Source organism: Cnephaeus nilssonii (assembly GCF_951640355.1).
Source record: "Cnephaeus nilssonii genome assembly, chromosome: 19".
Taxonomy (NCBI): domain Eukaryota; kingdom Metazoa; phylum Chordata; class Mammalia; order Chiroptera; family Vespertilionidae; genus Cnephaeus; species Cnephaeus nilssonii.
In genome coordinates this window covers 35024445-35157133 of record NC_137090.1, presented here as the reverse complement: position 1 = coordinate 35157133, position 132689 = coordinate 35024445, and the positions used below count along the sequence as shown (strand labels likewise).

The 132689-nt window shown below is 46.1% G+C and overlaps 3 protein-coding genes across 4 annotated transcripts; 1 reads left to right on the top strand and 2 right to left on the bottom strand.

Moving 5' to 3' along the window:
• Window positions 1-25316: 25316 nt before the first annotated feature.
• Window positions 25317-86316, bottom strand: RPA1 (replication protein A1). Its single transcript, XM_079799251.1, has 17 exons — window positions 86185-86316; window positions 82450-82500; window positions 81084-81162; window positions 80319-80427; window positions 57957-58045; window positions 48907-48999; window positions 45949-46081; window positions 44229-44331; window positions 42717-42785; window positions 42387-42579; window positions 42105-42244; window positions 41598-41746; window positions 39261-39393; window positions 36573-36749; window positions 32011-32118; window positions 29808-29894; window positions 25317-27843 (listed from the first exon to the last, which is right to left on the bottom strand). The coding sequence occupies exons 1-17, from the start codon at window positions 86215-86217 to the stop codon at window positions 27739-27741; spliced, it is 1851 nt and encodes a 616-aa protein (XP_079655377.1). The 5' UTR covers window positions 86218-86316; the 3' UTR covers window positions 25317-27738.
• A 212-nt stretch (window positions 86317-86528) lies between these two features.
• SMYD4 (SET and MYND domain containing 4) lies at window positions 86529-116653 on the top strand. 2 transcript variants are annotated; one of them, XM_079798623.1, is made up of 11 exons: window positions 86529-86758; window positions 88880-89025; window positions 93540-93684; window positions 97587-97676; window positions 102948-104112; window positions 110113-110295; window positions 110759-110922; window positions 112146-112278; window positions 113320-113436; window positions 113643-113766; window positions 114654-116653. In XM_079798623.1, exons 2-11 carry the CDS (start codon window positions 88892-88894, stop codon window positions 114805-114807), a joined length of 2409 nt encoding a protein of 802 aa, XP_079654749.1. In that variant the 5' UTR covers window positions 86529-86758; window positions 88880-88891; the 3' UTR covers window positions 114808-116653. The 2 variants fall into 2 exon arrangements, with proteins under 2 accessions (XP_079654749.1, XP_079654750.1); XM_079798624.1 differs by lacking the exons at window positions 113320-113436; window positions 113643-113766; window positions 114654-116653 and adding an exon at window positions 112579-113258.
• A 708-nt stretch (window positions 116654-117361) lies between these two features.
• Window positions 117362-128129, bottom strand: SERPINF1 (serpin family F member 1). Its single transcript, XM_079798952.1, has 8 exons — window positions 127977-128129; window positions 123804-123892; window positions 122254-122452; window positions 121250-121405; window positions 120657-120860; window positions 119413-119555; window positions 118206-118416; window positions 117362-117751 (listed from the first exon to the last, which is right to left on the bottom strand). Exons 2-8 carry the CDS (start codon window positions 123882-123884, stop codon window positions 117492-117494), a joined length of 1254 nt encoding a protein of 417 aa, XP_079655078.1. The 5' UTR covers window positions 123885-123892; window positions 127977-128129; the 3' UTR covers window positions 117362-117491.
• Between the last annotated feature and the right edge of the window lie 4560 nt (window positions 128130-132689).

Below are 132689 nucleotides of genomic sequence, written 5' to 3'. Positions count from 1 at the left end.
ACGGTTATTAGGGGCAAGGCAAAGGGGCCCAGGACGCCAGGTGTGTGTTTAGCAGCTTTCTCTAACAGGTAGAAGGGAGGAACGCAGTTCCACTGTGGATGACATCATGGTCACTCGGCAGGTTCCATGCTACCCAGTTACAGCCATTGCCCAAAACATCAGAGCAAGTGGACAAACCGAGGGCTAAGGGGGGGGGGGGGCCTGTATTCACCAGACCCAGCATCCCCCCCGGGTGCTTCAGGGCCGGGAGGTGTGGGTTCCTGCCCCTGGACTTCTGTCCTCCTCCCAATGGCAGAGGGCACGCCTCTGTTCCTGTGGGGCCAACCCTGAGCCATCTTCGCTCAGCACTTGCCCTAGGCCCTGGGATAAAGCCATCTCCTCCCCGTCTCCCCTCCAGCCACACAGCCCTCCACTCTGAGGGGTGATCTGCAGGAGCGGCTGGGTGGCCACTGGTGGTCTGAATCTCTCTACACAAGCTCCGCCCATGACCCCAGAGCTGTGCTGGCTCCCTCCTCTTCACTTAACAAGTGCTGATTAGGGCTGGTGTGTGCCGGCCATGGGTTGAGGCTCTGGGGACCTGACAATGAGAATACATGGCTCTCCTTCCAGGAGCTCAGAGCCTAGGCATGGAAACGAGTCTGGGATTGGTGCAGCCCGTGTGGGATTGCCGCCTTGGTTAGTGCCTCCCCACTCCACTCCCTGCAGTGAGAAACTCACCTGGGGTGGAGGCATTCAGAGAGGGCTTCCAGGAAGAGGTGGCACTCGATGGCTCTTAGAGGATGCGGTGGCCAGAGAAGCATGTGGGCAGAGGGCTGGAGCCATGCGATAGCCCCGCATTTGGGGTATCAGCAAAGAGCTGTGAGTGGAGGACGGAGAATGCTGTTTGGGGAGGTGCAGGAGGCGGGTCTGGCAAGGGGGAGGCCTGGGAGCCTACAGAGGGACTTGGACTCTACTCTGGAAGTGGAGGTGTGTCCCCCCCCCACTTGAGGTCCTCTTTCCCACCCCGCACCCCCGTTCCCTCTCCAAGCACATGGTTCCCGCCAATGCCATGCTTGCCAATGTTCAACAGTGAGTTTCCTCATCGCAACTCGCCTCTTCGGCTCAGTCAGATCCTTTCCTCATGCCAGCACGCCGCAGCGCTCCCTGGAAATCTGCCTGGGCCCGAGTCCCATCCCCAGACACCTGCTGCTTCCAGGCTCCAGAAGTGTCCCACACCCGCACGTCGCCCGCGCTCCCTCCTTCCCCACCCTCAGAGGGCTCAGCCCTCAGCCCTCAGCCCTCAGCCCTCAGCCCTCAGCCCTCAGCCCTCTCCTTGCTTCCCAGCACAGCTGCCCAGACACCCCCTGAGCCACCTTCAATGTGCCCGCTCTGGCTGACTACCAGCGACCCCCAAGCCTCCCAAACCGCATCTCCCTCCTTTTCTCTCCTGCCAGGGCTGTTCATTACCAGGGAGCCAGGAAGCCCATTTAGCAAATGTTTCCTCATCACCTAACTAATCACTCAGCACTCCGCCGCCATGGCAAATGGGGCTCCGGCAGGCCTGTTGGCAGGCTCAGGGGCAGGAGGGCAGGGAGGCTTCTTGGAGGACGAGCTGCGGGCCCTGCATCCGAGAGAGCATTTCCGGGAAGGCTCCCGGAGCCGGCTGGGAGCCTCAGGGCCTCAGCGCTCCCAGCAAATCCTTCCTGGTACTGTCACCCCCCCCCCCCAGGCTGTCCCCACCTCTGGGACCCGGCTCCTCAGGTTCCTACTCGACGCTGGCCCGGAGGATGCCAGCCCTTCTCTGTGCACATTCTTCGATGGACCAGGGGCGGGGGTCCGGGGTCCTGGCCAACTCTCCTGTGAAGCCTCCTGACCTGGCTGTGACCGCCTCTGGCTCCTCTGCCAGCCGGGCTCGCTGGCCTCCCCTCCCCCCCCCCCCCCCCCCCCCCCCGCCGCCGTAGGAGTGGAGCCCGTCAGCCATCACTCCACCCCCTGTCACCGACACCCCACTCTCAGCTCGTAACGGGCCAGTTTCCTTTGACCTTCTGTCTACTTGGAAAATATCTCAAGAACCTTTGATGGTGCATTAAAATATCCTTTACAATTCTATGCTCAACATCTCTTTCTGCTCCTCTCGTTGTCCCTTTTAACTCATTGCCCTTTCGAGATATACCTCCTAGCCTCCCCCTTGGCGGGCTGTTAATAACTACACGCTCTTAAAAACATATACATAAGCATCTATTGTTGGCTAAATAACTCACAGCACAATCAAGAAGCGGGGGAAAGGGGAGGCTCGGAGCCGGCACGCCCACCTGCTCTCTCCGGGCTGTCTTCGCTTGTCTTTCTGAAGAAGGCTGGCCTCGGGGTAGCTATGGCTCTAAAAAGTGCACCGGGTGAAGGGACCGAGGATGCCCCGGGGGAGAAAGAGAAGAAGAAAAGGGAGCAGCTACCGTGCGGGAGGAGTGAGGACGGAGGGGACCAGTGCAGGGAGCAGTGGCTAATTCAAGTGGCACCTCCGTGGGCTGGTCCACAAGGCCCCTTACCTCCCAAAGGAAAGGGTCAGCCCCCGAGATCCGCCGCCAGCCCGCACGGAGGCGGCCTGCCCCCCACCTCTCTCCTCTCTGCTCTCATTTCTCATTAGAGCCGCTAGTGTCTAAGCACCAGGAGGGGAGGTGGGGAAGGCTGTGCCTTTTGTCACCGGTTTCCGTGTGGCAGCATGCACACTAATGGCTGCCGGAATGGCAGAATCTGACACCGCTGCTGCGGCCTGCGCGTGGGTCACGGCTCCAAATTGGCTGAGGCTCCACGCCACCCCCTCTTGCTTTCACCCAGGCATCCGGGGCGGGGTGGGGGGCTGCCAGCAACAGCTCCTGCTGCTCCCGCTCAGGGCCTCAGAAAAGAGAGGAAGCGAGAGATGTATTAAACTCTTCAATCTCTGTAAGTACCATTTCCCAGGGGACAGACTCTAAGGAAGAAGGAAATGCAAGTGCTCAGGACCTAAGCAGGTGGGAGGCCTCTGAGGCAACCGGCTCCATCTCCCCTACACACACACACACACACACACACACACACACGCACACACATACAAGCACACACGCACGCACACAGAGTTCAGGGACCATCAGGGGCAAGACATGGTGCCCGAGGAAGGGCAGCTGACTGGAGATTGAGAAATCCAGGTGGCTGCTCACCGCCCAACCACCCAGGAGCCTTTCTCAGTGATGAGGGGCCAGGGGGGCACACCCGCAGAGAAAGAGCGGCAAGGGCAGGCGTGGGCATGATAGGCAAGGCAAGGGGGAGCCTGGGCGAGACCCCAAAGAAGGCACACATACAGTGCCACTCGGAGAGAGGAGGCGCAGCCCCCTGGGTGGGCAGTCTCGCAGCCAGCGACAGAGGCAGGGAGAGACGCAGACAGACAGACAGACAGGAGGGTGCAAGAAGGAGAGAGAGCCATTTTGCACACGTGCGCACAGGCACACACACGTCTCTCAGGCGCTGCTCGTATGAGTGTGGGGCATTCACGCCGTCCCCAGGTTCAGTCCGCCCGCCCTGGCAGGCCCTGAATGCCGTGGTGGACAAGTGTCTCTCATGAGGAGCTTACCTTCTAGCCCAGCGCAGCCCCTGTTTGAAGACAAAGGCGGGGTCAGGAGAGGGACAGGGGCTCTGTCACGCAGATACCCCGCCTCCCCCAGGGAGAGCGGAGCCCTGCCCTCCACACACGCTGGTGACCACCCAGCCCCTGTGCGTGAGGAGGGGCAGATTCCTGTCTGAGCCTGGGCTTCAGCGTTTCCCTCTGAACCTTGACCCTGACAGGGTTTGTCCAGCTCCCAGCAACGTGGAGGTTTCCAGAGACCGACAGCCCTTAACCCCCTGGCACGGCCCCTGGGGCATGTGCCTCTCGCCCAGCTTGGCCACATTCTCCCCCTGAGCTCCGGGTCACAGGGTGTCCGAGGGGCTTCTATTCTTTGTCTGAACCTCAGAGGCCCCGCAGTCCCTGACCTCCTGGCCCGCCTGCCACCTGGAGAGTCTCTCACTGCTGTGTCTGTGCATTTAAAGTGCCATCGGGTGTCTGGCACTTTGCAAGTCGGAGGCGCAGGCTCCACTGAATTTCCACACCAGCCCCCTTCCCAGGAGTCGCCCCCAGGCTCACTCCCCTGCCCGTGCCTCTGCTGGCTGCCACCAGCGCCATCAGGGCGGCGGCTTAGGCCTGCCCCTGTAGGTCCCACTTCACTCTCAGCTCAAGGCCCACAGAGGGGAGGCGGGGGGACATGAGGTGCTCTGGCTGGAAGTTGCTGTGGGCACAGCGGCTGTGAGCGCCACGCCTGCGAGCTGCCCCCCAGTTTCAGGCCTGTTCTCCCTGCAATCACTCCTGCTGCCTTAGTAGCTCCTTTCTCCTGCCCCACGGCCCTCATGCTGGCCCAGCGCTGGCCTGGCTTCCCCAGCGCCCACCATCAGGAGCTCAGGAGCTGCCTCCTCTGGCCCACGTGGCCTCCGTGGCCTCCGTGGCCTCCCGCTCACAGCTTCATCTCTGAGCCGCTGACCCACTCCCGCCCCTGGGACAGGCTTCCGCCAGGCCACGCCCCATCTTCTTACAGATCTTTGCTCCTCATCCATTTCCTCTCATAAGGTCAGTGACCAGTGGAAATGAAAAAGCAACTTCGAATTGGGCAGTATTTCAAGTTTTGAAGGTCCCCTCATAGATACCACTTCGTATGAAACTGCGAAGTGTCACCTCTGAAGAGATTTGACTGTAATTCCCTCCTAATGGGCCTCCAGGCTGTTCAAACCCAAGCTGCTGAGTCCAGGACAGGGCTCTTCCCCAACACAGCCCTGAGCTCCGTCCCCTGAGGGGCAGGGACCAGAGGCTCTGGGCAGCCCCAGGCTCAGGCTGCCACTAGTGGAGACCCCATCCCACAAAACCCGTGGCTAAGAGTGGGTCCACCCCAGGGACCCAACCCTTCTTTCCCACGCCCCGGAATTTCAAGCTTAGAAGACTCCACTTGCAAAAGCCCTGGAGAAGAAGAAGTCAGAAGCTTTCCCTCCAGGGTCTCTCCGCTCCCCGGGCCCCTTACTCAAGCTTTCCCAGACTAGGTCCCGGGAGTCCCCAACATGGTGACTAAAGGAGCCAGCAGAGCCCTGCTCTCTGCTTTCCTTCCCACTAAGAACAGGTGCGAGACTGTCAAACCTCAGAGGGAGGATAGGGGAGGGTGGGGGGAAGGGGGAGAGATCAACCAAAGGACTTGTGTGCATGCATATAAGCCTAACCAGTGGTCACAGACAACAGGGGGGTGGGGGCATACGTGGGGAGGGGTTTGGGATGGGAATGGGGGGATGAGGACAAATATGTGATACCTTAATCAATAAAGAAATTTTTTTAAAAATAAAAATAATAATGCGGTGAAGGCCTGGAGAGGGGGAGAGAGCAGGATGGAGGGGGGTCAGTGAGGGAAAAATGGGGACATCTGTAATAATTCCAACAATGAAGATAAATAAATAAAAAATAATAATTCTGAGAGGGAAAAATAAACCAAGCTAATAAAGTTAAAACAAAACAAACAAACAAAAAGAGAACAGGTGCGAGCCTGGCCGGCGTGGCTAGTGGGAGGTCCCGGGTTCGATTCCCGGTCAGGGCACATGCCCAGGTTGCCGGCTCGATCCCTAGTGTGGGGCGTGCAGAAGGCAGCCGATCAATGATTCTCTGTCTTCATTGATGTTTCTATCTCTCCCTTCCTCTCTGAAATCAATAAAAATATATATATATTTTTAAAAGAACAGGTGTGTAGAAGCTGGAAACTCCCAGCTGGCCAGAGGTATTTTTCCAGTTTCCTGACAGCTGGTAGCTGGATCCCCGTTTCTGAAAAGACCTCACATAAAGTGCAGGAGACTCCAATGGTGAGGCGGAGAGAGAAGACCCGCCCTTGGTCCTCCCTCCTGCGGGCACCACGAGGGTCATTCCCCCCCACCCCATGTGAAAGGGAGACAGTGGGCAAAGGGTGAGTCAGAGCGGACGATCAGGCCTGTGGGAATCACGTGGGGGGTTCCTATGTACAAACGTAACATGGGTCCCTTCCTAGCTGCCCACCTCGCATGGCTGTGTCTTTACAAGTCTTTGAGCTTCAAGCATTTTGGCCTCACCTCAGAGCTTTTTTGTGAACCTTGAGACTATGCTGGGAATCTGTATTTTCTTTCTGTTGGTTTTGTTCCTTCGGAAAATTCACTTAAAATCGTCATAATCATTTCCAGGCAAATATGTCTGCCTTGCTTGTTTGGATTATTTTCATCAGTTTTTACATTCTGCTTCCAATTTTAAGTTGTCTAATAGCAAATAGGCTTTTAAAAATAAACAGGCACCTGGCAGGGGGCGTGCAGGAGGCAGCCAATTGATGTTTCTCTCTCATCAATGTTTCTATCTCTCTCTGCCTCTCTCTGAAATAAATAAAAACATACTTTTAAAAATTGAACAGGCAACCACTAGTTCATGTATTAATCTATTCTAGGTGGTGTTATAACTTCTTACAATTTATCTTGATCATGGTATCTCCCCTGCCAGGTAAGTATAACTTCTTACTATTTATCTTAATTGACATTTTTCCATTAAAATTTTTTATTTGGAAATAACATAGGTTCATAAAAAGTTGACACCCCCCCCCCCACCCTGAGCCCATTTGGCTCAGTGGATAGAGTGTCAACCTGCGGACTAAAAGGTCCCAGGTTCGATTCTGGTCAAGGGCATATGCCCAGGTTGCGGGCTCGCTCCCCAGTGGGGAGGGTGCAGGAGGCAGCCAATCAATGATTCTCTCTCATCATTGATGTTTCTATCTCTCCCTTCCTCTCTGAAATCAATAAAGAAATATATATTAAAAATATATATATTTTTTAAAAAGTTGACCCCCCCCCCAAAAAAAAGGTATGGGGAGACCCTATATACTCTTCACCCAGTTTTCCCCCATGGTAACATCTTGCATAACTTCATGTTATTTTGCCTTTTCAATTCTAAATTTATTTTCAGTTCATGGTATTTTCTTCACTTATTTAGGAAGGGTTTTCTTATATTTAAACAACTTTGGTAAGAAAAAATAAAGCTCCCGACAGGGACAAAGATATGAATGGCCACACTTTTGCTTGGGTATTTCTGAATAGAACATTAGGATTTTGTGTAAATTTATCATCAACTGAGAAATGGGAGATGAGAAATGTTTGCCCAGAGTCAGGGATTTTAACCAGGGTCCATACCAGAGTTGGGGAAATGAAGGAGTGTGTCCATCAGCCTCCGGAAATGTGATGCCAGGCCTTCTGGGAATGTGCAGGTTCCTCCTGAGTTTAAGGTGTGTTCAATCAGTTCTGGTGATGTGTACAGTATACTCACTCCAATGGAACCTTCAGGTAATCCTAGGCATCGCTGCACCTCCTCACCCTGACCCATAGGTGGCGTCCTGCCTTTGGGCTGACACCATTGGCTGGCTGTAAGGGCGACACTGGCAGGAAAAGTTACCAAGTCTCCGGTGGAAATAGTCATTCTCCACCAATTTGGCTGTGACCAATTTGTCTACTTCCCCCCTCTCTCACACAAGGAAAATGGGGGAGAAGAAGATGGCAACAGCATTTTAGACCCAGGCTCTTCCGCGTCCTCTTCCTTCCAAAAACTATGGCCACTGACGGAAGCGAAGCTTTCCGGGAACAGCGGTTTCCAAACGGCAGTTTGAAGATCTGAGGAGCCTGCAGTTGAGATTTTACCGATTTGCAATGAAACATTAATGTGCGGAGCTCTTCATTGAGCCAAATTCATTCAATGTAAAGATAATCCTTTGTTCTGAAATTGTGTCCCTATTTTTGGTTAGGAGAGGGATTTCCTAAGAAGGTTTTTTTTAATGGACAGAATGTATGGGTGCATGGCAGCTTGTTGTTTCTCATTGGCCGCCCCAGGTCGGCCATCCAAACCATTTTTGGAATTTTATTGCTCTGGGGGAGTCCCCAAACGCTGGGATCAGTGGTTTGGGAGAGCTGGAAAGTGCCTTGTATCCGCTGGCCCCACCCCCACCCCACCCAGGCCAAGGGGCCTGTGTGCCTGGGCCATCCCCTTTCACACACCATTCTTCCTCTTTATTACCTGCCTCTCTGATATTTGTAGACAATTATCTGCAATAATTAGGCAATTATTCTTTAAGGCCATTATACTCTTCCATCAGCAAACATTGATGTTCTCTTCTTGGGTCTTTTAATGAAACCGGTCTTAAGGAGACACTTTACATAAAGCCAAAGGGCTCCTTTTGAGGAGGGTTCGGATCCAATACTAACAATATCTTAACCGAGGGGCTGGTGCTTGGGGGTGATGGTCGGGGTAGGAAAGGAGTTGGGAGGACTTTTTCCTTCTTGGAACAAGAGGAGCTGCGGCAAAGGCTAAGGTGCCCAGGGGACCTGGCACCACGTGCCCCTGCCCGCCCCCCAACTAATGAGTCTAAAAGGATCATCGTGATGAGCTCAGCCCTGCAAGTAAAGTCATTCAGAAGCGCAGCCCTCACGGCGGGGCCAGCCTCTTACTGACCACAGCTGCCATCTCCCCTCCCCGCCACTCTGGGGACCTCCAGAGCTCATCGCTGCAGGGGGCGTGATTGAAATGTGCGCCTCGGCCTCGGCTGCTCATAAAAGCTTTATCCCGGGCAGAGGCTGACCCAGGATGAATGGAGGCCTCTCGCGAGTCAGGAGGCCAAAGGTGCCGAGGCAGAGTCCAGGCTCACCGGCGTAGCTCCATCACGGCGGTCGCATTAAAAAGAGGGGGAAGCTGCCATTTTAGCTCCTCGCGAGTGCCCCGTCTTTACGGTTTGGGCCCTACCTGGTGGCTATTTGTACTTGACGGGTCGTGGGCAAAACAACAGTTAGATGCAGTTACTTTCAAAATTAGCAGGAAAAAAAAAACAACCCTGAAAGCTTGCTCCTGCTGGGTTTATAAAGAGCTGTTTTCTTCCTGAGCTCGATGGCATGGGGGCTCTAATCTGAAATTTCTTTTTAATCATAGCAGGAGTCCCAATTAGCATGTTGGGTAATCTTTCAAGTAGAACTGGGAGTTCCGTGACCGCAGAGAGCAGAGGAAATATGCGTGGAGCCCCCCCCCCCCCCCCGCCCCCCGAGAAACAGGGCAGAGGAGGCAGAGCCGTCGGGCCTGTGCACACGTGTGTGAATAAACACGCGTTTGCAGGCTGGCTCCCCACTCACAAGACTGGGCGTGTGCAGCCCACGTCCCTGGGACCCCAACACCGGACCAGGACCGGAACACACATCCCCTCGGGGCAGGAGCGCCGCCCTTGCCCGTCCATGAGCCGGTGTGCAAACACACAGTACGTGTGCTCACAGCGGCCCTCCCCCTTGGGAATACGGGGGGAGCCACGCTCCGTTCGTAAGGCGGTGGGCACGGAACTCGGGGCGTCCCTCTGCTCTCTGTGAGATGGGCCGCACCCCCGGCTCAGCTGCCACCAGGGCCCAGCTCCAACCTGGAGCTGCCCGTGACCTAGTTTCCTTTGTTGTTGTTTTTGGAAGTGCTGATGTCAATGCAGAACTCAGCAGAGAGGCTGAGCGAGAAAGAAAGAGAGGAGGGGGAGGAGGAGATGGGGGAGAATAGAAGGGAGAGGCGGAGGGGGCACGAGCATGTCAGAGCGCGATAATGGAGCAGGAGCCTGCACCACTGCTCGCCACATACTGTTCCTCCCCCCACCGTCCGGGCCCTGCAGCGCTGGGCTGAGGAAACAGGGACCAGGCTTCCTACAGCTTCCTCACTGGGCAGAGGTGACGCCCAGGCAGGCATGTCCAGATGTGCCTTCCTCGGGAGAAGGAGCCATGCGCTCTCCCCGGGCGCCTGGAGGTGCTGGGTTCGCATCCCTCTGCCGAGCCCCGAGCCGGCCACCCTGCCCTGGGGCGGGTGGTGCAGGCTCTGAGCACCGCTGGGCTGGAGGAAACGGGCCTTTGGGGACCCGGAAGGCAGTTTCCTGTGCCCACCTGCTCCTTGGTAACGCACATGACAGAGTGCGGTAGGCGCTCCCTGCTCTCCACTCACACCCTCAGGCGCCTGGGAGGCCTGCAGGGCTGGGGGGGGGGGGGGGGGAGAAGGCCCTGCACGGTCTAGTGTGGGGCTGCAGGACCGGAGAGAACTTCTCCAAGGTGCTGCCCTTCTGGGTTCGGAATCTCACCCCTTAGTCACTGCCCGGCGTTTCCATCCGATAGTTAGGGGTGAACTCCAGATCAAGGGTGACCAAGACCCACGCACTTCCCGCCCCTTTGCAGACCCCAGCTGCTGCTCCATTGTCTCCGCAGGGCTGCTGAGCGGAGCCCACGGCCGAGCCTTCCTCATGGTACTCGGTCAACGGATTCTTCATGAAAAAACGATTCCAGGTCCACGAAACCTAAGGCCACAAGCCTCCTGATTCCACAGGCATATGCATTTGCCCTTCCCAGGTGGCATCCATGTGCCGAAGGGACTCCATTTCGGTGGGGCTCGGGGCTGGGGCGGGTCACATCGCCCTGCTCTCTCTCCCTCGGCCCTTTGACCCCCAGACAGGTGTGACGCATGATTAGAGTCATTCTTTCCTGCTCCATAAGCTCATATATCTCTCGGGTGAAGAAGTATACCAAGGAGACAAAGCCCTCAAACACTGAAATTAGCCCCGGAAAAATAGGTCACCTGACAATTGCTTGCTTCTAAGTGGAGCAAGATCTGGTGGCGGACGCACCGGATGGGCTGCAGGGACCGATGCCTTCTACTCCCAACTTGCTGCCTCTTCACCTCTCGCAGTCGCTCGGTTTAGAGGGGAGACCATCATTCTCTCCACCTCCCGCCCTCCGTGGGCTGGTGGAGGCCGCAATGAATCAACATCTGAAGCACTCGGAAGAGTCCAGGTCCAGGACGCCGCCGTGTAAGTACACAGCCTCGCCGCCAGCCACCTCTCGAATCAACACCCAGTTGATTTATTTACTTCCCGTGAAAGAGACAGCAATCATCATATTTGCACTCCAGGCAGCAGCTTCCTGCGTCCCCTCCGGCGCCCCTCCCTGCTCCCACGAAGGACTCCACAGAAGGCGCTGCCTTCCCGCAGAGGGGCCCCCCGTTCCCCCCCCTCCCCCAGCAGCTCTCCTGCCTTGGGAACCCAGCCGTGTTCCCCAGATCACAATCTGTGGCCACAAAATGCACCGCCCCGCTGTGCATGTGCGACCACAGCCTCTCGGCGGGAGCAGGAGGGAATGGATTCCACGGGCGAAAGAGGCTTCCTGGAAGGCAAACTCTGCTGAGAATTGGGAAGCAGAGCAGAGGTGCGTGTAGGTAAAGGATCCCGTTTAAATGTGGCATCGTCGGAAGATGACCCTGGTGCTTGGGCTCCTCGTGACCGCAGGGCTGCAGAGCGGCGGCAGGGAGGCTGGCGTGGGCCCTGCACCCCCGAGGGGCGGAGACGGTCGGTCACGACGCGCACGACCTTTCAGCTGCTGCCGTGGGGGGTCACGTTGGATTTTCCCTTTGCTTCCTGGCTTTTGACAACGCCTTTCATTTTCAGTAGCGTTCAGCACTTGGTGCTTTCACACAGAGAGAAAAGGAATATTAAAAGAGGAGAAAGAAGCCCTGGCTGGTGTGGCTCAGTCGGTTGGGCATTGACCCGTGCACCGAAGGGTTGCCGGTTCGATTCCTGGTCAGGGCACACGTCCGAGGTTTCGGGCTGATCCCCGGTAGGGGGCGTGCAGGAGGCAGCTAGCTGATCAATGTCAGGCAGTCACATTGATGTTTCTCTCCCCCCCCCCCCCTTCCTCTGGGGTGGAGAAGAAAGAAAGAGAGGAACATTTTTGAAAAGTTCTCATTAGTCCCAACAATTCAAAAGACTGCCGCTCCCGAGACACCGGAGCCTGGCTGGGAGGCCGTGCCGGCCAGAACCCAGAGGGTTTCCCTCCTGTAGGGACAGGGTCCGTGCCTGCGCTCCTGGGCACCGCCTGCCAGGAGGCAGGATGGATGTATCTTCTCTCCTCGGAGCACGGCCCAGGGACCGATGCCCCAATACTGACGTGGGAGGGCGATGTCCACGAGGCCCCCTAAAGAATGATGTCTCTATTTCCATGCTAATCCTGGGCCGCGCAGAGAAGAAACGCGTCTTTCTGAAAAGCAGACGGGCCACCACAGCTCCAAGCAGCACACCCGGGGGTGCAGGCCTTCTCCCCGGGGAGAGCGGGGCGGGGCCGGGGCTGCGGCGGGCGGAGGACATAACCCAGGCCCCCCCCCCCCCCCCACCTTCCACACGGCCTCCTTTTGGACACCGGCCTGGCCTCATGCCTGTTTCCAATGGGCTGTCACTGTGGGGTCTTCCAGCTTATCTCCCTAGTGCTTCCGAGATCGAACCCCCCAAACTCCTTCACAGAAACTGTGCCGAGGGAACACTGCCCACTGAGGTGCAGAGGTGGTGCCATCCTCTCATTAAAGTGTTTTCCAACATGAAACTCGTGACAGCGGGCACGCGGCCACCGCGGGTTCGGAAGATGCTGAAGAGAAGAGCGGAAAACAGCTGTGTCCGGTCAGAGCTGGTTACACTTACGGCTGGCCGACCGGCCGAGAGCGGTTTATTGCGTGCTTGGTGCTACTTTTTCTCTTCAGGTGATTTTCAAAATGTTCTTCCTCTGTGTGGGCGGTGCTTTCTTGGCCTGGGGCGTGGGCCTGGGCCGCTGGCCCCGTGTTTCTTCGTGCTGTGGCTTAGGCGTCTGAAGCAGTAAAACCCCAGCCACCAAGACCACCACACCACCGTGCCCGATGCGGGAGAAAGCAGATGCCAGAAGCATGCGGGGACCGAGGAGGGGGAGTGCTGAGCCGAGCAGCCTCACAGAACCCGGGGGGCGCGACATCCCGGTCTTCGTGGACTCGGAGGGAACCTTGGGTGAGGGCAGGAGAGACTTCAGGACGGCAGAACCTCCGCTGTGCGTGCTTCCTGGGGCCTAGCGGCCACAGCCTGGGCGACTGAAACAACAGAAATGTATTTGCTCCAGGTCTGGGGGCCAGAAATCTGAAATCAAGGCATCGACAGGGCTGTTTTCTTCTGGAGGCTCGCAGGGAGAATCCGTCCAGGCCTCTCACCTCGTTCTTGGGAGCTGCCAGCCGGCCTGGCCTTCCCTGGCCTCCAGACACATCACTCCAGCCCTACCCGGTTTGGTTCAGTGGATAGAGCGTCGGTTTGCGGACCAAAGGGTCCTGGGTTCGATTCCGATCAAGGGTACATACCTCAGTTGCAGGCTCCTCCCCAGCCTGGGCCCTGGTCGGGGCTCGTGCAGGAGGCAACCGATAGATGTGTTTCTTTCACATCGATGTTTCTCTCTGTCTTTCCCCCGCTCTTCCACTCTCCCAATCAATGGCGAAAAAGAAATATCCTCAGGTGAGGACTAACAGCAACCACAAACCGCGTCACTCCGATCTCTGCTTCTGTCTTCTCCTGTGTATCTGCTCGCCTTCTCCTCTCTTCTCAGGACACTGCTCATTGGACTTAGGGCCCACCCTAACGCAGGATGACCTCATCTTGAGACCTTTGACATAATTACATCTGCAAAGACCTTTCCAAATAAGGTCACGGGTACAGGTTCTCTTGGGGCGTCACCACCCAACCCACTGTGACAGCCAAAGCCACCTGGAGAGCTGCTCCCAGGACAAGGCCTTCTCCCCTGGACGCTCCGCCTGCCCTGGAGGCTCCTGTGACTCGGGCTGTGTCTCAGAGCCACAGGGACACGGAGCTTTCCTCCAAGTCGGCCTCACCTTTCACAACCACTTCCCCATCCCCGCGCGCCCCTCAGCCCTGGCAACCTGCTCTCGGAGGCGGTTTTTAAGACGGCAGGCCACGGCAGAGCGTCCTGCCCACTAGGCATCCGAGGGAATCAAAGGCAAGTGCTAAGGGAACGCCGAAGCCGGGATATTCCTCCTCGGTCTGTCCTCGCCCGGGGCTCTGAGCTGCAAGGGCCGAGCACAGGCTCCTCTCCTTCCAAGCTTTGCAGCCGCCCTCAGCCTTGCCAGAGTGGGAGAAGGATGGAGGCTCGTTGTGTTCTAAAGTGACCTATTCCGTCATTGGTCGTTCAGATCACTGGAAAACACTTCCTTTGGTGGAGTCACAACTGACCTGCCTATGATGCCAGCCACTCACTGGCCCAGATGGGCCTTCGGGAGATCTAGAAATGAAGACACCACGGGGCTCCCAGAAAGATGCCTCGTTCTAATCAGTTGAGGTGGTAAGAATACCCCTCCCCACCCCCTAGGTCACAGGGTACTGGCAGCTGGGCCAGACCGACCAAAGGAATTCCAGGCTTTCTACAAAAAATGGACAGCAACTATCACTGAGATTTTGAAGGTGTAGCCCATTATATGCTAGATGCTTTATGTATATTATTTCTAATTCTCACAAGAGGCCAGAGAGGCATGCGTCGTTAGCATCCGTGCTTCGCCTACGAGGGAATGGGTTCTGAGGCCGAGAAGTGGCAGATGTGAGATCCCAACCGAGATCTGCCTGACCACAGAGCAGCCGTATCGCCTCCCCTCCACTCTGCCTCTCTCCTGGGTGAAGGGACAGTTCTTGTCCGGTGCCTGGGGGCCGGAAAGTGGGGGAAGGATGAAAATCCTCAAAGGGGGGTGAGGATGAAATAGAAACTCCAGTTTCACATTTAAACCAAGCAATAATGCTTTATTTCCATTTCCCCGAACGTATAGTTCAGGTACACTCGGTTAAAAAAAAAAAAGCATAGCTGGCGCTTGAGAAATGTCAAGTATTACATTTTGGCGGACGTGTACAGAACAATCAAAATGTTGAACATCCCCAAACAGATGCAAACCTTTACCACAGTCTCTTCCAGAGGCACATCGCTGAGATTTGAAAAGAGCAGCTCACGTTGCCAGCCCGGCTGATTTTTCTAGCGTATAAGTGTCTGTCTGCCTCCACAGGCTGGTTCCCCTGGAGGAGGAAACATAATTACTCCTCGCACACGTATGGGATCTGGTACGTGTTCTCTTTCCCACTTATCACTGCCTTTGATCCTTACTTCTGCCCTATAAGGGTGGGGGGGGGGGCATTCCCCAAGCAGGGCATAGCCAGGCCCCCTCTTTCTCTATTACCCTTCTTGCAGGAGCCCCAATGGGAACTTCAGAGTCCCAGGAAAGATGGGACCATCTGAGATCCCACCAAAGAGTTGGGTCGGGGAGGAAAGATGGGAGAGGGAGAGGAAGGATGCGGCAAGACCAGGAGGAGGAGATGTGTCCCCGAGAGGACCCCCTGGTGGAGTCCTCGGAGGTTTGATTACAGCTCCCACCAGGGACGCGGAGATGAGCAAGGACACCCAGGCTCTTTCGAGGCGATGGGACCCCAAGGCTCTTGAAATGAGATGCTCTTCCCCCCTGCAGGAGCTTTTCCTTGGGCCGTGAGCCGGCCCCCAGCAATGTGGGCTCCGGAGCAGCCGAGCCACACGTCCCGGCTGGTGTGCGTGCGACCGGAGAGGTCTCCGATGCGGTGGCGTCTCTGAGGCCATGTTGTCGGATGAATGAAGGGGAACGGCCAAACAGACAGAAAGGGCGCTGAACTTTACTCTGCGACCACTGCGCTCCTAACTGAACACTTCGGGGGTTGCCTCCCTCAGCCTCAAATGCCAGGAGTCCCGGTGAATGACGAGGGAAGGCGGCGGGGAGGCCTTCGGAGCACAGGAGCGGACCCTGCTCCCCTGCCTTATGCCAGTGGCTCCCCACCTTCTCATCCAGGCACACAAGCTGGTCAGTGAAATTCGGCGGCACACCAAAATATGTATTTTTTGCCCACCTGACCAAATCCAAAAAGGGTGTGATTTTGATTCATCCACACCAGATGGCTATTGTTGTGCTGGCTGTTGTCATTTTTTATTTGACAATCTGAGGGAGGGACAAGAGGCCAGTGCCCCTGAATGAATAGTCAGGTATCACATGTTTTAAAAATGATTGCGGCCCATCAGGGTGCCGCAGCACACTGGTTGAAAATCGATGCTCATGCAAGGTCCCAGGACAAAGAAAACTGAACCATCACACTCAGACATTTCTGTTGGCTTAATAATTCCCACACAGGAAAGTACTGGCTCCTGCAGCGATGGGCGTCTAGAAGTTGGCCCGTTCCCCCACAGCCTGGGAGAGTCCTCTATGCAGACGACTTCCCCACAGCCTACACTTCTGTTTGGGGGGCGGGGGGGGGGGGGGCGGGCACTCTGCTCCTGCACGGTAAAAGGGAGAGTGGAGCCTGGCCGGTGTGGCTCAGCGGTTGAGTGTCAACCCAGGAACCAAGAGATCACGGGTTCAATTCCCCGTTCCCAGTTGGGGCACGTGCGCCGGGTTTCGGGCTCGATCCCCAGGAGGGGGCGTGCGGGATGTTTCTATCTCTCTATTCCTTTCCCTTCCCCTCTAAAAATCAATAAAGGAAAAACCTGTTTAAAAAAGGAAGAGTTGATTTTCACATGGTCATTTTTGTAACAGTAATAAAAGCCTTGAAGTGATCACAAAGGGAAAATGTGCCTCCTCAGAAGAGCGGAGGCAAATTATTCTAGCAACTGAATCCTAAAAGGAATTTTCAAGTAAAAATATGGCTCATGTGAAGTTGTTATGGCAACTGACATTTAAAAGTAACTGGATTTGGGCAAGTTTCTCCCTCCGCCGTCTCTGCAAAGTCTTGCAGGGACTTCATGCTAAAATTATGCTTTAATTTTAATTAGCCAAATAGGTCATAAATATAGCTTATTCCCAAATCCTTGCAAGCAGCTGATCTACTAATGAGAAAATATTCCTCTAAAAACCCACTTACCATTAAAAAATCCTAATATTTTTCTAATATAATTTATCAATTTAAACACATTGCATAATGTGATATTCTGTAGCATTCCATTAAAATGATAAATAGCAGTGTGTGTGTGGCGGGGGGCTGGGGAGGGGGGAGAACCAAGCGATTAAACAGATTGCAAGCAGTGTAACTGTACTGCCATAACCTGGGCCTCTGCCGAGAAAAACACACTCTGCTCCTCCTCAGATACAGGCCACACTGAGCGGCGTATTCCTGACGATCAGGGTATTAATAGGACAAAAGAAGGGGGGCAATAAGAAATGACAGGCAACTTCAGAGGAAATAAAATTTCTATTAGCCTTTGTCATAAGATCACATCAAAGCAATTCATATGTTTTAATCTGGGGAGAGACTAAGCAACTACTTGGGGTTTGTGCCTGGGGGCCGCCTCTGTGCATTGAACCAGACAGTTTGCATAATGAACAATTTTCATTCAATCAGGATCTCAGCACCGATAGCTCCCACTCCAGGGTCCCAGGCACTGCCTCGGAGTTTTTATTCTCCCGGCTCCCCCTGCTGGAGAAACAGCACTTAACAGGGAGGAAAGGGGGTGCAGGGCATCTTTCCCAAGCCACTACTTTAAATTTAAATCCATAAAGTTAGAGACCCGATTGCACGGGCGAGCGGGGGTGGGGGGGTGGGGGGGTGGGAGTGGGAGGGCGGGGCGGGGCGCGCGCAAGCACACACACACACACACACACACACACACACACACACACACCCCTCCCGAAAGTTCCTCTGTAAGATACCGGAGGGAGCCCTAACCAGTTTGGCTCAGTGGATAGAGCGTCAGCCTGAGGACTCAAGGGTCCCAGGTTCGATTCCGGTCAAGGACATGTACCTTGGTTGTGGGCACATCCCCAGTAGGGGGCGTGCAGGAGGCAGCTGATCGATGTTTCTCTCTCATCGATGTTTCTAACTCTATCCCTCTCCCTTCCTCTCTGTAAAATATCAATAAAATATATTTTTTTAAAAAAAGATACCTCGAACAACTCTTGCAGGAGGCAGGGAGGCTCGGAGGGGGTGTACCATGAACACCTTTGCCCTTTCCACTGTTTATTGAACTGGGATTTTAGAAATTGCTGTTTGCATTCTGGGCCAAACTTCGGGGAGACTGAAGTTGCAGGATAGAAGTTTGCCCTGAATGGCTGGTGGACATGGTCGCTGGTTTAAAACACCACGTGTCATTCCACCGGGCTAACCATCTTTCAAGTGTCCCAGCTGTCCAGGTCTTCATAAATAAAATGGGGGTTAAAAAATAAAAAGCTACCCCCACGGAATTGCATTTTCATGCATAAAGGAAAACTTAAAAGCAGAACAAATCGTTTTGGCACAACCGACATTGGCTTGGAGGAAGGAAAGTCCTGGGCGAGCCGGCTGCGCCAGGACCCGGGGCTACGGCCTAATCCCCCTTTATCCGGGGGTTTAGTTCGGCTCCCGTCGCCTTCGCTGAAGCCACAAAATGGCTCTGCTCCACCTGCCTCCATCCGGAGCGGCCACGCCGGCTGCTTTGCGGTGGGGAGGCCAGGCCAGGAGGGGCGGTGACATGAAGCCGTGTGAAACTGTTTTTGAAAACCTGGGATGATCATTTAAATGTTTAAAATATGCACATGGTAATTCAAAACTAATTACCCTGAGTACATTCGGAGCATTTATGCCATCATCTCTGGATCCTGCCTACAGATTGTGCACCGCAGCTCACTCGGGTGTTTCTATAAACTGCTCCAGCGATTTCAACTTCCCGGCTAAATCAGGCAGCCGCAGGCCCTGCTCCTGCCCCTGGTTGGTGGAGAGCCCCTCCCCCCACTTCCAGGACAGGAGGCTGCACCCTGTTTCCCAGGAGAGCCATTTGTCATGGTCATGTAGTTCTGGCTGCGAATGATTGCTCTCATTGCTGTTCATAATTGTCATTTCCATTAGTTAATTTAGGTTAAAATGACCTCTCTCCCCACCTATGCTTTTCTCCTAGTCCCTCCCCATTGCCCCTTCCTCTGTCTCAGCTTGTGGCCTCATTTCTAAATTGATTCAGGCACATCAAAAAGTTGCCTTGTCCTAGCTGGTGTGCTGCTCAGTGGTTAGCACATCGGCCCATAGACCGAAGGGGTCACGGGTTCAGTTTCCCGGTCAAGGGCACGTACCTGGTACATTGGTTGCAGGTTCGATCCCTGGCCCCAGTCGGGGCATATGTGGGAGGCAACCAATCGATGTGTCTTTCTCACATTGATGTTTCTCTCTCTCTCCACCTCCCTCTCCCCCTTCCACTCTGTCTAAAAAAATCAATGGGAAAATATCCTCTGGTGAGGATTAACAAACAAACAAAATAGCTTTGACATTCACATCGCACCCGGTTACCTCTCCATTTAGGAGTGAATATGGGAAATTTTCAAAAAGACAAAGGGGTTGTGGGGTGGCCACACCCACCAGCTCTCTTGAGAACAGAACTGAAAGCGGGTCAACCTGAACGGACAGCAGCCATTGCTGAGCATATTATCCTAGCGAAGGGCACGCATACGCACAAGGCACATGCATGTGCACACACACGTCATACACGTACACACATTCCTCGTATGTGGAGGAAACTCTGCTTACAGCCTGGACTAATTAGACATGGGCGGGTCCTGAGGCAAATTCCTTTCCCCATTTTCCAGAATAAAATGAGTCCTCTTCCTTTGGGGGCACTAAACCAGCATGCCAATGGCTAAGAGAAGGATGATGCTGTGGCTGAAATAGCTTCAACTTCCTAAGTTTATCCAGAGACAACTGACCTCAGGCTGGGGAGCTGGAATTGCAAGAGACACAATTCCGGAGTCAAGACATTAGCCATGGCTTATAAAGATGCTCCAGGAAACAGAGGAGCGGAGGCTGCCTCCTTCTTCGCTCCTTGAAGATGCCAGCGGCAGGTTTCAGACGTTTAGGAATAGGAAACTGGGTTAGATTCCCACAGCCGGCTGAAGGCTGAGAGAGTGATATTACCGGGTTTAACTAGAGCCATTAAGAGACTCTTCATTATCCCCACACCACCATGACCAAAGTTATCACATGAGCCATAATGCAAGAGAGAATTTCATTCCATCAACAAGAGAGGGAGCCAGTCTATCTTTGTCCAAAGAAAATGAGCAGCCCAGCATGAAGCTTGTGAGGAATTGAGTGTACAACACTCCAATAACATCCCCGGCAGGCTTTCCTCAGCGGTTCCATTGGCTAAGCAGAGCGGGCTGCCCTGGAGCGACCTTCCTGGGTGCCTGGCTTGCCAGGACGCCCACTCTAGGGGCAACCGCAAGGTCAATTAAAGACCAAAAACACACGCTGAGGCCGCATTCCTAAGGGCTTACGTATTAAGGCCCAAGAAAATCAAGGCCAGGCCGCTCCCCTAATGTCCAGAAACCTCATTTTAAAATCTACTCCTTGGCCCCAGCTGGTTTGGCTCAGTGGATAGAGCGTCAGCCTGCGGACTGAAGGGCACGGGGTTGGATTCCAGTCAAGGGCACATGCCTGGGTTGGGGGCTCGATCCCCGGTGTAAGGTGTGCAAGAGGCAGCTGATCCATGATTCTCTCTCATCATTGATGTTTCTATCTCTCTCTCCCTCTCCCTCTCTGAAATCAATAAAAACATATTAAATACATACATACATACATACATACATACAAAATCTACTCCTTGGACCCAGCCAGTTCCCTGGGTGTCACCCGCACCCGGTTCATTTTCCTCTACCCCTCGTGCCTACACTGTGTGCCATTCCTTCAGCTTGAAATGGCCCTTCTCCCTGCCACACTACTTTTCTCACCTTTGCGATCACCACTCCCTAGCTTCGAGGCTGCCTCCACCAGGCCCTGTCCCCTCCTCTCCACCACACACGCCATCTGCTCTATATCACTTTGTCTACGAAGTGTTCTTGCATTCTGTGGGCCTTGCCCTCTCAGATTAAAATTTAGGGAAGGAAGGAAGCCTTATATTTCCTTTGCATTTCTTGTGGCATCTCAAATAGGATTTTCACGTTAGAGACACCCAGGTTAGATATACCGACTGACCTGGTAGTTTTATAGCTGGAGTTAGAAGATCCGTAAATGACCCAGCATCCTCCCCTCCCCCCACCCCCCCGCCACACACACACCAAGCAAAAATTGCACCCCTCATTCAGATGTTCCTGGCATCCTATAACTTGCCCAAAGCCAGATTTATTGCTCCCGCTGTAAAGTGTATCTTCTCTAAGCCTCACTTAAAAGCTACCACTTGGCAGAAGATCAAGCGGGAAGTGTAGGATAGTAGGTGATGGCGAGGGTAGGAGGGGGTGGGGAGGGCGGGGTGGAGCCAATAATGGAAGCTCCGAGAACTACCAGCTCAATATTTAACCTCACTGGTAATTTGCTGTGACAATTATGCCACGAACGGAACGCTATGACTATGCAAGAATGTCGCGCCCTAATTAAGAGGGCTCTGCTCTTCCTCGCCGCCCGCCCGCCCTGTAATAGCACACGCAAAATGAGGCTTGGCTCCGGGAGCTAAGGGTTCTATTAGGAGGCATGTGCAGCATGCGGCTGTGGCATGCACATCTGCCCGTGAGTGATGCCGCCCGGGGAAGCCGGCTAACACCTTCAATTCGCCTTCCGATGAGAAGGGAAGAGAGCTGTTCGGGCGTCTCACAACGCAAGGCCTGTCTGACTGACAGGCATCTTCCCCGAACACCTGCGCGTGCCTCCACTGCAAATGGACCCGCTTCCCCACAGCACCGCTCTCCAGCAGGCAGGTTCGGAGAGGGTCTGATCCTTAAAGAGGAAGGAACCAGGGTTTTCATACAAATAAAAGTCCACGGAAACTAATTTTCCTCTTAAAGATGGAGAGGAAGGCAGCAGGAACCGATCCCCCCGCCACCCTCCCGCTCCCTCTCCCCTCAACACACACCACACCCTACACGCTGCCTGAAAGACAAAAGGATATTATTAAAATCACAGCTATAAAGAAGGATGTTGCCATCTTCTAAATTGACTGCTAGATTCATGGATCGTGGCTAAGCAAGACAAACCGTTTTCTGCTTAATTAGTGGCTCCTTTATGGAAGGTTTGCTGCCTGGAGAGAGCCCATTAGAGGAGGAGAGCTCATTTACAGCGATGCACCTTGGAAAGCTATTGGAATTTTAAGTAAATAGTGGAGAAGGAGATGGGGTAGAGGTGGGAGCAGGGGTGCCACGGAGGCAGAGAAGCGTCCACACAAGGCCAGCTCTGCATTCCAAGCCCAGCGCCGGGGAGATGGGCAAACACAGAAGCTCTAAAATTTTAGGCCAACAGAAGTGACCTCTGCGCCATGGCTGACTGAAGATATAAATAAACTTCAACATGAACAGCAGTGTCAACTGCGCGGGGAGAGATGAGAGTCCAATTGGGGCTTATTTTTTCCAAAGTCCAGGTTGTTCTGACTCCGTTTCGGGGCGGGGACAGCATTTGTGAGCACAAAGCGGCTGCTCCCCGCAGCGAGTCCCCCGCTTTCCCGGGCGCCAGCCCCTCGGCCGGTTACCTAACCACCCAGAGGAAGCGGCACCACACACCAGTTAAATATAGGCCGAGTTATCTGCATTTTACAAGCTCCAGGAACGTTATCTGCGGAAGCTGTCATTTATAATGACAGCACAAACTTCCAATTACCACCTGGGCAATACACTCGGGAGCAGGGATGATTTCATAAGAATGGCTCACAATTATTAAAAGTTTACATGGTTTCTTTGGAACTGGATATAAATATTTCTCCCGAGGCAGGTGGCATTAAGTTTTTCAGGGGGACTATATTCAAGGCTTGGGGGAAAAAAAAAAAAAAGATTGTTTTCTTCAAAACCCTGTGTTTCCAGATTTATCAACAGCTAAGCAGTGGGTGCGAGGTGACAGCCACTAAGAGCCTGGAGAAGCTGGAAGGTTGTAAAAATGGCCAGGGGGCTGGTTTGAAGTCTCAAGTACACCCACAAGTTCACTGGCAAGTCTACCTAACTCCCATGGCACCTGCACAGCTTCCTGTGCCAGGGCCGGATACAGGGCGAGCATTACCAGACAGCCCTTGACCTACATGAAGGCTACAACGTGTGCGTGTTTCACATCACCCAGTTCTTTGGGAAATCTTTCCTGGCGACGCTGGTCTCCAGTGATCTCCCCGCTTATTGGATTTTAATTTGACTTGTGATATTGCTACTTAGCTCCAAGCCTTGCTCCAGATAGACCACAGTTCTTGGGGGCAAGGAATCTGGCTTTAAAATCACCTACACAGAGGGTGCAACAGGCAGCCCGTGAAGACAAGTGCTACATCCTTTTTCTCAACGACTCAACAAAAACCCACCATCACAAATGTAAATAAGAGATTTCATAATCATTGACGAATGGATGTAGGTAAAGAATCAGGTTGATTTCTAAAGCAAGTCAAGAGGCCATTTCTGCCGCACTAGCAGAAAACAGGAGGGGCGGGGGGCCTGGGCCTCTTTGCAGATACCACCCCCTCGTGTGGTAGGTGGAATGAATCACGATGGCCCCACAGCCGTTTCTCCCCTCTCCTCCCTACATCAGTCTATCTGCTTTTGCTCCAGAGGACCCTAGGACCTGCTCAAAGTACCTGCCAGCCCCTCATGTTATACAGGTTACAGGAGTTATCACCAGACTAAGGCAAAGGAAAAGCAACCAGGGAACCTAAGAGAACAAGAAAAGAAGGCATACATTTTCACAGCCCCACAAAGGATACATGCTCGGGCCCATCAAAGGCTGAGTGCTTAGGATAACAATCAGAAAGTATAAGCATCCAGCGAAAGTGAATTGGCTCAATAAATTTACACATCCATATAGCCAAATACCAACTCAAATTGTGCAGCTCTATTTTTATTGAAATAGAATGTCCATGCTACGAGTAAAGTATGCTTAGTAAAAAGTAGTCAGATATACAAGTGATTCTTGCTGACGGGTGGAATTATGGGTAAAGTTGTTCTTCTCTGCAGGTTATTTTTCTACAATGAACACAAATTACTTGCATAAGAAATAATGATCCAAATAGTCCCTATTCCTTTATCTTTTTTTCCTTTTTTAAACAGTGTGTATCTTTTTTAAAAATATATATATATATATATTTATTGATTTCAGAGAGGAAGGAAGAGGGAGAGAAAGATAGAAACATCAATGATGAGAGAGAATCATTGATCGGCTGCCTCCTACAGCATGTGCCCTTGACAGGAATCGAACCCGGGACCCTTCAGTCCTCAGGCTGACGATCTATCCACTGAGCCAAACCAGCTAGGGCAACAAGTGTGTATCTTTTTATTTTAAATATATTTTTATTGATTTCAGGGAGGGAGGGAGGGAGGGAGGGAGTGAGGGAGGGAGAGAGGGAAGGAGGGGGGAGAGAGAGAGAGAGAGAGAGAGAGAGAGAGAGAGAGAGAGAAAGAAAGAAACATCAATGATGAGAGAGGACCATTGATCGGCTGCCTCCTGGGATAGAGCCTGCAACCCCAGCACATGCCCTTGACCAGAATTGAACCTGGGATCCTTCAGTCTGTAGGCTGACACTCTATCCACTGAGCCAAACTGGCTAGGGCTCCTTTTTTCTTTAACAATATTTAACATTGGCTTTATAAAAGAATTTACTTGCCTTAGCCGATTTGGCTCAGTGGATAGAGCACTGGCCCTAGGACGGAAGGGTCCTGGGCTCGATTCCAGTCAAGGACATGTACTGCAGTTGTAGGCTTGATCTGTGGCCCCAGATAGGGGCGCGCGCAGGAGGGAACTAATCGATGTGTCTCTCTCACATTGTTTCCCTCTGTCTCTCCCCGTCCCTTCCACTCTCTCTAAAAATCAATGGAAAAATATCCTTGGATGAAGATTAACAACAAATATATATATTCACACACACACTAGAGGCCCAGAGCATGAAATCGTGTGCAGGTACGGTCCCTAGGCCTAGCCTGCCATCAGGGCCATCTTCCCTGGCTGCCAGCAGCTGGCCCCGCCCCCCGCTGCCACCCACCCGGGGTCCCGGTTCGCCATCGGCGATCGGAGCCTGCTGGGCGAGAGGTGGTCAGTGCACCTCAAAGTGACTGGTCGAGCAGTTGTTCTGCCGTTATGGTTGCTGGGCTTTTATTATATAGGACACACACACACACACACACACACACACTCTCAGTAAAAATGTTTATAAAAGCCAGAACTCTACCAACAGAGTGGGTTATAAATCTAAGAGCTAACCAACCACATAAAAAGATGGCAGGGGTGGGGGTGGGGAAGAAATCCTCTCTGAGATAAGGAAACAATCAATCTACCAGGCAAGCAGCGGCCTTCTAACAAGTGAAAAGAGACTGAACAACCTGTTTTTTTCTATAAATAAAACCTTGTAAGGCATATCGCCAAAGAAACACAAGTCAATATAAACCTTTACATACTGGGCTGCCAAACTTCACTTTTAGACAGTATATTAATTATGTAGTCAATAGCCATGGGTTTCATTGGTGTATTAAATACCACGATCAATATTATTTATCCTTTTCGAAGACAGGCCACTCAGGGGGGGAAAAGAAGCAAGGGGAGGGGAAATTTTTGACCCTGCAGTTCCAAAAAGTCAGGACAGCACACGAGAGATTAGCAAGGCTTTAATGGGAAGCATAAAACACTAAAAATATGGACAGAAATCAGATTATTACCCTTAGACTTTTTTTCCTGCCTCCTTCACAATGAGACTGGAGGGAATCCAAGAACCATTTAAAATAAAGGCGAAATGATTAGATTTCTTCCCTAATTGCTTAACGCTGATGTCATGGTGTACGCAAAATAAGCATCGATCTCTAAGTGAAAGATGAGAAATAGAACAACATGAACAGCCTTTAGAGTAAACTATATCCAAGACAATTCTAAGAACTGTGGGCCAGAATCTATTTAGGCAACCCTCAGGGACCTCGCTCTCTTAAAAGCATAACAGTGGAGCCAATTTCTGATGCTCCTCTACCAGTGATCTGATTTTTAGTAGGAAAACCTGCTAACCACCCTCCCCAGAGGGAGCCGCCCACCCCCAGAACAACCTGGTGGATTTCTCATCACATCCATGTAGAAACGCTGGTTTCATCACAGTCACTGAGAACACACGGTGACTGGTACTCTCTTGAGATATGTCAGGGCAACATGGCCAGCAGACAGAAGTGTGTGTGTGTGTGTGGGGGGGGGTGCGGGGGGGAATGATGGGAGTGGTATGTATCAAAGACTGGTCACTGGAATGGAAGCTAGTTTATCACTTCCAACCCACAATTTGTCCATCCAGAACAGTGCTCGAGACTTAATTTTCTAGCCAGCGCTTTATAAGCCAGGTCAGACAGAAAAGAACTTCAACAAAAATTGTCGAGGCCTCGGCCAGAGAATCAAGTGCAGCCCATGACCATCTTCTGAGACTAGAATGTGCCTAAACAATTAGCGGGCCGAGAAAAAGACCCTCTGTCTGTTCTGAACCGGGGAGCCATCCTGCCTGGAGCCGCTGGTTCCTCCTAAGAGGACAGCTAAGGATGAAACAGACCGGACGTCCATCACTAAAGCTCCACAGAGGGCCTCCACCCGCGGCTTGCCCAATTCAAAACCCAGGTCCGACCTCTAGGCCGACTGCAGCGCTGCCTGGGTACCTGGGGAGGGATGTGCAGCCACTGCCAAGCGGTGGGCTGCAGCCACCAGACAGGTAATTAGTATGATTAGGAACACACAGAGCAGGCATGCTCTTGCTGACGGAAAAGCCCAGCAGCGTAATTACTGTTTTCTTACCGGCTCACTGTCTGTGCACATTTCAAAGCCTGGTTGGTGTTAGACTGCTGTGTAAACATCAATAAAACCCCAAAGTGTCTTATCATCGGCATTCTTGGGTACAATGGCTTTTTGTTTTTAGTGTTTTCATTCTTTTAAAGATGCATTTCAGGGTTGCAAACCTTAGGAAGAATGATCTCCGCGCCTTGGACTAATCTTCGAGTTTGCAATGAGTTAACGTCTCCCCCCAGTGAACATTTATTAGGAAGGCTAATTAACTGCTTTCTAGTTACAAGAACCCTCTGCATTCAGAGAAAGTAGGATTCACAAGCAAATACACTGTTTATTAAAGCAAAGTAAAATACTACCTATTTAACACAGTTTAAATCAAGAAATGAAACACAAATGCAAGAAACATGTACAGGTAGAAAGAAGTTGTGTGTTCACCTTCCGAAATGCAATATTAATTGAAGTGAAAACGAAAGCAAAGCTTTGTAGGTGCCTGGATGCCCCTAGGGGACGGCAAGTCAATGCTTATCAGCCTTTCTCAGAAGAGACAATTTTGATTAATATCAGACCCATCTGACTTGGTCTATTAAGCCCTGGAGGAAGGATATTCTTCAGATATAGGAGATAGGCCTTTGATTAATAATTCTACCCTATTGCCATTCCGGGCATTAACGACGTGGCACCTCTGCAAGGAGGGCCTCTGAATTCTGGGAAGAAGACGCGCTTACTAAACACCCAGGTTCCACACAACCACCCCTCACGCTCCCTCCCGGGAAGGAACCCAGCTGTGAAGGTGTCCCCACTGGGGGAGCAGAAGCTCCAGTTCTACAATTTACTTCACTGTCTGCAGAATTAGGGTCAATTACATGTGACATAATTCCTGCTTGAAGATAATGAAGTCTCAATAAAAAGGACAAAAGCCTGAAGAGGGAGAGGCTGGTACTACACTGCCCGCCAGCCGACCCTTCGCTCTGACCGCTACACCCCGGCCATCTGAGCATGTTTTCCCTTGCCTACCAATGGGTTTTGAGATGCACATAAAAGAGGAAATTGCTTAGTCCACCATAAAGAGGCTCTAGCCACTGAGAAGCTAATGTGAAATCGTCGCACGGGGGGTGAGAAGAAATCAATTTCATTTCGACTCTATTTCCAAACTTCGGCCCCATCAGCACGGCTCTCCTCACATTGCTGCATTTCTCCTGATGTTCATGATCAACCTTCTGCTGTATTCTCTGTAGTCCACCGGCTTCACGTCCATCACAGTGGCCTTAATGCGAGACTCATCCTTTGAGAAGAGAAAAGCAGTTTGTGAACAAAGGGGAGCCCGTGGCATGGAGCTGTGGTGATAACCACCTTTGCTTCAACGGTTTCAATGATCCCAGCAGGAGGAAACACAGACAGGCTGGATCCAGAGGTCCGCCATTCCAATAAAGGAAAAACCGTGAGAGCCGAGTCCAGACTTCCAGGGGCTGGGAGAGTGGACAGAGGCCTCCCTGCAACACAGGCCCTCTCATCCTTTCCTCACGCTCCCAAACACTTCCCAGAATTCAGAAACCTTGGATCCACACGGGATGGACCTTAGAGGGCTTGTCAAGTTCAATGTATTCTCTTTATAGAGGGGTAAAGAACTCAGAGAAGGCCAGTCACTTGCCTAAAGCCACACAGCGAGTTCTGAAAGCTGAGTGTGGTGTGAACGAAAAGCACCTGTGGCAGAGGAGGGAGCCCTGGGTTAGGTCTCATCTCAGCTCGGCCGGAGAGGCAGCTCCCTGCACTTCAGCTTCCCCGTCCTCACCAGGAAGGGACTGCGTAACCCTCCAATCCCTCCTGACCCCACCTCACTCAGACATCCTATCACAGACGCCTGGCTCCCTATCTCATTTAATGCTCATAAGAACAAACACATCTACCACCAGGTAGGAAGATGGAGGTCTAATAACAAAATGGAACGTGTTAACCCTGAAACAAGTAGAGATGTTCTGAGTTCTCCCCGGACCCATTAGAATGGAACAGTCCCTTTAGAGGCAGAACGGGGTGATGCCCACAAAGGTGGCAGAGTCTAGCTCCAGGGCCCCCACACTTCAGTGTGCTCAGTAATTACTCAACACAGTCACATTTCTAGGCATGGTTAAGAGCAAAGCTCTGAACGTGGACTGCCTGGGCTGGAATCGTAGCTCTGCCACTCATTAGGATATGACTTTAGGCAAGTTACTTATTTTCTGTAGGCAACATTTTTCATTGGTAAAATGGAGATAACAATCGTTCCTACATATAGGGTTACTGTCAGGATCTAGTGAGATGATCTATGGAAAGAAAAGGTGAAGAACAGTATCTGTCAGAAAGTAAATGCTTGCCCTGACTGGTTTGGCTCAGTGGATAGAGCAGTGATGGGCAACCTTTTGAGCTTGGTGTGTCAAACTTCACCAAAAAACTGAGCATAACTCGGGTAGTGTGTCACTTTGAGGAAAAAACATTATTTCGCAAATGTTTCATCCTCAGGAGCAGCAAATGTTTCATCATCGGCATCATCAAAAATGGCTACGCGTGTCAGTGCTGACACACGTGTCATAGGTTCGCCATCACTGGGATAGAGCGTCGGCTTGCGGACTGAGTGGGCCCAGGTTCGATTCCGGTCAAGGGCATGTGCCTTGGTTGTGGGCACATCCCCAGTGGAGGGGGGGGGGGCGCGGTGCAAGAGGCAGCTGATCGATGTTTCTCTCTCATAGATGTTTCTGGCTCTCTGTCCCTCTCCCTTCCTCTCTGTAAAAAATCAATAAAATATATTTAAAAAAAACAAAAACAAAAAGAAAGAAAGTAAATGCTTAACACATGCTATCGTATTCTGACTATACAACTATATGATGTTGTAGGTAATTTTAACTACATATGGTCTTTGTTTCATATACCGACTTCAGAACCCAAACCTTGTGGAAGATGCGAACCCACTAGACATATTACCATTCTTGGTCAGCATACCAACAAAAAGGCCCAGGTTTTAACTGAAAAGGCCATATAGCATTTCCCCCCTAGACGCCCCACACTGGACAGGGGACTTAATCTCTAAGTCCATTGCCTCATCTTACCACGGGGATGATCATGGTACCTCCGTGTTAAGATGACTCTATGAGTGCCCCACGCAGGGTGCTTAGCTTAGGTCGGCACACAGCAAGCAATGAGCTGACACCGAGACATGTGGGTGGCACACAGAAGTTTCCCACGCTAACCCTTCTGCAGCCCGGTGACCTTACTTACATTGTAGGTCTCCAGTTTGACTCTGATCTTGAACACGAAAGACCGAAAGTTGGCATTCTGGAAAATTTCCTCAAACGCCTGCTCATTCTGCGAAAAGAAATAGAAAACTTTAGGCTTGAACACTACTGAACCATCTGATAATATCTATTAGAGTTTTAAAAAGACTTTAAGAAAAATCTCTGAGAAAATTATCACCCTAGTCATTTGAAATTACTCAGGAATGACTAATCTACAGATAACAATTCATTATATAAATCTATTTAAGTAGGATTGTATTTAAAATTAAAATACTTTTATCTAGAGTATTCAATTTCATAAAGACAGAAAACAGAATGGTGGTGGGGGGGTAGGTTCAGGTGGGAAAGGGGAACCAGTGTTTGATGGGAACAGAATTTCAGTTTGGGGAGATGAAAAGTTCTGGGGCTAGATGGTGGTGATGGTCGTACAACAATGCAAATGCACTTAATAAGCTGTACAACTTAAAAATGATTAAAATGATTAATTTTATGTGTATTTTACTATAATAAATAAATGGAAATACTTCTAAAGTTTATGATGGAATAGATCTGAGGCCCAGCATCTTCCTTATAAATTGAGATTAAAACAAACATTCAGAAAGAGGTTCAAGTTATCCTACATACTATTTCAACCTCTGTATTTTCAACTACTGATTTGATGAGCAGGTGAAGAGGATGGTAAAGTGGGCAAGGTTGAGGAAAGCCTAAAAATGCAGCCCTTTCCCTCTTTCTCTTGCCCCTCAAATACTATTTGATTAAACTTCTTTGTAAAAAAAAAAAAGTCTGGTTAACAGCGGGACTAGAGAAAGCATTTTACATATACATAAAATAAATTTACAATCTATAATAATAAAAGCATAATATGCTAATTAGACCAGATGTCCTTCCAGACTAAGCCGCCACGGTGTCAGGGGCCGGGCCCGAGGTAGCAGCAGCAGCAGCAGCAGCAGCGGGGGCCAAGCCTCCTGCACGAATTTCGTGGATCGGGCCTCTAGTAACTATTAAATTAATAGTTTAGATCAGCTAAGTGTTATCTTGGCAAGCCACATGGAACATGAAAATGGCTTTGTTTCGTAAACTCTGGTGTAAAGGTTACTTCACACACAAAACAATCCTCTGGGCTTTCAGATATGTAAATAAAACAGTGTGTTACACCTTCAGAAAATTATACCAGAGGCCATTATTCTTCCAACATCAGGGAAAGCATGGAGCGCATGCTCCAGGAATATCCCAGGTCCTGAGGGAAGAGTTCCTCGATGTCCTCATTCACCAGCAGTAAAAACAGTCAAATGTAATAAGCTCATAAAAAACCCTGAGAGGCTGCTTGGAGCCTTGAAATCTGATATGAAAATAGAGGGCCAGGCAAAACAGATAAGAGAGACCATCATACTTTACAGTCAACCCCAGTTATTTCTACAAAGGGCTTGTTGGGATTTCTTCCAGGGACCTCAGGGACAAAATTTTAAAAAGTCGTGGGGCAGAGGCACAGAAAAAGAGTACAAAAAACACACCAAACAAATGTCAAATCCCTTTCCTATGCTTTTCCAAGAATTTTAATGGACTTTGTGGAAATGGCGGGGAGGGGGAATCAATAGCTAGATGCCAATTTGTGACCCAGAAAATAGTCTTATTGGGTTTTTTTTTACACGTTTTGAGCAAATATCTTTCCTAAGTTTAACATAATTAGTAATCTGTTCCCTGCACTAAATAAACCTAAAATGTAAAAATTCAAATTTATAAAAGTGAAATGGATAAAGTTAATGTATGAAAGAAAGTTACTGCATTAAAAAAAATCGCATCTGATCACTTAAAACAGCAAGTACCGTAGCTGTGATTTTAAACCAGGATGTGACTTGACTTTTCAGGAAGGTGTTTATTACGCTGAAAGGCACACTTGTATTTCAGAAGATACCTTCCATGTCTCAGGTGACCACAAGCACACCGCCTCTGGTGTGCTAACCTAACAGGAGAAACAGTGCTGCTTTGAGGCACGCTTGTCTATGTGACTCCATCACCCCATTGTTAGCAAACCCAAGATGGACAACAATAGATAAAATCAGATGAGCACCTCAAATGATCATCAGACTGAGAAACTGTACACAACACCCAAAAGAAACAAACACAATATTCAAGAGCCACGTTCCAGCACAGGAACTATTGCAGTGATGACAGAAGACGTGGCTGACCTTCTCCTTTAACTCTCCAAGGTAAGCAGTGCTTTGTCCGAGGATGGCCTCTGCAGACTCCTGGAAACAAGTGACCCACTGATTCTCTTGATAATCGGCAATATTTACCTACAAAATACAACTCTATTATTTCGGCAAAGAAATCATAGAAGGGAGACACATTCAGAGATTAACTTTTTCCACTCATTAAAATAATCACCAGGGAGAAAACTATTACCACCGTGTATATTATATTCTTGCCAGAGAATGTAAAAAGTATCATTCAAAAAGAGTTTAAAATGTAAGTGTGGCCCTGGCCGGCATGGCTCTGCTGGTTGAGCATCCTCCCGTGTACTGAAAGGTCACCGGTTCGGTCCAGGTGCATTTGGGAGGCAACCGATCGATGTCTCTCTCTCACATCAATGTTTTCTCTCTCTCTCTCTCCCTCCCTCTCCATAATCAATAAACACACACACACACACACACACACACACACACACACACACTAAAATGTAAGTCTCTATCACAGCACAAATACGATATGCTATGGATGTGTGGATTCAGGCCTCAATGCAGATACAGTCCGACCCAAACTGTCCTTCAGACGCAGAATCCAGGCACCCTGGACTCAGCTCCCCTCCAGCTGCGATGCCTCTGGACTAAAGGGTTGAATAAGCTTCCAATGAGTCAGGGCAGGCTCCCCGCATTTTAAACTGCACAACCTTCAGTCAGTAGGAGGCGCTCCATGGGGCAGCTCAGTCACTGCTGAGCACCCAGACAATGTAAAAGCCTGAGCTAAGGGCCTATGTATGGTCAGTCACCAGATTTACCTAGCAACAGAAAGGAGCAATCAAGTGTCTCCAGTTGGACCATGGTGTAAAATTAAAGAGGGGAGTCGAGGAAGAAAGTGGGTCACAAAGAATCCAGTTGCTAAAAGGGAAAAGGGCCCTGCTTGGTAGCTCAGAGAGTAGTCCAAATACACGAAGGTTTCGGATTTGATCCCGGGTCAGGGCACATACAAGAATCAACCAATGAATGTGTAATTAAGTGGAACAACAAATCAATGCGCCTCTCTCTCTCTCTCTCTCAAATCAATAAATAAAAATTTAAAAGGAAACGAAAATGAGAGCAAAATTTTTTTAATAAAGGTATCATTTTGATGATTTTACATATTCACTTTGCACATACATGGGCTAATATATCAAGTTATGATGAAAAATAAGGAAACAAGAAGATAAAACACTCAGACATATAAGGGCATATCACAGACTGGGGCTCACACCTACAGTTCACCCCATGCTCTCCTCCTAGAGGCAAAGGGCACCCACTTTCCAGGGTGAGAACATCAACAACAGGTACAGGGGTAAGTGTCATGTGAAACCAGATAAACCAGATGCCAGAGACTCCACTTAGAAGAAGCTTCTAATAGAAAGGCTAATGAAACAAACTATATGAAACAATTTCCTTCATTTCAGTTCAACTGAAGTATGTAGTTTACAGACTATAAGAATTTTAAACATATAACTTTCCTCCTGAATTAACATTTTAAGGGGCAATTAGAATATTGAAAGGATGATGGATTGCCTTACTTTTAAAAAATATATATTTTTACTAATTTTTTTTTTTTTAAGAGAAGAGAAGAGAAGAGAAAAAAGAAACATCAATTGGTTGCCTCCCACACGCACCACAACCCGTGATTGAACCCACAACCTGGGTATGTGCCCTGACCGGGAATCAAACTGATGACCTTTGGGTGTACAGGTTGATGTTTAACCAACTGAGCCACAATTGCCAGGGCTGGAATGCCTTATTTTTTATCTAAAAAGGTTTTTTAAAAAATTTCCTATTATAAGAGTATTCACTGCAAGGGGGGAAAAAAAGAAAAATGCAAAAAATTATAAAGAAAAATTAACCAGCCCTAGCTGGTTTGGCTTAGTGGATAGAGCGTCAGCCTGTGGACTGAAGGGTCCCAGGTCTGATTCTGGTCAAGGGCACAAGCCCAGGTTGTGGCCTCGATTCCCAGTAGGGGGCATGAAGGAGACAGCTGATCAATGATTCTCTCTCATAATTGATGTTTCTATCTCCCTCTCCCTTCCTCTCTAAAATCAATAAAAATATATCCTATATAATCCTATATAATAAAAGACTAATATGCAAATAGACCAAACGGCAGAAGGACTGGTCACTATGACGTGCACTGACCACCAGGGGGCAGGCACTCAATGCAGGAGGGGGAGCGCCACTCAACCAGAAGCCGGGCTCATGGCTGGCGAGCACAGTGGCGGTGGCAGGAGCCTCTCCCACCTCCACAGCAGCACTCCCCACCTAAAGCCAACAGTCGGACATCAGTTGGACATCCCCCTAGGGCTCCCAAACTGTGAGAAGGTACAGGCCAGGCTGAGGGACCTCCCCGCCCCCCACCGAGTGCACAAATTTCGTGCACCGGGCCTCTAGTATCCTACATAATAAAATGGTAATATGTAAATTACCATCACTCCGCTACGCCCACGATTGGGCCAGCAGGAGGCGCAGGGGGCGGGACTCAGGGTGGCCGGGGTAGCTGATTGGGCCAGCAGGACGCTGAGCTCACGCCGCCACTGGCGCCGCGAGCTCAGCGTCTGTGCCATGGCTGCGCCGGAGGCTTTCGGAAGGCCTGGGGCACCGGCGGACAGCCAGCCCGCTGGTGCACCAGGTACATGATTAAATCATGCACTGGGCCTCTAGTCCTATATAATAAAAGCCCAGCGACCGAATGGTGGAACAATCAGAACGACTGGACAACCAGTCGCTATGACATGCTCTAACCACCAGGGGGCAGATGCTCAACGCAGGAGCTGCCACCTCGGCTGACCGGGATGAGCGGCTGCTCATGCTGCAAACCCTAGGCCGACAGGTTTGAACCCAGGCTGTGATCGTTGCCTCCTCGCCCCAGGTTCCTCCTCCTCACTCCCTGCTGCCTCCTCTGGACGCCCGCAGGCCATGCAGTGCAGCCAACGCCAGGCTCGCAGAGCTGACCCCGGAGGCCGGGAGGCGGGTTCGTGGCCGCCACGGGACTGAGGCCTACTCCGCCGCCTCTCAGTGCTATTGTCCCTGGGCCAGGTCCCCTGGAGAGGCGAGTGCTCTGGCTCCATGGAAAATGCTGGACCAGGGAGCAGCCACTCAGAGGGCGGGTCCACAGCCACTTGGCTGACCAGGATGAGTGGCACTCCCACAGCAGGCCAATCACTGCAGGCCATGCCCCCCCCCCCCCCCCCCAGTGCACAAATCCCGTGCACCAGGCCTCTAGTAGATTAAGAAAAAAGAAAAATCAACTAGCAATAACCATTATTCACAGTCTGGTATTTGTACCCCTACTTGGTTTACGTAACTCAAGACTATAAAACATACCATTTAAAACTTGCTATTTTTAAGTAATAAAGCCTGAACATTTATGTACGTTTCTTGTTAATCCTCACTAGAGGATATTATTTTTTTCCATTGGTTTTGTTTGTTTTTTTTTAGAGTGGGAGGGAAGGGTGGGAGAGAGAGAAAGAGAGAAATATCGATGTGAGGGATACATTGACCGGTAGCCTCCCTCAACCACCTGACTGGGGCTGGGAATCAAACCTGTAACCCAGGTACGTGTCCTTGACCGGAATCAAACCTGTGGCCACTCTAACCACTGAACAAACCAGCCAGGGCTATTTATGTCATGTAACAGCTCTGTTAGCATTGCTTTTCAAGTATTTTAACTGTGGAAACTATCAAACAGCATATTCTAACGTCTTCATGGTATTCTGCTCTATAGATATTCAATAAAGGAATTAACCAGGAGACCATGAAGGACATTTAAATTATATCCAAGTTTTCAAAATAAGTAACAGGGCAATAGACAACTTTATAGAGATGTAAGATCTCCAATTATTTCTTTAGAAGAAATTCCCTCCATGTGCTTACTATATCAGAAAATATAAATATTTTTAAGGCTTCCGATATATTACCACCAAATCATCTTCTAGAAAAATGAGTGCCTGTTTTTTTTGTGTGTTCCTTTATCATCATTTAGTATAACTTTTAAGAAAACATACACCCTTCATTTTAAAGGCTTTTAAAACCTTTAAAGAAGTTCTGACAATGCAAAGAAGCCACAATCCCACATCAGCATGCAGTCACATTCCTCTGAAGTCAGCTCTACTGAGGCAAGAGGAACAGATTATCCACAAGAAAAATAACTAAATATAGGCACCGGCTGCATGAGTATAATTACCGCTCTCCAGAAGTGCCACTGCAAATTAATTTATCTTCGTAACAGTTAGCGGGCAAGTGCCACGCATGCTGTAACTGCACTACATGCGCAGCAGACCGAAATCAGCCGGGGAGCTCAATGCAACTTTCTGGCAGGAAAAGATGCTTTCCGTGGGAGCAGACGGACTGTGCTCAGTGGCAAGGCCCTAGCTTTTGTATTTATGGAACAACAAGCTCGTCAGCACTCACTCATCTGCAGGCTTCCTGCCACGAGTGACCGTTTTTGCTGTTTCTACAGCGCCCGGCCCTCGGAAGAGACTCAAGTACCAAAGTGGTTCGCATCTACCCATCCTACTTACCGACAGGATCATGCGGTACTTGAAGTTGGGAAATTCGCGGTCACACTTCTCACAGCGGTATAATCCGTTCTGTTGATCAATCACTTTCTTATTGCAGTCCGGAGTTGGGCAGGCCTGATACATGGAGTTCTCTTTGCGAAGGTACACCACTGTCGCCACAGAGCTAAAATAGTCTGCCTTCAAGAGAAAATCGTGACACGAGACACTGAGCAACCAGGCTTACCTCAGGACTGGGCTCAGGGGCAGCCCAAGGTGGGCCTTACACAGAAGTGCAAGTGTTTCTCATCACAATGTGACTACAGGGAGTAAGTCATCGTGTAGCTTTACAAATCACTTGTGCTAACCACAAAACCCATAAAAAGATAATAAACCAAGCATATGATTCCTTAACAATAAAAGAGTTAATTATAAATTAAACTAAGCTAATTAAAACAGAAATAGAGTATATGAAAGATAAAGACTTCAAGACACAAAGACTAGCTTTCCTGCTCCCCTGACCTCCGAAGGTAACAGACTAGGAAATACTAAGGCAGTAAACCTAATACTAGTACACTTACATCCAACCATCCCCCACATTAAAAACAACAGCAGTCACCCTAGGTGGTTTGGCTCAGTGGAGAGAGCATCGGCCTGAGGACTGAAGGGTCCCGGGTTCGATTCCGGTCAAGGGCACATGCCCAGGTTGCAGGCTCGATCTCCAGTGGGGGGCATGCAGGAGGCAGCCAATCAATAATTCTCTCTCATCATTGATGTTTCTATCTCTCCCTCTCTGAAATCAATAAATATATATATTTTTTAAACAAACCAAAAAAAAAAACAAAAAACACACAGCAGCAGTGATTTCTAGGGCTCAGAGTCACCTTTATCTTTTCTAGGCTAGGGGTCGGCAAACTTTTTCTGTAAAAAGCCACACAGTAAATATTTCAGGCTTCACAAGCCATTCGGTCATAGTCTGCTATTGTGGGCAAAGCATCCACAGACAATATGTAAATCAAAACATGTGGCTGTGTGCCAGCAAAACATTATTTACACCAGATAGCAGGCTGGATTTGGCCTGTGGGCTGGCTGTCAAGCCCCAGTCTGTCATCAAATTCAGTAGAACCCAACAATAACTGAACAAGGGCATTCAAAGTGGAGAAATCACTGATAAGTAAATGTAGCGAGGACTAAGTCACGTGCTGGGCTTTATGTTGTTGTTCTTTGTTTTGCCTTTTAACTCTCATAGAAAGGATATGAGATGGATCCTTTATGGGGGGTATACAGGTCCCTCTGGGTATACTCTGAATTCAGAGCCAAATCAGCAATTTTGGGGCTTTCCAATGTTTCAGACCAAAACAGGCAAAACAAGCATGTGGATGTTTAAAGAGCTTGGATGAGTCCTCACTCTAGAAAGCTCAAGAGGAAAGTAATGTCTCCTAGGAGAATGCCTAGAGTTTGTCTGTATTTCTAAATTTTTTTTTTTAATCCTCATCTGAGAACATGCTTAGAGAGAGGAAGAGGGAGAGAAAGTGAAAGCGAGAGCGAGAGAGCGAGAGAGCGAGAGAGAGAGAGAGAGAGAGAGAGAGAGAGGTCGATATGAGAAACACCGTTGGCTGCCCTATGCATACTCCCCAACTGGGGATCAAACCTGCAACCCAGGCATATGCCCTGACCAGGAATTGAACTGTGACCTTCTGGTGCACTGGATGACACCCAACCGAGCCACTCTGGCTGGGCAAGTTTTTCTGTATTTCCAGTAAGGTCCATATTCAAAGCATAATTGAAAGTTTGTGTGCAAATAGGGACTCTCTAGGTCTGATTTCTTATTACAGACTGTCTATTTTTAGATCTTAGAGAGAAATTGGGTGATGAGAACCCAAACAGACAAACAGATCTGTCTAATGCTTAGCTCTCAAGGTGCTGTGTAACAACAGTGCATTGTAAGTTGCAGCTGATGACAATGATGGATAAGGGAATACAGCAAAATGAGACAGTGAGGAGTAAAAACCATATTGTATAATATGAAGACAATAAAGCAGGAATTGCTGTTCTGGGAAGCATAAAGGAGAAATAATTTAAATATTAAACCGTGGACAGAATACAGGTTTAGATCAAGAAGGGAAAGGGTCATTCTATACAAACACTGAAAGGGAAGCTGCATCTAAAGGCAAATGCTAGAGCCAATTCTTGTCAGAGACACTGGCGACTCTCAGCCCAGGAGGGGTTGATACTCTACAGCCAGTGAAAGAACAGGTGAACTGCCTGATGTCTGTCACCAGGCCCGCCCGATGCGCCATGGAGGTGTATATATAACCTCAAAACCTCCCTTCTTGGCATATGGGCATTTCAATCTGCAGGAACAATCACGGAAAAGAAATATGGACCCAAAGGCAGTTTATAATGTGATGCATAGCTTGGTTATGACCACTTTGCTAAGGTCCCTCTAAGAATTAAACAACTCTCTAAGTCAGAATTCTTAACATTTTCTGCCTCCAAGACCTGAGGGATACAACCTATTCCTTGAGGAAGCACGGCTACTGCTCCCTGGCAGCGGTTCCCAAGCATCACGCCACGCTCTGGCCAGAGCCCCAGCCAGGAACCAGAGCTCTGGAGTCACGTCTGTCGGCTGGTACCAGGAATCAGATTTGGAAACGCACCCCTCTGCACACTGTACGTGCTTCTGTGAAGAAAGGCAGGAATGTAGGCTACCTTGTCGCCGTGGCCCAGGTTCTCCGATTTAACCTCATACAAAGTTTTCCAGTTGGTGTTGCTTCCTGCTGCTCCTCCACCCTTTAGATCTGAGATGGAAACACCATCTAAGGCTTGTCCTTCCGAGTCAAACCTGAGAAACAAACAAACGGCAGGCTATGTAGTTACTGAATATGCCAGTCATTTCTTTATGCCCCATACAGGCTATCACCCCCACCCAACGTTCACAGGTCACGGTCACGCGGGCTGCAGTGCGTGTCTTCCTCGTTGTGTCTTCAGCCACTGAAGAAAGGAATGACCTCTTTTTATCTCAGTTGCTTTGATGCCCCCCAGTGGCCAAGAAAGACAGTGCCCAAGCGCCACGGAAGCTTTTCTTAAATTAGCCTTCCTATCAACATTGGCCCCAGGGCCCCAGGCCAAAGAAACAGTAACCTGGAAAATCAGCGACAGAAAAGCAATAACTACAGCTCTGGTCTAGTTCTTTGGGCCACTGATGCTCATTCTCCATCCGCAGCTACATTTTTACCATCACTGAAATGTATCAGTATAGAAAGTGACAGCCAACATATTGCAACGGTAGCAAAAAACTGTTCCCCTGGTGAAAGAGCTTTTAAACCTGATACCGAGTCCAAAAGATTACATAACCCAAAGGAACTGACTGGAAGGTATTATGTTTTCTGATAGATTTGCCTTCTTAGTGAGATTTTTACTTATGCCAATATGAAAGTTAAAATTAATTGGTATTGAATTATTATTAAAATGGATTCTATTTCTTGATCGATTACCAGCCAATATGAAGGGAAGGGGACCCGGGAGGAAGTGGCTCAGAAACCTATTTGTGGCAGGGAAGCATGAGCCTGAGGTTAAAAACATGCCACTGCCATCCAAAGGGAGGATACCGACAAGCTCGCCACAGCCAGAGCAGGCTCCGTAGAAAGAGACCGTCCACTGCCATGGCTGCTGCCCTAAGCTGCAGAAGATTGCCTTCTCATTCTGTCAGGTAAGCAGCTAAATCCGTCACAGAGGCACAGCAGGGTCCATAAATCTGTTTTGCCACGACTAGCTACACAAGTTTACGATTTCAAAAACTCCAAGGAGACACTTGCCACCAAAGACAGCTCATCAGGAGTCAACAGAGCAAGGAGAGAGGCGGCCGTTCTTACAATAAAAATTCCACATTGTTATAACCAAGATCTAAACCTCTCCAGTCCTTGCCGAGTGGATTGTGTGCACTGAACCTCTTAGATCAATGTCCAGTGATTTTATTTTGGAGACAGCCATGTCTTTTCATGTTGACCGGGATGACGGTTATTGACAAGCAAAATATAAAGACCTTAATGTGGGTATGCCATTAACCTGGGGTCGAGCCCCAGAGCCTGAGAGAAAATAAAGCACTAAGGATCTAAAGCAGTGGTTATTTCTGGTCAGACTACCAAGAGGCCCCTGTCTTAGAATACAATGCCAGCTACCAGAACAGTTCAATACAGAGACATGTGGCCCACACTCACGAGGCTGGCTTAAGTGACATGGACACTCCAGTCGATGTTTCATGAAACTATTCAAATGAGTACTACTGGTTCACATTAGACACCAAACAAAAGCAGGGAGTATGCAATGTGAGCTAATTCTTTAGTTCCTGAAGCACTAGAACAGCTGGAAACCGACCCCCTCCCCGTGGCTACAGCCAGACAAATTATTTAAGCTCAAGCTTACGTGTTCTCCCTGACCACAACAATCCTGCATACCGTGTTTCAGTGTGAAGTGCTCTTCTGAGGCAGAGTTTAACACCAAAAAGCTAGATACAGCAAGGAGATTTTACTAGGCTCCCCTCCTCCCGTGAGTGCTTTGGGAGTAACAATAAAACGCCAACAAAAGCCCACTGTTCTCACGGGCACTTTATCAGAGTCCAGTGAATACACACTAGAAGATGCCATCGGCACCAAAGACTGGACAGAACAAGAAAGCACTTTCTCCCCCCACATGGTAGCCCAGGGCTTTAAACCCAGGAAAGAGAGATGCCTTCAGCACGCAGCTGCTAAAGCCCGGCCTCATCCTGCTTTGGCAGGATTGGGGTCGGCATGCAGCACTTCCATTCTAATTGCCTCCTCCTCCGACTCTCCAGGTTTGTCATGGGATTACAGGTTTGTCAGTTTAAGGGCTTTAAAGCCACCCTCTCAGAAGGTGTAATGCCACCAAGAAATATAGGCACTGCTCCGTTCAGTAACAAAGTCCTCTGGCAGGCAGACAGCTCACACACTGATCATAAGAACCGAAACAACCAGCTCTTCTCAAAGCTCAGGCTCAAACAGCCCCCTTGTTTGGCCCCATAGCACTTACCATCCACGAAGCTTATAGGCCTCTGGGATGTCAGGATTCAAAATGATTGTGCTTGAAGACAGTACAGAGAGGCTCCGTCCACCAAAATCAGAAACTCTGGCTCCTTTGATAGCCATCACGGGTTGTCTAGAACCATCAAACTTATCAGCCTGCATCACAACAAAAATCCCAAACAAATACAAACAGGTGTCACTGGCAGGAAGAACACACAGAATATTTTTATAATAAACAAGGATAACAGTCAATAGCAGAGTGAATGCAATAAATGGTACATGGCATCTATACAAGGTAACCTCACACACAAGAATCTGCTTAGAGATACATCAACGCTAATGTAGAAGAAATAGCATTTCACTATATAAAACTTAAACCATTCCAATCTCACAGAAGTAAATCAAATGACGGATTTCCAACAGTCCGTGGATAGCCCGATCCTTCATTAGGAAGGTCTCCAGGACAAGTCACCCCCTTCTGCACGTGCTCTGACTGCTCAACACAAGTACTTACATCTTCTCCCCACAGAGTAGCGGATACCACTTTCCCTGACATGTCCATCAAATAGATATTTCTCTTAGAAACTTCTCGGTTGTTGGACTTCACTGTGATTTTAATGGCATCTTCATAGCTCTTGCAGATCCCAATTATGTCTAAAACACAGGCACAGTGTTTTAGCTGGAGATGGTCAAGACTCCCAGGACGGCAGGACCAAAGGGTGACAGCAAGCAGGTAAGCCTCCCGCCTCCCCTATGTGATAAACACCACTCTCTCTGCGCTCAGACACAGGCTTACCGATGAGGGAGTCCTTGGGTTTGTTCTCGAGGTCATCGATCTTTGTGAAATCAAACTGAACTGTGGGTAAATTATGACCGTCTTCGCAGGGCATAACAGAAGTCTCATTATTGAAGGTCATCTCATAGTCGTTTTTAACGGCTGAGAACTGTTTGTTGGCAATCTTCAGAGTGCCTTTAGTGAAATAATAGACCTGCAAGAGCCCAAGCCACGGAACATGGGACAGTCCATCAAATCAGACGTATAGACCCTTTACCGCCACACAGCTCTCTGAGGGGTGGGAGATCCCTCATCCTCGACTGTTTCCGTTCTGGACTCAGCACTACATACCTTGTTCACGTCAATGAGGGGAAAGAACTTGTCCACTTGCTCATTGAAAGCAGTAGCTCTGATTTCACCCTGTGGACGCATGCAAGAGGTTAGAATTGTGGTGGTCAGCAAGTTCTGCCGTGATCAGGGTACTTTAGTGTCAAATGACACCTTTAAGGAAACACACGTCCTACAGTCACATATTCAAGTTATTAACCACATGAAACAATGTAAGCTTAGCCAGCCAATACTGTTATCACGCTTTATCAACCTCAAGTTAGAAACCTAAAAAAAGGAAATAAAAAAAACAACCAACTAACCCAATGGTGAGTTGGATATTCTGACAACAAAAATAAAACAAGTCTGAACACTGAGTGACACGCCGAAGCCCACGGGAGGTAGGCTGAGCCACAATGACTCACCAGCTTCCCTCGCATTCACACTAAGCAAGGAATTAGTCCATATTCAGGAGTCATTGCCAAAAATGTTACAGTAAAACATGTTTTTAAGTTGCTCGTGACTTGATTTTCACTTTTGCTTTTCATCAGTCCAAATGCTACAGATGGATAAAAAATGGCTGGAACTTTTGCCAACTGACAGAATAGGCCAATAATTCGATAAAAAATTAAATTCTGATATTGATTCACAGTCAACAGTATATTTGGGGTGTCATCCCATCTTCCAAAAACAAAAACACAAACTACCTACCTATTTTGTACCTGCTCTTAGAGAGGCTTGAACAAATAGGAAATCTGTTTGAAAAGAATGCTTCAGCCCTAGTCGGATAGAGCTTCGGCCTGTGGAACAAAAGGTCCCGGGTTCGATTTCGGTCAAGGGCACGTACCTTGGTTGCAGGTTCCTCCCCAGCCTGGGCCCTGGTGGGGCGCATGCAGGAGGCAACCAATCGATGTTTCTTTCACATCAATATTTCTCTCTTTCCCTCTCTCTTCCACTCTCTCTAAAAAGTCAATGGAAAAATACCCTCGGGGGAAGATTAACAAAACAAACAAAAAAGAATGCTTCAAGTACATACAGTATCAGGAAGTATAAACGAAACTAATGGACAGAAGACTGTAAAGATTTCACAACTTGGATTTTTTGTCTCCTCATCATGGTCATGTTTAAGGAATCCATGTAGTCTGAATAGTCAGAATCCATCTCCCACAAAACCATTCGCTTATCACCATGGCTACTGCGTGCCTTTCACTGTGACTCAAAGCTCCACTTTGCTCCCGAGCACACATCACCTCCTATAGCTTCAACTAAGCCTGCCGGCAAGTCAGACAGAGCACCTCTGCTTTCTCCTGCCCCGCCAGGAGGCCACTCATACACTTAGCAAGCTAATTTTCACTGCTACAAATGCTTCCGTTTAAGGTCACGGATTTTATTTATGACCTTTGCCCTCAGAGACTACAAAAGAGGAAAAACAACAATTATGGCTCTTTTTGGCCTACTATGGTTTTTCACCCCAGAGGGCTGCACAGAGGCGAGCTTCTGTTCCTCGGAGCAGACCACTGCTTGACAGATACTCACACTCTCATCGACTAGTTCTAGAGAGAAAAGCTTCCCTTCCCCTCGGGAGTTGCTCCAGGTCCGGATCTGACTTTTGTTGGTAACGCGAGCACAAATAGTCCACCTAAAAAATCAAACGGAGTACATTAGGATTCCAAGTCTTACTTGGGAAAGATCTGAAAGGTTCCCTAACATCTTCCTATAGCCTTTCTTATCTTTTACATACTCCATTTCTTCAATATAAGCTGTATTTTAATCTACCTAATTAAACCCAAAGATGACACAAAGGTTTGACAGTTTGTAGAACAAGCAAATAGTAAAACATACAGGTGATTTAACACTAACTCATTCTTCTATCAAATAAGTAAATTTATAAACTCTCTCCCTTCTCCAAAAAAGCATCACCAAGGCAACAATATCCCCTTAATGAAAGGTTTGAAGCTGGAAAACACAGTAATCCCAGCAATTATATTTTGCCACTATTTTCATTATGGGAACCGATACAGCTGGTGTCAAGCTTCTGTCTCATTTCTCACACACACTGAAGAGAATACAAGGCTATGGAACGTGGTGTTGGTAAGTCACCAAAGCAAAACACACGGAAGCAGCATGAACTCAGAAGCCACTGAAACAGGAGGCACGAGATCCGACATGCAGTCCTGGTGCCCATCCTGCACGTGGGCGTGGGGTACACCAGTTTCTCTACTTGTAATTTCACAGGGAAACATATCTCCCCTGCACTGCAAAGAACTGAAGAATGCAACTGCTAAAATTAATTTTTAATGGAACAAAGTAATATTAAAGACACGTCTCTTCAGGGTATGTTAATGTGGTTAATACAAATAGAACAGATTCTTTTAGCCAACGATATCAGGGTAACGTTTTTTAGACTAAAAGTCGGCTGTTTATATGATGAGAAGATAAACACCTTCTGAATTAGAACAAATACTTAGTTTTACTCACAAGACTATGAGACATGTCTACCTAAAAAAAAATTTTCTTAATTGATTTTATAGAGAGGAAGGGAGGGGGGTAGAGAGATAGAAACATCAATGACAGAGAAACATCAGTCGCTGCCTCCTACATGCCCCCTATCGGAGATCAAGCCTGCAGCCCAGGCATGTGCCCTGACTGGGAATTGAATCAGTGACCTCTTGATTCATGGGCCGATGCTCAACCACTGAGCCACATCAGCCAGGCTATCAAATGATTCTTAAAGCATTAAATATTTTAAATTTCAAAATGAATGAAGCCCAATATGCTATGGCAGACTGCTCTTTAGGCCATTCTTGTCTGATAAGAGTGTTCAAGGTTGCAACAATTTGTACCCTCCTGCCCTCAGGAAAAAAAGGTGGGGGGGGAGAGGAAACCTATTTTATGTGTGGTAGCAGTTCACTCATAAATAAGACAAAAGCCCATAATAACCTCTTATCCTGTTTTTGTGTTTTGTTAATCCAAGGATATTTTTCCATTGATTTTTAGGGAGAGTGGAAGAGAGAGGGAAAGACAGAGAAACATTGATGTGAGAGAAACACATCAATTGGATGCCTTCTGCACACATCCTGACCAGGGCCCAGGTCAGGGGAGGAGCCTACAACCAAGGTACATGCCCCTGACTGGAATCGAACCTGGGACTCCCTTTAGTCCACAGGCTGAAGCTTTATCCACTGAGCCAAACTGTCTGGGGCCTCTTCTACTGTTCTGTAAGTACATTCTGAAGTTATTCTACGGAGTAACTCACTTGGATTGGTAAGGGGTGAGGCTGGCAATGGGTACCACTTTGGCCTGTGATCCCCCGGAACTGTTCACTAGGCTGGTACCTCCAGTTTTTCCAAATATCTTTGCAGCACCATAAGCCTTAGGTACAGTGGACCCTTGAAAAACAAAAAGAAGGACAATCATTATTCTATTTAAATTAACTCTCAATTACTGAGGTGTCACTGGTGAAATCGTAACAAAACAAGAGGCATAAAGTTTTTCCTTTTGAGCAAACAAGAGATATGGAAATCAAACAGAGACCAAAACAAGAGGCTAAAAAAACAATTCAGAGAGAGGACTGGGCCCACAGAAGTTCACTGTCTATTTGCTGACTTAAATCCCGAGGTCAAGATAATGATGGTAATGAACCCAGACCCTGATCTACCCTTCTTAAACTTTTCTCGTGTATCAGTGGGCAAGATCATGGGTCAGAAAAAAAAAAAAAAATCAACCTCCTTGACTGGTAAAACTGATGGAAGTCACTAGCTGCATAAGAAAAAGAGCAAAAAGAAAGGCTAGGAATTAAGGGTCATAGTGGATGAACCATCCAATGTGAAGGATGCCTGTCACAATTATATCACCTCAAAACACCCCCAGAAAACTCCCAATCCCCCACTGGTCTCCAGGACTGACCAGTGCAGAACAGTTTATGGGGCTGGGTTTAGTTGGGAGCAAAGGGCAAGAATCAGTTGTTGGTCCAGGACAAGTAGGTGGCCGGCCACCAGGATCCCTTCTGCCTCCTCAGTCCAAGCCCACGAAGCTGCCCCCACGGGAAAAGAATAGGTAATTAAAGCTTATAAGCACATGAACTCCTTTGCACACTGTTTCTGTAAAGCTTCAACCTCCAAATTCAGAAAATATATTTTAGTCCAATGATTTCATATCTTCTATATCAAAACATTTCTTCATAATGGAATTTGGCTAGAAGTATAAATCTACCATTATTCAGCACTTACTGAGTTTCCACAGCAGGCTATTCTAGGTATTTGTAGCACTTAGTAAAAAAATATACAGAGACGGTCCCAGATTTTAAAATGTTCTATTCTAACTGCAGAATTGAGAGAGGGCTACATACACAACAATGATTATGCAAAGAAGCACATGTGCTTTGTAGAATATGTATGTATGTATATCTACCTAACACATAATATACAATTATGTAAAATACACAAACACATCCCGTTTTCATGCCGGTAGCTTCCCCTCAAAACATTTCCAGTCTTTTTTTCTTTTACCACCCAGCTGATGTGTGTTTAGAGAACAGATTTTAAAAATTAAATATTAATGTAAGCCAAAGACAGACAACAGAGAAAAATAAGTCTGTGGGAGGAGAGATAAGAATAACATACTCCTATCTGTATTTCGGCAAAAGGAAGTGACTTTTTGGTTATTTACCATTTATTTGTTTATTTTTAAAATAGATTTATTTTTTTTTTATAGATTTCAGAGAGAGAGGGAGAGAGAGAAACATCAATGATGAGAGAGAACCATCATGACCTCCTGGTTCACGGTCGACACTCAACCACTGAACCACACCGGCTGGGCAGTTATTTACCACTAGAAGCCCAGTGCATGATTGAATCATGCACGTGTAGGGTCCCCTACACGCTTTCGCTTTTTGCTGTGGAGGTGGGTGCCTGTCCGCTGGTGCACCAGGCCTTTCAGAAGCCTCCGCCGAGCCGGAGGCTTCTGAAAGGCCTGGTACCGGAGCAGACAGGCACCCAGCTTCCCCACTTCTGATGGTCCGCGGCCGCTGAGGGGGGCTACCCTGCGCCTCTCAACGGCCGCTGAGGGGGGCTGCCGTGGACACCTGGCTACCCTGCCGTTGAGAAGCGCAGCTGGGTGTCCTCGGCAGGGCCGCGGATCTGGCCGTTGAGAGGCACAGGGGGCGGGAGTCCCGCTCCCTGCGCCTCTCAACAGCAGGGTAGGCCCCCTCAGTGGCAGCAGATCCGTGCCTCTCAATGGCCAGATAGGCCACCCCGAGTCCCGCCCCCCAGCCTCTCGCCGCCCAATCGTGGGCGTAGCGGAGTGATGGTAATTTATATGTTACTCTATTATTAGATAGGATTTTAGATCATTTATCCTACCACTGCCCTTTAACAGTAGATAATTTGAGAATTGTGTATGAATAGATGCACTTATAGAGAGATAGAAAGTAGGTAGATAGATTTTGTAAGGTAGATAAAAACATCAAGACCAATGGGGGAAAAGTCACATGTCTTGACAGTTTCATAGAAACATCACTGATGTGCTAACTTTGCCTTTTTTAGACTCTTAGCATTGAACAATAGAAACCAGCTGAGAGGAGAGGATTTGGTGTATGTGAAGCAGTACAGAAAAAAAGCGCCTCTAAAGAGGAATCCAACTAAATTCTACAAATCATCATTTTCAATGGTGGTTCCTGAAGTCAAGGCCAGGAGGAACCAAAATGATTCCATCACACAGCCTCTGGGGACCAGCTGCGGAGAAAGTTAAAAGAAGAAACCATTTCTCACCCATAAGACTGAGAAGCAAATCTACGACCAATATAAATGACACTGCCTTCAAGCTAAGATAAATACTCAAGAGCCCTACATGGGAAACTTGGAGAGAGACAAGCCACATTTAATAAGCCGATCCTAGATAGTTAAAAGGCTAGAATTTAAAAGCTATGTAAATTCACAAAGTCAAGAGGGTGTAAAACTCCAAGATGTGAGAAACTACCAGACATACTATTAACAGAGAACCATCTATCATACCGATAAAAAATGGCATATTAAGTATCTTTAAAATACTATCTTTAATCATTTTTTCAATCATATACGTTGTAATAAGAATTGGACTTATTCTTTGTCACGGATGGCATTCTGAACATTCCCTCTAGTCCCAGATTGAATTTCAAAACATTATTCAAAAGTCTGACACTTATCATCAGCACGTAGCCTCCTGGGGCGGGTCTTACCCATTCCCGAGCTCCCATTCTGTGGCTGGGGCTTGCTGCTTGGTGGACTGGTTGCTGAGACTGGAGAAGGAACTACCTGCTGCTGCCCATGTCCTGAGGATCAAAAGAGAAAGATCGTTTTGGTGCAAATAATTTGGGTTTGAAGATTTAAACTTAAGTAGAAGAAATACTCTGACAAAATCTGAATGTTCTGATTTTGTCCAAGACTCTCATGGTTCAGAATTCATGCTGGGGCAGGCAGAAGCATGCAGTGAATTTGCTAGGCGGTTCACTTTTGTTTTCATTACATAAAAGCTTGGCTCCATTTACCTTTCACCTGCTTATAATTGATAGCTTTCGGTTTTAATGAGGTTCTCCCCTAAAGCCTTGCCCATTTCTCTCGCATGAACCTGAGGTAAAGTCACTGGGCTGAATCTGTGACAATGCCACTATTTCCATAGCAACAAATCGATGTCATCAACAGAACTCTGTGTTCACGGCAGGCTCTATTAGAAGAAAAGGCTGGGTGGTAGGGAAAACCTAAAAGCAGTTCAATTGTCTCTGAAGTGCTCCAGCTTCAAAGGAAAGCAGACATTCAGAAAGAATTCTACCCCTTCCCTCCCAAACAAAGCCGCCTTATTTTGCAACTGACAGCGGTGGAAAATGAAGAGTTGAAAGAGGTTCGGGTACCATGAAGTGCTGGAGAACGGTCACAGCAGGCAGAGATGCCAGCGGAGTTCAGAAGCAGGTATGTCAAGGGAACAGGAAGATTAAAAGGAAAGGAGGGGAGATGAACATGTCTCTCAAGCAGAAAATAAGAAATGCCCGCATCCTTCCTACAAATGTTTATGAAGTTGAAAATGTTAAAATAGCAAAATACACCTAATGGAAAAAAAAGAGAGAGATTTATGGAATTTGACTTGCCTAATTGGCACTAAAAGTACAAGTCAACCTAATCTGGGCTGCTCACCAAGAGTGCTTGCAGCACACAAGTGTAGCTCAAAAAAAATTTCCTCGAGAGCCCTCAGAACCAAACGGTGAGCACAGCCGACCAGCGCCCCTCCTGCCGCCTCGCCTCGGCCTTCTCCCATCGCTGGGCTTACTCCTGTGTCTCGGTCTCCAGGCCCTCACTCAGACGGGCACATTACACACTGATGTCATTTCCTCCTGCCAATACTACTCTTCACTGGGACAACTAAATGAGAGTGAGCTGTGCCATTAGAGTAAAATTAATTTAGCATAAAATTAAAAAGGTTAAACAGAATTGTTTATTCTTTACTTCTTCCTACGGAGAGAAAAATTGTCCTTATTTACATAGAAAGGGGATTCTTGATAATACTGTTCGCTTTTCCACTATCTCTGAATTTACAAAGTGTCACAGAAATTGAATGGAGAACTGCTCTTCTTTGATAATGTGTCTTATGAAGGAACATTTTGAGATTCTACAGTGAACCTTTTTTTTTTTTTAAATCAGTGGGAAAAACATGAGTTGCTCAGTAAATAACATTAGGAGCTAATGGGAGGCTAGGGGGAGGGGGAGAGAATGCATCCTCCCCGCCCCCCGCCCCCCCCCACCCGCTTCGCTTCATGAAATATACTATTAAAAAGAAGGGAAAGATTTAAACATGCAAAGATGTTACCATAAAAATACACAAAGCCCTGCTCCACTGCACCCTAGTTCTTCTCTCTCTTCCACTCTCAACTATGTACAAACTCTCAAGTCCTCTTCTCATTACCATGCCTGCTTCTTCAAATATCTTATTAAACAGACCATGGTCATGGGACCATGCTGATCGCTTACCTTTTAGTTTCTATCAAAACGTAACCATAAGAGATCAACCAAAGGATCTGTATGCATGCATATGAGCATAACCAATAGACACAGACAGTAGGGGGGTAAGGTCATGTGCTGGGGGGTGGGAGCAGCTGGGGAGAGGTCAATGGGGGAAAAAGGAGACTCATGTAATACTTTAAACAATAAAAAATTTAAATTAAAAATACAAAAAACAAAAAACATAACCAGCCTTGCCCTAGCCAGTTTGGTTCAGTAGATATAGCATCAGCCTGCGGACTGAAGGGTCCCAGGTTCAATTTCAGTAAAGGGCACATGCCCGGGTTGTGGGCTCAATCCCCATAGGGGGCGTGGAGGCAACGGATCCATGGTTCTCTATCACCATTGATGTTTCTCTCTCTCTCTCCCTCTCCCTTCCTCTGTGAAATCAATAAAAAATATATATTTTTAAAAGTAACCAACTTTTGCCAAAACCGGTTTGGCTCAGTGGATAGAGCGTCGGCCTTGGTTGCGGGCACATCCCCAGTAGGGGGTGTGCAGGAGGCAGCTGATCGATGTTTCTAATTCTCTATCCCTCTTCCTTCCTCTCTGTAAAGAATCAATAAAATATATTAAAAAAAAAAAGTAACCAACTTTTATGAGGCACCTAGAGTAGTCAAATTCAGAGAAAGAAAGTAGAACAATGGAGTGGAAAATGGGGAGTGACTGTTTCACGGGTAGAGATTTTCAATTTGGGATGACGAAGGAGTTCTGAAGTGGGGATGGCTGCCTAACAACGAGAATGTACTTAAATGCCACTAAACTGTACACTTAAAAGGTGGCGAAGGTGCCCTGGCCCGTGTGCCTTAGTTGAGTTGGTTGGAGCATCATCCTGTGTACCACAGGGTCTCAGTCAGGGCATAAACAGGAGGCAACCGATTGATGTTTCTCTCTTGCATCAATCTCTCTCTCACACATACCAATGAAAAAATATCCTTCGGTGAGGATTTAAAAAATGGTTATGGTATAAATTTTGTTATGTATGCTTCACAACAATTTTTACTTGTTTGTTTTTAAGTGATTATTGATTTTTTAGAGAGAGAAAGTAGGCATTTGATAATAGCTACCATATTTTGAGTGCTTACTATGCACCAGGTACAAAATTAAATGCATTGTGCCATTTAATCTTTAACTCTATGATATAGATAGTATTATTATACCCATTTAACAGATGAGAAAACTGGCTTTCAGAGGTCAAGTAACTTGCCCAAAGTCACAGAGCTAGGAAGAGGCAAAATGTCATCTTGAACCCAGGTTTATCTGATTAGATCCATCTGCTTCACTATGCAGTTCATTTTTAATTGTAAGCAACCAATCTGGCAGCTAAAATTCTAATTACATAGAACATAACTAATAACCCTAATATCTGGTGGCTGGGAAAAGCTACTAATGTACTTATCAGAGCAATCATCAACTCCTGCTTTGGACTACATTTGCAAATCTGGCACAGGACACAAGGGACAGCCTCAAAGTAAATGGATGACAAGGGTCCTGGTGCATCCTAAACAGCAACAATTGCTCTTCAATTTAACGCACTGCAACACAGCCACTGACCACAGACCTGAAAGACATTAGCCTACAGCTAAATTAAAATCTTTCTAAAAATTTAAAATTATACCCCAAAACAGAAATGCAGAGACTCAACTTCGGATAATCTTCTGTGTTGTGCCACCTGCAAACCAAACCATTTCAGTAAGAAGGATCAAGATTGTAATTCGTAGACTCTTTTGCTCTATGCTGGCTTCATGTAACTGGCTCTGACCCAAGGAGGAAAATGGGATATTTAAAAGTAGACTCCAGCCCTAACCGGTTTGGCTCAGTGGATAGAGCGTCGGCCTGCGGACTGAAGGGTCCCAGGTTCGATTCCGGTCAAGGGCATGTACCTTGGTTGTGGGCACATCCCCAGTAGGGGCTGTGCAGGAGGCAGCTGATCGATGTTTCTCTCTCATTGATGTTTCTAACTCTCTATCCCCTCTCCCTTCCTCTCTGTAAAAAAATCAATAAAATATTTAAAAGTAGACTCTAGCCCTAGCTGGTTTGGCTCAATGAATAGAGTGTCGGCCTGCAGACTGAAGGGTCCCAGGTTTGATTACAGTCAAGGGCACAAGCCCAGGTTGCGGGCTCGATTCCCAGTAGGGGGCATGCAGAAGGCAGCCAATCAATGATCTCTCTCTCTCCCCTTTTCTCTCTGAAATCAATAAAAAAAAAAAAATTACATATATATATATATATATGTATATATATATATATATTTTTTTTTTTAAAGTAGACTCTAGCTCCTCAAGTTAGATAGATGCACTCACACCTATCTTTTTGTTGTTATTGTTAATCCTCACCCAAGAATATTTTTCCATTGATTTTTAGAGAAAGTGGAAGAGAGGGGGAAAGACAGTGAGCAAGAGAGAAAAACACCAATGTGAGAAAGACACATCAATTGTTTGCCTCACACACATGCCTTGACCAGGGCCAGGGACCAAGCCTGCAACTGAAGTCCTTGCCCTTGAAAGGAATCAAACCCAGGACCCTTCAGACCTGGGGCCAACCCTCTATCCACTGAGCCAAACCGACCAGGGTCTGTCACTTTTATTATCATTATAATGGTAAGTGAGCCACCAGCAGATAAAAATTAGGTAACACACGATGGAGTACACAGAGTGACAAAAACTCAATTTCTACTAACAAGTGCTTTCTTAACAACAGGCACAAAGAATATAAAGAGTCAATCCAATAGTTATAATTTCCTGCTGGCAAAAACAGACAGAATTGGGCTGGAAAAAAAAAAAATCCAACAAGTAATAATAAGTAATACTATGAAGTATCATGTAAGAAATTTAAGTCTAAGTAAAATATTACAGCTAGAAATAGTGTAGGTACATAGAACTAATATACATATTGACAAAAATATATAGTGGTTAATATGAGAGATTTAAAATCACCCAATCCAGTATTGTAAGAAATATGAATTGTGTTTGAAGTTTCATTTCTCTACATTTTGAAAATCGTATAAGTATTTATTTGATGTAGTTAGTACTAGCACCATAGAACAATTTCAGTGCACATTTTGGAATTCCTCTGGCTATTTCTGGGCTGGAGTTAGTCAATCATTTGACGGATCACCCGATATGTCACAGGTTCTGGGTTAGGTGCTGGGAGGATACACACCTAACTTCAGTTCTCTAGCCTCTAATAGCAGTTCCCTTGCTCTCACGATGGACCATTAGCAAACATTTCTGTGAAACTGGTAGCAATCATTGTAACAAAGCCATTTCTATCACGGCCCAAGTAACACCCGTTACTGACCTGCCATAGTTACAAAGACATTCAATAGCAAATAACCCTAAACAGAAAAATTTTCTCATCCTCCTGCACTTAAACAGATCCTGAAGAAAGGGAAGGACCAGTGGAACTGGATACTGAAACAAAGGCGTTTTTCCCACAGTTCTATAGTTCTAACCCCAAACAGTAATTAACCTTTAACCCTTTATCTTTATTCCAAATGCTTTTGCCCTTGAAACACAAAATGTCCAAACAATCACTCAATTAAATACAACATAAAAAAACATTAGAAATCTGGCCAAAGGTGATAACATTGGGCACCACCATCTCTCCCTCATCTCTACAGCATCCAAAGATTTCCTGGAGATGCTGAGAAATGCTGGCCTTCCTAAAAGCTGAGAGTAAAATAAGCCAACTCCTGGTCAGGGCACACACCTGGGTTGCAGGATTGATCCCTAGTCGGGGAGCCTATGGAAGGGTTGATGTTTCTCTCTCTCTCAGCATGTCCTTAGGTGAGGAATAAAAAATCAAATCAAATCTAGAGGTTCCATTTCTGGAAGAAGCATGGTAATGACCTAGTCCCAAATCTGCCCACTTCTCCTAAAAATTACATAGAGCAACGAAGAGAATAAATACCCACACCAGACCCAAACACCCGTATACAGACTACATCTTTAATGAAACTAGGGAACTAAGAAAATCCACAACTTCTAAATTATGTGAAAGTGAAGCCCCAAACACTGCAAACCAAGAAACCACAATGGTAAGACAAAAGCAGGATAAATTATTTAAATGTAAAAAATAAAATCTTGCAGGTACTAGAATAAAACATGGGTGAATGTCTTAACTTTGGAGCGAGGAAGACCTTACTAACTACAGCTTCAAATCCCAAAGTCATAATAAAATAATTGGAAAATTCAACTTCTAAAAACAAAAACACAGCTGCACAGCAAAAACACCATAAGCAGAATAAAAAAGACTTTGTAACTCTTATCAGAGAAAATGGATTGATTTCCCTCTACTTTTAAGTATGTTTTTGTTGTTGTTGTTTTAGTTGGTTTCAGAGAAAGGAAGGCAGAGGGAGAGAGAATCATCGATTGGCTGCATCCTGCATGCCCCCTACTGAGGATCAAGCCTGCAACCCAGGCATTTGCCCTGACCGGGAATCAAACCCTAACCTTCTGGTTCATGGGTCAATGCTCAACCACGGAGCCATACTTGCCACCCTCCCCCACACACTTTTTAAAGAACTCTTAGAAATTGAGAAAAAAAAAGAGACAAATAAGTAATTCAAAAGTTAGTTCACAAGAAATAAAAGGCCCGTAAGTGTTTAAAGGGATGCTCACCTTGCTCAGAATACAGCTTACCTACATGGAGAAGCCAGTTTTCACCTATCAGATTGGCAAATATTCAGAACTTTAACAAGAGAGGATGTTATTAATGTTCACATAGCTTCTTCACACACTTGCGAAGAAACCAATATTTTCATGCCTTGCTGGTGGGAACGCAAAATGATACCATTCCATGGAGGGGACTCCAACCATACCTACTACCTTTCTACCACAGATGCATTTACCCACTGATCCAGCAATCTCACTTCTGGCAATAAAACCCCATCTGCCCATAGACCTGCATATGTACAAAGTTATTCATTGCAGTAGTATTGTAACAATAGAAAAACAACTCAAGTATCCATCAATAAAGGGCTAGTTATATTATGGAGCAGCCACACAACAAAACACTCTATAATCATTAAAAAAAAAAAAAAAAGGATCCAGCTGGCGTGGCTTGGTGGTTGAGCGTAGACCTATGCACCAGGGGATCGTGGTTCAATTCCTGGTCAGGACACATGCCCAGGTTGCGGGCTCGATGCCCAGTGTGGGGTGTGCTGGAGGCAGCCGACTGATCAATGATTCTCTCTCATTCATCATTGATGTTTCTGTCTCTCCCATTCCCTTCCTCTCTGAAATAAATAAAAATATATTTTTTTAAAAAGAGGAAGATCTCCAAGTGTATATACATATGGAACTATCTTTAAGCTGAAAGTTTTTTTAAAAAGCAGAATAAAAAATAGCCCTGGCTAGTGTGGCTCAGTCGATAGGACTGTCATCCATACACCAAAAGGTCCCGGGTTTGATTCCCAGTCAGGGCACATACCTAGGTTGTGGGTTTCATCCTTGGCCACAGTCCGGGCACATGCAAGAGGCAAGAAATTGATGTTTCTCTCTCTCTCTCTCTCTCTCTCTGTCTCCCTCCTTCCCCTCTCTCTCAAAATCAATGAAAATGTCCTCAGGTAGAGGATTTTTTTTTTTCAAGACAAGATAGTGTACATAGTATCCTGGCTTTTTTGTACATATGCATTCATTAAAACATATAATTTTTAAAAATGGAAATAAATTAAGATATTCAGATAGCTTTTAAAAGAAAACATTAATTGTTGAATAGATTATAGTTACATGCTTCAAGTTAAAACTACAAATTAAGTATTCAGAGAAATCTTACTCCTACCCCTGCCTCCTGCCACACTGTTCCTATCCACCGCTAACCCCTTTAGGCAACCAATTTTAGAGGTTTCTTTTTCCTCTTCATGTGTTTATTTTTATTAGACTTGGTGGTAGAGCAGACAAACCTTCTCCTTTTAGAAGCACAATGATTGAAGATTTTTTGCCTTTTCTAGACCTATTATTGCCTCTCTTATTTAAAGTCATAGAATGGCCCTAGCCAGCTTGGCTCAGTGGATAGAGTGTCAGCCTGCGGACTGAAGGGTCCCAGGTTCGATTCTGGCCAAGGGCACATGCCTGGGTTGCAGGCTTGATCCCCGGTGGGGGGTGTGCAGGAGGCAGCTCATCAATGATTCTCTCTCATCATTGATGTTTCTGTCTCTCTCTCCTTCTCCCTTCCTCTCTGAAATTAATAAAGAAATATTTTTAAAAAATTAAAAATTAAAGTCATTGAATGTTTCTAACTTAATGTTTTTCTACATATTTTCACAAGAACATGAAAATCATTATCAAGAGATAACCACTGCCCAGCCAGTGTGGCAAAGTGGTTGAGTGTCAATCCATGAACCAAGAGGTCACCGGTTCAATTCCCGTTGGGGCACATGCCTGGGTTTCGGGCTCGATCCCCAGTAGGAGACATGCAGGAGTCAGCCAATCAATGTTTCTCTCTCTTCCTCACTCTCCCTCTCTCTCTAAAAGCAATAAAAACATATTTAAAAAATAATAATAATAAAATAAAAAATATATATTATATATATATATATAATCACTGTTGCCCTGGCCAGGTGATTCGGATGGTTAGAGCATCATCCCAATACACCAAGGATGTGGGCTTAATCCCCCGGCAGGGCACATACAAGAAGCAACCAATGAATGCATTAATAAGTGGAACAACAAACCAATGCTTCCCTCTCTCCCCCTTTCTCTCTAATATCAGTAAGTAAATAAAAAATAAAAAGATAACCACTGGGAAAATGGCAAGCATAGGAAGCACCAGTAACCTATCTCCCAACCTAAACTACAGCTGCACGGGCAGAATCTGTCTGGTACAGCTATTCTGGAGGAAGCAGTCCTGTGGGGCTGAGCCGTCAGCCTGTGGGATCTGATGCTAACTCCAAGCAGGTAGTATCAGAACTGAACTGAATCAAATTCTAGGACTCCCAGCGGGTGTCCACAGAGAATTCAAGAACTGGTTAGTGCGGGGAAACCCTCCCTACATCTAGTCACTGAAGTGCTGGAAATGTGAGTGTTGAGTAATGAGAAAAACAGAGGAGAGATTTTTCCTTTATGGAATCTTATCATCATTTCTTCAGTCCTGAACGAAACGGAAAGAACCTGGGTCCCAGGCCCCCAAATCACTAGTTTTATTAAGACTAACAAATCAAACTGAATCCAAAAGGTAGAATTCCAGATCTACAGAGAGGTATTCATTGGAGTGCTACAACCTATAAAAAGCATTTTACCTTCATTATAGGGCACTGGATTGCCAATCTTTGCTCCAACTGCTTCCGCTGATTTCAAAACCTCTAACTCCATCAAAATAACTACTCTCCTACAAAGGCAAAGAAAGAGAAACAAGTTAGAAAAAATAAATTCAGAAGCCCTTCACATGACAAGCTGCTTAAAAAGCTTTCCCCCAATAATCATTTTGATCAAAACTATTTCCCTTTGTCAGCTGGTTTTCATTACTGAATAACCTGAGAAATATATGATAGCAATTCCTACATAAATATTTCCCTAATCTTTCACTGTATCATTATCAAGGCTTTTTATGATCGCAGGGTTTTCATTTCTCATCTAGTCCCTTAATTAAAATGCAGTGTCCTTACGATGTACCGTACCTTCAAGGAGCAAACGATATGATAAGAATTTAGATTGTTAAGCACAGGAATATGTGGCACAACAGGCGATTATCTATTTTTAGAAACCTAACACTTATCTAAATAATTACCTTTCCCGGTGAAAACCAATATGACTGTAGATTTCTTTTTAAGTAATTATTATCCAAGAATATACAGTTCTTTGACCTATTTTTAACTCTGATTAAAACCCAGCAATAACTTCCCAAGGGCCACAGGCCAAAAAACCCCTTCACGTGGCCTTCAGCCTCTGTATGGTCTGGCCTTGCTAATCTCCAGCTCACCTCACACTAGTTCTCCAAGGATCCCTGCTCTATAGGCACACTCTTTTCTTCCAGCTTCTGATATATGCTGTGCCCTCTCCTGCCACAGGGCCTTTGCATGTGCACTCTGATGGAGTGGCCTTCTCTTATTCTGCCTCATCTAATACTCATTTTTTTGGCTTTCATCTCATATCACTTCTTCAACAGACACTTCCCTAAACGTTAGTTTAGATCAGGTTTCTGTTATCTTCTTTTCTATAGCCATGACTGCTTTCCTTCAGCTCACTTCTATGGGGTTTAATTAACATATATGAACATAAAATTATTACTATACAAGAGGCCCAGTGCACCGGGTGGGGGAGGGGGTCCCCCTCAGCCTGGCCTGTGCCCTCTTGCAGTCCGGGAGCCCTCAGGGGATGTTGGACTGACGGCTTAGGCTTGCTCTGTGGGGAGCGGGCCAGTCTGACCTTCCTCTGCAGGAGGCAACTGGCTGGCCCCAACCCCTGATCAACCCTCCTCTGCTGCCAGCGCCTCCCCACCCCCCAGTCGCCATCCCCTCCCTCTGCCCGCTGGCAAGCGCCTTGGCTGGCCTGGTGCCGCCTGCTCGCCGGCTCCGCCCACCACCGCCAACCAGTCATTCCATCGTTCGATCGATTTGCATATTACGCTTTTATTATATAGGATAATATATATGTTCATTATTTATTTATTCATGCATGCAGGGGGGCAAAAGTAGGTTTACAGTTGTTCATATGGAAAATAATACAATAATTAATGATCCTATCTAATAATAGACAAATATGCAAATTGACCTCACCTCCGACACACCCACAAGCCATGCCCACCATCCAATCAGAGCAAGTATGCAAATTAACCCAAACCAAGATGGCTACAGCCACAGAGAGCAAGGTTTCCTAGGTAACAGAGGAAGCCAAGCTTTCCGCCTGCCCTTGCCAGGCCTAAGCCTCCACTCAAGCTACAAAGTTTCAATTATAGAAGGTAAACAAATTCAAACAAATGGCGGCAGAATGGAGCTTGAGAGAGCAGGCCAGGGTTGCCGCCAGCAACAGGGGAAGCAAAGCTTTCCGCACACCCTGGCCGGGCTCACCTGCTTAAGGCAACAAAGTTTCAATTATAACCCCAACAGAAATGGCTGCCGGCCTCAGAGGGAGCCCCAGGCTTGGCTCCACTCCAGGCTACAAAGTTTCAATTAAAGAAGGAAAATAAATTCCAGATACCAGGGCCTCTGCTTGGGTTGCCAGGGGGCGTGGCCGGCCTGCAAACCACCACAGGCCCCTCGCTCAGGCCGCCCCACACCCCAAGGGAACCCCCACCTGATCCGGGACGCCCTTCAGGGCAAACCAGCTGGCCCCCACCCCTGTACCAGGCCTCTATCCTATCTAATAAAGAGTAATATGCAGATTGATCATCACTGCAACACACAATATAGCTGCCCCCATGTGGTCAAAGATCCTGCCCCCATGTGGACACAAGATGGCCACCACAGATGGCCAGCAGGAGAGGGCAGTTGGGAGGCACCTGGCCTGCAAGGGAGGGCAGTTGAGAAGGATCAGGCCTGCAAGGGAAGGACCAAGCCTGCAAGGGAGGGCAGTTGAGAGGAACCAAGCCTGCAAGGGAGGACAGTTGGAGGTGATCAACCCTGTAGGAGAGGGCAGTTAGGAGTGACCAGGCCGGCAGAGGAGGGAAGTTGGGGGCAAACAGGCTGGCAGCGGATTGGTTAGGGGGTGATCAGGCTGTCAGGCAGAAGCGGTTAGGGGCAATCAGGAAGGCAGGCAGGCAAGCAGCTGGGAGCCAGCAGTCCTGGATTGTGAGAGGGATGTCCGACTGCCCGTTTAGGCCCGATCCCGGGCCTAAACGGGCAGTCGGACATCCCTCGAGGGGTCCCAGATTGAAGAGGGTACAGGCTAGGCTGAGGGACAACTCCCCTCCGTGCACGAATTTCGTGCACCGGGCCTCTGGTATAAGAGGCTGTTTTGCATTCAAAACTGCAAACCTACTTTTGCCCACCCCTGTATCTATAATGCATATTCATGATTTGATCATCTATTTCTCCTACTAGACTATACTTTCGATGAGGGCAGGTGTCCTCTCGTGCTTACAACTGGTCCACAGTTGTTGCTCTATACAAACTTGTAAGAACATCATGATCACATCTGTATTTTAAAGAAAATACAATATGAAAAAGGAATTTTAGGGAAACACAAGTGGAGGCAGAGAGGCCAACAGAAAAGAACTGATGGTAGTGGCAACACAGATAAAAACTTGTAAAAGGTGGATGGGTTGAAGCAATATTTAAGGAGTTATAAACCCAACTTCACCATGTTGCATCCTTTAAATGATCTGATGGCCATTATTTTGAATTTTTACATACAAATGATCAGTTTGTGCTACTTTTTTATCAGGTTTTCATATCAAGATTATATCATTTCAATAAAATAAGTGTAAAACTATTTATTCCTGAAAATCAGATACAGATTCTCTATAAAAACATAAGATAGTTATTGGTGGATATTTCCTTCCAAAATTATACAAATTACTTCCTAAAAGAAAAAAAAAAGGAAGGCTTATCAATCACTTAGCATTACCTTAATACTAAAACCTTAGAGAAAACACACTAAAAAAAAAAAAAAAGTGTTTTATAATATACATACATCCTAAATAGAATGTTAGCAAGATGAATCCAGCAGCATATCACAAGCATACACCAATCCAAATGTACAGAAAACACAGATAAAAACACATTACGACTTTACAGGGATATAACCAGCAACATCCAGACAGTGAGAAACTGCATGAGGGTAAAGAACGAATTATATTGCCCTGGCAGGTGTGACTCTGGTGGGGGCGTCGGCCTGCGCACAGAAGGGTTGTGGGTTCAATTTCCAGTCAAGGGCATTACCTAGGTTACAGGTTTCATCCCAGTCAGGGCACATGCAGGAAGCAAACGTCAATATGTCTCCATCACATTGATGTTTCTCTCCCTCCCCCCCCACCCCTTCCCTTCCAATCGCTCTTAAAAACAAAGAACAAAACAAAACAAAAACAAAGGGAAAAATATCCTCTGATGAGGATTAACAAAAACAAAACAAACAAACAAAAAGAATGAACTGCCTGGTTTCTTCAACAACTAAAACAATAAGGGGGGAAATTTTTATGGAGGAGGAACCTACAGATTCAGAGACTTAAAAGAACTATCGTCCTACTGTAGTGTGAACTTTACTTTGGATCCTGATTCAGATAAATTATTTATACAAACACAGACATGAATAGTTGTTTCTCTCCCCGATCCCTCCCTCCCTTCCACTCTCTCTAAAAAGCAATGGAAAAAATATCCTTGGGTGAGGATTAACAATAGCAACAAAAAAGGGTTCTTGTCTTTATATACTAAGATATTTATGGATGAAATAATACATGTAAGATTTGTTTCAAAATTATAGAGGAGAATAAATGTGGAAGGGACAAGACAAAACTAGATTGAATATCAGGTGATATAATTTGAAGCTGTATGATGGAACATATGGGTAGTCATATACTACATTCATTTTATTAAATATGTTTTTATTAATTTTAGAGAGAGAGGAAGGAAGAAGGGGAGAAAGAAACATCTTAGGCTGCCTCCTGCATGTCCCCTACCGAGGATCAAGCCCAAAACCTGGGCATGTGCCCCAACCAGGAATTGAACTGGTGATCACTCGGTGCACGGGACTACACTCAACAAACTGAGCCATACCGGCCAGGGCTTCATATATTACACTAGAGGCCCAGTGCATGAAATTCGTGCACGGGTGTGGTCCCTAGGCCTGGCCGGCGATAGAAGCGTGAGCATCCAGTGTGGAAGGGCAGGTCCCAGCTGACCTCTGGGCCCTTGGCAGCACCTGGGCCCTTGGGCCCCAGCACAGCCCCCTCCGCCTGAGTCATGGTGCCCGAGTCCCCTCGCAGAGATGCAGTAAGCGCGGGCCAGACACTGCCAGGGCGCAGCGTGGGCCTCTGGGTGGCCCAGTGACACTGCATGGAAGCCGAGAGGGCAGTGCATGCTCTCCTGGCCGGCCTTGCAGACCCGCTCCTGCACGAACCCACGGAGAGCCAGACCGGCCCCTGCGGGTCCAGCCCCTGGGGTCCTGGCAGCTGTGACCGGCTCACCCGGAAAAGGTCGCGCAGGTCCGGCACCTGAGCGCAGGTGCTTTCCTGGCACGTGAGCCCTAACATCCCGGGGGAGGTTAGCAGGGGAAGTGAGAGCGAGCTTGGCAGACTCAGCGCACCTCCATCTCCGTCACCCCTACCCCCAGGTAGCCGGTGAGAGGTCACGGCCTCCCTGCCTGGGCACCACGGGAGGTTGGTCGCCACCACCCACCCCCAGTTCCCAGTCCCAGCCCGGGCCCAGGCCCAATTGGGAGATCAGGGCCTGCAGGCCACTGGTTGGTCTGCAGGGCGATCGGTCGGGGCTGGGACCTCCACCCGGCTCCCTCAGTGCCTGGGAGCTGGGCAGCGGCCCCGCCCCCCCACTTCTGCTGCTGGTCACTCTCTGTGGGGCGACCGTCGGGGCAATTGGGCCCCCACTCACACCTGCCTTGGCCTGGTGCCGCCCGCTCACCTGCTCCACCATCCTGCCACGGTCCCGCTCTCATCGGGGCCCAATGGGGCCGGCACCCCTCCACTGCCGCCCGCTGCCAGTGTGGCATCACCAACGCCCACCATGTTCTGTGCTGGAGCGGTCGAACTCCCAGTCGAGCAATTTGCATATTAGGCTTTTATTATATAGGAGGATATAGGATTCTTGAATGAAAAGACTATCAAAAACTATATAAATTTAATGCAATTCTTTGCATTCCAACATGACTTTTGTCCTTTCTGACTATATAACTCTAGAATTCATAAGGAAGGATAAACACAGAACTGCCAACAAAATCTGGGCAGGGGGAGTAAAGAAAGACATCACCTAAAAGTTATTAAAATATTCTACAGATGACACTTTAACTGAAAACAGTATGGCACATGTTACCATCTGTGTTTGTGAGGATGTGGAGAAAATGGAACCCTCATACATTGCTAGTGTGAATGCAAAACGGAATAGCCACTTTGGAAAACAGTCTGGTAGTTCCTCAGAAAAATTAATCATAGCCCTGGCAAGTGTGTCTCAGTTGGTTGGGCATTGTCCCATGCACCAGGAGACTACCAGTTCGATCCTGTCAGGGCACATGCCTGGGTTGCAGGCTCAACCCAGCAGGGGGAGTGCAGGCGGCAGCCAATGGATGCTTCTCTCTCCTCTCTCCCTTCCTCCCTCTTTAAAATCAATAAAAACCTATTTTTAAAAAATTAATCATTTGAAACACAATTCTACTCCTAGATAAACAGATATATACAGAAGAAATTAAAACATGTCCACACAAAAACTTGTACTCAAATGTCTACATTATTATTCATAATAGCGAAGAGGTGGAAAACAACCGAATGTCCAAACAAATACATAAACAAAATATGACATATCCATACAATGGAATATTATTTGGCGGTAAAAGGAATGAAGTACATTCTACAACATGGATTGACTTGAAAACATTATGCTGAGTAGAGGCTAGTCACAAGGGACCACATATTATATGATTTCATTTACATGAAATATCCAGAATAAACAAATCTATAGAGACAGAGAGATTTGTGGTTGTTGATGGCTGGGAAGGATGGCGAGTTTGGGAATAATGGTTAAAGGGTTCAGGGTTTATTTGAAGGGGTGATAATCTAAAATTAATTGTGGTAATGGCTGTACAAGTGAATGTACTAAAACCATTTTACACTTTAAATTGATGAATTGTATGATATGTGAATTATATCTCATTAAAGCTGTTACCACCCTAGCTGGTTTGGCTCAGTGGCTAGAGCATTGGACCACAGACTGAAGGGTCCTGGGTTCGTTTCCAGTCAAGGGCACATGCCTGGGTTGCAGGTTCGATCCCCAGTAGGGAGCATACAGGAGGCAGCCGATCAATGATTCTCTCTCATCATTGATATTTCTATCTCTCTCTCCTCTCCCTTCCTCTCTGAAAACAATAAAAATATATTTTAAAAAAGAAAAATGTCATTGGTTGACTTTATAAAAAAAAAAAAAAGCTGTTACCAAAAAAAGAGGAAAAAAAGGACATATAACCTCCATGGCACTGACACAGAATCGACAAACAGATCAATGGAAAAGATGGCAAACTCAGAATAAATTAAATAAATGAAATACCGGTCTCTCTGTATCTACTTCTGCCACCAACCATCAATTCTCCACAGAGCTACCAGAATAACCTTTTGGAAACTTTTTAAAACTTAAATCAGATCATACCACTGCTACCTTTCTCAACACCCCATGGCTTCCCATCACACTCAGAATAAAACCTAAACTCTTTACTAGGGTCTATAGGCCCTTCATGATATGGGCTATCCATTTAGAAAAAAATTAAGCTAATTCCTCCTTCATATTCTAGGTAAAAATAAGTCGCAGATGAAGTATTTAATTCCATGTCACAAGATACCATAAACAGACTATGATAAAGCGGGATAAAATATTTGAAATTGCTAACAAAAAATTAATCAGTATCACAGTTCCTCCCCCCCACACAAAAAACATGAACAAAGTATATAATAAAATGCTATTCAGAGAAGAATTACAAATAGTCAGTAAATACATAAAAAGATGCTTGATCTCATTAATAAAAATTTAAATTTTAAAAATGATTAGCAATATTTTTAAAAATTAGAAATATCTAATATATTGACAGGGTTAAAGGGAAACCGGTATTCCTTTCTTTAAATAAAAGTTTTAAAGATATCATACCAGCCCTAGCCGGTTTGGCTCAGTGGATAGAGTGTCAGCCTGTGGACTGAAGAGTCCCGGGTTCGATTCCGGTCAAGGGCACATATGCCTGGGTTGCAGGGAGCATACAGGAGGCAGATGATCAATGATTCTCTCTCATCATTGATGTTTCTATCTCTCTCTCCCTCTCCCTTCTCTCTGAAATCAATTTAAAAAATTTAAAAATGAAGATATCATAGCATAAAATTCACCTTTAAAGTATAATTCAATCGTTTTTAGTATATTCAGAGTTGCACAAGCATCAACAGTACCTAACTTCACCCCCAAAAGAAACCCTGTGGCAGTCACACTCCATCTCCCGCCCTTGGGTAACACTAATCTAACTTTTGTATCTACGGATGTGCCTCTTCAGAAATAGAAATGCGTACACAACATTATGAGTATGTTAATTGGTGTACTCTATACAACAGATGTTCTTTGGCCCCACAATACTAATTCCTAGTATAATCTACTCAGAAATAATAGCATGAGCATGTAATATACAAGGATGATTGTTAAAGCTCTGCCTGGAATAAACCTAAATGACCATCAAAAAGGTAAGGAGTAAATAAACCACGATGTACGCATACTGGCTTCCAAGCACAGGTAGGAGAGAATACAAGGCATGCCACCGTGCTGAGGTTAAGTGGAATAAGGCAAAGCCCATGGGAATGGAATTCTATCCCTGACTGGAGAGAATGAAGCCTGAGTTTTTGTACTCAACCCCAGCAAAGCTCTCCATCCTCTCCTACAACCTAGAGGACAGAGAAGTGGATAGAAAGCATACTCAAGCACTCAAAAGTAGCCTGGAGTGGAAGATAAGAGGTCCCAAATGGGAGGGTTGGCAAGGAGCTATGCCTACCCTAGACAAGTCAGAGAAAATATGAAGTCTGCACAGAATTGTCCATATTAAGCATAAACAAGATAAAAAGAAATGACATAGCAACAATGCAACACACCACAATGTATAAAAATTAAAGGAAGAGAGGAAGCAGAGACAAAGAATCCAATCTAGAACATAGGCCAAGGAAGGGAATAATACTTCTAAAGAGTGGTTTGCAAAATAGAGACTAAAAAGTCAATAAAATAAGTCAAAAGATGAGATGAAACAAAAGATTGAAAAAAAAAAAGGCAGAGCTTGGAAAGCTAAGGAAAAAAACTAAGCACAAAAGTAATGCCATTCTATAGATAATATTTAAATTATAAACTTCAAGGAACAGAAGAAAACTAAAAACTGAACTAATATGTTAGAACAGGGGTCCTCAAACTTTTTAAACGGGGGGCCAGTCCACTGTCCCTCAGACCACTGGAGGGCCGGACTATAGTTTAAAAAAAACTATGAACAAATTCCTATGCACAGGGCACATATCTTATTTTGAAGTAAAAAAACAAAACGGCAAAAACACCGCACGTGGCCCACGGGCTGTAGGACGCCTGTGTTAGAAAATCTTGAGGTTATCGAATGCATGCAGCAGAAAAAACAAACAAGTTATCCACAACATAAATAAAAACTGGAACTCAAGTGAAATAAAAATTAAGGGATAACACACAGAAAAATTTCTTCGAAAAGAAAGAAATGAACCTGCAGACTGAAAGGGCATATCGTGTACCAGGGAAAAAATAAGAACAATTGGCACTGAGACACACAGATTGGTTAATTTATGGAGCTGGAAACATATAAAGAAAGAATTCTTTCAGTTAATACTGAATACAGAACCCATGCAGGTCTCATCAATTGTCTCAATGATATCCTTAAAAGCAAAAGGATCCAGTCTGGGATCACTTGTTATATTTAATTATAATCTCTTTAGACTCCTTCAACCTGGAACAGTTTCTCAGTCTTTCTTTTATTTTCATGCTTACGATTGTAAAGATGAGAGACCAGTTATTTTTGCAGAATGTCCCTCAATTTACCTAAGGCTTCTTCTGGATTAGATACAGATTATGCATCTTTGGCAAGAATATAATAGCAGTGAAGCTGTGTTTTTCTCATTGCATCCTATCAGGTAATACACGATTCCTACACGATTGTCCCGTTACTGGTCATGTTAACATTAATCATTGGAATAGGATGCTGTCTTGCCAGGTTTCCCCATTGTAAAAGTACCACTTTGCCTTTTACAATTCATAATTATATGTGGGGAGGTACTTTAACCCTATGTAACTTGCTCCTCACCAAACTTCCACCATTGTTTCAGCCCTGACCGGGTAGTTCAATTGGTTAGAGCATCGTCCCAATACCCAAAGGTTTTGGGTTTAATCCCCGGTCAGGGCACATACAAGAATCAACCAATGAATGTAAAAGTGGAACAGCAAATCAATGTTTCTCTCTCTCTGTAAAATCAATTAAAAGAAACACACTTTTGCCTGGCCGAGAGTGGCTCAGTGGTTCCATGTTGACCTATGAACCCGAAGTCACAGTTCGATACCCAGTCAGATTCCCAAACATACCTGGGTTGTGGGCTCAATCCCGTGTCGGGCATGCAGGAGTCAGCCCATCAATGAGTCTCTCTCATCACTGATGTTTCTATCTATCCTTCTCCCTTTCTCTCCGAAATTAATAAAAAACTAAACAAAACAAAGCACACGTTCACTCATTGTTTCAGCATCTGTGGTAGGCTGAAGGCTGCACCACCCAAAAGACAGCCAGCCATCTCCTGATCCCTGGAGCTTTGACTATCAACTTGTATGGCAAAGAAAAGACCTTGCAGGTGTGATTAAGTTAAGGATGGACATGGTGAGATTATCCAAGATCATCCGGTGAGCCCTAAAGTGATCACATGTGTCCTTATAAGAGGGAGGCAGAAGCACGTTTAACAGACAGAAGAGAAGGCAATGTACCCTCGGAAGCTGAGAACGGAGTGACGCAGCCCTAAGCCAATGCAAGCAACCACCAGGAACGGAAGGGGCGAAGAATGGATTCTCCCACAGGACTTCCAGAGAGCGTGTGGCCCTGCCAGCACGGTGATTTCCGCTCAGTAAAACGGATTCAGCTTCTGACTTCCAGGAAGAATAAATTTCTGTTGTTTTAAACCTTCAAGCGTGTGGTAATTTGCCATAGCAACCACAGGAAACTTATACAGCAGCCACTGCTGTTCCCTGAATTATTACTATGATGGTTGCCAAACTGATATTCTAATTCCATTATTCCTCCTACATTTGTTAAATGGCCTTGTTGTAAGAAAAAGCTTTCTATTTCAGCCATATATTCATTTATTCAGTATGGATTTAGAAATTCCTTCCTATTTGATTCAATAGGGTGCAATCTATTACTATACTTACTTTGATTTTTTAAAAATTGTCCTAGATTTGGCAAATGTTAAGACCTTGCAAGCTAGTTTCTCTGTCCTTTTGATGGCCCCATCTTACTTTCTGGCACAATAAGATATTTCAGGCTCATCTTGTAATTTCCAAGCCTGTAATAGGACATCCTCCTAGAAGCCCTGATTCCGTTTGTATAAAATGACATTCAGAAACCAAGATCTGAGTGCTAAGTGGGCTCTTAGCTAAGGGGGTATTGCTGCTCCAAAACCTCTCAATAGAGAGATCTAGAAATACACACACTATATATATACATATATATACGATACACACATGCAAATTAAACGTTTATAACTTTCTATATCAATATACAGTGGAACCTCAGGATTCAACTCAGTTCTCAAGCTTAATTCGTTCCAGAAGGCTGTTCGAGAAACAATTTGTTCAAAAACAGAATTATTTTTTCCCATTAGAAATAATGTAAATTGAATTAATTCATTCCAGACCCCAAATGATTCCGTTTTAACCTTCCTTATATGCCATACACGTGTAATGCACTGTTTCACCTATAAACAAACACTTTTCTTAAATTTATCAAACCACCCCAACTGGCCTTAAACTAGTCACTTTCAGCACTGGTTACAGGGGTGTCTTTTAGGAAGTCAGCACACGGCATCTTTGCTTTCTCACTTAGGCTGTCACCAGCTAACTGCTTTTCCTTTATCCAACCAGTTTCCTACCTCTTCTGATCACTGCCTGTGATCATTGTTTCTTTCACACCTTAGCAACATTAGCATTCTTGATGGCCTCTTTGTTTTAAAATTCAAAACAAACATAGAAAAATATTCATAGAACAATTTACTGAGATGTTAGGAAGGCAAGGTATAGCTGTAAACTGACTTTACTGGCCCATTCTCTCCTTTGTGGCCTGGGAGACAGTTTTTGTCACACTAGTGTATCGGCACGAAAGGGTTAAGTTAAAACAGATATCCCCCCCAACCCCCATCCCCTGGAAATAAAGGTCAGAGGTCAGAATTGTTCGAGATGGGAGAACAGAGGTTTGACAGTATACTGAAAACCTCGGGCTTACCAATACCTCCAATTTCAATCCAACATCACAGCTTTCTCTCCCTTGATTGGCTTCCATTGTCCATAACATATTTATTTATTAGATCAATTTCCCCCATACATAACCAATCTCCTGTCACCACCCCCACTACTGCACCACGGACACTACCTTCCTCACAATGTCTGTGTTCTCATCCGTGGCTCTAGGCCACCTCCACCCCATTAAAAACAAGCACCCTCCTCTCCCCACTTGGATTCTATCATCTCAAGCTGGGCTGTCACCACTCCCTGCAGACACCTTCCTTATCCTGCTCGGCCTCCCTCCTCACCCCCCTCAGTCTCAACAACCTGCTGCTGCCCCTCCGCTCCCACATCCTCAAATGCCCTCTTCACTGGGTCAGGACTCAACGGCGACTCAGACTCTTCCTCACCCTGCTCAGGCTCTGACAACCCATACTGGGCTGCAGCCACCCTCTCTCCATGTGTGTTATTACCCAACGTCCTGTGCCAGCCCACAAGACCCCCTCCTCCCTCTGTGCTCTGACACCTGGTTCCAGGCCGCCACCACCACCCCCTCCCCTGTACACATCTACCTTGCTTGGCCCCACCTAATGGCTTTTGGACTGAATTATTCAGAAAGAGAGCGAGAACAATACAGTCATGCGTGGCTTATCCAAGGGGAATGTGCTGAGAAATGCATTGATAGGTCATTTCAGTGTTGTGCCAACATCATAGCATGCACATACGTAAACCTAGATTGTATAGCTTACTACACACCTGTCTTTTTTACTTCATAAACTTAACATTTTTATTTATTTTTCAATTCTATTTTGTGGTAACAGCTTAAAACACAAACTCATTGTATAGTTGTACAAAAATATTTTTCTTTTTTCTCCATTATCATTTAATATTTCTTATTCCCCATCATCACAGCAGAGTGTTTCTTAGAATACAATGTATAAATATGATCAAATCACAAATATTTCTCCAGGCTTGAAGTTTTTAAAAAATATATTCATTTTACTTTATTATAAAAAACTAGAGGCCCGATGCACGAAGATTCGTGCAAGAATGGGCCTTCCTTCCCCTGGCTGCCGGCACCGCCTTCGCTCAGGCCAGAGCCACCTTTCCACCTTTGCTCCAGCCCAGAGCCGCCTTTCTATCTTCGCTCTGGCCCAGAGCCGCCTTTCGGCCTTCCCACGCTGCCCAGAGGCCTGGAGCGGCTGGGGCTGTGCAGAATACCTGCATTGTCACCATGCAGATGATGCAAGTGTCCCGCCCCCAGCCGCTCGGTGCCTGTGTATGCAAATTAACCTGCCATCTTTGTTGGGTTGGTTTGCATACACACTCCTGATTGGCTGGTGGGCATAGCGAAGATATGGTCAATTTGCATCTTTCTCTTTTATTAGTGTAGATTAGCAAGAAACAAGGGCAAAATTAGTCTATAATCACATCATTTAATCAAATCAATGTTTCCGTTTAACCCAGTCACCTTTGGTCCCTGGTTCAGGACTCAACAGTCACTTTTGGTCCCTGTGCATATGGTGAGGTACATCATGGATTGATAAAAATCATATCATGTGTGAGTAATTCACACTGGGAAATGATTATCCCTTAATTAAACAATCACCTCACTTTTAAAGAGAGCTAAAGAGACATCATCATGGGAACAGAAATGCAATCAATAACAAATTTGGCAGATATATGCAGATTGGGACCTTATAATGAGCGTTTTCATGTTGGCACATTACAATTTTAAGCACTGGCAGCTATAGTCTCCACTTTCCCTTTATATATTAGTGCAGGCATGTGGAAAATAGTTGAAACTCTCTCTGAATCTAGTATGTGTATATTTTATGGTACTTACTGTATTGTGTTTATTTACTGACGAATTTATTGGGGGTGACATTGGTTAATAAAAGTATATAGGTTTCAGGCGTACAATTCTATAACACATCATCTGTACCCTGTATTGTGTGTTCACCACCCCAAGTTAAGTTTCCTTCTACCACAATTTATGAGCCCTATAACCTCTTCTACCTCCCCGCACTCAATATTCTTTCTTTATATCCTTACTCTATAAGCTATTTTCTATTTTTAAAGAAATTTTTTTTAACTTTAAACTTTTGGTTAAAAAATTAAGACACAAACACACACATTAGCCCTAACCAGTTTGGCTCAGTGGATAGAGCGTCGGCCTGCGGACTCAAGGGTCCCAGGTTCGATTCCAGTCAAGGGCATGTACCTTGGTTGCGGGCACATACCCAGTAGGGAGTGTGCAGGAGGCAGCTGATCGATGTTTCTCTCTCATCCATGTTTCTAACTCTTTATCCCTCTCCCTTCCTCTCTGTAAAAAATCAATAAAATATATTTAAAAAAACAAAAAAACACACACATTAGCCTACGCCTACAAGGGTCAGGGTCAGGATCATCAATCTCAAGGTCTTCCCCCTCCATATCTTGTCCCACTGGGAGGTCTTCAGGGCCGTGACGCGGGGAGCTGTCATCTCCCATGAGAACAATGCCTTATTCTGGAACACCTCCTGAAGGACCTGCCTGCGGCTCTTCCTGAGGAGGTGTCACTCTTCAGACTATGTCCATGGTGGTTTGTCTTTTTCATCACAGAATTGCTGTAAGCAGATAATGCACCATGAACATTCCTCTCTATTAACAAAAACCTTTCGGTGTTGGAGTCCATGTTTTCCAATTTTTTAAGGTGCTTATTGAAATCTACAAAAGCTTCTGCTAAAACCTTCACTAAGTTTTCCTTTTTTTATTTTCAGAATAGTTTATTGATTTTAAGAAAGAGAATCATTGATTGGCTGCCTCCTGCATGTTCCTACCAGGAATGGAGCCCACAACCCGGGCATGTGTCCTGACGGGTAATTGAACCAGCAACCTCATGGTGCATGGGATGGTGCACAGGTCGACGCCCAACCAACTGAGCCACAACAGCCAGGGCTTCACTACATTTTCTTGGGATTTCTTTTTCTTCTGCAGTTTCCTTTCCCTTGCCTCTTCTTCAGCTATGCATTTCTGTTCTAACAACTCCTCATTAGTAAACTCCTCAGGAACCATCTCTAGAATCTCCTCAATTTCATCCTCATCACACTAGGTTAAAGCTGTTTGCCATCTCAACCACAGCATCGTTGATTTTTGCAACCTACTCATCCTTGGCAAATTCTTTGAAGTCATAAATGAACCTCTTGAGTGTCTTCTTCCAGATGCCATTTATACACTGCTTGGTGACATCACCTCAAGCCCAAGCAAGGTTCCTGATGCAATCATAAGACGTTGCAATCCTTCCTTCCAAAACTGCAGCAGTGTCTTCCTCAGTTGTAGCAGTTGCCTGGGCAGAGGTCCTCCTCAGGCAGTAGGCCTTAAAAGCTGCTATAACTCATTCCTCCATTGCTTGGGTCTGAGGTGGAATTTGGAGGGAGCAACACCACTTAGATGTTGTATCAACGCCACCAATAAAGCTCTCCCTCCTGGGAGCCTGCACGTGCCTTTCCCTTCCCCTTTCCCCTCCCCCTCCCAGCCTCAGGCACTTTACCATTAGCTCCCTCACTCCCAAGCTCCAGGGGCCCTTCCTTTACCTCCTTAACTCGTTTCCTAAGTCCATTTCTTCTAGGAATTACTTTTCCTAAATCTGTAATTTATCCAATAAATGTTCTCTTAGAGAAAAAAAAAAAAAAGACTACCAATGAAAAGAGGATATTCCGGAGCATCCTATATAATAAAACCCTAATATGCAAATTGACCGAATAGCAGAACAAAGTCGCTATGACACGCACTGATCACCAGGGGGCAGACGCTCAACCCAGGAGCTGCCCCCAGTCGGCTTCTTATTGCTCCTGTCTGTACACTGGCAGTGTGCACTTACTGATATGCTTGAAGGCTCTGAGGTTCTCACTGTGCCCCAAAGGGCTTCAAGGTGTAGCCTGCAACGCTGCTCACAAGCAGAACTGTTATTCTGTCCTTAAAAGATTTCAAACCTAGCTGGTACTGACTTGGCCTCCTTATGGATGAAAGTATTTTCAGGCATTTGTTTCCAGAATAAGGAGGTCTCAATGACCCCTGTGAACACACCTATCTGGGAGGAAGCTGCCCCCCGCCCCCCCCGAGTTCCTGCCCCGATGCCAGACAATCCAGTTCTTCCCCATATGTCTCTGGGTCCCCCAAAGCTGCCACCCCAGCACTGGAGCCAGAGGGATCGAGTCTGAGTAAGTCCTCTTAAAGGGTCTCCTGTAGCCTCTGTCACTCAGCCACAATCCCTGCTGGTTTTCACAGCCCCAAGTTACGGGACTTCTCTTCCCAGCTCTGGAATCCTGGGCTAGGTGTCGGGGGTGGGACTGGGACCCCTTGCTTCTCATGGGGGACCTCCACAGCCTAGGTATTCCACTCAATTAAAAAAAACACCACACGTGGGTGTCAGGCCAGCCTTGTTCTGTGCCTCCGCCCCTCCTACCAATCTCGATGTACTTTCTTTACTTCTCTAGTTGTAGGACTTCCATTCAGTCAAATTTCAGGTGGTTCTGATGGCTGTTGTGAATTTTAGTTGTAATTTTGATGTGGTTGTGAGAGGCGGCGAGCTTACCTGTGCTACCATGTTGGCTCTCTAGGCCTAACCTTTTCCTTTAATGTCACAAACTTTTTGCTTTGGCTGATCATCATGGTGCTGATGGGAATACACTTCTGTTTCTGGTCATCAATCTAAGTCATTAGAAATTTCTCCATGTCTGTTATAGGCCCTTCTCTAATATTTTAGTCCTGTTGCCTTTAACAAAGCAGATCCTTTAGCTTCCATAACGTTCTTCTTCTTCTTCAAGATCATAGATATGGTGGAATGGCACATGCCTAACTGGTGAGCAATAATCATCCTGACTTTCCACCTTCGTAGTCCTTAATCAATTTTAATTGTTTCCAGGTCAATCACTCGATATGGACTCTGCTGACAACATTAGCATGGATTGTCTATGCTTAGGGGCCAAAATTAAAATAACACAAGGTAGCCCTGGCCAGTGTATTTCAGTAGTTAGAATGTCAGCCCACACAAGAAGGTCCTGGGTTTGATTCCCAGTCAAGGGTTATAGGTTATGGGTTCGCTCCCGCCCCCGTTGGGCTCATTCCGGAGGCAATCAGTCAATGTGTCTCTTTCACATCGATGTTTCTCCCTCTTCCACTCTCTGAAAAGCAATAAAAAAAAAAAAGGAGAAACCAAGATGGCACCCTAGGTAAGCACCTAAACTGCTGCCTTGCACAACAATTTCAAAACAACTAAAAGACAGAACGGACATCATCCAAAACCACAGGAAAGCTGGCTGAGTGGAAATTCTACAACTAGAAGGAAAGAGAAAAGCTCACGGATCAGAGGAGCTGCAAAGGGCTGAGGTACGGAGACACACGCACAGAGAGGAAGGGCGGCCGAGTGTCTGGCTGGCGGGAGGGGAAAGGAAGCCTCCGACTGCACTGAACCCCAGTTCCAACTGCACTGAACCCCAGCTCTGGGTGAAACCCCATGGACCCAGGCTCATACAGGTGGAGTCTGGACTGTAGAGAAAGGCACACGGAGACTCAGGGCAGCCGCAGCAGGCAGGGGTCTGAAGACGCGCGTGCACGCAAGAGTGCGCGCAGAGAGGTCTGACTGTGGAGGTTGCCGCAGGCTTTCCATAGCAGAAGGAGTCGGAAGCTCCTGACTGCACTGAACTCCAGTTCCGACTGCACTGAACCCCAGTTCCAGGCGAGCCCCTGGGGGACCCATGCTCTTAACAGGGGGAATCTGGACTGTCAGGTGGAAACTCAGGGGATCTGTGGAAGGCAGAGGTCTGGAGGCGCGTGCGCAAGGGCAGGGCTGACGGGAAGCCAAGACTGTCTGCTCAGCCCTGAGACTCCACCCCATCCAAGCTGAGTGCAGAGGCTTTTGCAATTTTGCAAGTCTGGTCCTATAAGGCTGTCTCCAATACAGAAGGTATCCCAGCGTAGACACAGCTGATACTCACAGCCAATTGGCCTGGAGGTCAATTCCTCCCAGTGATACCAACAACAATCAAGACTTAATTACAACAAGGCTGTACACACAGTCCACAAAGGGGAGCACCAAGAGTGTCCACCTCAGGTAACTGGGGAGGCTGACCCACCGGGCCATATAGGAAACCTAGCACACAAAGCTACCCTACCAACTCAGGGAAGCAGCGAAAATGCGGAGTCAAAGAAACAGACCACAAATGAAAGAAATGGAGGAGAACAAACGATTGGATATAGAATTCAAAACCACGGTTATAAGGTTTTTCAATAATTTCCTAGAAAAGGCCGATAAATTTAACGAGACCCTCAAGGATATGAAAAAGGACCAACTAGAAATTAAACATACACTGACTGAAATAAAAAATATTATACAGAGACCCAACAGCAGACTAGAGGAATGCAAGAATCAAGTCATAGATTTGAAATACAAAGAAGCAAAAAACACTCAACTGGAAAAGCAAAAAGAAAAAAAAATCCAAAAAGTTGAAGATAGTGTAAGAAGCCTCTGGGACAACTTCAAGCGTACCAACATCTGAATTATGGGGGTGCCAGAAGAAGAGAGAGAGCAAGATACTGAAAAACTATTTGAAGAAATAATGACAGAAAACTTCCCCCACCTGGTGAAAGAAATAGACTTACAAGTCCAGGAAGCACACAGAACTCCAAACAAAAGGAATCCAAAGAGGACCACACCAAGACACATCATAATTAAAATGCCAAGGGCAAAAGACAAAGAGAGAATATTAAAAGCAGCAAGAGAAAAACAGTTAAATTACCTACAAGGGAGCACTCATACGATTGTCAGCTGATTTCTCAACAGAAACTATGCAGGCCAGATGAGAGTGGCAAGAAATATTCAAAATGATGAATAGCAAGAACCTACAACCAAGATTACTCTACCCAGCAAAGCTATCATTCAGAATTGAAGGTCAGATAAAGAGCTTCACAGGTAAGAAAAAGCTAAAGGAGTTCATCACCACCAAACCAGTATTATATGAAATGCTGAAAGGTATTCTTTAAGAAGAGGAAGAAGAAGAAAAAGGTAAAGATAAAAATTATGGACAACAAATACATATCTATCAATAAGTGAATCTAAAAATCAAGTGAATTAAAAATCTGAGGAACAGAATAAACTGGTGAATATAATAGAATCAGGGGCAAAGAAAGGGAGTGGATTGATAATTAGCAGGGAGAAAGGGGTGTGGGGGGTGCAGGAAGAGACTGGACTAAAATCGTACACCTATGGATGAGGACAATGGGGGGGAGGTAAGGGCAGAGGGTGGGGTGGGAACCAGGTGGAGGGGAGCTATGGGGGGAAAAAGGAGAAACAATTGTAATAATCCGAACAATAAAGATTTATTAAATTAATAAAAAAAAAACACAAGTCAAGCATAGGAAAAAATAATGCAATCAAGAGCCAAAGCAATCCTGAGAAGTTTGTTTTACAGCAAACTTCTTTTATAAGTACACTCCTAAATGATTAAAAAGTTTCTATGTAAATAAAAGCCTAAGCAACCCTTTCGACCGAAGGACCGGAATGACAGATCGACCAGTCACTATGACACTCGCTGACCACCAGGGGCAGGTGCTCAACACAGGAGCTGCCCCCTGGTGGTCAGTGCGCTCCCACAGCCAACCTCCTGCGGCCGACCAACCGCCTGCAGTCCCTCCCCCAGGCCCACCGGCCCCCATCGGCCCCTGGTGCTAAACCATTCATAGACGACCTGCTTCTGAGTCGGGGTTTCATACACAGCAGAGCAGCTCCCTTGCTGCAATCTATTGAAAGTCAGCCCTTGACACAAGGGTTTGTCTCGCTCCTGTCCTCTCCCTTCCCTGGGGGCCGCCCACCCACCATGGTGGTGGTGCAGCAACAAGGGAAGGGGTGGCGGGGGAAGGCAGGGAACCATGCAGTGGCGGGGCACTGATGGCAGCGTACGTTCCTTCCGCGCCAGCCCAGCAACTATCGCCTCCTCTCCCGACCCCGCCGGGGCCTTTGGGCCCCGGGCTGGGACAGGGAACCGGGGGTGGGTGGCAGCGGATGCGGCCCCTTTCCCAGGGAGGCCAAGGGCCAGCTCCCTCCTTGGGGCCGGCAGCCAACCTCCCACGGTCCCTACCCTCCCACGGTCCCTTCCTCCAGCCGGCCAACCTCCCACAGTCCCTACCCTGATTGGCCCTGATCGCCGGCCAGGCCTAGGGACCCTAACTGTGCACAAATTCGTGCACCAGGCCTCTAGTAGTATAATAAATACATTAGTAAGTAACATAGTCATTTATTGTCAAGTATTATATACTGTACATAATTGTATATGCTTTGCTTTTATACAACCAGCAGAGCAGGTTTTTTTACACCAGCATCACCACAAACACATGAGTAATGTATTTCACTATGATGTTACCATGGCTACAATGTCACTAGGAGAGAGAAAATTTTCAGCTCCATTGTAGTCTTATGGGACCGCTTGTACATGTGATCTGTTATTGACTGAAACGTTATGCGGCACATGGCTGAATTTATATTATCATTCTAATCTCAAATATATTTCTACCTATCCACCAATCATTGATAAATATGCACTGAGAGATATTTGGGAATGATGCCCACTAAATGATGATGTTTATTTCTGGGCTGTACAAATTTTAGACAATTTTTTCCTTCTTTGTACCTTTTTCTGTATTGCTTAAATAGATTATATGATGTGTCATTTTTTATTAAAGTAGACATTTTTCTTAAAAATTGAATACACATATAAAGATAGAGCCACAGATATATTTAAGGAAACATTGGTAAACATTTTTCAATAGTAAAATACTATATACAATTTAGATGTTAATTTAGTTATGGTAAATCCATACAGTTGCATACTAAGTAACATAACATAGAGGTATACCTAGGGACATATAAAAATAATGATCACTATCAAGTTAAAAAAGGGTATTATAAAACCACAGTGGTTATGAAGTATTTCAAAAAGAAAATATAGATTCATTAAGTATTTATATTCATAGAAAAAAACTGGAAGGATAGACAACAAAATGTTAATCATAGTTATTTCTAGGCAGTGGGATTACAGTTATTTTTCTTTATGTTTATGTGAGTCTTGTAACTTATGTATACACTAGAGGCCCACTGCACAAAATTCGTGCACAGGTAGGGTCCCTAGGCCTGGCCGGCAATCAGGGCTGATCAGGGCCTTCCGGCTGGTGGCCGGGGCCTTCCTTCCCTGACTGCTGGCTGCCAGCCGGGGCCTTGGGGCCTTGGGGCCTTCCTGGCTGCCAGCCGGGGCCTTCCATCGTTCCATGCCGCCCCCTGGTGGTCAGCCCATGTCATAGCGAGCGATCAAACTCCCTGTCTCCTGGTGGAACTCCCGAGGGGACACTTTGCATATTAGCCTTTTATATATACATAGATTACTTGTATTGCAAAAGTTGTTTTGCAAAACATAATGACAAGAACACAAAATTCTATCAGGGTGAAGATCAACTACATGATATATGGATTTTTTTTTAATGTAAGAATAACCACAAAGAAAACACAAATATAATGTATAACTCCAAATCAGTAGAAGAAAAAGAGAGAATTAAAAACCTCAATCAATCCAAGGCAGCAAAGAGAAAACGGTAAAGCAAAAACACAGTAAAGACACAAAATTTAGGGGGAAAAGATCAATAATAAATTAAACAGAATAAACTCACTAATTAAATAAACTCACTATATGCTATTTATAAAAACATCCAAAATTAGTAATATCAAGGTTGAAAGAATAAAGATATATAAAACAAATATCAGTAAAAAGAAGTTATTTGGAAATGACAGCTAATAATGTAACATACATTATATACCCTTATTAAGGTGGGAATGCTTGCCATATTTGCTCCTCGTGTGTTTTGGTTGTGTTTTGTAATTAAAAACTAAAAACTTGAGAAAATAAATGGAAAGCCACTCCCCAACAAAAATGCCTTATTTTATCAATGGTTACCCATGAGTGAATAACAGTTCTGTTCATCACTGTGTCTCTAGAACGTAGCATCTGTAGTTACTCAACATTCTCTATATTGGCTGGATAAAGTTTTTACTATGAAAGACTCAAGAATGCAAAAACAGGGCTGCATTACATAACTTATTATATCTTTTTTTTTTGCTCTGATAAGTGCCCCCTTTTTATTGAGATACTTTGAGAGAGAATCCTAAAAACAGTGCTTCTGAAGAGATTAGAAACAGACATTTAGTGAATATGACGGGTTAGAAGAACAGAGTGTTCAACCCATCACTGCATTCTGCTTTCATCCCCTGCTCTGAAGTTCCCAACGTTTCCATATTTCTCTCCCTTTGGTGCCAGGAGTTAGTCACCTGAGTAGAGAATTCAATAGCTGTACATTCTTAGCTGAAAGCTCATCATTGCCTTTTGGATTCCAAATTGAATTCTGGCATCCAATGAACTGTTCAAAAATTAACCCCCATTCTATAACACAATAAAACAGGAAAAACACACCACATACCTTCCATCTTTCAGCGTGTTAACAATAAATCGGTTAATCTGGCAAATACAATTGCTAGACAATTTTTCTTCTTCAACAAGAGTGTTCAACTGTGTTGCCAACATAAAAGCTGAAAAGCAGAGATTACTTTAGTCTCCAAAACATTTTAGCCATGACAATCTGAAAGCTGATCACACCTGTACTAGCATAGAAAAATGTCTCAAATATGTTCCTGAAATTAAAACTAGTCAGACAGACTCTGCATAGTGAAAAACAGTATAATTTGCAGTGCATTAAACAGCTGCTGCTACTCTGAAATGTATGCATTTCTTAAAGTGCCCCAAGTCATTTTTCCCCCATCATTCAGGTTTCATAACAAAAATCTTTTTCTAGGTCCTTCACATGTGACTAGAGATAGCAAGCATATATTCTGCAAATTCTCTCCTTTCTCCCAGGTAAAGCTTCCAACACAGACATAAAACCCCATAAAGGCAAGTATAGGACAGCTAACCCATCATATTCACTAAATGTCAATATTATCCTGAGGGAAATTAATCAAAGAAAACATAGAGCACCAGTTAGAGAGAATTAATTAAGCCAAGTGGCAGCTTTCCACTAGATCCAGTCTATTGTTAGAATGCTCTCTGCCAGGTGCAATTCTGTCTGAATGAATTACATAGCCAAGCAAATGCAGACTTCTAGAATGCCCCAAGTTATTGCAATCGTGATGTTGGGTATGCTTTCATTATTTAAATACAAATTCCGAGATTTATACATCATACTTACAGGATAGAGTGTTCAACCCATCACTCATAAGCAGTCGATAACGGGGCGGACTATTCCCTGTAGTAATGGGACGGATGCTCTAGAATAAAAAACTCGATTAGCCAGGTTGTCTGCCCAGTCCCCAGGGATAAGTAAACCCAAGTGGCAGGAGAGTAGGCTTGCCATTAGATCAACACAAACTGAACTGCTTGCTCATGCACTCAACATTGAAATCCAAGCAAAAGAAAATTAGCTTTGATGATTGTCCCACCAACCTCTTTCCACTAATATTATGAAACATAGATGAGAATAAAATGTTGCCAATACTCTTCCCTAACTCCAATTTGTTGAAAACCAACTCTAAAAAAAATATAACAAAGTACCTAATATATGCAAGGTACTGTGTAGGAAACATGCTAAAAATACAAAATGAAAATAAATAAATTCGTACCCTGAAGGGGCTTACAATGAGGGTAGAGATGGAGGCCGAGAGACATAAGAGAAGTGTGCAGATAATGACATGGGGCAGAACTGAGACATTAATTCCAACTGGAAGGAAATCAGAGGCAGCTTTAAGTGAAATATGTAAAGAGAGCCTTATGATCCAATAAGCCTTGAGACAACTGGCAGCTGGTTTGAGAGTAACAGGGAGACCGTCAGGGCTAACAGACAGAATCTGCAGGTATAATCCATGATTCTGCTTCTACTGATTTTTTAAATTCCCACTAAAATTTGAGAACCCCTTAAATGATAGGGTTAACAAAGAATGTTTTTGTTTGTTTGTTTTGTTAATCTTCACCTGAGGATATTATTTGCATTGATTTTTAGAGAGAGTGAAAGGGAGAAGGAGAGACAGAGAAATATCGATGTGAGAGAGACACATGGATTGGTTGCCTCCTGCAAGTGCTCAAACCGGGGCTGAGAATCCAGCCTTCAATCAAGATTGTGCCCTTGACCTGAATCGAACCTGCGGCCCTTCTACTGAGCCAAACCGGCCAGGGCTAATGAAGAATTTTAAGCAGACAAGTTCATTTTACAGAGAGGCCATATGTAAGGCAGATTTGAGCAAGACAAACCTAAGGGCAGAAAGATAAGGAGGAGGCCGTTGTAATAATGTGTAGCACTACAGCATCCATTGATTGTGGAAAGAACAGAGGGGCAAAATCTCAGATTTGAATCTCCAAAGGTCTCCTTCTGGCTAAACTAATATGTATACCTTTAAAAGCCTGGTTCCTTTCTCAGGGTTATAACATGAACTGGCCTATTTTTTGTGATGATGGAGAGAATTTCCTAAAGTAAACAAATCTTTATGTCCTTCATCAAATGTAATTTACAATTACATGTAAATTTAAAAACTGCTTGACATAAAATATATGTAGTTACTTACAATGACTTGGAGGATGGGTTTTATGGATGTGTCTCCCTGTTGCATTATGACCTAAAAGAGTAAAAACAGATTTTTGTGAGATATGAGCTCAAATCATGATTAAAACTGGACATATTTTTACAGTTTAGCATTTGTAATAAACTATACTGACACTGTCAAAAGAGCCTTTTGGGGGGCTTATCATTTGAAAAGCTAGGTTAACTTTTATCACTCTGGACAAATGATAAAATCATAAAAGTGATTATGCTTACCAACAAGGATACACTCACTACATCTAAAATACTGGCATCGCATAACAACACATTAATTCTCTATAGTGCCCATTACTAGGGAATTAAATAAATATGCTAAAATCTTAAAACAGAGTATTATAAACACTTAAAGAGAAGTTGCTTATATAATACTGGTTGCCTCTTTTTTTTTTTTTAAATCATCTGTACATTGCATTGTGTGTTCACCACACGTCAAGTCTCCTTCTGTCACCATTTATCCCCCTTTTACCTTCTTCTATTTCCCTCCATCCCCTTTTCCCTCAGGTAATCAACATGCAGTTGTCTGTGTCTATGAGGGTTTTGTTTTGTCTTGTTTTTGTCTAATTCCTTTACCTTTTTCGCTCAGCCCCACAACCCTTCCCCTCTGACAGCCGTCCAGTCTGTTCTCTATGAATGAGTCCGTTCCTATTTTGTTGGGTGCCTCCTGTAAGGGGAACTAGGTGAGTGGGGAGACACTGTGAGGCAGACTGCACTGAATCCTCCTTTGTACCTTTTGAATTTTAAATCTCATGCTCTATTAGCAATTACAAAAATTATTTCAACAGCTCTGGTCAGTGTGGCTATAGGTATGCACCAAAAGGTTGCCGGTATGATTCCTGGTCAGGGCATATTCCCGGGCTGCAGGCTCCATCCCCAGTAGGGGGCATGCAGGAGTCAGCCAATCAATGTTTCACTTTCACATTGATGTTTCTCTTTCTTTCTCTTTCTCTCTCTCTCTCTCTCCCTTATTCTCTCTCTAAACATAAATAATATTAATAATTTCTATAGAAAAACTATCAAGCAAGTTTTAGTTTGTCTTTAAAAAGCCATCACTTAAAGGTAACCATAAGAAAAACTAACAATCGGTTTTCTGACCTCTGCTTCTGCCCATACTGAAATAAATGATACCAGATTAGCTCTTCAAACATAAGCTAAAACACTGGACAAAAGTATATAAACTGTTCTCAGTGCCAACAACAGGTAAAGCAAAACTGATTTTTGAAAAAAGGGAGACAAATTAGGTGAGCCCTATGATCCCTCAGGCTTCCTTTCTGCACTTTGGGGACCATCGTGCAGGGAAGTGAATCCGAGAAGAACATGGCAGTCCTACTGAGTACAGATCAGAGTTCAGGGAGGTGAGTTAGCTGGACTTCGTGGATGCAGAATACCGGAGGGAGGAGCTACTAGTACACAGAGAAGCTTCAATAACCTACCCGGGTTCCCTTGAGTCTTTGGCTGAATTGTAATTATGCATATAATTACTGGAGCCCACAAAGGCTATCATACAGTTGTGTTCCAACTAGCCAGAGTGGAAAGAACTCAATGAACATGGTGCATTCAGTAGACATCTCAGAAAGGCCATGATTTAGAAATAGGACTAAACTAGGTCCAGAGTAAAATCTACTCTAGACCCATCCCATCCCAAACGGATCAGATGATCTGCAAGTAAATTAACAGCCGGCCAGACAACTCAATATTACTTAAAGAAATATACATAATCCAGTCACTAAATAATGTAATAGTCATGTCTAGTATCTAGTCAAAAATTACTAGACATTCTTTTATTGAATAGCATCCACCATAGCACAAGAAGCAAAATGTGGTCCTATAACATTAAATAATGTTACAGTTGCTTTAAGGTCAAGCTGAACCTGCTGCATTTGTGCACACTGGTACAAAGCTTACACGTTTATCTCTCCACATTTGTATTTCATTACAAATTTCTACGTATTTTGGTTTTGGAGAAAGAACAGGATTTGAATAGACGAACGACCTTTGGAAATCAATGGTTCTGGAAAATTACCGGTCACTTGCATAACCTTGGATGCCATATTCAACAGGCTGCAGCTTTCCAAGGAATGTGCTCTGGGTGTAGTTACCATCTGGTTAACGGCTGAACTGGCAAGTTATTTTGCAGCATGTGAGCAAAGCTAGAGACCTGGGAGCTCTGAAACCAGTCATTGTTGGCAGACGTTTTCTCACCAAAATTGGCCTTCCTATCTGCTAGTAGGCTGGACACCGAAGGCAGGTAGCTCAGGCCCCGCCATAGGCCATGGGGCTTGCTAGCAGACCATTGCTTCAGAATACATATTTTTAAAAATATATTTTTTACTGATTTCAGAGAAGAAGGGAGAGGGAGAGATAGAAACATCAATGATGAGAGAGAACCATTGATCAGACGCCTCCTGCACACCCCCTACTGGAAATCGAGCCTGAAACCCCAGCATGTGCCCTAACTGTGAATCTAACCATGACCTCCTGTTTCATAGGTTGACGCTCAGCCCCTGAGTGATCCAGTGTGCCAGTGTGGAGGGAGAGAACTAGATGGAGTTAAGAGATATATGTGGAAGAAAAGTACATGTGACTTGGGGATGGACTGGACATTCAGCATGATGTAGAAGAATGATTCCTCAATTTCTGGCTGGCATAATTTAAAGGACATCGGTACAGTTCATAGACAATGGGAAGAGGCCCTGATTTGGGAAGATAATGGATTTGCTTTGGGACATGCTGAATTTAAAATGCCTTGGATGCCGAAACCGGTTTGGCTCAGTGGATAGAGCGTCGGTCTGCGGACTGAAAGGTCCCAGGTTCGATTCCGGTCAAGGGCATGTACATTGGTTGCGGGACATCCCCGGTAGGGGGTGTGCAGGAGGCAGCTGGTTGATGTTTCTAGCTCTCTATCCCTCTCCCTTCCTCTCTGTAAAAAATCAATAAAATATATTTTAAAAAAAATAATAAAATAAATAAAATAAAATGCCTTGGAGATACCAGGTAGGCAGGGAGATTATAGAGGTTGTCTTTCATAGTTAAGGTCCTCACAAAGAAGTCTGTGAGCAATTAACAAGAGATTGTTTGGGGAGAAGAGGGCCTAGAGCCCAGCCTTGTGTCAACAAGCATTCACAAAGCAGGAATGCAAATAAAATGGGGAAAGACCAGTCAAATGAGCTACAAGAGCCCAAAGAAAAGAGTGTCACCAGAAGGAAGCAATACTCCAGGGACTCAAACACTCCTGAGAACTCTACTCAACTGAAAACGAAAAAGTGCCCGTTGGATTGAGCGACTTGGAGGCACTGTTCATTTCAGCCAGTTATTTCTCCAGTGATCAAGGAGGTGGCTGACTGGAGTGGGTTAACGGGCCGATAATGAAATAGCTGAAAACCGACAACTCTGGAGAAGTTTGGCTGTGGATGAAGGGGCGGGGAGTGGCCGTGGATGGGAGGGGGTGGAATCAGCAGCTTATTTTGTTTCGTATCCTTAAGCAGGAGCACGTAAGCCTGTTTAAAAGACGACAGGAAAAATTCTTCCAAGAAAGGGTGATGATTCTAGGGAGTGACCCGGCGGGTCCCCCCGTCCCCGCTATCTCCTCCTCCCGCGTTCTCTCCCCCTCGCCCCCCGCTCCTCTCCCGCTTCTCCACTACGCACAGCCCCAAGACCCACCGCCGCCCGGGCCCGCCAGCCCCGCTCGCAGGCGTCTCCTCACCGCAATGGCCCCTTCGCTCAGGTGTCCCACCATGACTGCGCCGCGCTAACTCCCGCGTTTCTGGTCCTCTGATGCACTGGCTTCGCTCCCCGGGTCCGGCGCGCTCTAAGGCAATTGGCCCGAGGAGCCGCGTACGCCACTTCCGCCTCCTGGCCTGCGCACGGCTTAGGGGCGGGCCTAGGAGCTGAGCAGCCACCGCATTGGCCGAGGCCGGGCGGGAGGCCCACGTGACCCTCCGGAGCCCAGGTTCCGGGCCGCATCCCGGGAAAGTTGGGCCCGGTAGGCGGGGAGCTAGACTGCCGGGCGCGCCAAGGGTGACGCGAACGCGGCCGCTGGCCCGAGGGACCAGTTCCGGGAGCTTTGCAGGCGGGCTCTTGGAACGAACATGCCCGGCTTGGCCTTTAATGGGCAGACAGCCTGGGAACCCAGAGCAGAGTGAGGGCTGGTACCCTGCTGCTAAATGTAGTAAATGCTGTGTGTTGATCCTGAGCTTAGCACAGTGGGAGTTTCTGAATGTAAATAAGACCCGGTTCCTGATCTCAGAGGCGAGCAGTCTGTCGAGGGAGCTTCCACTGTGAGTAGCCCTAACTCCAGGTAGACATGGTATAGGCCCCCGGAAAGAGACAAGTGTGCTGGAATCACACCGATGGAAAGTCAGGGAAGACTTCCTGGAGGAGGTGCCACTTGAACTGAATCTTGAAGGATGTGTGGACATTTGCCTTGTGGACTTCAAGTGGGAGTAGGGATGCCCCCAGAAAAATGACTAACCTGTGCAAAAACTAGTGAGATGGCCCTAACTGGTTTGGCCACAGTGGATAGAGCGTTGGTCTGTGGACTGAAATGCTCCAGGTTCGATTCCAGCCAAGGGCATGTACTTTGGACACCTTTAAAAAATAAAAAATAAAAACTAGTGAGAAGAGTAGTCTGGCAAGCTGGGAATAGCTTTGAGTAACTTGGATAGTAGGTTGCAGAGGAAAAGTGATACTTGAGCATTAGAAAGTAAACCAAATAATAAAGGGTTTGTACTGGGCTTTCCTGAATTCTAGGAGTATTGATAAGTTTAAGGCAGACTAACAATCTCAATGTGGAGGATGGATTGAATTGGAGGATAGGGCAAAGGACAGAGGGCATGGAGACTTGTTATGATACTCTGGAAAGAATGCCAAATAAGAGATGGTGAGGCTTTGAACTAAATAAAGGCGATTGAAAGGGGGGATGAACTATGTAAGAGGTGTAGAAATATTTGTTAACTTAATATAGATCCTCCTTCAGCATATAAACAAACCTATGCACAGAAAGGTTGCTGGTTTGATTCACTGTCAGCGAAGAGTAGAAAGAAAAATCTCGGGCCCTAGCCGGTTTGGCTCAGTGAATAGAGTGTCAGCCTGCGGACTGAAGGGTCCCAGGTTCAATTCCGGTCAAGGGCACGGACCTCCGTTGCAGACTCCTGGCCCTGGTCAGGGGCATGTGGGAGGCAAACAATTGATGTCTCTCACATCGGTGTTTCTGTCTGTCTCTCCCTCTCACTTCCACTCTCTCAAAATCAATGGAGAGCCCTAACTGGTTTGGCTCAGTGGATAGAGTGTCGGCCTGTGGACTGAAGGGTCCCAGGTTCCATTCCAGTCAAGGACATGTACCTTGGTTGCGGGCACATCCCCAATAGGGGGTGTGCAGGAGGCAGCTGATGGATGTTTCTAACTCTCTATCCCTCTCCCTTCCTCTCTGTAAAAAATCAGTAAAATATATTTTTTTAAAATAAAAATAAATGGAAAAAAATATCCTCAGGTGAAGATTTTAAAAAAAGAATAATAATAAAAATAAAAGAAAGAAAGAAAAATCTCAGATATCCCTCAGGTGTCTGGCTTGAGCAATTGGGCTAGATGGAGGTCTAAGGGGACAGGGATGGTGGCTGTCAGTCACCTAGCATAGTGCCTGGAACACAGTAGCCTTTTAATAAATATTTCTTTTTTTAAGAATTTTTTAGAGGAAGAGAAAGGGAGAGAGACAGAGAGAGAAACATAGATATGAGAAGGAAATATCCATTAGCTGCCTTCCACAGGCGCCCCCCTAATGGGATGGAGCCTGCAACCTGGGCATGTGCACTGACCAAAAATCCCACCAGCCTTTCCACGCAGGGGAGGAAGCCCAACCCACTGAACCACACCGACCAGGGCTAAACATCTAAATGAAAGGACAATTGAGTGAACTGGTGTGAGAGAATATAGAGCCTTCTTCAGCATATAAATAAATAACTATTGAAAACGTTCACAAGAATAGCCCAGCTGGAATGGCTTAGTTGGTTAAGCATAGTTCTGTGCACAGAAAGGTTGCTGGTTTGATTCCCTGTTAGGGAACATGCCTGGGTTGGGAGCTCCATCCCCATTAGGGGGTGTGTGCCAAGGCAGTCGATCAATGTTTCTCTCTTACATCAATGTCGCTTTCTCTCTCTTCCCCCTCCCCCTCTCCCTCTCTCTCCTCCCCTCCCCCTCCCCCTCTCCTTTTACTACTACCCTCTCCTTCCTTCTCTCTCCCTCCCTCCCATCCTCTCTCAATGCATGTCCTCAGGTGAGGACTAAAATTAAAAGATCACAAGCATTGATTTTGTTGCTTCATGCTTGCTGGAATGAAATCTTGATTTGCTAGAACTACACATTTGTAGAAATCTGAACTCCTTATTTTCTTATTCATTTTGTAGATCTAAAGGACCATGGATCTGCCTGTGGATGAGTGGAAATCGTACATACTTCAGAAGTGGTCTTTGCTCCCAAAATCCATTCAGGTCACAATTTGTACAGCAGAGACTTTGAGCGATATCTTTCTTCACTCCTCTTCGCTTCTTCAGTGAGTAAACGGAAGCTTTAACCAGGGAAATTTTGATCTGGAAAATGTTCCCGGTTGTCATTTGCTCTTAAGTTATCTTTTTGATGGAAAGATTAAATTCAGATTTTTATATTTTGGGACATTCAGCAGTTCTTGCTATTTCCAGTGTTTCCTAACCTACTATTGTAGAAAAGGTAGGGATGCTATTTAGCTTTTTAGGTATCAATGTTATGTTTCAATAATCAGTGCCTTGCTATATAGTCACTAGGCTGTGAACATTTGCCATTTTCTAAAGGTTGTGGTGGAGATTTACTAGCTGTACATAGAAATTCCTAAGTGCTCAAATTCAGAAAGGACCTTACAGGATTAACTCCAGTATTTTTCAAACTCTCTTGACTACTCTCTTCAGTAAGAAATACTTTATATCCCACCCTAATACACATACATATACAGTATATATAGAGAGAAAAACTGAAACAAGAGTTTCCTACAAGTTCAGTGAATTTTTATTGATCACCTATTTTGCGCCACAAATTCTCTAAACCTGATAAAAGACGTCAACCCGCAGATTCCACAAGCCTAGCAAATCCCAAACAGTGTAAACATAAATAAAATCACACCTAGGGACAGCAGACTCAAACTGCCAAAAACTAAAGAAAAAAGAAGAAATCTTAGGTGGCAGCCAGCTCCTGCTTGGCACCATGGCTGCCCTCAGACCCTTGTGAAACCAAGATTGTCAAAAAGAGGACCAAGAAGTTCATCTGCAGTCAAACCAATATGTCAAAATTAGGCGGAACTGGTGAAAGCCTAGAGGCATCGACAGTAGGGTGTGCAGAAGTTCAAGGGCCAGATCTTGATGCCCAGCATTGGTTATGGGAGCAACAAGAAAACAAAGCACATGCTGTCCAGGGCTTTTGGAAGTTTCTGGTCCACGCCTTCAAGGAACTTGATGTGCTGCTGATGTGTAACACCTCTTACTGTGTGTGCTGAGATTGCACACGTCTCCTCAAACACCACAAAGCTAAGTGGAAAGAGCAGCCCAGCTGGCCATCAGTCACTAATTCCAATGCCAGGCTGCACAGCGAAGAAAATGAATAGACAGGTTGTGTATACATTGTATTTGTGTTAGGAAAACCATAAAATTCTAAAAAAAAAAAAAGAGAGAGAGAGCGAGAAAAAAAATCTTAAAAACAACCAAAGAAGGAAAAAAAGGCTTTACCCATATGCAAGTAAAAATAAGACCATAGCTGATTTTTTTTTCCCAGTAAAACTATGGAAGCCAGAAGACAATTAAATGGCACATTTAAAATACTAAAAGGAAAACAAAGCAAAATAAAACTTGCCAATCTAGAACTCTGTACCTAATGAAAATACCTTTCAAAACTTGGGAAGTGGTAAAAGTACTAACCACTTCTTGGTGCATGGGGGGATGCTCAACCAACTGAGCCACACCACCCAGGACACAAATCAATTTTATTGATCTCACTTAAGACCTTTCAGGAGTTTCTTTAGCTCTTATAATAGAGACTAAAATTCTTAATATAGATAGCCAGTAAAGACATTGCAATCTAACCATTGCCTATCTCTCTGGCCTCCTCTTTCATCACACTCCCCTTTCAGACATATTGGCCTTCCTTCAATTCTTTTGTTTGTTTGTTTAAATTTATCTTTATTGTTGAAAGTATTATAGATGTCCCCCTTTATTTTCCCCATTGACTCCCTCTCCCCTGCTCCTGCCCCACCCCCTTATTTCAATTCTTGATATGCATCATGCTTCTTCATACCACATGGCCTCCACTTATATTTCTTCTGCCTGAAATTCTTTTTCTATCTCCTCTCTACTCCACCATGCCCTAAGAACTAATTAACTTCTGCTCATCCTTCAGAATCATATAAATCTTTCCTCAGGAAAGCTGTCCTTGGATCTCAGCTGGGTCATATTCATTTTTTTTTAAATATATTTTTATTGATTTCAGAGAGGAAAGGAGAGGGAGGTAGAGACAGAAACATTGATGGCTGCCTCTTGCACGCCCCCTACTGGGGATGGAGCCTGCAACCCAGGCATGTGCCCTTGACTGGAATCAAACCCGGGACCCTTCAGTCCACAGGCCGATGCTCTATCCACTGAGCCAAACCAGCTAGGACATGTTCGTTTTTTATACATTTACAATACTGCATATCTTTCCTTTTTATATTTGTGTAGTCATTTGATTAATATCTGTCTTCACTACTAGACTATAAACTCCATAAGGGCAAGGACCTTGTCAATATTTGTTTGTCTTTCTTTAGACAAGAGCAGTGCAGTGTCAAAAACACAGGTACTCAAATACTGATTGAATGACAGTTTGATGATGTGTATAAAGCTCTTAGTTCAGTGACTGACACATATTAATGCTAAATATGACACATAAATGAAGACCTCATCTATATGCAGACACATAAACATATGTTTCAGGCTCAAGGTAGGCATTTTATCTTTGTGCCAGCAGCTAACACAGTGTCTTTCTAGTTCTTTTTATGTATTCTCATTCATTTGTAGATAAATATGCACATATCTTTTTTATTCTCGGTTAAATTATATTATGTGTTTTGTTTTGTGAGGTTTTTTCCAACATCACACCTTAATCTTTTTAGCAACTACATGGTATTGCTAGTGTAATATAGCAAATTTAGTTATTCTTTCCCCTGTTGATGGGCAATTAATTATTTCTATGTTGTTTTTCTTTTCTTTTTTACTGTTACATACAGTGCTGCAGTGAACAACTTTTATATATGATTTTGTACATACATTTAGAACTTAACATAGGACCTGAGAGGAGGAATTGTTGCATCAATGGTTATGAGCATTTAAAATTAAATAAATACTGCAAAATTGTCTTCCAAAGAGGCTTTACCAGTTTACCACAAATAGCATATGAAAATCACTTTCCCATGTCCTCACCAACATTAAAAGCAACAGTCTTTAACTTTGCCAACCACAAGGACAAAATAATCTTGGTTAATTTTCATTTTTCTGATTACTAGTAAAGTAATTCACCATTTCCAATACTACCACCCATTTATATATCAACTGTGAATTGTTCATTTCTGCCTTTTGCCCATTTTTCTAGTGGGTTATCTGTCTTTCTCTTATTAATTTGTAAATCTGGCTGTGTAATTCTTTGTTATATATGCTACAGATTTTTCTTTTAGTTTATTATTTATCTATTTTACTTTCAGTGTCTTGCATTATATATAAATTATGTGTATATGCTTTAACTTTTATACAGCCATGTCTGTCATTTTCTTTTTGGCTTCTGGGTTATGTGTCTTACTTAGTTAGGATAGTCTACTATACTCAAAGATTATAAAAATATCCTTTATTTTTTTCTAACATTTTTTTTTAGTTTTGTGTTTTGGTTTTAGTTCTCTAATCCATCTGGAACTTGTTTTTCTGTATGACATGAGAGAGTACTGGACGTATTTTTCCAGATAATTTTTTCACAGTATTTATTGAATAGTCAGTCCATCCTTTCCCCATTGCTTCAAAATGCTACATTTATTAAAAATTAAATTTCTGCCTGGCTGGCACGACTCAGTGGTTGAGCATCAACCCATGAACCAGGAGGTCATGGTTCAATTCCTGGTCAGGGCACATGCCCAGGTTGGAGGCTTGATACCCAGTAAGGTGCATGCAAGAGGCAGCTGATCGATGATTCTCTCTCATCATTGATGTTTCTATCTCTCTCTCCCTCTCTCTGAAATTAATAAAAAAATATTTTTAAATGAATAAAAATTTAGCCCTCCATCCTCTAAATAAAAATTCCAGTCCCTAAGTCTCTGAGACCACAAGATCCCCGCCCCCTGCCACCCCCATCACATTACATAATAGAACCTCATGTGTCCCAATGATTTGCAAATCTTCATTTTCAAGTGCAATTGTAACCAGACAACCAAGGGGTCCGGGCTGCCTATCACTACTTGAGCCAATTGAGCAGGGTTGAATCACATATGAGTATTTATTCCAATAATGCTGGCAGTAGGGGAGAGCAGCATATCATCCATAAAAATCTGCTCTAACCCTCCCTATAAACCAGCTGCTTATATTGGGTAGAAGGGCAATATACCCAAAGATTACGTAGGAAAGTAAGAATTACAGGCATGGGAAAGTAGGCAAGGTATAATGGGTACAGGCAATAGGGCTGGGGGTTGTAAAGAGCAGGTGCCTCCGGGACTAGATTGTTTCAGCCAGGAGGTTGTAAATCTTTCCAAAATGACCGGCAGTTCTCAGGACAGGAGGATGGACTGCATTCCGATGTTAGCTCCCATGTCCCAGGGCATACAACTCTAAGCCAAGTTAGAATGTGCTTTCTCTAAGCAGAACAGAACCATCATGGTCAATAGAACATGATTAACATTTCTTATCATTGTAGCTAGTCCCCAATATTCTATTTCTGCCCCTAACACAATGGTTAAGAGTTTTCCTTGAAATAACAAAGCCTTCCTTGAAATATGTTGTGGGGTGTTTGTTTTTGTTTGTTTCTTTCTCCATAAAGACCTGAGGATGAGATGTTTCTACAAGAGCTTTCTAGAGGTTACCTGGTGGGAAAGGACCCCAGTGCTCCCCTTTTCTACAGAGAAGAAGGAAATAAAAAATTTCAGGACAAGGATTATATGGCAGCCACAGTGCTGTACACTAAGGTAAGACACTCCCAGCTCAATGGGATGAGCTATTTCAACAATTTAACTAGGCATATTTCTTCAAATGCTGAATTGTGTAGCCAGTGGTAGCTTTGTCTATAATTTGTGGATTGGATTTGAAAAAGAAAACTGACAGGATTCCACAGCTGGTTATATTCTGAAACAAAGGGTAGTTTGTATTGTATGTCCTGAATTCAACATTCCTTCATACACCCTGTAGCAGTAGTATTGGATCATTCTCCTACCTTGTGCATGTCTGTCAGCTTTCATGGAATTGTATGCCATTTTTGTCTAAACGAGGCTATTGTTTTGATAGAGAGCGGCTAGATTTTTGGTTAGCCACAGTGTGACTTAGATGAAGTTAGAAAGGAAAATAAGCTCAATTGCCACAGCCCAGTTGAACTCCATTTTGAAGGTTATCAACAAATATTTTAAAATTACACTAACCATCAATGATCTAGATTTTGAGGAGGAATACTGGCTTTTATCAACCTTTTGCTGTTGTTGTCCTCCTTCAGGGTAGGAACTGGAACAAGATCCCCAAAAGATTTCCTTCCATAACTTTTAAAAGATAAATATAGATTTAAAGCAAGATGTATCACTCCCTGGCACCAGGTCTGTGATCTTGTATATTAAAAGAATGAGTGTAGCCCTAGCCGGTTTGGCTCAATGGATAGAGTGTCGGCCTGCATACCAAAGGGTCCCGGGTTTGATTTCGGTCAAGGGCACGTACCTTGGTTGCAGGCGCCTCCCTAGCCTGGGCCCTGGTTAGGGCTTGTGCAGGAGCCAACCAATCCATGTGTTTCTCTCACATCAGTGTTTCTCTCTTGTCTTGCCCTCTCTCTTCCACTCTCCCTAAAAATCAATGGAAAAATATCCTTGAGTGAGGATTAACAAAAAACAAAACAACAAAAAGAATGTAAATTTGAAAGTGTACTATTACTGTGAATCTTTAGCAGGCCTATCAGACCTACAGCAGCAGCTTCGATAATTGCTAAAAAGCCCTGCTTTGTAATGTTGTAACCAAGTATTTAGCTGAATAATGTGTTAGTGATTGCTGAAGAATTAAAACTCATTAGATATAATGATAGGTGGCTTAGTTCTTCTTCAGAGTTAATCTCTTCCACTTCATGTGTGTGCACCATAAATGTGATCCCCTGAAAGTTGTTCAAGAAAAACATATAAGCCCAGCCTGTGTGGCTCGGTGGTTGAGTGTGACGACCTGTGAACCAAGAGGTCACAGTTCGATTCCCGGGTTGTGGGCTCGAGCTCCAGTGTGGGACGTGCAGGAGGCAGCTGATCCATGATTATTTCTCATCATTGCTATTTCTCTCTCTCTCTCTCTCCCTTCCTCTCTGAAATCAATAAAAATATATTTAAAAAGAAAGAAAGAAAAACACATAAACTAAAAAGTAAAATCAGACTGAAAAAAGACTGGATGTGGAGAGACGGACCTTCCTATTTCATGAAGCTAGTATTTTGGTGATTATGATACTTTGCAATTTTTAATAAGTGATTTTCTTTCTTTTTTATAATAATAGTTGTTGCTTTTGTCTGATTGCAAGTGCAATATATGTTTACTTGGAAAATATAGAGAAGCACAGAGAATAAAGAAATCCCATAGCCAATGATAGGTGTTGTTAACATTTTTGCTTATATCCATCCAGCCACGTTTTCCTCTGAAAATACGTTTTTCTTTTACAAAATTGGGATAATGCTGTACTTACTGTTTTGTAACCTGCTTTTTCCTCGCTATAATTTATTGTGACCATTTTCTCATGTTATTAAATTTTCCACTAGAACATGATTTTTTACGGCTGGCTTAGTGTTCCATTACGGAGAACTACACTTGATTTAACATCTAATGTTGGCAGATTGTTTGGTATCATAAAGCTGCAAGGAGCATCTTCCTATGGAAATATTTGTACACATCTGCTTATTTCCTTAGGATTCAGTTCCCAGAAGCGCAGTTGCTGGGTCAGTTGAGTGTAATTTTTTAAGGCATTTGGTACTCGATGCTGAATTGTTCTCCAGGAGAGAATTGGTTAACATCCCTTTAGCAGATTATGGGAATACTCATACCTCTGTATCCTAAGCAACACTGGATTATTATGGTTTCATTATTTTATCAAGGCATTTTTGAATAGGAAATGTGTTTATGTAGTTAGAATTCAAAAAGTGCAAGATTATACAGTGTAGTCTACTTCCTCTGTCCCCAGCCACCTCATTTCCCATGCCCAGAAGATACAGTATTAAATGTATCTTTCTAGAGCTACTTTGGCCTCTATAAATAATACAAATAATCTCCCACTCCTGCACACACACAAACTTTTTAAAAATTATTTATTTTAGAGGGGAGAGAGAGAGAGAGAGAGAGAGATCGATTTGTTCCACTTATTTATGCATTCATTGGTTGATTCTTGTATGTGCCCTGACCAGGGATCGAACCCTCAACCTTGGTGTATGGGGACCATGCTCTAACCAACTGAGCTACCTGGATAGGGCCACACTCTTTTTATACAGTCTTTAGCACTGTCCTTTTGCCACTTAATATTATCTTAAGATCATTTTTTACATTTAATTGATGTCCTATAGATGAATATCTGTCATTTTCTATCTTGCTATTTCAAACAATTCTGTGATGAGAAACTTTGCATGTATGTTATTTTGCACATATCTATAGGATAAATATATATCTGTAGGACAAATTCTTAGAAGAGAAATTGCTGGGTCAATGGATCCGTATAGTTAAATTGCCCTCTATAATCATGAGATCAATTTACCCTCCCACTAGCAACACATGAGAATAATTACTATCCCACTGCTAGTGTCCTAGCAATTTTATTTTTCTTTGCCAAACTGATAGGTAAAAAATGGAATCTCAGTAAAGTTTTAATTTGCATTTTGCTGATTATGAATGAGGTTGAGTATTTTTTATATATTTAAGAGCCATTTATATTTCCCATTAGAACTGTTCATATAATTTACTTATTTTCCGATTGAGTTTTTGGTTGTCATCTTATTGATCTGTAGGAACTGTTCATAAAGTAAAGAAATGAGCCCTTTGTCTGTAATATGAGTTGCAGATATATTTTTCCCGTTCAGTGTTTGTCTTTTGATATTGCTTTTATCGGTTTTTACTGTAAAGAAATTTGTTATTTTTATGTGGTCAAATTTATTAACCTTTTATGACTTCTGGGTTTGGTGTCATAATTAGAAAGGTATTCCTCACTGCAGCATCCCGTTAGACTATTTCTGTGGTTTCCTCCAGTGCTCTTATAGTTTCGCTTTTTACATTAAGATTTTGATTCATTTGGAATTTATCCTATTGAAAGTCTTATCATATATAGAGAACCAATTTTATTTTTCCTCAGTGGCTACCTGTTTTCCCCAATACTTTTTACTGAATAATTCCCATCTTTTCTCCAGTGCTTTGAGATGCGACCATTTTATTATTAATCCTTGGTGGTAGAACAAACATGGCCCTTCTCTGCTTTCATTTCCATATATTTGGCTATCTCTCTATGAATTACCCATTTGTTTCCCATATATCATTAGTGCTGCTTCTTTTGTGAATTTCTATTTGTGCCACTCACTCTTTGTTATGTGTAGGATTATGCTCCTCACTTTTCATTTACCTTTAGTATTGTTTGTGCCTGAAGAAGCTGTGTCTGATGCTGTTACCTTCAAAGTGCTTTGAGTATTTATTTCTTCACTTGCCCTTCGCAGCTTTGCTCAAAACTAGTTAGAAATGAAGCTGAAGCAGGTGAAGCACAAAGAAATCCAGTAAAATTTCCTAATTGCACCCAGTCTTTAATAGTAGAGCCCCTATTATCTGAAAACAAAATAGTTTAAAGATGCTATTCCCCATTTATACCTTTAACTGGTTCATTGTTTTGCAGGGAGTATCGCATTCAAGGCCAAACACTGAGGACATTTCGTTGTGTTACGCCAATCGCTCTGCAGCCCTCTTCCGCCTGGGCCAGTATGAAGTGAGTATTAGGATGCCTGGTGTGATTGGAGAGGATCTGGAGGAGGTTTGCTGGAGGACTAGACCTTTGTCTCTGCTTCTGCCTTAGAACACTAAAATTGAGCCTGGCCAGCGTGGCTCAGTGGTTGAGCATGGACCTATGAACCAGGAGGACACGGTTCAATTCCTGGTCAGGACACATGCCCTGGTTGCGGCCTTGATCCCCCGTAGGGGGCATGCAAGAGGTAGCCAATCAATGATTCTCATCATTGGTGTTTCTATCTCTCTCTCTCCTTTCCTCTCTCTGAAAACAATAAAATTCTATTTAAAAATAAATAAATAAAAATAAAATTGAGCCATGCTGCAATTAGTTGAATTGGAAGCAAATTGATCTCCTCCCAAACTTGTTTTTTCTCCTGATTCATTTTACCTGTCAGACGTGATTATGTGAGATAGTGGTGGTTGATAAGAGATCATGCCACATTCCACAGGATATTGGACTATATCCAGTGGGTCAGCAGTTCTCAGTGTTGAGATCAGCTGTGAGATAAGTTGCTAATAATACTTCAGGTTCCAAGTGTTTGCAAACTATTTACTTGTGTGTTTAAAAAAAAAAAAAAGTAGAGTGTATTCAAGATGATTCCTGCAATAACATAGCTCGCTTTTTTTTAATTTCTTTATTGATTGTGTTATTACATATGTGTCCTTATTCCCCCATTACCCCCCAACTCCCCCCATTCATGCCCTTACCCCCCTGTTGTCTGTGTCCATTGATTAGGCTTATATGCATGCATATAAGTCCTTTGGTTGGTCTCTCCCCCTTACCCCCACCCTCCCCTACCTTCCCTGAGGTTTGAGGTTCTGATTGATGTTTCTCTGCCTCTGGATCTGTTTGTTGTTTTTTTTTTTAATAAATCTCTATTGTTCAGATTATTACAATTATTCCTCTTTTTTCCCCCCATAGCTCCCCTCCACCCGGTTCCCACCCCACCCTCTGCCCTTACCCCCCTCACTGTCCTCATCCATAGGTGTACAATTTTTGTCCAGTCTCTTCCTGCACCCCCCACTCCCCTTTTCCCCCGAGAATTGTCAGTCCACTCCCTTTCTATGCCCCTGATTCTATTATATTCACCAGTTAATACTGTTCATCAGATTTTTTATTCACTTGATTTTTAGGTTCACTTGTTGATAGATATGTATTTGTTGTTCATAATTTTTATCTTTACATTTTTCTTCTTCTTCCTCTTCTTAAAGAATACCTTTCAGCATTTCATATAATACTGTTTTGGTGGTGATGAACTCCTTTAGCTTTTTCTTACCTGTGAAGCTCTTTATCTGACCTTTAATTCTGAGTGATAGCTTTGCTGGGTAGAGTAATCTTGGTTGTAGGTTCTTGCTATTCATCACTTTGAATATTTCTTGCCACTGCTGTCTGGCCTGCATAGTTTCTGTTGAGAAATCAGCTGACAATCATATGGGTGCTCCCTTGTAGGTAACTAACTCTTTTTCTCTTGCTGCTTTTAATATTCTCTCTTTGTCTTTTGCTCTTGGCATTTTAATTATGATGTGTCTTGGTGTGGTTGTCTTTGGATTCCTTTTGTTTGGGGTTCTCTGCGCTTCCTGGACTTGTAAGTCTATTTCTTTCACCAGGTAGGGGAAGTTTTCTGTCATTATTTCTTCAAATAGTTTTTCAGTATCTTGTTCTCTCTCTTCTTCTGGCACCCCCATAATTCGGATGTTGGTAGCTTGAAGTTGTCCCAGAGGCTCCTTACACTATCTTCATATTTTTGGATTCTTTTTTTTTTTTTTTTTTGCTTTTCCAGTTGGGTGTTTTTTGCTTCTTTGTATTTCAAATCTTTGACTTGATTCTTGCGATCCTCTAGTCTGCTATTTGATCTCTGTATATTATTGTATATTATTTTTTTTATTTCAGTTAGTGTGTGCTTAATTTCTAGTTGGTCCTTTTTCATATCCTCGAGGGTCTTGCTAACTTTATCGGCCTTTTCTAAAAATTCTTGAAAAACCTTATAACCGTGGTTTTGAACTCTATATCCAGTCGTTTGCTTTCCTCCATTTCTTTCATTTGTGACCTGTTTCTTTGTCTCCACATTTTGGCTGCTTCCCTGAGTTGATAGAGTGGCTTTGTGTGCTAGGTGTCCTATAGGGCCCAGTGGCTCAGCCTCCCCAGTTACCTGAGGTGGACACTCTTGGTGCACCCCTTTGTGGGCTGTGTGCACAGTCTTGTTGTAGTTAAGCCTTGATTGTTGTTGGTATCACTGGGAGGAATTGACCTCCAGGCCAATTGGCTGTGAGGATTAGCTGTGTCTACGATGGGAGAATTTCTGTGCTGGAGACACCCTTATGAGACAAGACTTGCTTCAGTGGGGCTTTGGTGCTCACTGAGTCTGCCCCCTGAGTGTGTCCCTTATGGATCTGAGGAGTTGTAATCTGGATGGTCCCACTCTGATGCCTGGGTACACTGGCTCTTGGATCTCCAAGGAGGTGCTAATTTAGCCTCTGCCTGGGGCCACCCAGCTGGAGCTATGGAGAGATCTGCAGATTCCTCTTCTTTGTTTGGGTTTTGGAGGTGCCCAGATGAGGCCCAGCTGTGAAGCAATGCAAGCTGCTGTGGGGCCTTGGGCCTTCTTTTGGATACTCTGGGTCTCACTGACTCAGCTGCAGTTTGTTAGGTAAGTTTAGAATTCAAAGGACCAGGCCATTCATATGCAAAAGCCTCTGCGCTCAACTTGGATGGGGTGGAGTCTCAGGGCGGAGCAAACAGCAATGGCTTCCCATCAGCCCTGCCCTAAGAGGCCCCTGGGTCTCAGTGTCCCGCGGTAATCGCTGCCAGCACCTCTGAGAGAAAGCTGCCCTCCAGTTTCACCCACTGCCAGACAGTCCGGTTTCTCCCCGTATGAGTCTGGGTTCCCAGAGTCTCGCCCGGAACTGGAGTTCAGAGCAGTCGCGAACTTTTGTCCCCGCCCCCCCCAATTGAGATAGCCAGCCGCGTACTCAGTTGCCAGCCCTCTCCGCGTGCGTGCCTCTGTACCTCTGCCTCCTGCAGCTCCTATGAGTCTCAGTGTGCTTTTCTCTTTCCTTCTAGTTGTAGAATTTCCACTCAGCCAGCCTTCCTGTGGTTCTGGATGATGTCTGTTTTGTCTTTTAACTGTAGTTTTGAAATTGTTGTACGAGGCAGCAGTTTAGGTGTTTACCTATGTGGCCATCTTGGTTTCTCTCTGGATCTGTTTTTGTTCATCATTTTATGTTGTTCATTATATTTTATAAATGAGTGAGTTCATGTGATATTTATCTTTCTCTTCCTGACTTATTTCACTTAGCATAATGCTCTCCAGCTCCATCCATGTTGTTGCAAATGGTAAGAACTCCTTCTTTTTCCCCACAGCATAGTATTCCATTGTGTACGTGTACAACAGTTTTCTAATCCACTCATCTGCTGATGGGCACTTAGGCTGTTTCCAAATCTTAGCTATGGTGAATTGTGCTGCTATGAACATAGGGGTGCATATATCCTTTCTGATTCGTGTTTCTAGTTTCTTGGGATATATTCCTAGAATTGGGATCACTGGGTCAAATGGGAGTTCCATTTTTAGTTTTTTGAGGAAACTCCATACTGTTCTCCACAGTGGCTGCACCAGTCTGCATTCCCACCAGCAGTGCACGAGGGTTCCTTTTTCTCTGCATCCTCGCCAGCACTTGTCGTTTGTTGATTTGTTGATGATAGCCATTCTGACAGGTGTGAGATGGTACCGCATTGTGTTTTGATTTGCATCTCTCAGATGATTAGTGACTTTGAGCAGGTTTTCATATGTCTCTTGGCCTTCCTTCTGTCTTCTTTCGAAAAGTATCTATTTAGGTCAGTTGCCCATTTTTTTATTGGGTTGTTTAACTTCCTTTTATTAAGTTGTATGAGTCATAGCTCACTTTTAATATGCATTTTGAGTGGAAAAAATAAAAGTGGCACCAAAATGCCTGTGTATATCAGTGAGGGGGTGGGCTCTGGGTGGGGGTGGGTTTCTTCTCATTCCGTACTTGAGGTCCAAGGATAAGCTCTAAATTACCACTTTGGTACATCCATTTCAGAATTACACAGAAATTTAAATTATGCACTAGAATAAGAGTGATTTTAGTAATTACAAGTTTACACTTATTGCCCTTTGGACTAAAAAAGAAGAGCAAGACTCTGGGTCGTAAACAAGGAAGTCCTGGACTACTGAAGACAGTGATTGGAAGAACTTGTGAAACATTTAACCCTTTTTAACTTCCCTGTATTGGTTATTTCTTTCTTTCTTTTTTTTTTAAATATATTTTATTGATTTTTCACAGAGAGGAAGAGAGAGGGATAGAGAGTTAGAAACATCGATGATAGAGAAACATCGATCAGCTGCCTCTTGCACAACCCCCACTGGGGATGTGCCATCAACCAAGGTACATGCCCCTGACCGGAATCGAACCTGGGACCCTTCAGTCCGCAGGCCGACGCTCTATCCACTGAGCCAAACCGGTTTCGGCTGTATTGGTTATTTCTATTTCCGTTCTTATAGTAATGGTTACCATGTATTGAGCACATACAATGTTCTAGGCACTCATTTCAGCACTTTAGATAGATTACCTTATTTTTATCCTTATTTCAGCCCTATGAGAGAGAGAGATTATTTCCCCTATTTTTCAGATGAGAAGACTAAGACATTGAGAAATTAAGTCACTTGCACAGACCATACAGCTACTAAAAAGCAGAGTTCGTACTGGAATGCAGGCCCTGCCCTCTTGATCACCATACTATAATTCTTCTATCTGTAAGACTATTTTCTTTTTTAAATATATTTTATTGATTTTTTACAGAGAGGAAGAGAGAGGGATAGAGAGTTAGAAACATCGATGAGAGAGAAACATCGATCAGCTGCCTCTTGCACACCCCCCACTGGGGATGTGCCCGCAACCAAGGTACATGCCCTTGACCGGAATCAAACCTGGGACCCTTCAGTCCGCAGGCCGATGCTCTATCCACTGAGCCAAACCGGTTTCGGCATGTAAGACTATTTTCCTTGAAAAACAGAAATATTTAATAAGGTGGTTCAATATAATCTCTTTAGCATGGATTCCTAATCACTCAAAAGATCACATGGTAGAATATGATTTAAAGAAAGAAGCACATGCTTGCCGTTGCTCCCTTTTTAATAATCTTCCATTTTCCTCTAGATTTTTGTTAAGACTCTCAGTAGATATTGAAGAGTAGGGACCAAGGATCATTTTGGGATTTCCTTTCTGTTTTCAGACATGTCTTAAAGACATCACCAGAGCACAGATGCATGGGTATCCAGAAAGATTGCAACTCAAGATGATGTTACGTAAGGCAGAGTGTCTGGTGACTCTGGGGAGACTACAGGAGGCAAGCCAGATCATCCGTGATCTTGAAAGTAATTTCACTGACAGACAAACCCTAGCAGCTTCCCAGTTCCAAATTCTGCAGAGTACCTTCCGTCGTCTAAAAATGAAGGTACAAGAACAGGAGACCCCCACAGGAACCTTCCCAGCAGCTCTAACCACCGACTTTGAGGATATGAACCTAAGGGAAGAGAGTGAACAGATTGCCTGTGCATCATCATCTGTCACTTTATGCACAGACCCTTTAAAAGGCCGCAGTCTGATCGCCACAAAGGATATTCTCCCCGGAGAGCTCCTGGTGAAAGAGGATGCATTCGTGAGTGTCCTCAACCCAGGAGAAATGCCACCGCTACGTGCCGGCCTGGAGAGCAAGTGGGATACCAGAGTTACCAATGGGGACCTCTGCTGTCACCGGTGTTTGAAGCACACTTTGGCCACGGTTCCCTGTGACGGATGCAGCTATGCCAAGTATTGCAGCCAGGAGTGTATGCAGCAGGCCTGGGATCTCTACCATAGGGTAGAGTGTCCTCTAGGCGGGCTGCTTCTCACACTGGGGGTCTTTTGCCACGTTGCCCTGAGGGCAACCCTCTTAGCTAGATGTGAGGATGTTGGCAAAGTCACAAGGAAGCTTGGTGATGAGATCAGTAACCGGGACATCTGTTCGCCTGAAAGCAAGAATCTGGTGCAAACACTCAGTCACGACCTGGGAGGGGAGAGTGAGAAAAATGGCGGAACAGTTGAGCCCCCGATTCCTGGATGTGATGTTAACGGGAAGTATGGAAGTAATTATAATGCTGTCTTGCACCTTTTGCCCCACACTCAAAATCATGGCCCAGAGCACAAATTCCTCTGCGCGCTCAGTGTTGCTGCACTGTGCAGGCAGCTGGAAGCAGCCAGTTTGCAGACCCGCACAACAAGTCTGAAATCCTCTCAGCCCAAAGCTGCAGTGGTTCCTGCGATGCGTCCAGAGTTGCATGGTTGGGGAGTGGCCATGCTGAGACACATGTTACAGCTACAGTGTAATGCTCAGGCAATAACTACCATACAGCAAACAGGTAAGGGAAACTTTTCTGCTCACTATATTGTTCTTTTTTTTTCCCCCCCAATCCTCACCCGAGGACATGCTAGGAGAAGGGAAGCCAAGCAGGAGCAGGGGGGTGGAGGGGTGGAGGGGTGGCGGTCGATCAGTTGCCTTCCACATGCACCCCGACGAGGGATCGAACCTGAAACCCAGATATGTGCCCTGATCAGGAATCAACCTAGCAACCTTTGGGTGCATGGGTCAGTGCTTCCAACCAACTGAGCCCCTCCGGCCAGGCACAGTATTGTCCTTGATGTAGCTGTTTGGGGAGAAAGAACTATAAAAAAAACCTCAGGTAGTTTCATGGGAAAACACAGTGGTCTTGTATGATCATGATTATGCCATTGAGAAGCTATGTGAACTTAACAAATGATTTGATCTCACTCTGCCTCCGTTTTCTCATCTTTAAAGGGGGGAAGAGGGGCGGGGAGGGAGTTTAAACCCACACAACTTTTGAGAGTTGTGAAGATGACATGTTTGTTTATAAAAATACTTTAAAGTTAAAAACCCTATTACTCTATTTTTTATTGTGAAGGAAAACTGAAACTATCGTTAAAGAAGACTGCAGAAAGAACGGGGCCTGTAGTTAAGGTATCAGAGTCTTAGCTCACTCATGTGACTCGGATACTCTGTCTCCTCTCTTTCCAATGGACAAATTTTCTTATTCTCTTGTTTTAAATTTCCAAGAGAGGAATCCGGCCGAGCACAACTTTTCACACAATGCTAACATCAGCTGTTGGCCGGCCTGTGTTTGGGCTGCCCACTGGTCAGGTGGCCAAGAACCTAGGAGCCACTTCTAGACACAGACCAGCCCAGCCCTGCTTTAATGAACCAGCCTGTTTAAGGTGGATGGGGAGGTTGGATGTGCCCAGCATCATAACTGACATCTCTAATATGAATGTACTGACAACAGACCTATTATTACAAAAGAAATGCTATTTCCAGTACTTCCATCATATGATCTCCATTTTAGCAGATAATGTCTTTCGATTTAATCAGTTCATTACATTTTTCTGAATTTTATAGACAGATTAGTATTAAATGTGGCTGAGCTCTTTGATCTCATATTAGGTAATATAGAATTTTGTCAACCTTTCGTTTATAGAGTCTTATCTTTAATTTTAGTTTAGCTGTCAAGTTATGTGGTATATAGGTGTTTCACTAGAGGTGTTTTGGGGTAAGACTCTCTTCCCCGTCCTGTAGCACATGTAGGACATCCAATAATAGCACTGGCTTCATCCCATGTTACTACAAAATCACATTGCAAGCTAGACTCCATTTTCTTCTCTGCCTTCTTTTGCTTCTTTGAGCCATTGCTACCTTCTAAAATACATCTTTTGAGTATTTTCCCAGAATTATATTTTTCCCTTGGGTACATTCACTAGCATTTTAAAAAGTATTGTTTACATTTTGTTTTATTTTTCTGAATATAAAAAATAATATATGGGCTTCCAGATTATAATGGCAGAAAGTAACCAACTCTTTTTTAAAAATATGTTTTTTATTGGTTTTAGAGAAGAAGGGAGAGGAAGAGAGAGAAAAAAACATTGATCAGCTACCTCCTTCACACCCCCTACTGGGGATCGAACCCACAACCTAGGTATGTGCTGTGACCAGGAATCGAACCAGTGACCTTTTGGTGCCCAGGGTGACACTCCACTAATTGAGCCGCCTGTCCAGGGCTCAAATATGTTTCATATGAACATTTTTAGGCACTTGATACATATTGCCAAATTGCTCTCCAGGAAAGTTGGACTGGTTACATGCCCACCAGCAATGTTCACTTTCATTTTTTAAGTCAATCAAATTTTGTTTTAGTCTACTCATATTTCTAATCTTATTATATCCCTTTTTATTATTTCTTTGGGGTTCTAGCACCTCCCAATTTTTTTTAAAATATATTTTATTGATTTTTTACAGAGAGGAAGAGAGAGGGATAGAGAGTTAGAAACATCGATGAGAGAGAAACATCGATCAGCTGCCTCTTGCACACCCCCTACTGGGGATATGCCCGCAACCAAGGTACATGCCCTTGACCGGAATCGAACCTGGGACCCTTGAGTCTGCAGGCCGCCAGCACCTCCCAATTTAGTGTTCTCATTGAATTTCATTAGCAGCTGTTCCATTAGTAGCACAGAAGAAGGATTAAAGTGTTAACTAGAATAGACTTGGATAAAAACCTACAAAAATGTATGTTTTTATCTTTGCATAAATCCTATCTAATCAAAGTTTCTCAGAAACCTCTCTTTGGTACTGAAGGGTGAGAACTGACCATTGATGATATTCTAGACTTTGGTATGTGTGGTTCTACCTCAGTGGGAATGGCGCATTGGTGATGTAGCTGAATTAACTTCATAACAAGGCTTAATGAGGTTCTATATAGATTTAGGTCAATTCACTGCCCTTTGTTTCCACTCTTTAACAACCAGGGAATCTACTTTCAATTGGGATCCTTGATTACTTCTTTTTTATATATACACTAGGGGCCCAGTGCATGAATTCTTGCACCTTGAAAGGAACTGTGGGCCTCGAGGCTGCGGTAGGCACAGGGGCAGGTCTCGGCCCATCCTCCGCGCCCCCGCCCCAGCCTCTCCCACTGTGGCCCCAATCCCCTGTCTGTCGCAGCCCTGCTCCCGCCGCTCCCACTGCCGCCACCACTCCCACGTGCTGACAACGCGGAGTGATTGGAGCCAGCACCAGCAACAGGTGCGAGCAGGGCCAGCACTGTCAGCAGGTGCGAGTGGTGGCTGCTGCCCCGATCGCCCCTCAGGAGCAGGGGGAGGTAGAGAAGCCCTCAGGGGCGATCAGGGCCGGCAGCCACCACTCGAACCCGCTGATGACGCTGAGTGATTGGGACTGGTGTTGGGCACCGGCAGCAGGTGTGAGCAGCGGCTCCAGCACCAGCTGTGGTGCAGGTGGGGCCGGCGCAGGCAGTAGGTGCAAGCGCCAGGCGGGACCGTGGCACAAGAGAGCAAAGAATTATATTTTCTTTTTTTTAATTTCTTTATTGATTAAGGCAGGCGTCCTCAAACTACAGCCCGCGGGCCACATGCGGTGTTTTTGCCGTTTTGTTTTTTTACTTCAAAATAAGATATGTGCAGTGTGCATAGGAATTTGTTCATAGTTTTTTTTAAACTATAGTCCGGCCCTCCAACGGTCTGAGGAACAGTGAACTGGCCCCCTGTTTAAAAAGTTTGAGGACCCCTGGATTAAGGTGTTACATATGTGTCCTTATTCCCCTATTAACCCCTTATATCCCCCCACTCATGCCCTCACCCCCCTGTTGTCTGTGTTCATTGGTTAGGCTTATATTCATGCATACAAGTCCTTTGGTTGATCTCTCCCCCTTACCCCCACCCTTCCCTACCTTCTCTCTGAGGTTTGATGGTTTGATCGATATTTCCAAAGAATTTTCAGTAATCACCAGAGGCTTGCCCCAATGACAGCGACCGGCGCCCCGCCTTGGTCTGGCGCCCCGCTCGCCTGCTCCACTATCCCACCACCGCCAACATCTGCCATGTTCCTCACACGCCCCCTGGTGGTCAGCACACTCAGTGACGGGTTGTTCTGGTTTTTCTGAAGTTCAGTCTATTTGCATATTAGCCTTTTATTATATAGGATGTATATGTTTATTGATTTTAGAGAGAAAGGGAGAGGGAGAGAGAGATAGAAACATCGATGAGAGAGAAATATCATCTATCGGCTGCCTTCTGCACGCCCCCCACAGGGGATTGAGTTGCAACCTGGGCATGTGCCCTGAGCGGGAATCAAACCAGTGGCTCTTGGTTCCTGGCTCAACACTCAACCACAGAGCTACATCAGCCAGGCTCAATATACTATTCTTTAAGAAATAATAATAAAAATAAATATAGGGATATTAGCAAGGTAAGGGTAAAATAAAAAATCATTCTCTCTCCTTTTTTCTTTTATGCACAAAATGTCACATATTCTATTTGGTTGATAAGGTACATACATATTCTCACTTTCTATTATCTACTGAGAGATGACTAATACAAAATATTGACTAATTTTTTTAAATCAATACTTAATTTTTTAGAAATAATTAGAGAGACTCAACTCTGACATAAATACTCACCCCACCCAGTTCCTGGGCCTACTTCTGTTAGAAGATAACCTATAAATAATTCATGAAGCTGACATTACTCGTTGTATTGTGATCATGTTTTCTGGGAAAGTCTTAGCAGCTGTTCTAATATAGATTGCCAGTCATCAGTAGTTGGGAATGCAAGTCAACTTTTAATTATGCAGAGGCTGATTATTCAGACCACAAACTGCTCATGCCCTGTACTGCTCCTTCCTGCTGCCTACCTTTTAGCATTTTCACTGCTCATTAGCACGTACACCAGGAGGGAGGCATTGGACCGAGGGGGAGGAGGGGAAACGAGAGTTCATTAAGCACTTAGGAGAAGCTCATGAAAGATTTCAATACAATCGGTAAAATTGTTTACTGAAATGGAATCATTTGGATTCTCAGTGAATTTTATTTGTCCTATTCTTGTCCTCCATAGCAACACATAATGGGGTGGCCTGCAGAGAGACATTATTCCTCTATTCCATGTGTTCCTTTCCAGAACTCTTTCACGTGATGGTTCATGATATTTTCTCTTTTCATTACATTTGTACCTAGGCTTTGGAAATGGGTATGTTGAGATTCCTGGCATGCACCGTGATGCCACAATTATCTAACGATTTTTCCGTTTTCCAGAAAACTGAAAGTTTTCCTTTAAGTACCAATATCTTTCATATGGCAACCAGTTTTGTTGGAAATATGATTTCCTCGTACTTAAACCAAGGCCACTGAGCACAATGTAAGGCCTTTCCTGGATGCCCGGCTTCCCTGTATGTTGTGCCTGTTCCTGAGATATCTGGGGCTGGTACAGAAGCCCACGCAGGTGTGCTGTCAGTCAGCCTCCAGGGAAGTGCACGGTGCCGTTGTAGTAAAACTCCAGTGGTGCGGTGTTTCTGTTTGCCCTACGGCTGTTATTCTCGTATAAGTTCCCTGCCTCCTCCTCCAGTCTGTCACCTGTCTCTTTGGTCGTTGTCAAAACCTGCCTCTTATCAGTTCTCTGTTTCTGGGCTGTTGCGGGCTGAGAAACTGAATAACTAAGCCAGTCAGGACTGTGGCTAAAATAAGAGCAAGTAGGGCCTGCTGGAGAGTACAAAGACTCGCAGGGGAATAGAAGTGCATGGGCTTCGGTACAGAAATAGCCCCCCTGCTCAGAGGCCCTTTTCCTCCTTTCCTTCCTAATCTTCAGCCAGGTAGTTAAATTGCTGGTTAACTGTGTTTCAAAGAAGACATTGTTAAGAAAAAAATACATTATTTGGGACATGAGGCTATCTTGAATAGACTTAGTCCAGAATGTTTTTTCAGTGAGATCTGCTGACCGATGTCCCATAAAGTTGGGACATAGGGCAGAATGAACAGGAGAGCATCAGAACTATGGCTTTTTAAAAATAGATTATAAGCCTGTTTAGTTTCAGATAGTAATTAGGTTACTTGTGCTATTAACCAATTAGACTTAGCAAACCAAAGACCAGTTAAACAAAAGCACTGGACTATAAAAATCTTTGGGAAATAAACTCAGCAGGTCCTCTAGTTTCTGTGTTCTCATGAACGTCATGGAGGTGTCCACCTAGACAGCTCCCTACTGATAATTCCTTTTTTATTGTTTTTTTATAAACTCTAATCTTTGGGCTTTTTGCGGTACTGAGACACGATGGTTAGATCCCAGGATTCCGGTGGACTTTTCATGTGTTCATTTGCTCCGCTTCCTGGGGACCAGAGTTCGCTGTGAATGAGTCATGTTCCATCTGATTGATATTGGATCCGGCTGTGGAGCTGTGACTCAGATGGGCGTCAGGCCCAATTGCCCAGCTCATCTTCTGAGAAACGGATGGCGAGGCCAGGACTAATGTCCTGACACATTTTTCATTTTTCCTCTCGGACTTTCAGGATCTAAAGAGAGCATCATTACCGACAGCAGGCAGGTCCGCCTTGCCACAGGCATCTTCCCCGTTGTCAGCCTCCTGAACCATTCCTGCAGCCCCAACACCAGTGTGTCCTTCGTTAGCACGGTGGCCACCATCCGGGCCTCACAGCAGATTGGGAAAGGGCAGGAGATTCTCCACTGCTACGGTGAGCCAGCCCTCCTCTCTCCTGTCCCCTGGTCCCGCAGAAAAGGGATTAGCAAGCCGCTGGGCAGGTGTCTTCACCTGGCCAATGCTTGTTTCCTGGAAGAAACAGTGCGTACTCAGGCAAGGTGGGGGCCTTCCGACTGGGCACCGTTGTGTCTAAACTGTCGTGTATGTCACTGCTTCATCCCCATTAACTTTCTGTTCTGAAAATGGGCTGGAAACAACTTTTTGGCTTTTTCCCCCTGTCCCCACAAGTTGGAGGCTTATTTCTATATCTAGTCCCACAAATGTTTGAGTAAAGGGGACCTGTCACATGATGAATAATTGACCAGACCCTCTGCTAAGCCAAAGTTTTTAAAGTGGTGCCTCTCTCAAAAAATAGTAATAGTAATAATAATAATAATAATAATAAAGCAGTGCCTCTCTCTTGCTTTAAACGTTGGCCCCGTGTGATCTCCCTGCAGGGCCTCACGAGAGCAGGATGGGTGTTGCTGAGAGGCAGCGGAAGCTGAGGTCGCAGTATTTCTTTGACTGCACCTGCCTGGCTTGTCAGGACGGAAAGCGCAGAGTGGCCGCAGGGCCCAGGTGGGAAGCGTTCCGCTGTCACAGCTGCGGAGAGCTCATGCAGGTTGGTCTCCCTCTTCTCGACTTCTCCTGGAGGCCCGTTATCCAGCCCCAAGGCCGTAAAACTTTTCGAGGAAGCCATCGGGGCTTACAGGTGCCCAGAGCAGTACTCTCTTCCCTTTCAGGGCATCCTCCCCACACACTGATCACCCACCCCATACCCACCCCCCAGGAACCACAGTGAAAGATCGAATTTAGTAATCTTACAAGGAAAAGATTTGCAAGAGCAAATAACAGAAAATCCCACCTAAACTGGCCTAAGGGGCGGGAGGGGACACTGGGAATTTATTTGCTCAAGTAAATCACTAAAAAGTCCCAGGGTAGAGGCACATCAGATACATCTTAATCCAGGGGCTTAGTAATGTCACCAAGACCCACTTTTTCTCTGTGCCTCCGTTGTCTCTGTTCGCCCATCCTCAGACAGACTTCCCTCTGGTGGTGGCAAGACGACCAGATGCGCTGGTCTAACAGAGGTCTGGGCAAAAATTTCTTTGAGTTTCATTGACCCGATTCCTGTGGCTGGAGGAAAATCAGAGTCAACTGATTTTCCCCCAGCCATTTGGGCCAGAGGAAGGGCCAGTCGGAGCTCCATGCACAACCCTCAGCTACCGGGCACTGACTGTGGGAGGGTGGGAGAGGGTCCCGGGGAGAGGTCAGGTTGCTGTTGCCAAATGTGGGCATCTATACTGGCATCTAAAAAAATAGCAAGTGTTCACCTCTGAGATTTTCTCCTCCGCCAGAGAATTAGGCATTGTTAGGGGAGCAGGAAGTGGAATGTAGACGTGGAAAGTGGCTTGTGTTGGAAAGCTGAAGTTACAAACCCAAGGTCAAATGTCGGGAGGCCTCACCTAGCACCTTTTCCTATTGGTTTTCTTACGGCTTTTGTATAACTACTAGAGATGTGTCTATCATCCAAAGTGCTGGCCCCAAAGAGACATGAGAGAGGGGCTATCAAGATGGAAAGAAATTGTGGACTGCACCAATTTAATTTTGGTTGTAAAAATTATATCTTGGTGGGGAGGGGGCGTGTTGCAGGGATCGGTCACCACTTTCATTAGAATTGCTGCTGTCCAACCCAATTCAGTCAGGCTTCGGTCACGGTGTATTATTGCAGGAGTCTCTCCCCCATCGGTCAGACGCTATGATGGTGTGATCCTATACTGTAAGCACATGCAGTCTTGCTAACCAACTCTGGTACAGGGATAAAGACAAAGCTGACTCCCACAGGGAGGTGATGTGCTGAGCTGTGGCAGCGCCTCCTGTACGGAATCGGCCAGCAGGGACCACCTAGTGTCTCAGTTCCAGGACCTTCAGCAGCAGGTCGGGAAGGCCCAAAAGCTTCTCAGGAATGGCAAACTAGGTGAGTCTGGGTCCCTTCCTTTTTCTTCATTCTGAGATGACTCAAGGATACTCAGTAATGATTGAAAAATTGCACTTAATTATCCCCATGCCAGCCACAAGGTGGCTGTGTAGGCCAAGGAGACCAAAACCTAACCAGTTCAATTTGTGTGGTCCTGGAAAAAGGGCCAGAGGATTTAAGCTGCAGTTCTCTTAGGCATCAGAAGGCTAAGTTCAGGTATCCCATGACAACTAAAGGGTTATCCCTGATACCCATGATCTTTGCGTGTATTCCAGAGGTTCGGTGTCATTTTAATTCCAGGCCCCAGTGACCTAATTTCCTGGAGAAATTGTTCTGCCCTCACCAGAGCCTCATCTCTGTTCTAAGACCAGTGGGGCCCGTGCCTGGTGGGTGTAAGTATCCTGCTTTTTTCAGAGAGGGAGTTGTGGAACTCCTCATTACCCTCGAAAACTCTGCCTTAGAGCTCCACGTCCTGGGAATTTATTTACCCTAGTTTATGAAAGTTGACCTTCAGCTTAGATTTCTGAGTCAAGAGAAACAATGACCATAAGTGGAATGTGTTATCCCACTTCAAACTGAAGTTGGAAACCCAGAGTAAATGTGGGGAGGCCTCACCCCAAACCTTTTTCTACTGAAAGAGAAAACATAAGAGAACAACAGCTTGCCCGGCCGGCATGGCTCAGTGGTTGAGCATTGACCTATGAACCAGGAGGTCACGGTTCGATTCCCGATTCCCTGTCAGGACACATGCCAGGGTTGTGGGCTCAATTCCCAGTGTGGGGCCTGCAGGAGGCAGCCAGTCATTGATTCTCTCTTATCATTGATGTTTGTATCTCTCCTCCCTTCCTCTCTGAAATCAATAAAAATGTATTTTGTAAAAAGAGAGAACAGCAGCTTTATTGGAACAAACATTGTGGGTCACAAGGAGACAAGGTGGGGTTTCCACATTTAGCCCAGCTAATATAACATTTAAGAGCTGGGTTCGCGTGTCTAGGGCTGGGTTGGTGTCTTTAATGAGGTCCCTTTCCTTTGAGTTGACAGAGCGAGCCATTCAGCTGCTGTTGGGGTGCCAGCATGATGCTGAGAGCTTCCTGTCCGCGGAACACAGCCTGGTGGGAGAAATCGAGGATGCCCTGGCCCAGGCCTATGCTGCTTTAGGTACGGCATGTGTCTTTATTTTCTGCTCCAGGGAACAAGTTGGCCTGGTGCGTTTGGCCATGACCCTAGAGCCTCATCTGGTTCGTTATCTCTTAGACTTTCAACTGAGGCTGCTCTCCCTTCCATTTAGCTTTCCTGACCCCAAAAATGTTCATCCACAGTTGATTGTGGTTCTTTTCTGGATCCAGATTTTTATTTCTTTACAGGGGACTGGCAAAAGTCCGCTACCCACCTGCAGAAGAGTCTCCGAGTGGTTGAGGTTCGCCACGGGCCATCCAGTGTTGAAATGGGCCATGAGCTCTTCAAACTGGCCCAAATCTTTTTCAATGGGTAAGTCTCTCTTGCTTCCTAGCACTTGGCCAGCCCACATAGTGTTCTAGCTTTTATTGGGCTCTTCCAGGGATTACTTTTTTCATGTGGTGCTTTTCAGCATGTTGCAACTTCTTTATTTCCCCATTAGGAAAGATCCTATCCTTCTGCTTTGCTGATTAAGTTTCATAATTTTCTCCTGAGAGATCTGGGGGGTAGCTCTTAGCTCTGAGGGAGTTTCCTAGGGAGAACTGCCATGCAGTCCCCCACCCACGACATAGCCGTTCTTCTCAGGCCTCCCCGGTTACTCTCACCTCCCCCCGGCTCATTCTCCACACCCTCAGCTCCAGGGGCTCTTCCTTCTCCCCAGTCCCATTCTTTGTAAAGCAGCTGTTTCCAACCAGGAGTAATTTCCCAGCAGGCATTTGGCAGTGTCTGGAGACAGTCTGCATTGTCATGACTCAGAGTTGCTGCTAAACATCCTGTGTATGCACAGGACAGTCCCTACAGCCAAGAATTACCCAGCTTCTGAGTGGTGGGTAGTCCTGATTCCCGAGGCTCAGAGGCAGTCCATGTGGCCCGAGAGAGAGAAAGGGGCTGCAGACTTATGTCATGGGTGGACTTGATTATCCTGAGTAAACCTTGGGGTAAATATCAGATTAATGCTTTGAGATTTGCCTATCTCTCAGGATCCTAGACTCTTTATGCTTTTTACTATTATTATTACTTTGTTCTCCAACTCTGCCCTGCAAGTGTGTTTGTGAAAGTTGTCTTATCTGCCCTTCTAGATCGTAAGATCCTTGAGGACAAAATGATCTTAATGTTCCTCACAGGGTGTGAGTAGGCCCTCAATTAATGTTTGCTTGATTGAATGAGTGGATTCACTCCCCTCCCCTCCTTTGGTTCAGGTTTGCCATACCCGAAGCTCTGAAAACAATACAAAAGGCAGAAAAGGTTCTACTGGTGCACTATGGCCCTTGGAATGACGAGATCCAGGAGCTACAGAAGATGAAATCCTGTTTATTGGACTTGCCGCCCGCACCTGAGGGGCCTTCAGTGTAGGGTCCCAAGGGGGCTTTGGCCCACGGGAAAGGAGCCATGGGTGAGCCAAAGAGGTTCTGTTGCCACTGAGCTGGCGCCAGGGAATGCAGGACTTGCCTGACTGCCACAAGCCTGGGGCCGGAGGCGTGGGGAGGACTTGGAAAGCATTGCAATGGGAGGGATGCTCACCTATTGTGATGAATGTTTCTTGAAATTGTTAACTGCCCTTCAGTAAAAACTCCCAGTTCCCATAAAAGACTTAAAACTAGTATCTGGAGAGCCTAAGCCCTTTAAAGGATTTTAGCTGATCTGCAGGCATCTGGATGTCGGCCTGGGGTTTTGGCTAGGCGCCACCTCCCTAAATGATGGGAGTCTGTTTCCTTGGGACATGCCTATGGTTTCTAGTAGTCATGAATGTTGTATACCACACCAGTGGGAACTTAAACTCTCAGTAGTTGTATTATAATTGAAAAATAATTATAAAGCAAGAAATCAGGGAGGCTCCTTACCTCTAGAGACAGTTTCATTTATGGTATCTGGCTTCCTCAAATCCTTTGTTAAAACGGGTAGAGTATAAATTATGAAAAGAGGAAGAAATATGGGGCTGTTTTATGGTCGGGCAATCTCTCCCCAGGATGGCAATTCTAAATTTGTTTCCTGCCAGTTTTCTAGGCCTTATTGCCTGGCTTTCATTCTATACTCTTGGCAGACCCACTGTCCAAATACTAATAAAACCGGGCTTGTAGCAATGACTTTGTATCACGTGTGCCTCCTGAGTTCTGTTGATTAGCAAGCCTGAAAGGAGATGACTTTTTATTTTCTACCAGACCTCCCCAAGCTGGCAAATGAAATACAGACTACCTAAGTACAGAGAAGGGGAAAAACTTCAGAAGATACTGAGGATATGGGCATTACCGCTGTGGTCTCAAACTTAAGAGACAGAAGTAGGGCCCTAGCTGGTGTGGCTCAGTTGTTTGGGTGTCTCTCGCCCACCGAAAAGGTCTCTGATTTGATTCCCAGTCAGGGCACAAGCCTGGGTTGCAGGCTCAATCCCCAGTAGGGGGAGTGCAAGAGGCAGCCTATCAATGTTTAGCTCTCTCATATCAATGTGTCTCTTTTTCTCCCTCTCCCTTCCTGTCAAAAATCAATTAAAAATCTTAAATACATTTTTAAAAAGACAGAGGTAGGGGTGATAACTCTCTTCTACCTGGACGTGTAGCAATGGTCTCGACCTCGCCCGGTAAGAAGGCTGGAGTCGCCCTGGGTCTGAACCCCGGTGGCTGAATCACCGCTGGTGACCAAGTGGGGCAGATGAGTTAGAGGGAAGGAATGCCAGGCCCACACTGCTTTGAGAGCTTGCTCACCCTGGCCTTGCCCCAGAAGTGCCCTCGGGCTGCCACAGCGTTATCACCAGGAAATGAATAGCCCTGAAGATGCTTGGCAGAAGCTCCTCAGGAAGCAGAGTGTTTGGAACACGGTTCGTACTGAAACATTTGAATGAAGAGCAGGCAGAATCTGTTTGTTTTCTTTTCTACTAACTCACTCTGGCAAGGCAGTGGCCAGTGAGCGATTTCTGTACAGCTAACTTTTTCAAGAAGAAAAACTTAGTTCTGTGGACAATGTTACAAACATTTGGCATGTTTTATGTTCCTGAAAAAGTTCCTGTTGTACTTTGTAAAATAGGCATACTTCCTTAAAAAGAACATGTTTAGAATTTTTACATATCAGGTCCCATTTTTACGTGTACTTGAGAGCTTTCTTTAAATGCTTTATAAAATAAAGAAGTATTTTTTGACATTACAAATTACCTCCCTTACCTATTCATGTTATCCCCTGTTGTCAGGTGACTTGACTTGACTGGAAGAGACTTGTGCTTGCATTAAAACCTAAAATCTCCCCAGCCGGTGTGGCTCAGTTGGAGGGTCATCCCATGCACCAAAGGGTTGTGGGTTCAATCTCCAGTTGGGGTGCATGTGGGAAGCAATTGATAAATGTTTCTCTCTCTCTCTCTCTCTCTCTCTCTCTCTCTCTCTCTCTCTCTCTCTCCCTCCCTCCCTCCCTCCCTCCCCTAGCCCCTCTCTAAAATCAATAAAAACATATCCTCAGGTAAGGATTTAAAAAAACACACAACCTAAAGTCTGGCCCTGTCTGGGTGGTTCAGTTGGTTAGAGCGTCATCCCAATACGCCAAGGGTGCAGGTTCAATCCTCAGGGCACATTCAAGACTCAACCAGTGAATGCATGGATGGTTGAAACAAACAAATAAAAAAATCCATGTTTCTCTCTCTCTCTCAAATCAATTTTTTAAAAAACTAAAAGTCTGGTTTATTTAAGATTGTGGAGCCAGGAAATGCCCTCCTAGGGGCATTCGTGATCCTAGTAGGTAAACATCCCAGAGGAGAGAATCAGTCCCTGCCTTATACAGCGCACATAACTAGTTCTTATAAATGGCCACTTTCTGCAGAGCTTAGATAGACCCAGGCTAGAAGTGCAGGACCAATAAATTCCTAAAGGGCTATTTATCTTCATATAAAACAATACAGCTCAAAAAAGGAAGAGAAACAGGGTAACAAAAGTTAAAGATAAAGCACTTTTATTGCAAAGTATACATTGAAACATAGGGGCAACCTTCATGTCATGCATAACCTGCCATCCCTCTAGGGTTGCTGTTTTTTCTTTTGGGTATTTGAACATTAAACTGGAGTACTAAGTGCCCCTGGGGTCCAGAATTTTGCCTATGAAGAGAAGGGCCCCCGTGTCCGTGTCCCTCAGTACAAAGATGAACGGCTGGTTAAGGTGATAGTCCAGGGGGAAGGTGAGGCGAGCAGGCTGGAGCTCTGTGCTGGGGGTGGTGCCTGCCCCGTCCTCATTCCACTCGAAGCCAGCCCGATGTTCCACTTGAGTAAGTTTGATAGATTTGCCCGTGATCTTGCTGAAGTCTGGTGAATCGAACAAGGATTGCAGCTCTGCAGAGATGGGGAGAGATTTCCATTAAAACCCTGTCTTAGCCAACACCCCAAGGAAGAATACAGCCCTAATTCCTAAATCCTGACTCAAAGAGGGAAGCAAGCTGGGAGTGGAACAGCTCTTTTGACCTTTTGTGAGATAGATAGGGCTCCAGTGAAAGGCTGAGTGGTTTGCCCAAAAGCACACAGCAACTGAGGTTAAGCTTAGAAACCAAATCTTACAGATCTGTCTTGAGAGGCAGGGTTCTGAGTGCCTGTTATAGGATGTATGGTCATGGCACTAAGGAATGAGTCTGATAAGGATGGCAGTTCAGTCTTCTCCAGCACCGTGTATGAGAATTAAGGAATCATCCCAGGGTCTCCCGACAAAGGCGAGTTCTGCTTAGCAAGGCAGAAGGCTCAAAGACACAACCCCACCCCCACCCCCCAAGGCAAAGGAGCCTTGCAGACATACTCATGTCCTGCAGGGACTTAGAGACTTCGCCTTCGAAACTCAGCTTCAGCTTGGGGACAGCCAGGACTGCTTGAACGGTCTTCAGTTCTCGGTCTATGTCATGAATGAACTCAGAGGTGAGGCTCTCTTCTATCATGGTCAAGTTCTGGGTCGCTCTCAGGGGCAGGAAGAAGATGATACTCATGCTTCCAGTCAAGGGCAACTGGGCAATCTGAAACAACAGGAAAGAGACCACATGAGTTAGTCCTTTGGAGCTTAGGAACCTAGGGATACACACGCACATGCACATGCACACACGGTGGGGCCCTGGCCCTGCTTTCCCCAGCCCCTAATCTATTTCACAATTGTCCCTCTAGGCTGTTGCGTTCATGCAGCAAGATGTTTACTAATGTTCCTTCAAAAAGTTGACGTCTTTTCTTACCTTGGCCCAATACCAACTGATTATCTGCTGAAAGAATTTTCTCGTGTGGTTCTAAGGAGGTGGGATTGAATTCTAGGTCTCTGTCTTCTCCCAAGGTTTATTTGCCAACAGTTACTAATCATCTGTTATACAGAGAGCCCTGGACCAGAAACGGGGGCATTGGGTACAGCAACACAGAAGCCACAATAACGTGGGTCCTTTGACCGGAGGTTTTTACCCCAAGATCCACGCAACAAATTGCATCCCGGGCCCCAGTAGCCCCTGAAATTATATACAGAAATGTATGTGTGTGCATACATGACATTTCTTTCAAGTATTTCAGGTGCGTTGTCAGATTCCCAAAGAAAAAGGTTAAGAACTACTGACTTAGAATTAAAAGAAGTCAGGTACATGTGAAAGACTTAGAAGGTCAGCAATTTGGAGTCTGTGACAGTTTTTGAAAGTTTGACTTTGAATTCCAGAAATAAAAGTACCCCTCCCCCCCCCACACACACACACACATAAAAAGAAAGAAGGAAAGAAAAGGTTTTTTAAAAAACAACAATTTGGAGGGCCCTAATTTCACAATAAGGTAATGTCACATTACTTCATTAATTCTTACAAGTAACCCTGAGAAGGTAAGTTTCTACCCACTTTTATTTTAAGAAAAAAAAAAAAGCGCAGAGACGCTATTAACTTGCGGAAAGTCACGCAGTAGGTAAAATTCAGATCGCTGTCAGATCTCAAAAGTCATTCTATGTCCACGACACCTGTCAGTCTTTGTCCACTCCCCCCACCCCTACAAACCTTGCAGTTCAGATCAGAATCCAAGCCATAGCGTAAGACAGCCTTGGGGTCTGACATCATGGGCACTCTCACAGTCCTCTCCTCATCCAAGTGGAAGTCCTGGAGGGAAGTCTTTTTGGGGTCAAACTTCGTTACCCACTGCCCTGGAATGAGACAAATGGAGTGCCCTAAGTCCCGGGAGACCAGAAAGGCTAGGACCGTGCTGAGACCAAAGCACAGCTAAAGGAATCTCAGTTGTCCAAGGCCTCGACACATCAGGGGATACGTAAACTCAGAAGGAAATACGTCTGTTTTATTCATCTGACTGTCTGGATCGTACACGTTCCCCGATCACCGGGGAGAACAGCAAACTGGTGCACACTTCTCCAGCGGTGTGTCTGGGAGACAGAATCAAAGCAGGTCAGAGCTGGAAGGGGCCTGGACATCCTCGCATCACCCCTCTCGTAGCTGGAAAGGCACTGCAGCCCGGAGAGGCTTGCCAAGGTCACACAGCGCGCTGATGATCAGCTCCCCGAGTTCAATGCTGCCTTTTACCAGGCGGGTCTGGAACTGCTGCTTTCACTTCCTGGCGATCAGGGCTGCAGGTTGAGCGTTTCTCTAGGAGTTTAGGGGTCCATTCTTGCTACTGCTTGATAGATGGTTATAAAGCATTTTAAGGGGAGGTTGCCTGAAACCCCGCCCGAGGCTTATCTGAATGGGGCTGGCCTCACACGGGCCCGCGGAGGTCTTGGGCATAGCACCACAGCCTGGAAGAATGCTGTTAGAGAGCCGGCAGCGGCTTATTGGGTCCCTGCTCCTGGGCACAGCGCTAGGGCTGATGTGAGGGTGGGAGGGGACCTAGAGTGCCTTTGAAGTAAGTGCATCGTCCCCGTGTTAGAGATGAGAAAGCAGGCCCAGAAAGGCTATGGAGGGTGTGCAAGGCTCTGCAGCCAGGAAGACAGAGCCGGGCTCTGACGCTCATCTGACTCCAGCCAGAAACCGAGCAGTGCCCAACCCACACAGGCGCAAGCGTGGTCATGTGTTCTTTCCTCCACTCGTCTCCTCACAGCCTTTTACACTTCGTAGGCCTGGGACCTGACCGCACCAGGTAACGCGCAGCCGAGGGCGTTTCTCAGGCCCTCCTCTGGCTTCGCCTCCGCCTCCGGGTTGTTGTTGAACTAGGTCTTTGACTTCCCCCCCTTTCCTGGTCCTGCCTGACCCCCACCATCCACCCTTGGCCTAAAGAGAAGCGGAGAAGGCCTCACCCTTGAAGTAAGCCACACCCAGAAGGAGAATGCTGATTTCACTGGGCAGGTCCCTTGTGGACCTAGCGATTTTCCCTTTCGTCTGGGCCTGCACCCAGTTGTTAATCTCCTGAAGGTCCGTGCGGGAGTTGCCGGTCAGGACCCTGGGCCTGGTCCCGTATGACTTCTCCAGTGGTGCGACGAAGCTGGATTTTATCCGCAGCTCTGGGGAGAGAAGGCGCGGGGTTAGTGTGGTCTGAGAGCGAAACCAGCATCCGCTCCTTGGAAGCATGCCAGGCTTAGCTTCTGGTTTACACGCGGGCCCTGACTTCCCGCCTGCTGTCTTCCCATGGCTGGCTGGGACTTGGTGCCCGCTTCCCCAGGCGGCCCTGGGCAGGGAACTACAGATTCTGCTCCTGCTGTTTCTCCTCGCGTTACTGCCCTCCCCTGACCCTCCCCCTGTCTCCCTCAGCCCACTTCCTCTTTCGGATCCCCTTTGGGCTCCCTGGGCCCCTTCCTGCCTACCGGGGCTAGACCTGGCCGGGGCAGACATGATGGGCTGGTTGGAAAGAAACTCCCCACGCTCCTCCTGCAGCCCGGGCGAGCACACTCACTCTTCTCAAAGACGATCCGGGAAGCAGTCTTGAGGTTTTTCTGGGGGGCAGTGACGGAGGCCAGGAGCTCCTTGTAGGTGCCGTGGATGTCTGGGTTGGTGATCAGGTCATAGTAGAGAGCCCGGTGGATGCTGGATTCTGTCCGCTGTTCAGCTCCTGCCAGAGAGACAAGGATGTAGGCTCGATGACTGTTCACCAACCAGCTCAGGCCAGCTCCCAGGACAGGACAGAACAGGAACACTGGACCTTAGTCTTCTGTCTCCTGATACTGGAGACATTCTTAGGTAGGAAGGACTTGGAAGGCAACAGAGGAAATAGAGGTTTTCCTAAAGCAGACTAGGGGCATCAGGCCCAGAGAGAGAAGGGTGGGCCTGAGGGGTACAGGTCCCTGTGCTTCTCCCATCACAGCACTCACCAGACTGTTCTGTAGTTACCTGTTGGTTATTTACTTAGTTTTATTGATTTTTTTATTTTTTGAGAGAGAGAGGAAGGGCGGAAGAGAGAGACAGACAGACAGACACACAGACATCAATGTGTTATTCTGCTTATTTATGCATTCATTGGTTGATTCTTGTATGTGCCCTGACCCAGGATGGAACCCGCAAGCTTGGCATCTCGGGACAATGCTGTAACCAACTGAGCTACCCGACCGGGGCCTGAGTTACTCATTTCCCCGTGACCCAAGTGAAGGCAAAAACTGTGCCCACTTTTGTGCAGTTATGTCCCCAGAACCGAGCCTAATGCCTGGCACGTAGTGGAAGCTCATTTAAGGAGTTACTGAGTGTCAAAGTCACCATGTCAGTGAGTGGTGCTGAAGTTGCACACCGGTGTCAGCGAGGGGCGTGTGTGCGCACAGTACTTGCTGGCTGGGACCTGCTGGGGCTCGTCTCAGCATCGCTCCGCCCTCCCTAAGATGCAGCCGCTCTCGGGCTTAGAGAGCCAGAGATGCGCGGCGGCCCCTTGGCAGCTCTGGGATCCCGGGGCTTTCTGGTCAGAGAACTCACCCAGCGAGAGGGCGGAGAGCGCCGTGGCCACGCTGAGCGGAGACAGGAGCACATTGGCCGCGGGGCTCGAGCTGGATTTCACGCGGTACAGGTCGTAGCCAAAGTTGGAGACGGCCGCTGCCAGCTTGTTCACGGGGACCTTGAAGAAGGGATCCTCCTCCTCCACGGACCCCGCCGTGGTCTCGTGGTCTGGGGAGCCCTGGGTTTGAGTACAAGGACCAGTGGAGATGAGCAGTGGGCGACTGGTCTCCACCCGCTTTGGTGGGACTGTCGCTCTGGCCCCCGCCGGACTGTGGTGTGTTTAGCCTAACGCTGGAGTGGGCATCAGGAGCTCTGCTGGGGAGAGGCAGCCGGGAAAAGAGACTAGCTGACCAGGTTTCAACACTAGTGACCTGTGGCCTCAGGCCGGTGACACACTTAAAAAAAAAAAAAAAAAAGTCCAGCCGGTGTGGCTCAGTGGTGGAGCATTAACCCATGAACCTGTTTGATGCAAATCAGGGCACCTGCCTGGGTTGCAGGCTCAATCCCCAGTAGGGGGCATGTGGGAGGCAGCCGATGAATGATTCTCATCATTGATGTTTCTTTCTCCCTCTCCCTCCCTCTCTCTGAAATCAATAAAAATATTTTTTAAAATAAAAAAATTAAATTAAAAAAAGTATTTAAATACAAGGAAAGAAGAGGAGCCTCCTTCTCTCCCAAGAAACCCCGTTCTCAGGCCAGACCAGGTTCCTGTCTGCTCTCCCTCACTTCCTGCTCCCAGCTCTCCCTCTACCCGTCAAACCTCCGTCTTCGATGGCCCTGATCCGATCACCTCCTCCACCACAGACTTCCCCAGTTTGTCCCAATCGGAAGGGACCTTTTGGTTTTCTGACCTTTTTTAGAGTTCAATACCATATATATATTAACCACCTGCCCTGCGCTGACGGGGCGCTGTGCGAGTTCTTTTCATTTGAGTTGCTTCATCTCATGCTTGTTGACGTATTTGATAACCTCCCAAGACTAATACCTCAGACGTCTGAGTCCCTTGAAGGCAAGAACTGCCTTTTGCAGAGTAGGTGTTCAGTCGATGAGATATAAGTGCCTGGCCACATGGTCCTGTAACGGTGGGTGTTTTTAAATCCCATTTCATAGATACAAGTGACTTGTCTGAGGTCACACGTTAGTTAGAGGTAGAGCCAGAATTCAACTCGAACTCACGACGAAGTCCAGGCCTGCAGCCAGTGAGCCCCGGCCGCCCTGGCCCCTCGTGTGGCAATAACGCCTCGTGGTCACATTGCATCGGCCTCCAGCATCTGCCGTTGCAACCCACATGTGCTCCCTCCGCAGCTTTACATGGGAACAGATATCTGCGAATAGCGCTTTTGGGGATCTTATTTTTGTCCCCACTCTGTCCTCTGAAAGGTGGGGCAAGACATTGTCTCTGTTTTGCTGATGTCTAGGTGTAGAGGCCTAGCCTGGAACCTGGGTGCCTGCTGAGGAGAGGCCCCCACCCCACCCCACCCACCACCACTTCCCACCCCCACCCACCCACCCCACCCACCACCACTGACCTCCGGGCTGCCAGCATTGTTCTGGCAGCGGCCGCTCCCGAGGAGGACTCCAGTCCAGAGGAGTAGCATGAGGGCCTGCATCCCGGGGCCTGCAAGAAAGCGAGCGGTGGCAGGTGCGTCCCTCACCCCCCACCCTGCACCGCCAGGCCAGCCTGGGCACAGAGCAGGGGCTTGGCAGGACTAGGCACCGTCCCTCCAGCCTCCCAGGCTGCAAGTGGACGCTCAGCCTAGATCCCTCCCTCTCAGCAACTCCCGACCCTCACCTGCCTCGGGGCCCACAGTCATATCAGGTGAGCTTGAGCTTTCACTGCATTGTCTGTGTCAGGAGACCCAACTGTGAGCCTAAAGCCCAGGACCGTGAAGACCCAGCAGTGGGCTCCTGTGTGTGGGTATATCTAGCAAATGCACACCAAGGTTTTCCCTGGAGGCACCGGGCCAGCTCATGATATATAGGATTTGGGGCAATGTCTAGTAACAGAATGGGGGCAGCATCTAGGCCTCATGAGTAGAATCACTGAATACAGAGAATGGGGGCATCCGGTCCAGGCCCTGCTCTCCCCAGGAAGTTCTCAAACTCGTTGACCTCCTCTGGCCTGGAAGCTGTGGCCTCATAAGGGACTCATTTCCTTCCCAGACAGAGCTCTGATTCTCACCATTAGGAGTGCTGGGCCTCGGGTGGGACAGCCTGGGCTCAAATTTCAATTCTGTGTCTTAATAGCTTTCTTTTTTTTTCTTTTTTTTCTTTTTTTTTGCTAATTTTCACCTGATATTTTTTTCCATTGATTTTTAGAAAGAGTGGGAGGGAGGGCGAGAGACAGAGAGAGAAACATCGATGTGAGAGAGACACATCGTGTCCCAACCGGGGCAGGGGGATCAAGCCTGCAACCCAGGTACATGCCCTTGACCAGAATCGAACCCTGGACCCTTCAGTCCACAGAGCCAAACTGGCTAGGGTTTAATAGCTTTCTAAATCATAATATCTTCTCTAGTAAAATGGAAATCAAGTAGTTCTTAATTATTGTGATAAGGATTAAAGTAGATGATGCCTTAATCGCACTTCCCAGTGCCAGAGACAGGTGAGCTCTCCAGTGGTCCCTGAGTCAAAACATGTCCCTCCAGCGGGAACCCCAGGGCCCCCTTCTCCCCTGGGAAACCAGGTCTTCTTCCCCCTGCCCCCTAGAAATAGCTCTTACTCCTCCGAAGTCTTCTTTCCTTCAGGTTAAACAACCCCCCTCTTAGGAAGACCACCCAAGTCCCTTCGACTCCCCAGCTGTGGTTTCTTCTGACCCGGCTCTGGTCTGGCCCCTGAACCACAAGGGAAAAGGGAAATCTGGGTCCAGGGCTCTAGGTCAAGCATGTCAAACTCTCGGCCCGCAGGCCGCATGCCTCGTTTATTTGGCCCGTGTTAGCCTCTGAGTTTGACATGCTTGCTCTAGGTGCTCCACCATCCCTTACCCTCCTGCACTCACTGTACATCTGGGTTCACCCCTGGGATCATGATGTGGGGGGAAGGGATGGGGAAAGGGATGAGGCAGCTGAGGGTGGGGGTTCCCAAATCAGATCTTCCAAGAGGCCTCCTGGTTAGAAAGTGGGACAACATCTTGACCACCAGGACTTTGTCTGGTCCATGTCCTCCATCCACACTGCCAAGTCAAGAATTTACAATCTGCCTTCCCTGCCTGCCCCTCCCCTGCCCTGCAAAACACATGCACACACACACACACACACACACACACACACACACGGGCCAAGGGTCTCGAGACCTCTCATTGTCCCTTCATGTACCCAATCATACCCCACACACACAACACATACTTTTCTGACTTCTCAGGACAAATAGGAAAGTTGGGGGTGCAGTGTGTGATTTTTGGCCGAAGTCCTCAAAAGTAAGCCTGATAATCCACTGGGCAACGTTACAGAGCATGAAAGGCAACAAAAGAAAAGACGGCCGCCTGAGTGTGCTCAGCTTCTGCCTGGACTGCCCGTGGGAACCCGCTTTCCCTGTAAACCCTGATCCGGAGCGCGTGTCCCGGAAGGAGCCCCGTCTCCTCAGCAGCTGCCCTGCCACACGGCTGCCCCTGCCGCTCAGGGAGAAATCTCCCCTGGAGACAGGGCCGGATAGAGACCTTAACACCATCCAGCTTTCAGCTGCGCTCTCCACCCAGCCAGCCCCACCCAGAGCTGGCGGGGGCCCTCGCCTGAGCCTCAGGAGGCTGGTTTGTTGGAGACTGAACACTCAGTGAGATCCGCAGGCAGCGAGGCCAGAGGAAAAGCTGTCAGCTCCAGTTGCTCTGGCCAGTAGGGAGTTGCGATAGGAGCCAGGGACGGGTCATCCTGGGACAGTGTTTAAGCAGACGAAGTTCACCATTCCAATCCCGTGAAAGGGGGACCTTCTCTGCGGGAATCCCTACAGAGTCTGAGCCCAAGCCCCAGGTCCCGTGATCACGATCACCATGTGGGTGGGCTGCGGACTGAGGATGACGGGAGGGACCCTGGTGGGATAAGGCACATGGCTCCACAGCGGGCCAGGGCCAGGCACCGGGACACGCAGTATTAATAGCACCTCTTTGAGTCCTCCACCTTAGCCCTGGGGATGAGGGGAGTGGAGAGGTTATTGAAAGCCCCCTACAAGGCTAAGGGTCTGCATGGGGGGCCCCTCTGAGCACACTCGATGCCCTGTCCAGGGCGATTGTTCATGGGCCGGGGCAGGCAGCCATTGCGGGCCAGGGGCAGAGGGACAACAATGCCATCCTGTCCAAAGGGCAGCAGTATTCCAGCCAGATTCCTGTCCTACCAGGTTGGGGAGGGCACGGGGAGGAAGAAGATAGCTCGCTGCTGAGCCAAGGTGAGGCCTTCTCTCTGCCACATGGCCCAAATCAAAAGGCACAAGGAACTGGGATTTCATGATCTTGCCTTCAAACTGGAAGGATCCATTTGAGCCAATGCATGTGTTTCTAATTAAACCCAATTGTGAGACAAACACCACCACCACCCTCCTCCTCCTCCTCTTCCCTCTCTCTTTCCTCCCCCTATCCCCTCCTCCTCCCAGAACCACAGAGCCTTCAAGCCACATGGTGGTGGACCACATGGGCCGTGCAAGGAAGGGAACACCCTCTCCCCTGGCTCAGGGAGGGAGAGTCCAAGGGGTCCCCTCCCAGCCCACCCCACACCAGTGATTCCATCAGTCCCCAGGCAATGTTTCTTATGAAGACCTGATTAAGGGGCCAGAGTGCCCATGAGCTTCCCCGCCCCACACCTCAGAAGGACCAGCCTTGGGCAAGCACTCCCTCGCCCCTGCCTCTCCCACCCTCAGCCTGGGGCTGAACTCCCAGTGGGGATGGGGATGGGCATGGCCAGGCAGTGATGGGGTTTCTGGGAAGCCTGCAGCTGTTCTTTGGCCCGGACCCACGCCTTGCTGTGGCATGCCTCAGGGAGCGGAAGGGGCGCGGGCAGCATTCTCTCCAGCACTGGCAGCTGAGCCCCCAAACCCCAAACACTGGCTGGGCTAAATAACAATCTTTGTGTGCGAGAGGCCAAAACCCCGTTGACCTGCCAGCGTTTCCTGGCAGCTCACTTGGCCGACAGAACAGGGTGGGCCCTGGGGAGAAGGACCCAGCTGTCCTCCATCCCAGCCCTCCAGCACGGCTCAGCAGCCCAGCTGCTTGGCAGTGTTGGGAAGTCACCGTTGAAATCAGCACCAGTTGCCCGGAAAGGCAGCGGAGAGCTGAGCCCAGGGAAGGCTGGGCTGCAGGACGGGCTGCCTCCCCAGCGGCCCTGGTGGAAGCACAGATCCTGGCAGCCTCCTCCCCTCCGGGCTGCAGAGCCTCTTTGAGGTGCCACTCAGACCTGACCCTGCAGCTGAGCTCCCTGCTTCTTCCCACCACAGCCCCCTCCACTGTTTCCCACCCACTTCATTCAAGGTCTCCCAGCCTCTCCTAGTGGCGCTCCGGAGTTTGGGGGTAAATGGGTTGTCGCCTTCTGACCCCCAACTCCCTCTGCCTTCTCTCATCCACTAGCCCTGATGCCCATGCTGCAGAGGCTACTGTTTCCCCACCTCCTCTCTTGCACCTCTCTTTCCCACTCCCCGGGGGACCCTGCCTCTCCCCAGCCCCCGCAGCCCACGGGAGTCCGTCCTGTCTTCCCCTGACACCAAGGCCAGACAGGCTGCTTTACCTGTGGGTGCGCTGCAGCTCGGCGCCCAGCTCACTCAGCACACTGAGGGGGCTCCTGCAAACACAAGAGCTTTTTCTGTTGCCTCCCAATCCAGCTTCCAGCAGGCTTCAGATTACAGCTACTCCTGTCTTAAAGCGACCTGCACTCAATTCAGATTCTGCGATTGCATAATTGTCTGGTGTTAACTTTAACCCACTGCTGCCCTTCCCCCATGCACCCCTACGACACACACACATTCACACACCCTACTCCACCAGACCCTCCTTCAGGCCCTGGCCTTCCTCCCTGCCTGAGGTTTCACCCCCAGAGGGCACCCTGGCCAGCCCGGGTGGGAGACGGGACTGAGGAAGAGTCTTGAAGGAGGAGGCCCCAGAGGCGGGCTAGTGGAGTGGAGAAAACACTGGCCCAATTCTGGGGTTCTGGGTTTTCCCTGGTCCTTGGCTCTGACACTAACTGGGATTTGGGGCAAGGCAACTCTCATGGTTCCTCCCTTTCTCAGCTGAAAAATGAAGGGATAGTCTGGCTGGGTATCTCAGTTGGTTAGAGCAGTGGTCGGCAAACTCATTAGTCAACAGAGCCAAATATCAACAGTACAACGATTGAAATTTCTTTTGAGAGCCAAAATTTTTAAACTTAAACTTCTTCTAACGCCACTTCTTCAAAATAGACTCGCCCAGGCCGTGGTATTTTGTGGAAGAGCCACACTCAAGGGGCCAAAGAGCCGCATGTGGCTCGCGAACCGCAGTTTGCTGACCACTGGGTTAGAGCATCACCCTGATATGCCAAGGTTGCAGGTTTGATCCCTGGTCAGGGAACTTACAAGAAGCAACCAATGAATGCATAAAGAAGTGGAACAGCTGAAACCGGTTTGGCTCAGTGGATAGAGCGTCGGCCTGCGGACTCAAGGGTCCCAGGTTCGATTCCGGTCAAAAGGCATGTGCCTTGGTTGCGGGCACATCCCCAGTGGGGGGGGGGGGGTGTGCAGGAGGCAGCTGATCGATGTTTCTCTCTCATCGATGTTTCTGACTCTCTATCCCTCTCTCTTCCTCTCTGTAAAAAATCAATAAAAATATATTTTTTTAAAAAAAGAAGTGGAACAACAAATCCATCGCTTGCTCTCTGTCTCCTTCACTCTCCTAAAAAAATCAATAAGTAAGAAACATTTTTTAAATGAAGGGATGAGCTTGGCTGGTATGGTTCAGTGGTTGAGCATCCACCTATGAACCAGGAGGTCACAGTTTGATTCTCAGTCAAGGCACATGCTAAGGTTGTAGGCTTGATCCCAGTAGGGGGCATGCAGGAGGCAGCCGATCGATGATTCTCTGTCATCATTGATGTTTCTATCTCTCCCTCTCCCTTCCTCTCTGAAATCAATAAAAATATATAAATAAATTTTTATAAAATGAAGGTTGAGAACAGGCCGGGTAGCTCAGTTGGTTAGAGCATCCTCCCGCTATACCAAGGTTTCGGGTTCGATCTCCAGTCAAGGCACATACAAGAGTCAACCAATGAATGCCTAAATAAGTGGCATAACAAATCAATGTTTCTCTCTCCCTTCCTCTCTTTCTCTAAAATCAATTAAACACACACACACCAAAAAAAAAAAAAACCTGAAGGGATGGAACTGGAATATCTGTGTGCTTTTTAAGCCCTAAAATTCTATGATTTTGAAAGGTCAGTGGAGCCCTAACCTGTTTGGCTCAGTGGATAGAGCGTCGGCCTGCAGACTGAAGGGTCCCAGGTTCGATTCCAGTCAAGGGCATGTACCTTGGTTGCGGCCACATCCCCAGTAGGGGATGTGCAGGAGGCAGCTGATCAATGTTTCTCTCTCATCGATGTTTCTAACTCTATTCCTCTCCCTTCCCCTCTGTAAAAAATCAATAAAATACATATATTAAAAAGAAAGGTCAGTGGAGAAAATATCTGAACAGAAGGGAAAATGGGATGTATTCTAAACAGTAGTCCTGAGAGGAGCCGAGTGTGCCTGGTACCCACCGAGGCACAAAATCTGTGTTAAAGATCTCTGTTCCTTTTGCTAGTTAGCAAGGACCCAAGCCATCAGTAGTAGCCATTCTGCCTAATTTACACTCTTATTTTTCCCTTTATTGATTAAGGTATTACATATGTGTCCTTTTCCCCCCATTCCGCCCCCCACCAGGGAACCTCAACTTCTGTGAGGTTCCTGGGAGCAGTGCTAGGTCCCCTGGTTAGAATTTTCCAGTGGACAAAGTTCAGCTTTATATAAGGAAGAGTGTGTCAACAGTCAGAGTTCACTCCATTCAACAAAAAGTTGAGTACCTCAACACTAGCTGGGTACACAGAGGAATACAGAGATGAATTAGACTCCGTGCCCACCCTCCAGAAACTTCCTGGCTGATAACAGAGGCTGATATGAGAACAGATCATTTCAATATAATGCAACACATTCTGCGATGGTAGTCTTATAGCTGCGTTGTCCAATACAAAAGCCACTAGCAAAGAGTGACCATGAGCACTTGGAATGTGCTAGTCTGAGCTGTGATCTGCGGTAAGTGTAAAATATGCACCACGTTTTGAATACTTAGTATGAAAAAACAATTGTAAACCATCTCAATAAACTTTATACTGATTACACATATTGGGTTAAATAAAATACATTATTAAAATTAACTTCACCTATTTCTTTTTTAATGTGTCTACTAGAAAATCTTAAATGACATATGTGGTTTGCACTGTATTTCTATTGGACAGCACTGCTCTATGGGGTATTATGGCAGCGTAGTTGGAATATAGGGATCTAAACTGAATCTTGAGGAGTGAATAAGAATAAGCTAAGCATAGAACGGTAGGAAGTTTAAAAAAAAAAAAAAAAAGCCCTGGTTGGTTTGGCTAGTGCCATGGTCGGCAAACTGCAGCTCGCGAGCCACATGCGGCTCTTTGAGTGTGGCTCTTCCACAAAATACCACGGCCTGGGCGAGTCTATTTTAAAGAAGTGGCATTAGAAGAAGTTTAAGTTTAAAAAATTTGGCTCTCAAAAGAAATTTCAATCGTTGTACTGTTGATATTTGGCTCTGTTGACTAATGAGTTTGCCGACCATTGACCCAGGACCCTTCAGTCTGCAGGCCGACCACTGAGTGTCAGCCTGCAGACTGAAGGGTCCTGGGTTTGATTCCGGTCAGGGAATATGCCTGGGTTTCGGGATCGATCCCCACTGGGGCGGGGGGGGGGGGGGGGAAGGGGGGGCATGCAGGAGGCTGCCAATCAATGGTTCTCTCTCATCATTGATGTTTCTGTCTCTCTCTCCCTCTCCCTTCCTCTCTAAATCAATAAAATTATATTTTTTTAAAAAGAGAAGAAGAATGGTAGGAAGGACATGACTGCCTGAGTAGACAACTTGAAATTGGACCCCTGTCTCACACCATACACAAAAATGAACTCTAGGTACATTAGATATTTAAATGTGAAAAACCATCTCTGTTTTTACAGAACCCTTGTAAATGAACATTTAATTTATTTATTTTTTATTTTTGAATAGAGCTTAATGTTTACGTGGTTCAAAACTCAAAAGCAGCAAAAAGTATGCAGTGAAAAAAGCCTTCCTCTCTCTCTAATCTTCAGTCAGGAACTTCACTGCCTGGAGACAGTGGATGTTAATCTCTTTCCCATGTATCCTTTCAGAGACAGTTTTGATGCTTTAAAAAGCAAACACAAACACATATATACAACAGGAAAAATTGTAAATGTTTCAGAAAAATGTATAGATGGATTATCTTTGTGACCTCTGGGTAGGAAAGATTTTTTTTTTAAAGACAATATACACCAAAAGAAGCACAAATGATAAAAGACTGATAAATTGGGCAATAAAATTAAAAAACTAGTTTTCATGAAAAAGTACCATAAAACAAAATGAAAAACAAGCCTCACACTGGGAGAAAATGTTTGTAACACAGATAACTGATACAAAGAAATCACTGTGATATAGGAAGAATTACAAATCAATAAGAAAAACAATTCAACAGAAAAATAAGGCCAGGTAATTCACAGAAGGCAAATCCTAAAAGATGTTTTGTCCTCACCTATAATCAGGGGAATGCAAGTTAAAACCATAATTGATGAGTGTGTTTCACACTCATCAAATGGGCAACATTTAAACTTCTAACAAAACCAAGTGTTGGCCAGGATCTCTGATGCCCTGCTGGCGATACAACCAGTTTGAAAAAAAACATCTGAAACAGATGGCAAAGTTGTGCATAGCTGTACGTGGCAGCCCTGGCAGATAAAGGTAGGTAAACCCAAACCCACAACTCAGTAATTCCACTCCTAAGTATGTGAGCTGAAAATATGCCACATATGTGCACAACGAAGTATGTAAAGAATGTTCTAGAAGCAGGATTTGTAGAGGCAAAAAAAAAAAAAAATGGGAGCTCCCTGCATATCCATCAGCAGGAGACTAAATAAAGGCTGTAAAAGTCTACAGCCTGAGAAATAATTGAGGGAATCCATTTAAATCAACACAAATTTATCTCACAATGTGGAGTGATGCAAATTACAGGAGCATGACAACAGGATGATACATTCATGTAAGGCTTAAAAACACACAAAATGATACCGTAGAGCACTAATAGATAAAAACTCAGGTAGTGAAAATTGAAAAATGCATGAAAATGGAAACCAAATTCAGGATAATGGTCATGGGGGCAGGGAAAGGATTAGGGGACGGGAATGTAAGCCTG

What these genes read in the sequence shown, in the direction of transcription:
- RPA1 (XM_079799251.1), bottom strand. Translation starts at nt 86,217, where the DNA reads ATGGTGGGACACCTGAGCGAAGGGGCCATTGCG. An exon ending in TGAGCGAAGGGGCCATTGCG is followed by an intron (nt 82,501 to 86,184) that starts GTGAGGAGACGC and finishes TTACTCTTTTAG; the next exon opens with GTCATAATGCAACAGGGAGA. An exon ending in CTACTCTGTGGGGAGAAGAT is followed by an intron (nt 41,747 to 42,104) that starts GTAAGTACTTGT and finishes GTTGTGATGCAG; the next exon opens with GCTGATAAGTTTGATGGTTC.
- SMYD4 (XM_079798623.1), top strand. Translation starts at nt 88,892, where the DNA reads ATGGATCTGCCTGTGGATGAGTGGAAATCGTACATACTTCAGAAGTGG. An exon ending in CACTCCTCTTCGCTTCTTCA is followed by an intron (nt 89,026 to 93,539) that starts GTGAGTAAACGG and finishes TTCTCCATAAAG; the next exon opens with ACCTGAGGATGAGATGTTTC. An exon ending in GCTGCGGAGAGCTCATGCAG is followed by an intron (nt 110,923 to 112,145) that starts GTTGGTCTCCCT and finishes TGACTCCCACAG; the next exon opens with GGAGGTGATGTGCTGAGCTG.
- SERPINF1 (XM_079798952.1), bottom strand. Translation starts at nt 123,884, where the DNA reads ATGCAGGCCCTCATGCTACTCCTCTGGACTGGAGTCCTCCTCGGGAGC. An exon ending in ACAATGCTGGCAGCCCGGAG is followed by an intron (nt 122,453 to 123,803) that starts GTCAGTGGTGGT and finishes ACTCAAACCCAG; the next exon opens with GGCTCCCCAGACCACGAGAC. An exon ending in ATTCTGATCTGAACTGCAAG is followed by an intron (nt 118,417 to 119,412) that starts GTTTGTAGGGGT and finishes CTGTTGTTTCAG; the next exon opens with ATTGCCCAGTTGCCCTTGAC.